The sequence below is a fragment of the Protopterus annectens genome, chromosome 7.part0, assembly GCF_019279795.1.
Source record: "Protopterus annectens isolate FY-2018-M chromosome 7.part0, PAN1.0, whole genome shotgun sequence".
Classification (NCBI taxonomy): Eukaryota; Metazoa; Chordata; order Ceratodontiformes; family Protopteridae; genus Protopterus; species Protopterus annectens.
The window spans coordinates 952,389,566-952,533,744 of NC_056739.1; positions in this window are offsets into that span (position 1 = coordinate 952,389,566).

A 144,179-nucleotide genomic window follows, 5' to 3' on the forward strand; every position below is an offset into this window, starting at 1 on the left:
ACAGCACCAGATTCACTGCTGCTGCTACCACCGCTATGGGAGTGGCCATGTGAGATAGCTCATACACGTAGACCTGAAACAGGTGATGCAGCAGGCCACATGCCTGATGCCTCACTCCTACCAGATGTTCCAGCACAGACAGCCCAGGCTCATGGATTGTCATGGCACAGTCAAGGAATCCAACCATGTCACCCAACCGTCTATCCAAAGTTTCAGCAATCTGCTGTTGAGCATTTACCATTGCCTGGATGTTGTTTAAAGAACAAACAGCAGCCCTCTGAAACCTCTGATCTTCTCTGTTGTGCCATTCAGCACGTGCTTGTGCCTCCATTACAGCCTGAAACATGCGTCTGGTGACACCAGCTGCTGTGCTCTGTCTTGCAGAAACATGTTGGCCAGAGGTCCTCCTACGAACAGCACTGGCCACATGCCTGTGTGGGGCACCACCAATCAGTTAGCTGACACCATGGTGTGCAGGCACACCATCCATAGCCCCCACACTTTCCTGTTCCAAGTTGCCACATGCCAACTGTCCTTCCTCTATGGCCACTGGTGATGGGGTATGTGCAGGTATGAGATCTGTGTGTGGGAATGAGGGGGATATAGCTGGAATGGCAACCAATGGCACAGTTTCAGCCCCTGACCACCCTTCCTGTGCCTCACTCATACATTTATCATCACTGCTAGAGTCTGTGGGGACACTAACATCAGATGTACCACATGAGGGCAACGCACCTACATCACCTGTGAGGGCAGACAAGAACTATACATTACAATCTATACAATAGACACACACACACACAGACACACATGCATGTGATATGACAGAAGACATGCAACATGCATGTGATATGGCAGATGGTATGCAGTGCAGACAATAATAGTGGTAGTTATCATACATACCTTGGTTGCACACAACAGCATGCATGTGTCATAGCAGACGGCATGCAAATTACACAATCATAGTAGTAGTTTGCATACATCCCTGTGTTACACCATGTAGACCAGGACAGGTTAACAGTACATCTGCCTGATGTGTAACATATGACCTTGACAATCACATGTAGTATGACATGTGATCCGCTGACATGTGCAATGACATGCATACATGTTTAACACAATGGTGTCCTGTCAAATATACAGTGGAGTAATGGTGCCCCAATGCAGTGTTGTGTGTCTTTCCTACAGATATACTGCACATTTAGCTGATGTGCATGGCCATTTCAGGGAATCATGAGGCATCTCTATTGCTATACAGTGTGAGTTACAGACACAGTTCATAGCCATGACTGTGTTCAGATACAATACATATATACTGTGGAATGTGACCCACGTCACTGAGGTGTATACACACTAAACCATGATGTGGAATGTGTGACACAGGTCACTGAAGGGTATATGGATGACAACCCTGCACATCTGCAACCATATTGCTGCTGCCTGGCAAATATGGCCAGACATGGCGAACACTTTGGTACACCATGTCCCACATGACATCTGTGTACTACACACACACACACACACACAAACACAAGGAGCAAGTATGACATTGATGTCTGACACCAGCAAGGGGAATGTACTGTATCTGTGGGCTGATGTGGATACTGTACAGGTGACTGCTGTCATGTTGTGACACCCTCAAGATGTCCAACACATCTTATGTGGTGGATTGATGTCATGCCTATACAAGATGTGCACAGGCCTGTAGGATGTTTAGTGTTCCACATCTACAATATAACTATTACACAAAGGCCATAGTTGGACCATGTGTAGCCATTGTATGACAGGGTGTACACACAAGCACATCACATCTACTCTGTGTGTTGCTTCATGTCTCTGGCCATCCTCCATGGCCATGTGTGTACATGTGTTGGCCAAATTATTGTGATGGGCATCTGTTTCACATGTCTGTGTTGCCCCATATGACATACACCCATAGATGTCATATGCTCCACTGACGACAGGGTTATGCAGACAAAGGGTGGTATGTGGGATATGTTTTCAGGTTAGTTAGGCAATGTTGCAGCCAGGCCACTAGATGTCATGGACATGTCAAGATAGCACATCACATTGTGTGACATTCATAGCAGGGCTATGATCCACACCAGTGAATCCTGAGGGCTGGCCATACTCCAGCCCACTGTGTAGTACTGTTTGTATTCCCCACCTGTGTAGTTCTGATCTGTAGTACGTCCCTACAGTGAACAGCACCTCCACCATTGTATGCACAGCTGTCTCCACATCTGGCAATGACAGTTTGTGAGGATTCATGTCGGTGAGGCGATTCACATAGTTTGCAAGTATTGCACATGGGTAGGCATTGTGATGCATTGCAGGTCTGACCTGTATATTTTGACAGGACCATACATTACATATTGTAAATGGCCACATGGCAGATAGATCTGTGCATTATGATGCCTGATAAATAATAACAGTCTCATCTGCAATGGGCTGCTGTTGCAGCGGAACACCAGAGGTACCTAAATAGGAGTAACACAGCAGTACGAGCATTATCCACAGCTGTATGATGGCTACAGGGTGCAATGTGAATGTTAACACGTACACCAGTACATTAGACTATACTATGGTGTATGCACATGTGTGCATACACAGAGTAGCATACTATAGTATGCTGCATGTGTGTATACATGCCTTGCATATGATGTTACATTACATATTGTACAGTGACACATGCAACTATATGGAATATAGTTGTTATAGGTGCAGTACTGACCTACCAGGCAACTCCAGGCTCAGTGGTTGAGAGACATCCACCTCCACAATATTGGCTAAGGCTTGTGGATGTGGTTCTGCAGGTGTTCCCAGGTTGGCCAGTAGCTCCTCGGTACGTGTGAGTGGGGGCTGGGTTGGTGGTCCACCACCTGTTGCACCTTGTTCCCTGGTGATTGCATTGGCACGTTGTTTCACCTGTCTAATGAGGTCTGTACAGTGTCTGCGCACCTGCTGGTATGTGTGGTTGTGACCACCCACAATCATTAACCCTCCTGCGAAGTTCCATCCACAGGGCATTCCACTGCTGTGCATCCTGTGGCACATGGCTGAACAGGATATCATGATTGTCATATAGGTATGGGATGATGGCCTCATCCTCCAAGCGGGTAAAAGGGGGTAGCCTTGCACATGGCATACCTGGAAGACATAATGATGGAGACAAGTCACAGTAACTCACAGAGACATACAGAGCTACAGCTGAACATACACGTGTATTGCATTTATTATGATTAAATATTTGTATTTGCAAATCTACTTGACACTGAGATGTTTGTGTCACACACATGTGACACTCAATAGTCTTCTGCTTCTTCTTTGTTCGGCTTATCCCGGTTAGGGGTCGTCACAGTGGATCACCTTGTCCGCTCATGATTGGCAGTGGAGTTTTACGGTGTCGAGTTGCCAGCCCGGCACCCAACCTTTCACAGAAGGCACACACACGCACACACTCACACCTAGGGCCAATTTAGAGTGTCCATTCCACCTGCAGTATGTCTTTGGGATGTGGGAGGAAACCGGAGCACCTGGAGGAAACCCACGTGACCACAGGGAGGACATGCAGACTCCGCACAGAAGGCACTCCAGACAAGGATCAAACCGGATAACCTCTTGCTGTGAGGCAACAATGCCAGACTGTGTGACACTCAATGGTGAGCGGATATTATCACCATATATATGTGTATGTCACCTGATTACATTGCTCATACTTCATGTGGATGCTGTCTTGATATGGGCATGTCTGTTTGCCTGTACTGGGGTTCCTACCTATCAGCACATGGCTGGATGTGTCCACATTAATGCAGTCGACCTTGATGCTGTGTATATGACACATATAAAGACTTAACTGCCTTAACAGACATGACCTGTGACCCTGTAGACTTGCTCACATATGGTTTTACTGTATGTGTTTTGCCATATACATCTACATGGCACTGTACAGCAATTCAACATCCTGCCATGTATCACCTGTGTTGCACATGTGATACACATGGGACACTGGCTAGCCAGATGGTATTTGCAGGGATGGATATCAACTATAGCATGTACAATCAAAGTCAACTAGTAGGCTATATGCCATTTGCCATGTATGAATCTAGGATGAAAGGTCACCTGGCTGTAGCCGACAGGTGGGTCTCTGGGGCCAGGTGGAGCAGTGCCACATTACTGATCCACAGGGTTAATGATACATTTACCATGCGGTCATCACACCATGTCTGAGAGGGGAGCGATGTGCAGCTTTGATGAACAGGAATGCATAGTATGGCAGGACTATGTAAAGTGTATGGGACAAGGATCTGTCCAGCATGTGGAAGGTGGAGGTCCATGAAGTATGTGTTTGAGATCAGGATGTGTACATATACCATGTCCAACATCACTGGGTTGGACATGGATTTATTCAGGGTATGCATCATGCTACATAGTGGAGATGGGGAATGGGAAGACTGGTGTAGGCCATCTGCACATGGCCAATACCCTTTAAAGGAAATATGTGATCTGATATGGGTCACTTGAGGGCTGTGTATGGCTGGAAAGTGATCTCTATATTCATGAATGGCACCCTGTCATTATTAGAGTTGCCACATATGACTACCTGACAGGTGTGGTGATGTAGCTATCACAGGAAAGACAACTGCCCAGCTGTATCCCTTACACACAGTGTCCATTATGTTGACCACTGCCTAGGTCATAGTTCATGGGTACAGGGTTATTAACATAGGGGTGACAATGCAATATGTAGCTGTCAGATTGTGCCCATAAGTCACACACAACTCACCCACAAAACCCCTTCTGTATGTTGTCCACAACACTCTTGAGTCGGCTATTGCTTCTAGGTCATAGTCATTCACATACTTCAATAGGCAGATGCCTTCTGTTTGTCTGTGTGGTATGGACTACAATGAGGGGGATTACAATGAATTAACCATGTCTTACTGTAGCTGGCACTGGTGTGATGAGCATGTATTATTCAGACACCTTCTGTAGTGCTGGTTCTGCCAGCAGTCCCGTTGCAAAACACTCCTGTGACATAGGAATGTACATCTAGTATACCGAGTGTAGCTAGAACACAGTATGGGTGATGATGTCCTATGACCTGGCAAGGTTATGATATGCAGTATGAAATCAACCTTACTGTCATCTACATCTGTACTGCTGACATCAAATAATTTGATCAAGATTCATGGCCTTTCAGACCAGACTCAGCAGGGTAGTGGTGCAGTACTTCCCATTATCAGTGGTGACTCCCACTTTGTGGGTTGTGATTCCTGTTGGTGTGAACCATTCAGTGTGTACACAGCTTGACATGGAGCTATGTTTTACATGATGTGTACGTGGAGAGCAACTTGTTTTGCCATATGTGTATGATACAACCTGTGATGTGGACAGGTCCCATGCAGCCTGAGTGCAGCTTGTACCTGCATAGTTGTGGGTACAGAGGCTCTGTGGTGTACATGGATATATGATTGTGTACCTATTGGGGGGGGAAACAGTGTGTTTATGTTAACCAAGACCCTCTCTGGATTGCTTATTCATGCTCAGCACTTGTTCAGAACTTGTAAGCACTACTTAAGCTACTAATTACTATAGCACTCAATCTTCCTCATTACCTAGAGGTAAACAGGTTTTGTACATACTTTTCTCACTTGCTTAGACTAAAATAGCTCTTGTACTCCCTTTCCTCACTTATCTAGGGGAAATTAGTTTTATATTCAGGCATGTCCAAGGGTCAGCTGCCAGTGTTCTCTCCTGTCTATCTGATGAATCTGGACATCTTGAGGCAATGTAGACATTGCCTCATGTACACAGACAACCCTCTCCGCCTACCACCCAACACTACAACCTGTGAGAGATGCACTTATCTAACCAAACTGGAGGTAAAGCTCTCTCCAACCAAGCCTGACCCTGACAGTCATATGGAGAAGGTAAACATTCGCAAAACACCATACTCATCACAGTCTCACTGAATCTACCCCACCATTAACTGAGAAAACTACTTGTGTACCAACTCATTAGCTCAACGCTTTCTGGAATTCATAAACATCAATGCCCTGAATCAGCATATCCACACACCCACCAGAGGCAACAATATCCTAGACCTAGGCATTACCAACATGAGTGACCGGTGTTCCACACCTGAAGTCAACTCCTCGTTGGTCCGATCCAACCATGAGCTGAACACTGTTGATATCCACATCCCGCTCCCACCCCCCATTAAGGGAACCACAGTATAATATGTCTACAAAGCCAACTTCATGCTTCTTAAGACAGGCGTGGTGAACATCATGACACCCATGCAGATGGACAATACTGTTACAACTGCTGAATCCTACACAAATGCACTCTATAAGCACTTACACGAGTGCATGGATCGTGCTATCCCAAACAGAACCAAACGCTATACTCCTAATTAAGGAAGCCAATCTGGAGGTCCCCTGCCATAAACAAACTGTACAACAGGAGGAAGACACTGTTGCAAAAGAGAGTACAATCCCATGTGTGGAGGAGCTCCCTGGTCAGCCTCAGTGAGAAGGTGAAATCCCTTATAAGATCCTCCAAAGCTAGCTACGAAAACAAAACCACCACTAATTCCAACAACAACCACAAAGCATTCTATAGTTATGTCAAATATCTCGATGTCAGCACCCAGATCTGCTCTGAGTTACAGCACAAAGGCATGAACATTACAAAACCAACTGATAGTGCCAACATCCTGGCAGATAGGTTCAGTGCTACCTTTCCCCCCTCTCACCCCCTAAAGGGCCCATATCTATACAGGAAGAGTGCAGAGTCCCTGTACTCACAACTATGCAGGCAAAAGCTGCACACTCTAAAGCCAATATCACAGCATCCATGGGACCGGACAACATCCCAGGCTGCGTTTTACATGAACTTCAGAACGTACTGGCTCCCCACCTACGCACCATGTTCAATAATAGCCTCGTATCGGGCTTTGTGCCCCCTTAATGGTGCACAGTAACAGTTATCCCACTCCACAAAGGTGGCGCCACAATGGACCATGGGACCTATTGCCCTATAGGCCTGACTATCCTGGTCTGCAAGGCTATGGAGCACATCATCATAGATCTCAGTCACAGAGACATTGGATACCTCCAAACCTTTGACCCCTCCCAGTTTGGCTTTGTTAAGGGCAGACCATGCCTCCTAAACCTGGTGGACTTCTTAGATTAAGTTACCAAGGCATTAGATGAGGGTAAGGAGGTCCACACAGCCTACCTAGATCTCTCAAAGGCTTTCAACACCATTCCTCATTCTGGTATTATCGACATACCCATCCGCCAGAACATTAACCCCTATGTCATGTGATGGTTTGCAAAGTGGCTCATGGACAGAACCCACACAGTGGGAGTTGCATACCCTAGGTCTGACTGTATACTAGTTACAAGTGGCATCCCCCAGGGCTCAGTCCTAGGACCCCTCATGTTCGGTATATAATTCTCTGATGTACAGGCAAGCACAGGAGGGCTTTGGCTGAAAATGTTTGCAGATGACTGCTAGGGGACAAAATTGTTTCCCCAGCTGTAACAGACACCCTCTGGAAGGGTCGCACTGAGACGGATACCTGGTGTCAATATCATGGCCTCAAGCTGAATGCCAAAAAGTGCATAGTCATCCCCTTTGGATATAACTAATTACCCGTGGACTACAACATAGGTGCTAGTCCCCTACATACAGAAAAGGTAATAAGGGATCTGGGAACCCCAGTAGATAGCAATCTCTCCTTTGATACCCATAATGGCAAGGTGGTTAGAATATCCTTCTAGGGGGTCCCCCTAATCTCTAATGGGTTTGCATCCAGAACAAAGGAGGCCATTGTGCCTCTCTACTCATGAGTTATTAGACCCATTAAAGGATACAACACCCCATTTGGGATATACCTTACAAGACAACTGCAACAGCTTGGAATACCACAACAGTACCACATCAAGAGGATTATTGACCTCAAACAGATGACCTATGCAGCCCAACCTAAGGAACTCCAGCTGTACTCGGTTGCATACCATATACTCACAGGTGATCTCTGCTTGACATACAAGGTCCATGTCCAACCCAGTATTGCTGGATATGCTCCACCTAAACAGAGGCCCCTGACAGCCACATGCTCTAGGGATATACACCTAACCACAACGATGATTAGGATGTGCTGGACGGATAGATTCCTGACCCGGACACTCCCCATGCTTTGGAACATGATTCCAATGTACATCAGGCAGGGCCCCTCACTAGCACTCTTTAAGGGAAACCTTGACGTGTGGATGGGAGACAGACATGTACCCCGGGGATCACTGCAGTGGCTCTGCTGGACAGGGGCACAGGGAACTAATGGTTCTGCCATTCAGAGGCACAGGGAACTAACCTATGGGGGTGGTGAAAGCCAACACACTCTAGCTAGGCTTATAAATACCCTTGGTAAGACAGCCTAGTACCTACCTTTGCACTTATTACATGTCTTATGTGCATAAATAGTTAACTAGCTCTTCCATTTTACTTTACTATCATGCTGATAAACTGTCGGGTGACTACAAGTCATATGTATCCTTTTACTGTGTATTTTAAATGCCAATAGACATAACTGTTTGCCTAACATAACAGTAATGCCATGTACCTTGTAATACATATCTGCCTACAATACTGTACATTACACAGTTATTGGCACAATATCCCACAATGCAAATCATAACTGCACAGTGGGCCAACCTTCGGCATGTTATTCTCAGTAATACACCCATACATACGGCTACTGTTACAATATATCAACATATATTATCCCCTGTTATAGCACATACTTGTTGGACCAGCCCTGCCACTGACAGTGGCTAGTGAGGAATATTTGTGTTCAAAGCCCTTATATAGCATCCTTTGTGGTGTATGCAGCAAAAAAAACACGCAAACTGGTGAAGGAGTGAACAAAACCACGGAAACCTTGCACAAACACACCAGAAATGTAATAGTAACAACCAGTTAAACTGTTAAATCCAAAGTAGTCGCCTTTAGCCGCTTTATTGAAAAACGTTTTCGCCTTGCTGAATAGCTTGGCTTCATCAGAGGGAAGTAGAACCAATTTTCAAAATACAACTTTTAAATAGAAAAGGAAGTGATGTCATTACAATGTATCTTTTCTTAAAAGCATATCACCAAAAAGTATTAAATCAAGAATATTTACATAAAAATGCTTGAAATACAAATCCATTCAAGTAGTAAAATTATTAATAACTCCTGATAAGGAAAATTTGTTTAAAATGCAAAATGTATAGTTTAAAATTACAAGAAAAAAGGGTTTTGCTATTAATGTATTCAAAACCTTAGGCTTACAATATTTATAAAATAACTGCTTATTAATACTTTATGCATCAAGATAAAACAACTTATTGCATATAGTCAATATTATTATTAACGCAGGTAGCTTCTAAATTTTAAAATTGGCATGATATTACAATTGTCGTTCAGTCCAGGCCAATGAAAGGCATCAGTTCTGAATTGCCACTCTAGTTCTTTAATTTCTAAAAGGAGTGTAAAAGGGCCACCCCTAATTGATGCATTAACTTGATCTATAGCCATGAAAGAGAAACTATGCCCCTCATATTCAATCAAATGTTTGGCAAGCGCATTATTTTCGTTTCTCTTATTCATGGCGTAAATGTGCTCATATATTCTCCCTAAATCTAGGTCCGTCTTTCCAATATAGAAAGACGGACAGCAGTTACAATAAGCAACATACACAACAGATCTGCTTTCACAATTAAGGGGGTACCTAATATTGTACTTCTTGTCCCTTAATTTAAAAGTCTGGCCAGATTTTATTTTGTTACACCTATTACAGAAACCACAGGGGTACATACCCAACCTTTTGTTAAAAAGTTTTTCTGAACTATCCTTTTGTAATAGTTCCTTCAGGTTTGCATTCCTTTTGAATACAAATTTCGGAACTTGACCAAATTTCCTCATCAAGTTTGGATTACTTGAAATAAAAACCCAATTTTTCTGAATAATAGCAATTATTTCTTTAGTGTCAAAACTAAAGGTAGTGACATAACATAGGGCTGGGTCAAAAACAGTTGTTATTCTTGAGTCATCACTATTGACTTGAGTGACAGAACACTGAATAGGTTGAAGTTCAACATCTTGCTGTAATGGGTCATTGTACACCTGATTGGTTATAATTGCTTTATAGAAACCATTATTCCTTTTTAAAGATACTTCTTTAAGAATCTCATGTACAAATTTGGAAGGATAACTACGTCTCAAAAATAGTTCTGTAAGGAAATCACATTCTTCATAGAAAAAATCCAACGTACTGCACATTCTCGCTGCTCTAACAAATTGTCCTTTGACAATGGCTTTTTTTTGCCTATAGGGATGGTGGCTAGAGTAATGCAAGAATGAGTTGCAGTACGTGGATTTTCTGTGTATTTTTGAAGTAAAAGTACTTGTGTTGAAGTCCTTTTCTAACTTCACATCTAGATAATCTATACTCGATGTGGAGAAAGTGTAAGTGAAATTCAAAAAGTCTACAGTGTTGTTAATAGATGTAATGAAGGAGTCAGCTTGTTTACTGTCACCATCAAATAAGATAAAAATATCATCTAAAAATCTTGTGTAGTATTTAACTGGTTTCGAAAGCTCAGGTGAAGAAAATATAAAATGTAAAATGTTTCTCCCAGTAGCCCATTACAAAATTGGCTACAGAAGCTCCACAAGGGGAGCCCATAGCCACTCCCTGTTTCTGTAAATAATATTTTTTGTCGAAAATGAAGTAATTCGTGGATAACACTATGTCAAGAATTTGTGTAATTACATCAATTTCGTTTTTTGGAGCTCCAATTTCAGTCAGTAATAAAGTCAACCATTCAAGGGTCTCTTGATGGGGTATAGAAGTGTATAAGTCAACCACATCAACAGTGAGAAAATTAATCTCACTGTTGAAGGGTTGACTACCCATGGCCTCCAAGAAGGACCATGAATCCTTACAAATTCCTGGTAAGTGAATGATGTATTTAGATAACAATTTGTCAACAAGTTTTGCACTTGGGTAGGTTAATGAAGACCTACCATCAATTAAGGCCCTCATTGGAGGGCTGACTAAATCCTTATGTATTTTTGGTATGCCAAACATGACAGGCAGTTTAGGTAATGTCATGTCTATATAGTTATAAGTCTCCAAGTCAATTTTTCCTTCTAGAAATAAATCACGAAAATAACCCCTTGTTCTTTTTTGGGTAACTTGGATCTCATTATAGGAGACTTCGGCATACGCAGTTGTATTTAATACAGAAAACATTTTTTCTTTATACATAAGTTCGTTAAACACTACAAGGCCACCACCCTTGTCCGGTTTTATAATTCTAACAGGTGTTTTGCATAAATTAGTTAACAGGTCAGATTGAACTTTACTAGTATTAAACACTATGTTGGACCCTTTTAAAGGTCTATTATTGAACAAATGTCTCAAATCCACCTCGCATGCCTGCTCAAATGGAATCAGGGATGGGTGGAGAGGTGGATTAAAAACACTAGGTGACTTCAAAGATACATCAGAAAAAGAAACAGAAGGTTCATTGTTGTAAAACAATTTCAAGTTGAGTTTCCTAATAAAACATTTCAAATTTATCATTTCCTTAGAAATGTCTGCGAACTTACTAGGAACAAAAGTATAACCATAGGATAATAGCTCAATTAGTTCACTTGAAAATTCTAACTCCGTAAAATTATAAATTTTAAAGTCACCATTCTTGTTCAATAAAATGTTTGGAACCTGTTGAATATGGGGTTCTTGGTTAGTACTCGCAATCTCCGGGTAGTCAGTCAAGGAGTCCCTCATAAAAACAGGGAGGGGACTCATTTCCAGTTCCGTCTCCTGTTGTTCCGGGACCGTGGGTTGCGTTGCTCTAAAAAAGTGTTGTTGTTATTGTTGTTATTTTTGTTGTTACCCTTTTTGTTGTTTACACTTGCATTTTTAATTCTATTACTGCGCCTAAGACCAGCATTAGAATTAGTGGTAGGAACTTGTTGGAAACCATCTTCATCATTGTCCACCTCAAAGTCATCATAGGTTTCAGTGTCTAGGTTGTTAGCAGCCTCATTAGATAATTGAACATTATGGTCAGGACAACATAATTTGGGGTAGGCAGTATCATTTTGGTAAGCCTGCCTGTCCCTTACCAGTTTTTTAGCTTTGTTAAATTTGAGTTTCACAAGCAAAGCTTCAATACTGGTTAGTGTCCGGTCATAATCTACTTTAAAAGCATTAAAGTTTAAATCTTCTTTAAGCTGTCTGTCCAACAAGTCAATATCCTTTAGTAATGATTCAATATAGAGCTCGTAATGTTTTATTATAAGTTGTAATAGTTGGAATCCTTGTGCCTGGAACAAGTCCTTAAGTTCAGTAAAAAACAGTTCAGTATTAATAAGACCTGATGGTGCAAATGAATTGCGAAGGCCTTTGGGAACAAGTCCTTCTTGAATACATTGCTTAAAGTACGATGATTCTAATTGTAGTTTTTTTAATTTTAGAACACTGCTGTCAAATGCTTTCAGTTTATCTGCAATATTACTAGTGGAACCAGGAACATTAACTGTCCCCGTATTAGCAAGTTGTAAGGAAGCAAAATTAAAAGCTTCGGTATTAACTAGCCAAGCAGTGGTGTCTGAAAAAGAACTTACTTTATCAGGTACACAAACGGGTGGTGTCCTTCTTCTCTGCGGTAATGCATTACCAAGATCTCCCAATACTCCGTTAGGTGTAGTGCCAAATGGCTGAGTAGTACGAGCGGTCTCTCTATGTTGACCAATTAAGTTAAAAGAGGTTCTACTAGGTCCACTTACATTAGATGTAAGTTGGAACGGTTGTGCTGCTGGAATGGAATCATCTCCAGAAACGGTCGTCGGAGCAGTTGAAATACGTGAAGTATTTTGTTCGGATGAACCGTTGTTATAATATGGCTCCTTTCTTTCAACAGCATCCAATCTAGCATTTAGTCTGTCTAATTTCTCAGACAGAACTGCTAGTAGTGTCGAAAAATGATTAGTAGTCTCCGGAATATCCGTTCTATGTTGGTTGGATGTTTCGTTAGAAAACAAGATTGGAGTGCTAGGGCTAACAGGTATCTCCGTGGCCATATCGAAACAGATAGATGCAGCAAAAAAACACACGAACTGGTGAAGGAGTGAACAAAACCACGGAAACCTTGCACAAACACACCAGAAATGTAATAGTAACAATCCCCTGTTATAGCACATACTTGTTGGACCAGCCCTGCCACTGACAGTGGCTAGTGAGGAATATTTGTGTTCAAAGCCCTTATATAGCATCCTTTGTGGTGTATGCCTTGTGACCTACAGCAGTACACACATAAATACTACAAGCATTACTATGCGCAACAATACATCACTACAAGATAACTATTTCCACTATATGGATTGAGTGCACTTTAAATATTACAGAACAGGTTCTAAATACACAGACATACTGAGTGTTCTACATACCTTATTAGTAACCCGAGGTGTCGTTGACTGTTGATTCAATCCTTTTCAGTGTGTGTTTCAATCTTCTTTGTAACATTCTGCTGGTATATATGGATGGTTTGAATGTGTGATAAGCCATCCTTTTCTAGTTAAATATTGGTAACGTGCTATCCTGACCACCAATTGGTTTTCCAAAGTAGTTAATTAGATGCACATCAGCTGTGCAGCTACTCCATTAGCCGATACCATGGCAACAGTGGTGTATAACTGAGTACTCTTTTTGGGCGCTGTCCGTTTTTCTTACTTTCGAGGAAGATGGCCTGGATGTGTTGTTTGTGATGTATTTCAACAGCTATATGGAGACAGACAGAGATATATTAGCTTCATGACTCCCGTGGATTGTGTGTAATGGCTACATGATGTTGTTCTACATGTGAGTACAGCTGTTATATTTCAGAACATTGTTACTTATGCAGGGTTTGTTTGTACCTGATACTTCTGCAGATGTTTCAGTCTGGCAAGGATGTTTGGGCAGCTCAAGGCTGTATGGCTATGCATGAACTGTTATGTGGTTTACAGTGTGCTCACCAGACATCCTTGATTTGGTGTACATGTGTATAATACTGTGCTGTTACTCAGTAATTGGTAACACTTCCCAGTGTACACACAACCCTCTGAAGCGGGATCAGTGCAAACAAACCCTGTAACATCAGCAGCTGTTCCATTGTATAACAGCAACTATTTCACATAGGGCCATGTTAGTGTGTCTCTGACAAGGTATGTTAAGGCTTCTGCATATGTCGTACAGTGAGTGAATGATTTGTGATGTTATTACAGTTTGTATTGTAATTTGTTTGGGTGTGGGGGTGATGGTGGGTGTGCATAGCAGATGCAGGTGTGTAGGAACTGCTTTTATACATAATCAATATGTGCATGAGGGTTCCTTCCCTATTTGACACCTATCCTTTAGTGGACTAATACTATGGTAATTGCAGTCTGATTCATTAAGGCACTGTTAAGTGGTTCCTGTATAACATGCAGGTGATGTTAGTCTTTGAATCCTTTCGGCAATACATCAGAATGTAATAAAGTGCTGCTACATGAAAGCTGTGTATTTCTGTCATAGGTATTTGCAGCCATTGTAGTTGTGTTGGTGACTGACCCTCTTTGGCTAGGGTTGCCACCTTTTCATATGGCCATAGTGGGACATTTTTGGGACACACATCAGATTTTACAGGCGGACACAAACCCACAGTCAGTACAAGGGATAGAACTTTCCTTTCTTGCCTAAATATAAGCTTATTCTTGTAGCAGTTTAGTTGCTTATCCTGTTTCTTGTAACATGTAGGTATTATAGATACAGAAAGAACTATTGTATGCAACTATTACATTACATATGGGACATAATTATGTCCTACAATCTCAGGACATTTGCCACGTTTAATATATTTGGTCAGGACACAACCGCCCAAAGAGAGACTGTCCCTCACAAAGTGGGACAGGTGGTAACCCTATCATTGGCTCATGTCCATAGCACATATTTTTAATAGTGTATAGGCATATACTCTCCATATCCTTTGTTCATAAAAGTTGGTCATGGCAGAATGTGTGATTGCTATGGTCCATGTTATACTCATATATGAACACTTCAACCGCTGTATACGGGATACCTATGGAATCCCAAAACCACATAGTTCCGACGCCCACAGTACCGGGCCCACACTCCCATACCCCACATTACCGACAGAGACAGTAACTCGTGAAAGTAACATGAACATGGAACACACACACGCACACACAGACACACTGCTACCCACCACATCCAAACAAACTATCCTACACTACGTATGAGCAGGTGGGCAAGCCCCCCTACACCCTCATGTGGGTGTCTGCACCCCTCCACACCCCCCCTACTTTACTATTCTACCTCCTAGATCATGCAAACAGACACACAAAGCTAACCCACACCCACACATTACAGTCCCCAAGGAACACACACCACACTCAGAACACACACTTGCACACACTACAGCCCTCAGAAACACACTTACACACAGTAACCTACCTGAACTGCAACACCAGAAGCACTGACTAATTGTCCCTTAACATCGTGATTTTAAACCTTGCGCATCTGGTATATCAGCACTGTGTTCTTTCAGACTTTAAGCCTCGTGATTAAGTGCATCGGTATGTCATGCAGTCGGTATGTGGTAGGTATCCCATTTATATGTACCTCCATGGTAATGTAGATGTTGTTAACCTATCTATATATCTGCATATATATGTATATCCCCATATATCAACATATCTCTCTCTCTCTCTCTCTCTCTCTCTCTCTCTCTATATGTTGATGTATATATTATATATATATATATATATATATATATATATATATATATATATATATATATATAAAACATTCATCTTTCATTGGGTACATGCCGGTTTGTCCTATTTCCATGCATTCCTACCTTTTTGTGTTTTATCCTATCAGTATACACAACTGCCATTGGTACATCTCAGGTAGCTTAGTGGTATGTTATTGTGAAGATTGTGTACATGGTTGCAAGTTCTAATCCTGGCAGTTTTATTTTACCTCTCAGAGCAGGCACTGGTAGTGCAAGGGTGATTAATGCACATTTCAGCGGTTGTGTGTTCCACATGTTTATTATTCTGTGGAATACTACCTATATATGCAAGCTGTGTTTAAGGTATACTATGTAACATGTAAACATCTGAGAAGATTCCTGTCATGGATACTCCCCATTATTTGGAACTGCATCCCTGATTACATTATACAAAACCCCTCACTAACACTCCAGGGAATCCTTGCAGAGTGATGGGGAACAGTGGATACAGCCCAGGGATCCCGCAATTGGCTCTGCTCCACAGAGGGACAGTTAGTTAATTGATGGGGTGGGGACAACAGACACTTTTTGCCTATGCTTATGAGTGGCCTCGGGCAGTTAAGCATGTACCTACCTATGTATCTACGAACCTCTACATACACTATGGACACATGCTGATAGCTTAATATACTGTTCAGGTATTGACTTACCTTGTGCCAATGGCAGTTGTGTGTACAATAGTTGAGGGCTACCTATGTAGGATGCACACAGTAGACCACCTATATATGACAATTTACAGGTGGTCGTGTGTGTGTGTGCCATCCATGTTTGCTGTGTGTGCAGGTGGAGAAGGGTGTCAGTCCATGAGTGCCTACATTGTCAGTATGTGTGCTATACGTTCCCTCTTTGCCATGGCATGGGCATACTGGGCACACCTCAGTCTGCCTACTGGGGCTAGCACAGGGTGTCCGTGGTCTGAGTCTCTCTGTGCCTGTGGGTCCCTTGGTAATGGTGGTTGGCTGTGAGGGCCTTCACCATTCTGTCCCTGCTGCAGCTGTTTCCACAGGATCATATTGTGTATCATGGCACATACTATGAAGATGTGGGCACATGTGCCTGGAGATTACTGCAAGGCTCCACCAGATATGTCCAAGCAATGGAACTGTGATTTCAGCATTCCAAACATGTGTTCTATGATGATTCAGCTTTCTGTGTATGCCTCATTATGGTTTTCTTGCGTGGCTGTGTGTGCATTTCTGATGGGAGTCATCATCCACAGTTCCAGTGCATAGCCAGCATTCCCCACCAGGTGGCCATATGGGATATCCCCCCTGGCAAATACCTGATACAGCTGTGAGGCATGCCAGATGTGGGAGTCGTGATAGCTCCCAGGGCTGCCAGCACACACATCCATGATAATGCCCTGGGTATTGCACATGACCTGGCAGTTGATGGAGGGGTATCCCTTGGGGTTTATGTAGCGCCTACCCTACTCACTGGGTGGTGACTTGATGTGTATGTGCGTGCAGTCTATTGCACCCAATACCTCCGGGTAGTCTGCCACACGGTGGAAGAGTCGCATATTGCTGGCCAACTCCTCCTGCGTTTGAGGGAAGTATATGTGCTCTTTGGCATGTGGTAACATGGCATCCAGGAACTGGTAGAATAGCCTGGATGCTGATGCCTGTGAGATCCCCATGATATCCCCAGTTGGCCTTTGGAAGGTACCTGTGGCTAGTATTCTCAAGCTTACACATACCTTCATGTCCACTGAGATGGGTTCCCCTCTGTTACTTCTGGCTCTGAGGCATGGCCGGCACAGCTCAACAAGTTGCTGTATGGTGTCCCTGTCCACCCTGTAATGCTCTACTATCTCCAGATCATGTAGCCCCTGGTGGGTTACCCTGGGTCTGAACACTCTTCTCCTCCTCCGGTGCCTGAGATGGTTGTCAGCATCATCCTCCACACCACCGTCAGTCTCCAACACATGCTGGTGAATCAAAGCTATGGCAGCCCCTAACATGTACATATTAAAAGTTCCCCATCTGTATACACCAATGGTGCAGAGTGTCTGGGAATACACAAGTGTGTGTGTGGGGCTTTCACTGACTTACGCTTGGCTGCCATGATTCATCTATTGCCCTTTACTTCACTTTTCAACCCGATTCCCCTCCCATTGTCAGGCATGTATCCAGCTGCCGGCTTTCTTGTTTTGTACTTTCACAACCCAGGATTGTGTTGGGAAATGTGTTATGTAGCTGATCTACTGCAAGTTTGCTTTGTTCTGCTGTGACAGTTCTCTTTTCTTTGCTGTACAGCACCTCCCCTTTCCTGTTCTGCAGGTAGCTGCTAGCAGCCTTGTTAGCTGTTGTCAATGGCCCACTGTGAGTTCCTAGGTGTTAATTACTCATTTGTACTCCAATTACCATGCTGCAGCATTTCCTTATTGTCTTCTCGTATCTTTCCTGTTTCAGCTGTGGTGCACGCCATGCACAGCTGTTTACCAGGTTTTGAACGCGTTTTCATCCACATTCACATGCACTTTTGGTTACCTTCTGTGCTCTCAGTTAAGCAAAGCTATGGCTACTTCCACACCCCTATCCTGCAGCTTTGCTTAGCAACAGGCAACCCGGATTAGCAAATGATCCAATGTGCTTACAGCTACGGTGGTGCACCCCTCTCTTGATGTCATGTTTACCTCTAGGCCACTCCTCGGTGTTGTACCACTATGCCGTGTGGTATATCCCTTTGCCAGCGGGGCATTTGCGATTCAGTATTACTTGACGCATTTGCATGGCATTGACTACTAATTACTACTTACCACACAGAATACTGTCACTGACCCTTAGCAACCCGTGCGCCATGGTTGTGGTGTAGCATGCGTGCCATTGACTATTATGGGGAATTCATGAATTGTGCTACATTGCAGTTTTATGACATCTAAATATATTTTCCTTGTGATCCCATTTCCGCACTGATGCACTGCGGTTTTCCTTTGCGTTAGTGTGGCCATGACATTAAATGTTATTTTTTATGTGTTGTGCATGTTTTTTATGCCATTGGCTATATATTTAGCCATTGGCATATACTAACATTATAATACGTAAGTTTGGTCCGCTTTCATGGCTCCGATTTTATGTTTGAAAAAATGTAAATCTTTTTTTGGTTTACATTTCTTCATGCTTACGCTACGCCTGCACCACGTCATTAATCGCTATATACCTTCATTAGCATGCTACACTGCTGTGCATGGGGTAATTAGCATACATGCACCAGGAGCTGCGCAGCTCTGGCCTACGCTGGTAGTGCACATGGAAACAACTCGTACCTGAATCGCTGGGCGGCCATATTTGGCGCTAGATCACCGATGCTACTACGGCACCTGGCGCAAGCTTCATGAATCCCGGGGCATATCTAACATCAAGTCAGTCCTCAGTCATGAACAGTAAAAGTTGTAAGATTAGGTTCTACTTCAGAATGCTAAAACTGCAGTAAATTGAGATAAATCAACAGTCATGGAGTATAATTTGGAGTATAATAATTTAATAAGATTTACATTTTTCAAGGCCATCCTAGAAACATGTGGTATGCAGTGTGAACTGTTGCAGTCCAGCACTGTCTTGGGTTTCTGGCTCAGTGCTAGTTTAACCTTTAAAAAGCATTCAATCATTCATTTTCTTATACACCTTTATCTAGTTTAGTATCAAGGGAGAGCTGAAGGCTAATTTGGCACTCAGTGATCAGCAGACAGGGTAACTAAATCAGGACATATATGGACAATGTAATGGGTTATCATTTATTTTTCCCTGCAGTATGTCATAGGGATATAGAAAAAACATAGCACTTGGAAGAAATTGTTGCTGACATAAAGCAAACATGCAAACTCCTTGAAGAAGGCACCAAAGACAGAAAATGAACTGGAGAAAGCAGAGTGAGTAATTAATACAAACTTCTGTGCTACCCCTTTAATAATCACATGGAATAAGATATGCTGAGAAGTGGAATAATGGTATATGGACTTCAGGAGGAAAAACATGCTTTTGCAATGCTGCTGAACATATGTGTTATGTTATTATCTGCATTACTGGCTTACCTTTATGGTAAGTACCTTTTTTAGTGCTGTGAATTGTTGCAGTCTCTCAAGAAGAGGTTAGAAGAGATTCTGCATACAGCATCTCATAGATATCCCTGCAACCTCCCAAGCCAGTATGGCTTCAGTTATTGTATGTAGTCACATGGTGCAGTTAGTGCATGTAGTCACACTGTGCAGTTAGTGCTATTTCAGGCATTTCTTTTACTTAGAATTCAGTCTCTTTTGGGACAGAAACTGCAGCCCCGGATACTACAGCAGCTTTAGTTATTGTACTGTGTAGTTTCACAAAACTAAAGCAAAACCAGACTACAGATAATATGCTCTGCTTCTCAGATGTAGCACTAGGCATGACATCCATAAGCCTAAAACACTTCCTAAAATAATGTCTTCTGTCTTCTGCATATGCACAATGTGTCACATGGTACCTTTAAGTTGAGCTATCTAGGGAAGGTGTGGTCATCCTCGTATAAATTTGCTAACATTTTTTCAGCTTGTTTGCATTACCTTAATCTTGACATTTTCTTAATCAAGCATGTGAGTATAATGTACCATACATGCAATTCCTTCACAATGCTTAATTCAATAAGATCTCCATTTATCACATCTCAGTGTATATGTCTTGTCATATTATATAGTTATATACCTGCAGGTAACTTCCTGCAAAACCCACCATGAAGCATAAATCATGGCAGGAAATGAGCTTTAAGATCAGTTCATTTACTGGATTAAAAATGCTATAAGTAAGAAAATAAACAAATGTTTGTTACGTTTACTATATGCTTTATTTTGGTAATTTTTAAGTTGAATTTAATCCTGAGATCATTGTTTGTTGTAACAACATCTAAATTAATCCACTCACAAAGTAATGGAGTCCTACCTCTATCATCTTGGTTTATCAAACACAGGCAATTACTAGAAGCCCTAGCTGCATGCAATTGAAGATGGAATGCACATATTTGCAGAATTAACCATGCTACATAGCATAAATATGTTAATCTTATTACCAGCCCTTTGGCAGAGGTGCCATATGTGAATTTAAGGAGCTGAATCCCTACATTATTAATCCAGACATTTTTTTTTCATAAAACCAAGCTGAGTTTTAGCCTGGAGCTCATGGCTACTGTCCCAGGTTCATTATCTGTTTTTTTTGTTATTGGATTTAGACAAGAAAAAAGAAGACTAAGTAGAAGGTATCATTCAAATAAGTATCAGGAGAAGCATACTTCAAAACTAGATCAACGCCTGTCTCCTCTCCATTATCAGACCACACACTGGTGTTTATTAGCACAGTAATCACTATTATATTGCTCTTCTCTAAAATTTAACAATGAAGAACCATAGTGCATGCTAGACTTCTGCATTTAAAATGCATATGGCATTTATCACATGATCCAAGAAACTACCAGGAAATAACACTTTAAGCAAATATAATCGCAGGTCACAACGAATAATACACTAGCCTTATATCACAAACTGTGTCCACAGTGAAATTATAAATATTCCACATATACGGATTTCATATTCTCAAAACACTGATATCAAACTCATTAGAAACAAAGATATAATTACCTGTAGAACAACTAACCTGGTTTAAGGGGACCTAAGATGTATATTACTCAAGGTTTTGGCATGTATAGCATTGTATTTCAGTATCTGTCCTAGTAAAGCATGCAGAAATGTTAAATTCCTGAATTTTCATCATATCTATTTGCAAAAAAAAATGACATCTGTACAGCATACATAAAAACTTCAGTGGTCTTGAGGTCTTCCAAACTCTTACGATCTGCAATGCCTAATCAAGCTGATTTTGGATTTTATGAAATTCCAACCTCCAGGAAGTAATACCAAGGTAGTACCTCACATGTGTAAAAGAATGATGACTATTCCGGTTTCTTGCTATGTGTGTATCAGACATGTTTGAGTAATTAAAAATCAATAATTATGGAAATAATATATCAGTCTGTGAATTATTTTTTCTAGAATATTCTGCTTACAAAAACCATCATATTTGTGGTTGCTGCAGTAGCTGATAGATATAATTTCTGACACTTTAAACATCAAATGATAGCCACTGATGAAGTTATGCCTGACATGAATATGCTTTTCCACTACTAAACTTTCATCTTATCTAACCATATAATTCATGATCTACCTTCCATGCAGACTAACAGTGCAACTGTAACTGCATACCCTAAGCAAAACAAGCCAGAGTGTACAATCATACCCCTAACCTGTCTTAAATAAGAAGCAATAAAGAATGTCTGGTAAAATAGTACCCCTTATACCAAAGGTTACCTCAGTGGCTAACTGGTGGTGCCACAATGTCAAAAAAATACTCATTCATGATACAGCAGTTGTGGAAATGTACACATGCAGCATTTTAAACATTGAAAATCATGATCATTGCTTTGAAAATAATAATAACATACATATGCTAAACAAATATAACTTTCTTGTCAACAGGACATGCTACTAAAAAAGGACAAAATATTGTGTAGGTGAGTACATATTTACTTTTATAATGCTAGCATTCAAGGCTCTAGAAATATTTACATAAATATCATATTGTAGTCAGTAAAGTAAATATTGCCAAACAAAATTCCTTATCTTTTAATAAATCATGTAGGATGCACTATCTGCAACACTCTTATTCAGTCAGAGATAGTATGACTACAAGCAGTTCCTTCTGAATGCATTCTGGTGAGATATCTGTAGAGCTATAACAATTATTCCTGTTTTGCTTGATTAATAAATAATCAATATCTCACAACTGTTCAAGGTCACTCTTCAAGTAATGGCAACACCTTTGCCTAGCATGATCTGAAGTTTTGTCTGACATCATCAAACAGTTTAAAGTCCTTTGGTATTAAGAACAGTAATGTGAATATGGGAACACTGTATATATTCATCACCTGTTCATTATGTATTCATTGTGACACCTCCTCTGCAGAGATTTCTACAAGGGCAGTGGCAATGACTCTTTTTTTGTCAACCATCATGGCATTTAATAGGATGCACTCAATAACATGCACATTTCAGAAAAAAATAATATGCATAAAAAGAACTAAAGAGTGGTATACATTGCCTCTGTCAAGCACACTAGACAGAGTGAATTTGTTTTTCATATACTTCTTTCGGCTTTTCACATTAGGGGTTGCCACAGTGGAACAATGTTCTGCAGAATGACTGGCAGTGGAGTTTTACAGTGCTGAGTTGCCAGCCTGGTGCCCAACCTTCCATAGAAGGCACAAACTCACACCTAGGGCCAATTTCGAGTGTCAAATCCACATGCAGCATGTCTTTGGGAGGTGGGATGAAACCAAATTGACCACAGGGAGGACATGCAGACTCCACACAGAAGGCACCCCAGCCAAGAATCGAACCAGAGAATCTCTTACTGTGAGACAATGCCAATTGTTGCACCACCGCAGCCACCCTTGTTTTTCATATACTATCTAGCATTCATTTATAAGTTACTTGGTTAAGGATAAAAGCTCCAATGCACTGACACCATACAGAGGTACTGGAGCACAAGTACTAGAAACAGTAATGAATTTAAAAAATGCCTTTCATTCTTAACTTTTTCCCTAATCAAATGAACCCCATAGTTTGTGCTCATCAAAATCCATACCCCCGTACCTTAACAGTAAACACCCTACAGTGCCTGCACCATGCACCTACTCATTTGACACAACTCTGTATGTCGCTCATGTTTCTCCATTTAAGGCATTACATAATTGCTCAGCTTTGAAATATGACCTGCAAGGAGTACTACAATGAATATTATCCATTTTGTAGCAGCACATTAAAGTCATTTAAACAAATACATATAACGTCAGAAGTTTTGATAGGAATTGACACTGCATTTCATGAACTGTAAAACTGCCATTATTTATTCATTTGATTAATATAATTAGCTTCAATAAAAGGACTACTATATATCAAAATGCAACTGAAAACATACATTGGTATTATCCTGTGTTTCCCATAAGAAGAATCAATACCCACTCATAAAACTATTGGTCAATCTGAGCTGATCAAGAACACAATAATCCTTTGACCTGAGAAAGGCTAATACAATATAATGAACATATGATGAGACTGTGTAAAATTACTGGCACTTTCTGATCATTTAATTTAGTCTTGGAATTCAATACATTTTCAATATTTTTATCTCAAACATGTAGAAGCGCAGGCTGAAGTATTGAGTACATACATGCAGGCTAAAACGTGTCTTCTGCCCAAGATGTTGTTCTTGCAAATTTGGATCATGGAAGGGAGGGAAGTGAGAACAGCAATGACAGAAGGTAAGGCAGCAGACAAAAATATAGGTAGCAGGTGTAGCAGTCATGAGAACACAGACAGGAGGGTATAATCAACAGCCATGAGAGACATTAATCAATGCAGCACATTTATAGAAAACTATAGCTTGGCAGGAATATACCATACATATTAACTAGAAACTCAATTTATGTAGTCTGAATTCCTCCCCAAGATATGGAGAAATAACTAAAAGTCTCCTGTGACTTATTGGTAAAAACCTGCCATCTCTCCACACAGTCTCTTATCATTGTAGAGGAAAGAAAGTCAGTCTTAGGTTAGGTAAAATACTGCGATCGCTTTGTCTTCATAAACGTTTAGTTTGAATGCATAGTGTTTATTTCTTTAGCACTTCTGATGAAAATGCCATTAGTCATTTGTCTGAACCAAGTTAACATTGTTTTTTGTCTATAAGTAGACATTTTGGGTCCAGGCACCTAGGCGGTGCGACACCCACCTGTGAGACAGCTGGATGTGGACACATGGCAGGATGACATTTTAACTGCAGTGACAAAGGACTGTGGACAATTCCCTGTCAGAATTGAGGAACACCCTAACCACAGGTGGCAGATACAAACCACCACAGTGATACACTGTGCACCCCCTCAGAAGCCACCATGTGAAAGTGTTACTGGAAAATCCTGCTGGGATAGCATGCCACGTGGGCATGAAAGTGGTACCATGGAACCCGTGTGCTATGGGCAAAGCCTTTATTAATTGCATATGCAATGTGATGTGTTGTGCTTGGTGCATACGAAACCCAGACAGCATCATAATTTGTAGAAATGTGCCACAGCACGGAGGAAATCCTGCACATTAGTGTAGTCACACTTATGTTGTAAGATGTGCTTTACGACGCCGCCTCTACTACAATAGCCTTCTTCTTAGCGGTGTTACAGCATCCCCAGAAGAGAGATTCACGCGGGGTATCCGTCAGGTTCTGCTCCTGCTGCAGAACACACAAAGGTCAGCTAGCTGTACAGTAGGGGACCCAGTAATACCTTCAGCCGACGATGCCACGCCTCCACCTGGTTGTTAGTACGTGGGAAGTCCATCTCAGAGACATCGGACACATTCCAGAACCGCAGAGGGTATGACGATGGCATTCGTGTTCGTACTGAACAGCGGGATGCATACTTTCGGACATAATGATGGTCTAGAAATACACCAATCGGCTGGGCACATTCTGGTAAGGAAGACACAATGTCCAGAAATGCAGGGACAACATCATCCAAAGGTAGGAATGCCAACGCTATCAGCTTGCGAATGGCAATGGAGAAAGCAGTGTCCGTGCCATAGAGGGCGACAAGGTGGTGATGTTGGATCTGTCGCCAGATGATCTGTGCAAAATGGAATAGGCAAATGCCTTCCCGGTGTACAATTGCTGCCTTCTCAAAGTCAGTCATGATATACTGTGGTGACAAAGTGCATCCCTGGTCAGATGCCATACCCTCAGCACCTCCCACAAAGTGGTGTATGCAGACTTCCGTGTCATGAGACAGTACACCAGGGTACGACCCTCATTGAGGTGGGGTGCCAATACAGCCATGCAATGTATATAGCTGGCGACAGATATCCCCCGTGGGAAAGGTGCCATCACCAAGAACAAAGTCGGACCTGCACAGGTCAGTCAGGTTCTGTGTTGTAGTAAGTACTACCAAGGAAGTGGTACCATCCATATCCGACCTTCTATGAAGTATGAAGCTGCCACTACGGAGTGGATACTGGCTGGCATCAATATCTGCAAGGGTTGCTGGAGGTGTAGCCATGGATGCCCGTGCCTGCTGCCTCCCTGGTGATGCTTCTACGAAGGGTCGCACGACAAGGCATCTCCTGCAGTACATTGTCATCTGCTGTGCCTAGCACACTCTGCATTACCAAGCTTGGCAATTCATTACCAGTTACTGCCCTCTGCCGCAGTTCTGCTCGCAATGTAGCCACTTGTGCCATTGTTGCATCTGGGCCGTGCTGGTGTGGCAGTGATTTCAGCAATTCCTCACCCTCTTCCTGCCGAACAGTGATGGCACGTCCTCTGCATGCCCACTACATGCCCCGTGTACTTTTTGGTGGTGTCTCACGCCAAATGGTAGAGGGTACCTCCAACACCAGCATGGGTTTGCCACGTTGGCTGGGCACTGTGCTGTATCTGTTGCCAATCAGACCAGGGCTATACAGATACATACATTCCAGCATGGTTGCAGCACTTGTAGATGGTCTCTCAGAATCCATCACAGCCGGTGGAGCTTGGTATGGGATATACTACTGAACCTGGACACAGTCCCTTCCAGACAGTAGGCCACTCGGTTTACACCTCCTTGTCTTATACCGTGTGTAGTAACTCTGTCCGTCTCAATGGCCCTGTGCACTCCAACCGTCTCTGACTGTCTCTTCCCTATGGTTGCAATGTCTGCAGTTAACACATCCCTGGGGTTGCCGTATGCTTGTACTCTGTTTAGAGTCCACGATGCCTGATTGAGCACAGGTTCTGTGTGTACTGTGCCAGCCCCTTTAACTCCCTGTTGTTGCTGCCAGCCAACCACGGTTTAGGGCTTGGTGTCTGCTTGAGTGGCAGATGTTACTTAGGGAGGTACCTCTGTCTTGCACCCTTGTCTTCCTACATGGGGCTGGGTACTTGTCTATACTCCTGTAACAGGGACAACGTGACGTGTTTAGCAGAAGCTGCATGTCTTACTCTACTGTGGAGTCGGAGATGGGTTACAGCTACTATATCCCCTGCTACTGGGTTAGTGTGTCATGCTTTACCAGGTTAGCTTACTACTAGTACACAGACAGGTTATAGTGTGTGTGTTCTATTGACCCTGACACTGCTTTGTCTGTACCTTTAAGGGTTTACCTGACACATGACCTGCTTTTCTATGCAGCATTTCTCGGGTAAAGTGTGCTGTGCATTGCTCTACGTGCTGGGGACTTTACTTCCTGCTTCTCGGGGACTGTTTGCTGTGTTTGCATGGACAACTGGGGCTGTGAGGGTAAGTAATGGTTTTATGACTGCTTCTGCAACTGTTTTGGGTGTATGAGTGCTTATGCAACTGTTTTGGTGTTATGACTGCTTCTGCAACTGTTTTGGGTTTCGGACTGCTTCTGCAACTGTTTTGGGTGTATGAGTGCTTATGCAACTGTTTTGGAGCACTACCGTTGTGCTGTGTTTCACGCCGATCCGCGTGTGTTTGCCGTGGTGCGCTGTGTGTTGACGGGCTGCGTGCCGTCTGCTTTTGTCTGTTTGCACATCGCCGCTCTTTCCGCCGCTACTTACAATTCGGCAGCACGCTTTCTTTTCGGCGCGGTGTTGCTTCTGGTTTTCTGGTTTCGTAGCTCGCGGGCGTTTGTCTCGTGATCTACACGCCGGAACCCAGACATTTTCTATTTACCTGTAAATGTGCAGGCTACCTGGCATCTGCAAATGCTTGTTTGTATTCTGTAGAAAAAAATACCTCATGATCTAATACATGAAATTTAGTAATTAGAACTTATTATGAAGATCAACTACTCCTCTTGTCTCATGGTATGTACACAGCTGAAGAATAAACAAATCTCTGACCCACAATGTGTACACACACACACACACACACACACACACACACACACACACACACACACACACACACACACACACACACTCACTCATTCACTTTTAGGCATGTGCAAATGCATATAAACAGTTTCTCTATGTTTTAACCTTTAGGAAAGTTTTTTTGTTGCATTTCACTGATGTTTGGAAAGAGAAAATATATGTAAATAGCTCTGTCAGTTTTTGCAACATAACTCTAAAATAGTTTGAGTATTTGGACCAGATTCTTAATAAGTCAGTTCTATAATTAGAGTAGAATGCAATACTGGCACGAGTAAGATGAACCCATGTCATCTGCCTAAAACCGATAGTGTTGCCAAAATCTAGTATTTACTACCATGATATAAATTTAAAGCATTCTTAAAAGCTGATAATATTATGTAGAAAAATATAATGGTGACAGTACTGAAAGTTAGTTAATTGGCATGTTGGCCCAACACATAGACAGGGATAACTAAATCTGCAAAGTGCCATCTCTTTTATGCAGACCCAGACAGATCCACAAGAACATTTACAGGATTCAGAAATGAGTAGAACAATGCACTAGTGAAAATAGTGCCATGACTGGTAGCATGTAGAGTGGGGCAGAGTCAGTGACACAAGCAGTGATGTTATACAAGGAGGTGATGTTGCACAGGTAAAAAGCACACTCTCAAAGCCAAGAACACAGCATCCATGGGACCTGACAACATCCCAGGCTGCGTTCTACATAACTACAGAATGAACTGGCACCCCACCTAAGTACCATATTCAATCATAGCCTCACCTCAGGCTTTGTGCCCACTGAATGACGCACAGCAATGGTTATCCCACTCCACATAGAGGGAGCCACCATGGACTCCGGGAACTACCGCCCCATTACCCTGATGAGCCTGGTCAGCAAGGCTATGGAACGTATCATCATGGAACTTATAAACAATGACATTAGTAATTTCGAAACTCTGGACCCTACCCAGTTTGGATTTGTAAAAGGCAGATCATGTCTCCTAAACCTGATAGACTTCTTTGAAGTGGTCACCAAAGCTGTAGATGAGGGTAAGGTGGTTCACACAGCCTATCTAGATCTCGCCAAGGCTTTCAACACCATCCCCCACTCTGGAATTATAGATAAACTCACTAAACTAGGTATAAATCCCTATGTCACAAGATGGGTTGCCAACTGACTCACTGACAGAACCCACACTGTGAAACTAGCAGACTCTAAATCCAACTTCAGACCAGTGACAAGTGGAGTACCACAGGGTTGAGTCCTAGGTCCTCTCCTGTTTGGTATCTACTTCTCTGAAGTACAGGCTAACACAGAAGGTCTTTGGCTAACAAAGTTTACAGATGACTGCAAACTAGGAGCCATAATCAAAACTCCTAATGATGTGGACATCCTACAAAAGGGCCTCACTGAGACAGATGCCTGGTGTCAAAGCCATGGCCTCAAGCTCAATGCCAAAAAGAAAAGCCATGGCCTCAAGCTCAGTGCCAAAAAGAGCATTGTCATCCCTTTTGGTAAAAGCTCTGTATCCATGAACTACCACATAGGCGGTAGTCTACTTAACACCAAAAGTGTGATAAGAGACCTTGGGACACAGGTGGACAGTAGTCTTTCCTTTGATAGTCACATCGCCACAGTAGTCAGGAAGTCCTTCTACGTGGCACACCTCATCACAAAAGGTTTCTCATCCAGGAAAAAATAGGTCATCGTTCCCCTCTACTCATCACTCATTAGACCCATTATAGAATACAATGCCCCTTTTGGTATGTACCTCACAAGACATCTACAACAACTGGAAAGGCCGCAGAAATACCTCACAAAGAGGATTACTGACCTCAAACAGATGCCCTACGCAGACAGTCACAAAAAACTCCAGCTTTACTCTGTCGCATATCAGCTATTCAGAGTCAATCGCTGCCTAACATACAAAGCTATGTCAAACCTAGAGCTGTTGGACATGCTCCACTTAAAGAAATCCCAATCCCTCCAAGCTACATGCTCTAGGGACCTAAACCTTGTCACCACAATAAACAGAACCCACTGGAGGGATAGATTCCTGACCCAGAGACTTCCCATACTCTGGAACAAACTACCTATCTGTATCAAACAAAGGTCCTCATTAGCACTCTTCAAGAAAAATCTTGATGATTGGATGGGAGATAAGAAATTCACCCTGGGGATCACTTTTGTGGCTCTGCTTGACAGGGGCACAGGAAAATAATTTTTTTGGATAGCAAAAGCCAGGGTACCGTTTGGCTAGGTTTATATAGGCCCTATGGCCAATAGCCTAGTACCTACCTATGAACCTATAATCATATAATAATATGGAAATGCACATTACAATAATGAGCCCAACTGCTAATGCAAGTGAGAACAAACAACATGGAGGAGCAATTCAGAAATGTATAAGCATTACACAAGCAGCTGCAGCCAGCAATCAGTTTCTACTCTGTGATTTCTCAATTAACAGAGACAGAGACCACACTACAATGCTATGAGTAGCACCCATAACAGCTGAATACTATATGCTAGAGGTGGCTTGGCAACCAATATCTGTGATGGAGCACATTGTCAGTCTCCACAATGCAGAAAGATCTGACAGAGCTTAACATCAACTACATGGCAGGGAAACACTCAAATGTCATTGTATGGACAGAGAAACATAATACAGCAGCTGGCAAACATTTCAACCACAAATGAAAATGTGTGGGATGCATGGAATACTGTGGACACTAAGGTATGTGCAGCTTTGGCAATTCTTGATATAAGAACCTTTCAACAGATAATTAGGAGAGAAAGAGTGCGTATCCCAGGTGCCTGCCTCATAATTCCATCAGTTTCTTCTGGTTATGCTGCAGTATCTGTAGGAGCACAAGTGGTTTCCAAGGAGCAGAGAGGAGAGGGACACCACTCTGCAGGTGTTCTACAAAGCAGCCTCTTTCCCTGAGGTCCTGGGGGCCACTGATTCACATGCATTGCTATCAAGGCTCTACATAAGCCACATATACCAGAAGCATTTTCACTCCATCAGCTACCAGGTGTTGTGCAGTTCACAGGTTATTATATACAATGTGCTTGTACATGATCCAGACAGTTCTAGTCATTCCCACAAATGGCACACTTCTGACCTATATCAAGTAAGTTTTGTGGCATGGTCAACTACTGAGACATCTTATTGGCAATTCTATATATTCCTTGAAGTCAAGTTCAGATGCAATAAAATGCAGGTCACAAATCCATAAAACTGTTTATCAAGTGTTTGGACTGAATGAGGCATGTTTATTGCAGCAAGATATTTGCCATGTGTGCAGCTCTGTAAAACATGGTGGCATACACATAATTTCCATTGGAGGACCATAAAGACTGGTATAAGCTTAAGAAGAGGTGCTGTTGAAGCACCATTTGAGGAATTAAATGCAGATGAAGACCATGCAAGGTACAGGCAGGCTCAACATCAATCTAACTGTTATTTTTATTCAGAACTATTTGTAAATAATGGAACTAATGTCAATGATGTCTGACTCTTGCTTTTGAATGAAACCGATTGTAAGTAATGAAACAACACAAATGATGTGCATAATTTCTGCATAATGGATCTTTTCTCCCTGGTGTCCCCTTAAAAAGGGCACTTCTCAGCTGGACTTTCTCAGAAAACAAATTCCAATAAATAAATATATATACTGTTATGCTGTGGTACTCGCAAAGCAGTGTCATGTAGTCCACAACAATAAGCTAGACCAGCCACTACAAAGATTAAAAGTGATAAGTGTAATACTTTGCCAAGGCTATGGTATAAAGTGTAATGACTGTACATACAGTACATCAGACATCAACTATCTCTAAAATATGTCTGTCAGGGAAGGACAAATTTGCTACCATCTGCACAGATGGGGAGGGGTACAGTGAGATGACTCAGCAATGCATACAGTGTTGAAGATTAAAGGAGGATTTAGAAGGGAGTCTATGATAAAGCAAAGGGATTGGGAGAGTTGGGCGCACTGTACAGGAAGAGGGAAATGCTTTCTGCGAGGGGTAGGTGTCTAGCAGTACTGGGCACTTGTTCAGAATGGTTTTAGGGGACACAACTACTGTAGATATGGTTGCACTGGGCTGGGTATGTGTGCTTGACACATGTTGTGCCACCTCAGGTAGGAAAGATGTAAACGATGAACATCCCCAGCCACAGCTGCATCCACACTGAGAAATGGCACTCGCACTAGCATCTACCATCAGGGACGAAGGTGAAAGCTGAGGCCATGATTGCCTGACTATGCCATATTTCTGTTTACCACATACTCACAGCCTCCACAGGTAGCCACACCATGCTGTGTCAGGCTTACCACAAGTCAGTTGTGTTTAGAGGGTATCAGTACATAAATATGACCTACCTGCCCTATGGAATGGACTAAAGGGAAGGCAGATGAGCAGCCGCCAAGGGAATGGTGTTGAGCCTGGCATATATAGGCAGGTGGACCTATGCTGGCAGTGATGTCACCCATGTGCTCGTTCAACATGCCATTGAGATGATGCAGGCATTGAAAGTCCTCATGTACATCTTCATGCAGATGGTGCATAACACCTATTATCTCTGCCATGCTGGTGATGGCATCCTGCTGTGTCTGGATGACTGTCCCAATTGTCAGCTGTATAAAGCTGCTTATTATGGGACCCATGTCAGAAGATAACTGGAAGACATGGTGGCAAGGGCCACTGGACTGTCATTCTAGACTCCTGTGGGGTATTGGGTATGACCTGTCCTTGCATGGACTCTGGAGATGTGAGGGCAGGTTGCACAGGCAACAGAGCAATGTCACTGATGCAAGTGGTCTTGTGCTAGCTACAGTCTCTGTTGCTGTCAGTGGTACTGCATTATCAGACTGAGATACATGAAGGGCACCATCACTTCAGTGTCAGATGTAGCACCAGCATCAGTCATGTTCTGATCCATGGCAGAGAATCCCAAAAACCATATCACCTATGATTGCAGATAAATGAACCCCCAATATAAACAGCACTAATATGTGAAAATCCCTCCATCTTGTGATGCACAAATAACATACATAACAGCTATGCAAAGAATATAAAAATGTACCATATGTGGTATAAGTTTGTGCTTGCATTTCATATATGCTTGTAGATAAGATGTGGTGGTGTTGAGCATCCCTGAGCTCAAGGCAGTGGATTACACCAAAGCTATGTTACTGACATAAGGCACTATGAACCTGGTACATCCCCAGAACACAGGATTCTGCATCCAGTTCAGCTCCCACATCCAGGCCTCCACTAGTTATCATGATCTTTTCAGTCTCCTCAGGGTAAGACAAAAGGAACCCTGCCTTTGCAGTCAGGGAGGTCTGTGATGGCAGCCCTCCACCAGTTACTGTCCTCTGCTGTGCAGTGGCATAGGTCTTCTAGTGTGCATACAAGATTATGTTGGAGATGGCACAATTGGCTTGTCAGGCTGCCCTGTTGTGTCCATTGGTTGCATTCACATCTGCCACCAGATTACAGTTCATGTATTTACAGAAGGGCCAGTTGTTCTTATCTGTTCTTATCTGTATCCAGAATCTGCCATCAGTGTTCATAGAGGGCCTGCAGTTGCACATCAGTTTCTCCATGTGTGAAGTTCTCATGGTGCTTATTAGTGCACATCATGTAATAACTGCAACATGCATTGATGAGCATCTGCTACCATTTAGTAAATAGCAACCTGGGAAGTGGCCACAAATTCTGAAGGTGCTGAGCTTGGGAGTGCCCCTTGTGGTGCAGGAAAGAAATGGAAATCTTTCTTTACTTCCTACATAGGGACCACCGAAAGCACCTGTTGGAGGACTTTTATGAGGGCCCTCCAGTACAAAGTAGATGCCTGGCACTGCAATACTATGGTTGTCAGTGATGGTACAGGTATCACGAAAGTCATTATAATGCCATGACCATCTTAGCCAATGGCTAGAGGATGTTAGAGAGATGAAATTAGAGTAATATAGTAAATATTAGTGACTGGTGGCTATTTGTATTTAGGTAGGCATTATTGTTTGGCTATATCTAGGACTTGTGGTTTATGGACATCTTTCATTTCAGCAGCAACTGATGAAACAGAGGGCTATCGGTTGATATTTCAGGTTCACAAATGAAGACTGTCCAGGTGTCAAAATACATATATAGCATTAATGTTACAACAGCACATGTGTTAATAGCCTACTTCAATTTCCGTGTCTCCATTACTTTTGATTATTTTAATCACTGCATACACATTTGCTTTGTATTATATGGTGTACTCATGACCAGTGTGGGATGAATACTTCTGTTGTCAATGCTACAACAAGAGATTCCCAGTTTTTTCATAGTAAAGTTATCTAGGCTTATGGATGCAGCACCATCATGCTGTTTGTTGTCATTTATTCTGGACCTGACTTCCTTCTTTTAGCGTCATATCCATGGCCTTACCCCTGTCATTAGTACATGGTGCCTCAATCAGTCTGCCATGCCTTACTCTTCCACTGCCTCTTGCCACTCCCATGACTGTGGCAGTTATGGGTCACACATCATGGGCATATATATGACAGGCTATCTGTGGAGATATATTCATCCTGATTAAGGGGGACAATAATATTAGTAACACTATTGTACAAGCATTCAATGATTCAACAAATTTTCTGCATTTTACTGGAATTTTTGACACAGAAGCCATAGCCTTTCTGGATGTTTGGTTATCTAAGAATAGAGCAATTGGCAGTCTTGTAGCTACAATTTACAGAAAAAGAACATACTCTAATTCTTTTTTACATTTTACAAGCTGCCACCCTTACCACCAGAAGCGCTCGGTTATTAAAGGCCAATTGGTGCGAGCTGCTCGTATTGTCAGTCAGGACATTGACTTCATGGAAGAATGCCAAGTCTTAAAATCTATGTTTTTACATATAGGCTATCCGGTTAACCTCTTAGATGACTTGATTTGCGAAGTTAATTCTAAAAGACTTAATGGCATATATTTACCCCTATTACGTATTAGAAATACATCTATTGAAGTCATTAATACTTCTGTGAATGGATTAGATGTTGACAATGTTAGTAAAGACCAGTCTATTCCTAGGTTTATAACTACGTTTAATGTACATAGTCAATTTTGAGTAGATATTATTAAGAAGAACTCGGGGCTGTTTCGTACTAACTCCAACATCCATGTCAAGATGGGTGAAAAACCTAATGTTATTTACAGGAAGGGTCATAACTTGAAAAACCTACTCGAACGGCAATTATCAGTCTCTCCCAAAATTACAGGGATGTTTAAATGCCAAGATTGTAAATTTTGTAAATTTGTGGATAATGTATATTCATTGACAGTTAATGATTATAACATTAAATTTAAGGGTAGGTACAATTGTAATACAAATAAGGTGGTCTATATAGCGAAGTGCCAGAAATGCCCAGCATTTTATGTGGGCAAAATGGAGCGGCGTCTTTGAGAAAGGATATATGAGCATCAATATGCCATTAGTAAATTAAAATTAGAGAATGCTCTAGCCAAACATGTACAACAGTTTAATGACCATAATTTTAGATATGCAGTTATTGACCATGTTAATTTGGACAAAAGAGGGGGTCCAGCACCATTAAGGCTTGAGGAGCTTGAATTACAATGACAGATTAAGCTTAATGCTTATAATTCACCAGGGCTTAATGACACCTGTTCTATTAGTAGTGTATTAAAAATAAAAAGCCTGAAACATTAAATTAGTACTTAGCTATATTTACACTATAATGCTAAGTACATATGTCTATACTTTTAGATATTTGTATAGTTGTTTTATTATTATTTCTTATTTTTTAGATTGTTGACATATATTTCTATGCAGTACTTGGTTAGAGATTATTTTTGTATTATGTTTACTATATTAGTTTTTTTATGCTGTGTGAATGTTTTGTATATTTATTTATATGCTCATATTTATAAGCTTATTATAGTATTAATCTGGTACTCAAATTCATTAGCTTTGTGCGAACTTCAGGTTCGATTTTTATTTCAACAGTGTTATGATTGTCGGCACTGATTTTTGTATGTCTTGAGGTTCCAGGATGTCGGTACCTTTAAATTTAATTTAATTTAACTTTAGTTAAAGTGGCAGGTTTTGCTTGATTGGTAGCACATGACGTACGCTATGTTATATATTTGAATGTGGAAATGTACTTGCATTTCTTGTTTCTGAAGAAGTTAACTTATTAACTTAACAAAAATCGCTTCGCTGGTTCGGGTTTTTGTTTCAACAGTACCTGTTTTTATTTTATAAGTTTTGATGTTTGTTTTTACTGACTCCCATGACTGTGGCAGTTATAGATCACACATCATGGGCATATATATGACAGGCTGTCTGTGGCTGCTTCATGGGGGCTTCTCTACATTATAGGACCATTTTGCCACCAAGTGTCAGTGTCTCATGTGTATTACATTTGGAGATCTGTTTTAATGTCTCAGTGGTGCCATGGAAACCCTCTCTGATAGGCTATGTCTGGCCAGTTCAATATTCTGTGGTTCTTCAGCTCAGCTTCACTTCCTCTTGAGGTCATACTCTTTGCAACTCATGCACTGTTGACATGCTCTACACATGAGAAGCAATAGTTAGGTGACACTTAATTTTGACTACTGTGGCAGAAATACTACTTTTGTACTATCAGTCTAGCCTCGCTATTGTATTTTTTGTTTGCTAATGCATAATTTATAGCATTGTACTCTTCCAGGGACTATACTGCCACCCATTATAGCATACATTACTGATAATTAGAGAATGGGCAAACTGTACATTAACACCCTGACTGGACAATGAACGTTCTCCAGCAGGGTATTAATGTACAAGTAATGCCCACTGACAAACGAGTCCACCGCTTCACGGCAGCATATCAAGCTGCCATGGAGCTTGGACTGCAAACGAAAAAAAATAACTAACAGCCACCATTATTTTTATGTTTGCTAAGCAGCATTTCTGCTGTTTAGCAAACATAAAATGTAAAACAAACAAAAAAAGAGAGACTGTTTGCATATGTGTGTGTGTGTGTGTGTGTGTGTGTGTGTGTGTGTGTGTGTGTGTGTGTGTGTGTGTGTGTGTGTGTGTGTGTGTGTGTGTGTGTGTGTGTGTGAGAGAGAGAGAAAGAGAGAGAGAGAGACTGCAAGAGTGATGTTGTGTGACTGAATGCATGTATGAAAGCAGAGGCGACTATGTATGTCGGAGGCCGAGAGAGAGTGAGAGCGATCCTGTGTGAGTGAAAGCATTGGAGCCTGTGTGTGTGTATATGTATGTGTGTGATAGCAGAAGAGAATGTGTATGTGTGTATGGAAGAGAGAGAATGGGCTGTGTGTAAAATTGTTGTGTTTTACTTGCTTATTGTTTTTTTAAGCACTATATTATTTTTTATATATGTTTGATGTAAAATGCTTCCTCCGACACCATTAACATATATTACAGCAAATTTGAAACTTTAGGTGGAGGAACTATTTTATATAAAAATATATATAGTACTTAAAAAAATAAATAAGCAAGTAAAACAATATAATTTTACAGAGAGCCCATTCTATAAGCACAATAATGTCCTCCAGGGTGTGTGTTAATGTGGAATTAATGCCCTTCCAGGGGTGTAGAGGCACTACACATTAACACACACCCTGTCAGGCATTATTGCTTGCTTACATTTGCTTTACTGTTTCTGTCTCATTATTGCCGTCTTCTATTTTTTTAAATTTGGCTACTGATGCATTGATTTCTCTCTATTTCTGGCATATTTAATGCAGTGTCAAATATGGCAGTGGATACAGTGTGGCAGCAACTGCTACTTTGTAATATTAGTCGTCTAGCAGGAGGTGACCTGGAAAGCTCCCTGTTGCTCTCTTGCGGTTTGTTTCTAGATGGGGTATAGGCCGCCCATCAAGACGGAGGTTAGCATGACAGTTGGCATAGGTGGAAGGCCTTATAATGCCCATAGTTGACTAGCAGCCTAGAACACATCCTCCCTCATATAAGTAGTAGGTTGAGAGTATTGTGCAAAGCCATGAGGGAAGTAATGGAGGTTACTGATCTCAGGCTGCATGCAGCAGTCTGCAGTGTGGCAGTTATCCAGCACCCATACTTTCCCCCATCGGGTTAACTGCCCTTGTATGTAACTTTCATACTTCTCAACCTCTTAGATCAAGAAATCTGGACAAAGCCATAAATAATGGAAGGAAGAGGCCCAAAAATAGGCACACTTTTTAAATATTGTTAATTTATATTAACTTGATAGAATAGCCGGTTTTGCATTAGCATGAATTTTGTGAAGGGTGTGATGTCTGAAACTCAAATGCCTATCATTATTTTTGGGTTTATATTACATCGTCGAAACCTGAAAATAGTGAAGTCACGGCACATCGATTTTTTTCCCAGGGAAAAAAAATCGATGGGCCGTTTTTGGGGCTTTGCTGTTTCCTCCACTGTTATGTGACCTCGGAGTTGGTATATGTAAGTAGGGGGGGTGGGTACACAGCCCCCTACGTGGGGAGTGTGGGGGCAAAGCCTCCCACTTTAGTTCAAGTTTTAGGTTGGAGGTTTTTTTGTTGTTGTTAGGGAACAGCGATTTTTTTCCCTGTGAAAAAAAATTGCTGTTCTTTCTGTTCGCTATTTTAATGTTTCGGACATTTAAGTTTGATATTACATCGTTCAAACATTTTCAAGTTAGACCATGTAATATAAACCCATTATATTCTGACTTCAACCTTCAATGATTTACCAATCATTTGCCAGAAAAACACAACTTTATGAGACACAATCTAAAAATATGAGGCAAAATCTGGACATTCTGCAAAAATCTGTACAGTTGAGAGGTATGGACTCACTTCTCTGCCCAGATTGAACTCCAGTCCTCCCCATCACCAGTTTTCCTTCCTCTGTCTCCCTGAGTATCTCCTTTGTGGTTCCAGCTCCATTTTGTCAGTATCACCTCTGTTGGTCTTTGCTACCTTTTTGGTTTGTGTGTCTGCCATTGTTGCCATCCATATACTCTCTTTCTTGCCCACATATTCCCTTACTATTTTTATCATCTACCCTTCTTCAAAGTATGAAAAAATGGGCATTTGTATCCCCCAAAAATATACACATCCACATTACCCTGGCACTCTTTCTTACCCCTTGCTCTTCTAGGTATTCTTCTACTTGCTCTTCTCCATTTCTACCTCCCTTATGCATCCATTTCCTTCCAATTTTTAATATAAAACCAATAGACAGTTTGATATATAGCCATTAGCTGGTCAGCTCTGTTCATAGCACCTCATTGATGTGGGTCTGAATGCATATCATTGCAAGCATGCTAACATGTAGGCTACTGGGCCCATGAAGTCATGTGATGCACTGTCCTGTCAATATGCTAACTCCTGAGTTTTTGCCAGGGTAGCTCTTTTCCTGTTCTGACCTTATTACGCAGTGTCACTCTAACTGCACAGTTAATCAGCTTCAGACTGCAGTGAACTACTTCATCTGTGCTATTTCTCCTTACACACATGTACGTGATTTTTTTTACCCAGCCCATTGTTTTTATAGGTACCTGTCAAATCTTCAAACGCTCAAAATTTCAAACGTTACATGGTCGAGACCAAACATTTGAAATTTTGAGTGCTCGAAGATAGACTTTCAATGGCACCGTGTGGTGCAGATAGGGAGAATTTCCATTTTCTGCACTGAAGTGCGGTCTCGTAGTTGGTATATTTAAGTAGGGGGGTGTGGAGGGTGCAGGGGGGCTTGCCCCCCCTGCCTACACTGTTAAAGTGTTTTTTTTTTTTTTTATGTTCGAACATCCAAATGTCGAACATTTGGTCTCGACCATGTAATGTTCGACATTTTGGATGTTCAAACATTTAACATAGACCCGTTTTTATGACTCCTAAACTAGAATAAAATCCGTCAAGTCTATATTTAATTAAAAAAAGATCTAATATGGCTTACCATTTTCAATATCCTGACAATTGAGATCCTTTATTTATTTTATAAATTTCCTTTGAACATTCTCAAACATTCTTTAATGCAAGGTACTTAGACAGAGCTGTTTCGTTCAATTTTAGGTAATATTAAACTGGAAAAAATATTCTTCCAAACATACGGCTTTCTGGTCTAAATAAATATGTGAATGCTCCCTATCAGCATGTTGCTTTCAGAAAGAACACAGGAAGCAATCACAGGAACCATACGATTCCTAGCTATATGCATCTCTAAGAAGACAATAATAAAAGTTCTTGCCACCCTTGTCAAGCACCAAATACAGCTTTCCTCCCAAATCATTACAAGTATCAAATGATATGCACTAATGTGCAGCAGAGCAGGTCTTCACATGATTGGGCTGATGTAAATATGTCTCTAACCATCCAGTCATCAAGATTGTCCTTGAAGGTAGCCAAAGTAGCACTTTATCAGAACTGTAGTGGTAACTTTTTCCATAGACTAGAAATACACTGGGTTAGGAACCTATCCCCTCCAAAGAGTCTTGTTTATGCATTGGTGTAGATTTAGGTCTCAGTTGTGGGTATTTATAGCACCACTGTCTTTTTTTGAAGAAATAAGAGGTCAAATAGAATTGGGTCTTTCCTCTCTCAAAAAGCCAGACACAGGTTACTTCTTAGCAGCTGGAAGGCTCCTAAGTTTAAGGACAGTTCTGCTACTCTTTAAGGATAGTTGATATTCTTGGATTTGTACACACCAAAAAGGGCACTTTATTTGTTGATAGTTCTGATAAGGGAAGAATACAGGGATAGGATGACCTTATTTGGTTCTTGAAGATATTCTCTAGGTAATTAACTAAGCAAGATCTAAGGATGTACTGACTATAGTGGAAACATGATGATCACATGAGTACCCACAGTGACATAGCTAGTGAGGGGTGGTCCGCCATGGGCAGCATGCATGTGTGTATTTGTGTGTGTGTGTGTGTGTGTGTGTGTGTGTGTGTGTGTGTGTGTGTGTGTGTGTGTGTGTGTGTGTGTGTGTGTGTGTGTGTGTGTGTGTGTGTGTGTGTGTGTGTGTGTGTAAAATGTCCCAGTTAGGTGTTACTCAGGCTCAAACCTTGTGCACAGGGAAAAAGAGCCTGAATTATCTACCCATCCAAGGAACTGTCCAGGTTTGGAAATGTTTGGCTCATACTTTTGGTCTGTTCCTCTTGAAATTTGTGGTTTTCTGGCAAATCAGTGAGAAGTGAATTCACTAAATAATGACATTTAAGTTTCAGTCTTCTTATCGTTCAGGAAATGCATGGTAACACAAAACATTTTATTCTTAGCAACTTTCTAAGGTTATATAAGCAATGTTTAAAATGTGTCCCTGATTTTGTGCATTCCCCCCCCCCCCAATAAATTTTGGCTTTTTTTAGATTTATTGTGCTGCAAAGTTGACAAGTATAGTTGAGTGTCAGTTGGATTTTACAAGGAGCTGAGCGCTTCAGGGGAAGAGGAGTTTAATACTGCTTATACCAAGTCCATTTGCCTTGTTAGTAGCACAACAGGTAGGATAATTTCTTTGGAAGCAGAAGGCTGTGGGTTCTACTCCCACAGTAGGTAGATGGATTACTAATACTGTACTGTGTTGTACTTTAAAGGGGTTGGATGCTGCAGTCCTGAGAATGTCCTCCTTTGGAGGAGGCACCTAGTCACTATGAACCTGTTATCAGTTTGCTATCCATTTCCTATTGCAATATTACTAGCTTATTTTTTTAATGCAACATAGGCAATTTATTCTTCAAGGGCAGCAGGTACTTTATTTGTAGATGAAACAATGATATAAAGTTGCTTGCTAGCAGCAACCTCTTAATTAGTTACAGATATCTTTAATGTGGAATTATTTAGATGACTTTTACTTCTGCAGAGATTGTGCATATGTGTTGATATTGGGGGATTATAATGACAGAAGTTTAAGAAGACTTTTATGATGGAAATGTTTTGAATTGGGCAGTTTTGTCATTATTGATTCATACATTTTGTTTCATTACTTACTAGAAAGGTATTTGAAACAATAAATTTAAAACAAGCTGTAACAAGTGTGCTGTATTAAACAAGGAATATAATTTAGGGCGGTGCAGTGGTGCAGCAGTTAATGCTGTTGCCTCACAGCAAGAGGTTCTCCAGTTTGATTCTCGGCTGGGGAGCCTTCTGTGTGGAGTTTGCATGTTCTTCCTGCGTTCGCGTGGGTTACCTCCGGGTACTCTGGTTTCCTCCCACATTCCAAAGACATGCTTCTGGAGCATTTCTCCCCGGGCCTCCGCTGAAAACAGGATCTGTGGAACCTAGTCGGACTTTCCCAGTCAACAAATGTTAAATAAATAAATTTAATACAATCAGGAAGGTGAATCAAAGAACACATGTATGTTTGCATGGTCTTAAATATGTGTGCAAAGGGCCTATAATTTGAAAACAGCCCAAAGGTAAACTTTATCTGCCACTGGCCAGATGCATTTTCTTTGAATGTGGGTTTCAATGCTGTTTCAATTAATGTGAGTTTCAAGGGCAGAGAAGCTTTAATGCTAAGTCTGTTTTCATTGTGAGGTTGTATTGCTTTGTTTAGCAGATGTCTATTAGTGTTTGTGCTATAACATTTAAAATAAAAGTTTTTTAAATTAAATCCAAATAATCATTGTAGATGTAAAGCATAAAGCAGTATGCACATTACAGTGTTTATGGTAAATGGGGAGAAATTGCCAAGTAATGGGACACTGGAATGGATGTGGGGGGGTGCTGTTTATGGGGGACCTATATGATTACGATTTTTAAGAGGGGGAAGGGATGGCAAACTCAAAGACAGCCTCAGGCAGCACAAACTCTAGCTACACTATGAGTACCCAGATCTCTTATGACCATCTCTGTCTGAAGAGTAGAAGCATTTTTAACATATGAGGTGAAAGCAACTTTTTTGATGAACCATAGTGGCCTGCACTTGTTTGTTTGTAACTTTAGACTACTGTCAGTACATTAGTTTTGCACATATTCCAGCCCTTGCTGGAGCTGTTTATTACTGAGTCAGGAGATAACAGCTCCAAGCTTGCAATTAACACAAAAACTTGGTTAACCACACATCAAGGATATTGGTGTGGATGTCTGCAAAATAAATGCCAAAATGGAGACAGCCTATTATGGATCCCTGTGACACCTCATTCATTACAATTCTATATTTAAAAACCATCCCAACAACTTTCACAACCCATGATCTGTTGGATAGCCAGTTTACAATCCAGCAGACAATGTAGGGGTTTGCATTAAGTTTATCTAAAGTGTCAGTACTTTCCGAATGGGAAATAGTATCAAAAGCTTAGGACAAGTCAAGATAAGCAATATGTAGAGAGTGAGTAATGTCAGAAGCTTACTACATTCAGCAGCAGGACATGCCTTTCACAAAATCAAACTGAGTGGGATCTAGTTCAGTTAAGTTGCCTGTGTCTGCAGAAATGATTTCTGCTTTGATACTTTCCATGCCTTTGCATACAAAAGGCTGGTCAGGTTGATATGCCACCCTTTTATAACAGAGTCACAGTGGCTGTTCTCCAGGTATCTGGCACAAACCCTGTAAGGTAATCAGAGGTTGTCTGGTTTATGCAGAGTCACAAATGGTACATACTTGGCACTGAGGATAATGCAGCCTGTTATGCTGTCTGATCCCATGGAAGTATTACTTTTAACCTTTGACGTGGATTTTAAGACTTGTTCCAATGTGACTTCAGAGGAAACTAAATTTCCAGGGACAGCGTGGGCAATGGTGTAAATGAGAGGTATCATCATCATCAACCTCCTTTTTCACATTTTTTCTACATGGGGTCGGGGTATTGTGTTAACTGTTGCCAACTCTCTTGATTCAGTGCCACACTTCTGCCTTCTTCAGCACTCATGCCTGACTGTCGCAGATCTTCACACAATTCATTCACCTCATTGATGGACATCCTCACTTCCTCTTACCTTCTTCCTGTTTGTCCAAAATCTTCCACACCAGATTGTCTTCTGCTTTTCTGCACATGTCCAAACCACCATAATCTGCTCTCTTTGATCTTTTCTGTAATTGGAGCTAATTTGGCTTCTGTACTTATGACTTCAGTTCTTTGTCTGTCCTACAGTGTGCATCCTACCACCCTTCTCAGGCACTTCATTTCCATCACCTCTAGCTTCATAAACTGTTCTGCCTTTACTGCCCAGGTTTCTGTACCATACAGTAGTACTGATTGCACCATTGTCTTGTACCCCTTACTTTTCAGCTACTTTGGCATACTTCTGTCAATGACTACACTTGACAGTCTATGCCAATTGACTGCAGCCCCTCTGATTCTAGCCTTGGCTTCTTCATTCAGACTTCCCTTCTCCTCAACCACCCCTCCCAGATACTTGAATATGTTTATCTGTTCCACTATCATCCCTAATATCTCTATTCTCAGCTTCTTCTGATTTCCCAATTTGCTGCCATTACCACTGTCTTAGCTGTGCTTAGTTTCATCCCATATGCCTTCAGTTTTGCATACTATGCTCCTATCCTTTGGTGAAGTTCTGGCTCAGAGTCAGCTTGTAATGCCACATTGTCTGCATGCAGCAACTTTGTTGATATGTCCCCTCCAACCTGTTTGCTAATGTAGTCCATCACCAGTATGAATAGCAATGGACTCGGACCAGAACCCTGCTGTACACCCACTCCCACTTTGGACCCCTCTGTCAGGCCAAACACTGTTCGTACTTGAGTCATTGCATCCTTGTACATTGCCTGCACTAATTCTATAAATGATTCTGGGACTTCAAACCACCATAGTATTGCCCAGATCATCTTTCTTGGGACCTTGTCATATGCTTTCTCCAAGTCTAGGAATGCCCAGTTGGACTCTCCCCTCATCTCTAGCTTCTTTTCAAGTATCTGTCTCACTGCAAACATTGGGTCAGTTGTGCTGCATCCTGATCTGAATCCAAGCTGCTCATTTCCCATCTTACTTCCTACTACTCTGCATATCCATTTATCAAAAACCCTCTCCAGAACTTTCATGCAATGTGATAGGAGTTTGATGCCTCTGTACTGCCCAAAGTTGTGGATGTCCCCTTTGTTCTTGTACACACTGGCATGAGTATGCTTATTCTCCAGTCATCTGGGATACACCTTTCTCTCCACACTGCTTTTAGTGCCCTCAGGAGCCATTTCCCACCCTATCTCACCCAGCATCTTTATCATATCTGCTGTGACATCATCTGAGCCTGCTGCTTTCCCTGACTTCATCTTCCTTAGTGTTGTTCTTACCTCTTCTAGGGTGGAATACTATTCTTTTCTCATCGGAGGCTATTTCTGGGGGGATACCTCATACAGAAGCTGCTGGAAATACTCCTTCCATCTGTCTTTGATGTCCTGTGGCCTGGTAAGTAGGTTGTTGCTGGCATCCATTATAAAGGGTGCCTGACTATATTCTTTATCTTTCTGTCTTTGTCTTGCAACCTGATGTCATTTCTTTGTACCACTTATTAATTTACTTTCCAGAAGTTGGTAGAGTGGCTCTGATGCCCTATTCTTTGCTATTGCAACTTCTTTCTTAGCTTCTTTGTTAGCCAACCAGTAGTCCTTCCTAGCCTGGTCAGTCTTTTCTATCTCCCACTTCTTCCTGCACTCCTTCTTTCTTTTGATGACTTCCTAGACTTCGGCATTCCACCACCAGCTTTCCTTATGTACCTTATTTCCATACCTGGCTCGGCCACATATTTTTTCTGTAGTCCTAACATGCTGTTTTTAGGTGCTCCCATTTTTGTTTAACTCCACCTATTTCCTCCTCTTTTGGGGTGCTAGATCCCTGAGTAATTCCTTGAACTGTTGTACTTTCACTCCAGTCAACTTCCAGGTCTTCAGCCTGATCTCTGTTGACCTTAGAGCCTTCTCTGACCACTGCTTGCAGCTGATTGTGGCAACTAGTGGTTTATGCTGTGAGACGATTGCTTCACTGGGGATGACTTTGCAATCATGGATTCTACCCCAGTGCCTTTTCCTTACTAGGAGGAAGTCTACCTGAGTTGCATGTTGGCTACTCTTGCATGTGATACTCGGCAGTAAATCTGTCTGCTAATATATTGGTTATATCTTTGGGGTCAGATTATATGATACTGTTACGGATGAGCTCAGTGCATTGTTGGACACTATTCCATAATATTATGACATAGCTGAAAGATTTGTAATTTCCTTTAGTTATCTGTGGCAGCCTTATGTTTGCATTCTGCTTTATATTTTCAAATAGTTAAACGGGTAATCACCACACGCCAAGAAGGATAGCCTCACTCCGTTGAAACGCTCTGTTTATTGCAATAAGAAACAGCACAAACCACATTAACGCTGACACACAGTAGTAAAACGTTTTCGTCATGAACTTCATCAGAAGAAACAAACAAGTGTGGCACAAAACATCCTTGTATATATATATATATATATATACACATAAATTAATTAATTATCCAATAAAAAACTTAATTGGTTGAGCACATTCATCTTCATTTTTAAAAATATATCTTAAAATGCAATAGTAATAATAAAACTGATGAACATGATCCTATGAATAAAAATTAATATGTCAGACAAATGTATGTATTAAATATTAAAATAGATAATAAAATGCATAGTAAAAATACAAAACCTTAAGAAAACATTGTAAATATATAAAATATATATTGAATTCAGTGGCTGAATGTTGTACTTTAGCACCATCTTGTGGCCGAAAGTGTAAATATAAAATCAAAGCCAAAAGGACCCTGACAAAATCTAAGGTGCAAATATGTGCTTTGACTACTTACTTACATTAAATGGTTTTAATTTAAAACAAACTTGTTGTCAACAAGGAGATAAAAGAAATGAGGGTATAAGTCAAAAAATGTCAGTCAAACCATGAAATTATTGATGTAGGGAAATATTATCACTAGAATGTTTAAATATATTTGATGAGTGGATGGAGAAATAAATAAATGAAAAAAATGTTAAAAATGTTAAATATAAAAGTTTGAGAAGTTAACTTGAAACATAATTGATTGTTACTAAATTACAACTTGGCAGATCTCAATTTCAGTACCGGTGCTAAGGAGATCATGTCGTTGAGGCCTGGTGCTCTATTGGCTTCCAGTGTAAGTTGCCAATACAATTCTCTGTATTCAACCAACGTCTCCCACATACCACCCCTAGGGTCTGATGGGACAACCTCAAGGACAAAAAATTGAAAACCACCAGTTTTACAAGTCGTACTGTGTTTATATAGTGCATTTTTTTCATTTTTGTTTTTTATCTCATATAGGTGCTCATAACTCCTTTGTTTTAGTTGTCTCTCACTTTTACCAACATAAAACAATAAACATTCATTACATGTAGCTAAATAGATTATTCCTTTAGTGTTACAGTTTACATATGTATTTAACAATATGTTCCTGTTTCTAGCTTCTATGTAATATGTGCTACCAGTAGTAAGATAGGTACAGTATTTGCATCTTCCACACTTGTATAAACCTTTCTTTTCCCTGGTAGACTTCCCCTGCTGAAACTTATTAGAGCCTCTTTCTAGAAAGTTTTTAATAGTTTTTCCTTTAAGGTAAATGTGAGTTAAGGGCTCATCAAAAGTGTGTTTTAAATCTGAAATATTGGAGAATTTTGTCCATTCCCTGTTCATAACTCTCCTTACTATACCAGATTGACCGTCATAGATGGTCACAAACCCTGAGTTAAAATTCATTGTCGTACTACTATTCAGATTAATGTCTTTTCTCGTTTCAAGCATTGTTTTCTCTAGGATTGGCGAAAATCTTCCCAACCTTTCATCTGATACCTCTTTCAATATTGTATCAAATAAATCACTTGGGTAACCTCTATTCAAGAAAAACCCTTTCAGTGTATTGACTTCACTGACAAAAATTTAATTGTCAGAAGTCATTCTGCATATTCTAACCAGTTGCCCTTTCAAAACACCTTTCTTCTGGTGTAGTGAATGGGAACTGGAAAAATGTAGATAGGAATTTGAAAAGGTTTCTTTCCTGTGAATTCTGGATACAAAATGTCCGTTACCTTTTTGTATGTTAACATCCAAATAGTTAAGCTCTTTGTTATTGAATTTATAGGTGAAGTCAAAAAATTCTGTTGTTCCCTTAAGAAAATCAACAAGTTCTTCAAATTGGATTTGATTACCTATCCATAAAAAACAGAGATCGTCCAAAAATCTCCCATACAAAGACTAAAGCCCTTGGTAAGGTGAATTTAACAAATATTTGTTTTCCCAGTAGGCCATGACTATATTAGCGTATGTAGGGGCGCAGTGTGCACCCATAGCTACTCCCTTTTCTTGTTTGAAATATTCCCCCTGGAAAAAAATGAAATTATTTTTCAGTACCATTTCCATCAAAACCAAGGTAGTTCGAAACTCATTCTGGGTAATTTCTTTATAACCACTCAGCATTTCTTCAAACCACTCCATCCCCACATTGTGAGGAATACTGGTGAATAAATCTACAACATCTAGGGTTCCAAAAGAGATCTCTTCGTTAAATAATTCTGGCTGTAATTTCCTCAAAAAATCCCAGGAGTCTTTCAAGATGTTCGTGTTATTCAAAATAAGCCCTTTCACTTTGACGTCCACAAACCTCGCTAGAGAAGCTGTAACTGATCCTTCAGCTGAAACAATAGCTCGAAGCGGAGGATCATTGATGTCCTTATGCACCTTGGGGATCCCAAAGATGGAAGGTACCTTGGGTTTTTCCACATGTAAATATTTGTAGGTTTTGATGTCAATTAATCCTTCTAAAAGTAAATCATTTAAAGCCACTTGGATGTTCCTGTAGGCTATATTAATTTCATTTTTGGAGATTCTGGAATATTTATTAGTATCGTTCAGTATATCCATCATTTTCCCTTCATACACGATATATTCCATCAACACCACCCCACCTCCTTTGTCCGGTTTCATGACTCTTAAGTTCTCATTATTACTTAAATCTCTGAGAATTTGATTTTCATGTTTACTTAAATTAGGATGCACAAAATCTTGTTTCAATTCTGCCCTTAATTCTTTTTCCACCAGTAGCTCAAAGTTCCTTAGTTGAGGCTAAGTAGTAAGTAGTCAAAGCACATATTTGCACCTTAGATTTTGTCAGGGTCCTTTTGGCTTTGATTTTATATTTACACTTTCGGCCACAAGATGGTGCTAAAGTACAACATTCAGCCACTGAATTCAATATATATTTTATATATTTACAATATTTTCTTAAGGTTTTGTATTTTTACTATGTATTTTATTATCTATTTTAATATTTACCACATACATTTGTCTGACATATTAATTTTTATTCATAGGATCATGTTCATCAGTTTTATTATTACTATTGCATTTTAAGATATATTTTTAAAAATGAAGATGAATGTGTTCAACCAATTAAGTTTTTTATTGGATAATTAATTAATTTATGTGTATATATATACAAGGATGTTTTGTGTCACACTTGTTTGTTTCTTCTGATGAAGTTCACGACGAAAACGTTTTACTACAGTGTGTCAGCGTTAATGTGGTTTGTGCTGTTTCTTATTGCAATAAACGGAGTGTTTCAACGGAGTGAGGCTATCCTTCTTGGCGTGTGGTGATTACCCGTTTACCAGTTCTTTGCTGCACCACTTTCCACCTTGTGTTTCCTTGTTACGTATTTTCAAATAGTTCTCTTTAAGTCCCTTGCTAGCATGTTTCAGTGGTCCTAAAGTAGGGGTTGAAACTTTCTTGCAACTTTCCAATATTTCTTAACTTTTTTTATGATTTGTTTATTTATGTGGGAGTTTGACCAGAGAAGTTTATTTCTTAATCAACCATAATATATGGGGTGGGGGGTACTGACTCTTTTATGCAGTTGTTTAGATGTTGGTAAATGTGACAGCCCTCTCAGCTAGGTCTACTTGCAAGGGATTCATTAGATATTTGCACATCTTCTATTTCCTGAAGTAGATTTGCCCTTTTTCTTAAGCTGTTTTCATATGCCGATTGGGAAATACAGCAAGGCCTGACAGAGAGGATGCACGGTGGATTACAGGTGGGTGCTAAGTTGCTAAGAACCAGGGCACAAATGTTAGAACCTCTAGTGGGTGACATTACAGTTTTATACAATGCATTGGTATTAAAGTCTTGGAAATGCAGACCATAATATTTTTTAGATGAATAAGTATGCAAATGTTCCTTCTCAACATTTTGCAAATAAGTTTTTAAGCTTAACATATTATCAGCAATCATACCTAAATCCTTAAATGCCTTAATCAGATCATTTTCATGGTCTAATTTGCGATAGTTCATGTTGGCTTTAATTTTGCAGGCTTCTATCTGTTTATAAGCATGCTATTTGACACTGCCCAGCTGTTCAAAACATTCCAGCAGTTCTGCAGAATCATCTCATCATCTACATTATTACTTTGCCAGTCTGTAGATCACTGGCATACTTGCAATTACAAATGTGCTGAAGAGTATTAATAATAGTCAGATACAATCAAAATATCTCTTGAAGTTAACTTGCTTATTCTTCTATTTAGCTTGTCAATGTGTACTAATTTTTCAGTATTGTTACATGTACTTTATTTTTGGAACTATTCTCCCGAGGCCTCCACTGAAAATGGGCTCTTATGGCCCAGTGGACTTTTCCAGTAAACAAATGTCAATAAATAACTAACCAAATAAATAATTAAATAAAATAAATAAGTCTAGTCCAAGAACTTTGTCCTAACCCTATGATCTTTCCCCTTTAACCTTTGTACTGTACCTGCAATACCATGTTAGATAACCATTTACCTATACATGTTTACCATTTACCTATACATAAAAGTTTAGCAATACATGTCTGATGGACAACTCTGTCAAAGGTACAACTAAATTCAATGAAAACTACATAAGGCTGAAGATTTACTTCTACGGCATTTACGCTTGTATAAAAATTGATTACAGGTTGTAATGGACTATTTTTCTCTATGCATGTTGATGGCTCTATATAGAAATGTTGGCAATCAAAGCACTGAGTGAAAAACATTGAAAAAAGACTGAACGAAAGACTGAAAATGCAGGAGAGAAGCAAATCTCCAATATTGCTCCTCTCCTTTAAACTTGTTTTTTTGCAGAAGGCAAGCCGCCCCTGTATCCCCCTATGTGGGGTTAACGCCCCAACCTCCATGAACTTACACACGCATATATATATATATATATATATATATATATATATATATATATATATATATGTGTGTGTGTATACACATACATATACACCTTAGAGAAAAGGGAAAAGTCTGAGAAATGGCATCTTGGACTTGGTATGTGCAAGTCTGTTTTTTCAGCCCTTAAGCCTCCATATTTCTGGACTCACTGAAGTGGGTACCAACATTTCAAATGGTTATCCATACAGATATATCACAAACTGACCAGTTTCAGTTAAGTCTTTAGTTAGTACCTTTATTTTACACAAATTTCTCCATCAATTTTCCAGTAGAAGAAAGTAAATGGATAAGTCTGTATCATATCATGTCTCTTTAACAGACCACTTACCTTTTCAGACAGATTTAATAATAGATTTCATACACAGGATATGTTGTCCTTGATGAAACACTGTACATATGTTACATAGGAGATTGACATGTTTTTCCATTTAGAATCTTTAGATAGTTACTTTGCATAATCAAATTTACCCCATATTTCAAGGATATTATCAATAACAGGTGATAAGTTAATGCCTTCATTCCATTTAAGTCAGTATTACATTACCGTTCATTCCACAGACATTACCAAAGTGATTTATAAATACATTTATAACTCTGTTTTTATTTTACTTATTTTCCATTACCAGTAAGGATTATCAGGCAAAACTCAGATTTCTTAACCAGTCTTATAAAACTATAAAAAGTTCTTCTGTTGACCATTATATCATCAAATATTGTTTTCCTCTTATATTTGTTGATCCTTAAAGGCACAATGTTTTAGCAGTTTGTCTAACCTATTAATTTCTTTCTTAAGTGACTTTGCCATTTTTCAAATGTGTAGCTGGTTCTTATTTGATAGCAATCTCCAAGAAGTTGATTTAATTTTCTGTTTGGCATCTGCTGATTCCTCCCTATCTTAAAGATTTTTTTTCTAAGATAAGAACTTTCTAAACTGTTTTTGAAAAGCTCCCACATTTTCAGGTGCCCTTATGATTAAACTTAGTATCCTAAGAGACACTGTCAAAAAAACTAGTATTTGAATTAGTTCTAATTGTATATATTCTATATATATCCTCAAGTGAGTTTTAGTAGTAATCATACTCAGTCATTGCAAGAATCTCACAGTGGTCACAACAAAGCAGTGCTGAGAAGATACTATAAACAACTCCTTTATGCTGTTAGAAATTCATAGAATGTAGAAAATAATATTTTGTTTAGTGGGCTTTTGAATATTTCTGCATTTGTTCTTATGCAAAAGAATTAGTGAAAAAAAGAATAGCTTGAACTTGACAAAACAACATTTATACATTTTATGCAGACTAAACGTAAATCAACCATAAGTAGTCCAATGCAACATTCATTCAGTGGATAAAATGTTTTATTTCTTCTAGATCCCATAGCTTAGACTTGAGTGGCTGATAAACATCCACTCTTGATAGCTGCTTATTGTTTACAGTCACTGACTATCATACACGATTTATACTACTCTTTGTATGCTCACTCAAATAGATTTTACTTCAATCGTCTTTATATACTCTTTACACCATCACCATCTCTTAGAATCAGTATCTTTACATCTATTACAAAAACCAATATCTCCTTATGTTTCAAATGCCCTATGCTTATTACCAGTATGTTTACACTACTCATACCTACATTGAGTTGACATGAATTGATTCTAGGAATAAAACATCCTTGTTTGTTTCAATAAGAAAGTATTTGGTGAGCATTCCTTTCCTTCATTAAAATAAATAAGACCCCAGACAATGTATATGAGTTTTGCTTCAAATCTGTGTGACTGATACATATTTCAGTCCTCTCAAAGTAAGTGATTTCATTATGTAGACATTAATGTTGGCCTTCTGAATTATTGACTTGTGATTCTACCTTCTATGAAAGATCCACAAGTAGATTTGCCTGTACTAGCTTCATTAGCTGTATGATTTCATTTGCAGTAGCCGTATGATTTCATTTGCTCCAGTATATAAATCTTTAGCTTTCACATAATCTGTACCTAGATAAACCTGAATGTCTTTATATCTGTTTGACTCAAATAATCTATCTATGGGGCATGGTAATATATCTCATTTTAGCTTCTAGGGTCTGAGATTGCCTTGTAGGCGAGACACAAATCACCTCTGAGCAATCTGTATGATACAGAGTAGAGTGATAGTGATTTGAGTCTGTCCACATAGGACAGGTGTTGGAGGCCATGGATTCTCTTTGTGGGGTATTTCTTTGGCCTTTCCAGTTGGTAGAGGTGTTTGGAGAGGTTCATACCAAATGGGGCATTATACTTAATTACTGGCCTAATGAGGGAGGAGTACAGAGAGGTAATAACCTCCTTTTTTGGATGCAATCCCTTTACTTATGAGATGAGCCAAGTAAAAGGCTTTTCTGACCACTGCTGCTACATGATGGTCAAATGTGAGTTAACTTTGTAACAGATCCAAGAAACACTCCCTCATAGCCTTCCATAACTTGAAAATGGTGCATATGAAGGAAACTGATGATATAGCTTATATTCCCCTCCCAATTCAAACTCCTTTTCTATTTGCTATTCTGGTATCAACTAAAATTTGGCTAAACCCATAATTTTAGCCAGCCTTTGTGTCCCACCTGAACTTACTACTTTACTGTGCAGTAACACAAGAAGGCAAATGGACAGTACTTAGAGCCCTGCACATTGATCAGGATGCATCATTGGACATTTTCTTCCATCCTAAGCTCCATTTATATGGTATCCCCTACTTATCATGCTAACTAGCAGAAGTGAGAGTTCTTCTAGTGTATGTATGCTCTCTGAGAGTCAAACTGTGAGATGTCCTCAAACAGCAAATAAGTCTTTAAGATTATACTGGATAACAGAAAAGAAATGTAAGCCTCTGCATTAAAACAGCATATTCTCACTGCAAAGAACCAGACTAACCACCCTAATGAAATGCAAACACGTACATGCACACATGCAAACAGCTGGAATAACCAAGACATGGCCAAGCACATTTTTTTCTTTCTTCTTCTAATTTGTAATCAGGGCTAGTTAATCCTTGGTGAAAAAAACTGGCTCTAGGTGATCTGATCATGTTGACTAATGTCACCAAAAATAAGTATTTGCAAGTGATAAGTGAGGTGAGGCCCCATACTAATGGTGGGAGGGTATATGTGCTGCTATTGCCGGTGTGTGTTTACCATAAAGATCAGCAGCCCAAGATCAATAACCTACTGGCCATTTGGTGTCCAGCTGTCCAGTTTGGTTTCCTGGGATAGCTCTGTTGAGCGTAAATTGGATGTAAAAACCAATCAACCTGAACTAAGGATTTCTACACTCATTATAGGGTCATTTACAGGACACAGCTTGGAAGTGGATGACATAATGATAATAAGGAGGAGGCTGTACATCCTATATATCCAGGAGACAAGGTGGAAGGGCAGTGCAACAAAGCCACGTGGCTTGGGACACAGACTACATAGGAGGAAGACAGACTAGAAATGGTGTTGGAATTATGGTAAGGGACAAGTTTCAAAAGACAATGAGGAATGTCATCAGAATTACTGACAGACTCATGGCAGTTAGACTCCAGTATAAGGATATGCCACTATTCATAATCACAGCCTATGCCCCACAACAGCATTGTGATAGAAAGGAAAATAATGTATTTAGACACCATTTACAGGCCCTACTAGATAAAGTAGGATGGCCTAAGTTGGTGTTTATAATGTATGACCTAAATTATCACCTCGGGACACACAGAACAGGATATGAGGACTGCCTGGGTCCACATGGGTGGCGTAACAGAAATAAAGAAGGAGAGACCATTTTAGACTTCTGTGAGATAAATGGCTTGGTGGTGGCTAACATATGGCTCGGCAAGAGAGATAGTCACAAGACCACATTCAAGACTGGTTAACATCCAATATGAGTAGACTTCCTCCTACTAAGGAAAGGGCATTGGACTAGAATCATTGATTGCAAAGTTATCCCAGGCGAAACAATCAGCTCACAGCCTAAACCACTGTTTCCCACAATCAACTGCAAGCAGTTAGACAAGGCTTAAGGTCAATAGAGACTAGGCAGAGGACCTGGAAGGTGACTGAAGAAAAAGCACAATAATTACTTATGGTTCTACTGCCTCAGGAAGAAGAGGAAGTAGATGGAGTTGAAGAATAAACAGCATGAGTAAGGACTATAGAACAGATATGTAGCTGAGACAGGTTTGGAAGCAAGGTATAGGTGGTGGAATGCAGAAGTCCAGGAAGAAATCAAAAGAAAGAAGGAGTGCAAGAAAATGGAAGAAAGAAAAGATGGACCATGCTAGGAATGAATACTGGTTGGCTTAAAAGAGGATAAGAGAGCAGTTGCAATAGCAAAGGACAAAGCATCAGAGACACTCTATACCAGCTTCTAGAAAGTGACTCAGTAGATGGCACAAAGAAACTCAAATCAGGCTGCAAAGCAAAGATAAAAAGAGGATAGTCAAACACATTTCAAAAGGGATGCTAGCACCAACCTATTCACCAGTCCACAGGATATCAAGGATATATGGAAGGAGTATTCTCAGCAGCTTCTGAATAAAGAAAACCCATCAAAATCTGTACTGCCCCAGACACAGCCTTCAAAGAAACAATAGGAGGAGCCTACCCTAGAAGAAGCAAGAACAGTATTAAAGAAAATTAAGTCAGGGTAAACAGCAGGCTCAGAAGAGGTCACATCAGTTATGATCAAGGTGTTGGGTGAGACAGGGAAGAAATGGCTGCTCAGTGTACTCAGAACAGTATGGAAGAAAGGCATTTCCCAGATGACTAGAGAATAAGCAAACTAATGCCATTGTCTATAAGAACAAAGGGGGCATCCACAACTCTGTGGGCATAATAGAGGTAACAAATTCCTGTCACACTGCATGAAGGCTCTGAAGAGGGTGATTGATAAATGACTACTTGTAGTAATAGAAAGTAAGACTGGAGATGAGTAGTTCAGATACAGATCATGATGCAGTGCAACCAAGTTAATGTTTGCAGTGAGACAAATAGTTGAGAAGAAGCTAGAGATGAGGAAAAATCCCAACGGGTCATTCTAGTCTTGAAGAAAGCATGTGAAAAGTAAGCGGATTTGGGCAGTCCTCCAGTGGTTCAAAGTCCCATAAACATTGGCAGAATTAGTGCAAGCTGTGTACAAGGACCAGATGACCTGAGAATGAACAGTGCAGTGTTCGGTCTCACAGAAGAGTTTTCACGGAGTGGGATTGGGTGTAAATTAGGGTTCAGCTCTGAACCCACTGTTGTTCTTCTGATGATGGACTGCCTTAGCGTATGAGTTAGACAGGACAGCTCACCAAAGTTTTTTGTAGAAGATGATGTGGCTCTACAGTGGACTTTGAGAAAGAGCATCAACAAAGGATAGGGGAGTGGAATGCAAAACTGAAGGCATGTGGGATGAAACTGAGTACAGAAAAGATAGTTGTAATGGCAGCAGATGGGGGAGATCAGAAGAAGCCAAGAATTGAGATGGAAGGAATGATAGTAGAACAGGTCAACATCTTGAAGTATCTAGGGAGGGTGTTTGAGGAGAAGAGAATTCTGAATGAGGAAGTAAAAGCTAGATTCAGAGGAGCTAAGCCAACTGGCAAAGAGTGTCAGGTATAGCATTATGACAGAAGAATGCGAAAGAAGCTGAAAAATGAAGTATAAAAACAGTTGTGGGATGTGTACTACTCAATGGTACAAAAACCTGGTCAGTAAAGGCAGAGGCAATGGAGGAAGCTATAGGTGATGGGCATAAAATGCATGAGACAGGTGGTAGGATGCACATTGTGGGACAGACAAATACATTAGGACATCAGAGCAGAAGCCAGAAGTAGCCCCAGTTGAAGGGAAGGTCAAAGAAAACAGACTACGATGGTTTGTGTACATATACAGAAAAGATTAAGACAATTTGGGATATTCAGGAAATAGGCAAGAGGATATAGGAATGTGTGAGAAAGGAAAATGGGAATTATGTGAGAAAGAAGAAATGTGAATTGTGTGACAAAGAAGATTGTAGAAGAAGGTAGGAGACAGTCATTGAATCCTGAGAAATTTCAGCAGTTGACACGACAAACAACCCCATGCAGAAAATGGGAAAAAGAGGGATGATGATGATGATGATTGTAATCAAAAGATACAGTTTCAGTTAATGCTCTTGTTTTGAATTTAGCTTGATCCTACAAACAGTAGTGATTGGTTAATGTTTTAAATACACATTTTTCAGACTTTCTTGTGTCCCCACACACCCAACATGAATGCACAAAGGCATAACTAACTGACAGAAAATAACAAATTTGTCATTCACTGCAAAAATAACTGTTAGGCCATTGCCTGGAGGTTAATTTGAAACTGTGGATATTCACATTTTCCTAACAGCAAACCAGAGTCCTTTTAGATATTGCCTGCAACATCACACAAAATCACTCCTAAAATAAAGATTTCAGAACTGTCATGTTTAAACACTTTAAGAAGGCTAGCCCTGTAGAAACATGAGTGCCTCTCAGGGAAGCAGGAATCCACCAGTATATAATGATTAAGAAGATGCATATGTGAAAATCAGGGAATAATTTAACAATTAATTATGCGTGACTAAAGACAAGTGTAAGGAATTTGTATTAATGAGCTTGAGCAATGGGTAGGCAGCAGACAAAAGTAAGAAAAATGCACAGAAATAGAACAATTTTTGGAGAGATGGAGCTTGAAAGTGTGATGTGATGACTTTACATGAGAATATAGATAGTTGCTTAACTTCAGGTGAGAAGAGGAAATGATCAAGTTAAGTGCTGCCAGTGACATACATCATTTAAAGCATCTGAGGAAACCAACATTTGTAATGGTTTTGTTCAATTAAAAAAAAAAGCTAGGCCACTGATTTTTGACAGGTTAATGCCATACTGCTGTAGTGTACCAATAACCCCTATTCTGTAATATCCAGAGTGTGAGTGGGGTAATTCCTAATTAGTGGATTTAAACCACAAAAGGAAAAGCAGTACACAGATTGTTAACAACATAATATAGCTGTGTACCAACAAGCCCTAAAATATTATACCGAATAAAAAGATGCAGGGGGTGAAGCCCACTGCAGGTATAAGGGACAGAACTTGTCCCCTACTTCAGTTATGGTTGCTGTTTTTGACCTGATGTTCTCAACAAAATGGTCAACCAATGGACCAGGACTCAAAAAAGCCCTACTTCATTCACTTTATTTATTTATTATTTATTTGACATTTGTTTACTGGAATTGTCTGTCTGGGTTACATGACCTGTTTTCAGTGGAGGCCCAGGGAGAAAAATCTCCAGATTTATACATTGTACACATATTTTACAAAGCTTACACATGTTGTGCAATAGGTTCCACATTTAAACATTGTTCATATATTATACAATGTAGTTTCTTCCTCCATCGCCATCACAGACACAGACAAATAATAGTATCATATGCACACATGATAATATTAATCTATGAGATTCAGCTGAAGTGCACTACACATCCAGACTGATGAACAAAATGAAAGCAATAGTGACTACCACTTTTTGCATTCCTCTAATGGGATCAACTTATTAGTCTAAACATGAAGTGCATGAGTTTCTCCAACTTCTTGATGATCACTTAAGTTATGCTACACATATGATTGGCAGCAAGTTTTAAAAAGGTGTTTTTTGCAGTGGTTAAACCCCCTATGCCTTCTGACATGAAGGCTCTGTCCCCACACCATGCACTATAAATATACTTCCTCCAACATCACAATCTGTGTATTCAAGGGTATCACACTAACACAGATGAGCATTCATCTGCAAGCAGATGAATCACGAGCAGTTAAACAGTCAGCAGCAAACTCCCTGCAAGCCTTCCTCTCCCTGGAGAGTGTAGACATCTGTGTAATAACAGAGACATTGTATAAAATAATCTAGAGTACACTGGCAGTAAAAGGATAGAATGCCTTTTACACCTTTAGACTAGCTAATGCACAGGTGGGAACTAAACATGGAGGGGTATTAGTCTCTATTAAACCAACCTCATATCCAGATTAGTTAAACTGTATGATCCACTGAAACTCATACATGTATAACTCACAATAAACAGGGTCTTGTGCTATATCCTTACAACCTACAGGTCCCCCTCCATGTCCCAGGAAATCCATACTACCTGTCTCAATGTAATAAAGTCCCTCACTGTTCAACCCAGTATGACCTTCATGAGAAATCTCAACTACCCTTCTATAGATTGTGAATCCTGCACAACATGTAATGCACAAGCCCAGCAATTCCTAAATTTTGTCAATACCAGCATGCTGAAACAGTTGTTCCATTCTCCTACCGGGGTTACAAACATCCTTGACCTTGCACTCATGAATACTGGGCAGTGATGTTCCTCACCTAATGTAAGGTCTTCACTCATCAAATTTGACCATAAGGCAGTGTTGCTTGAAATAAAAATTAAATCTGGGGACCCAACAAAACCAAAACCCTTTAGGAACTAGTCCAAGGCTAAACTCTCTACTAAGTGACACTTGGCTAAATTCCAAGCACCACCAAACCCAGTAAACACTAGAGCATATGCTAAGCTATTTATACAATCCTTGTACAGCTATACTGATAGCTGTATAGAGTCAGTAGTGCCTTCTCATATTAAGAATAACACAAACTCAAAGGACAAGCCACCCTGCTGGAATCACAACAGCAAAAAAAAAATTCTTGGCCAAGCATAGAAGGAACAAAATTGAACATAATAAAATCCCCTTAAACAGGCAACTAAGATGATTAATTAATGCTTCAAAGGCTAAATTTGAAGAAAAAACAGTTTCTCAGCAAAGGACAACCACAAAGCTTGCTACAGTTATATCTGTAACCTCAAGGGAAATTTGCAGCAATGTGCAGAACTTATTGTAAATGGCATCACCCATGCTGAACTGGATGCCATTTCCAATATTTTGGCTGACGGAATCAGCTCAAATTTCTCCCTCCACTCCCAGGTAGTCCAAAGGAAATACTGCATGCCACAACCCCCCTCCAACTATTACAAAATATCAGGTCATCAATGCACTTTCCATGGCCAAAAACACTGCATCGATGGGCCCAGATGGCATCCCAGGATGCTTACTAACTAGCATCAGTTATGACCTCTCTGGTCCATTGGAATTACTTTTCAACTGTAGCCTACAGTCAGGTTTTGTGCCAAGGAATAGAAGATGGCTACAATCATTCTTCTGTGCAAAGGAAATTCAACCACCAATTCACGTAACTACAGGCCCATAAGTCTGACCAGCCTCATATGTAAGGCCATGAAAAGATTCATGATGGACACGATGCATGGAGACACAGATAACCTACAAACACTACACCCATCATAGTTTGGCTTTGTTAAAGGAAGGGCATGCCTATTAAGTCTGGTAGACTTCTTTGAGAGGGTCACAAAAGCAATGGATGGGGGCAAGACTGTACACACAGATTATCTCGAGGTGGCCAAGGCTTTTAATACAATACCTCACTCAGACACTACAGAAAAGCTCACTAAATTAGGTTTAAACCCTTACCACTCACTGGGTAGCAAACTTGCTCACAGATAAAACCCAGGAGGTCAAAATAGGCAAAATCACCTCCATCAAGAGGCCAGTCACTAGTGGAGTTACTCGGTACTTGGCCTGCTGCATTTTAGCATCTATTTTTCTGATGTAGAAATAAAAGCTGAAGGTTTATGGCTGACTAGGTTTGCAGTTGATTGCAAGCTGGTTGTTACTATTGACTCACCTGCAGATACTAGCATTTTTCAAGAAGGCCATGGTCTTAAACTTAATGCTAAGAAAAGTATAATTGCACCCTTTAGGAAATCAACTATCCCAGCTAATTATCCTGTTGATACCACATCTGTAAGAGTCGACCCACTAGTTAGCTATCTGGGTACACAGATAGACAGTAGCCTTACATTCCACCACCATGTGGCCACAGTGGTTTGGAAATCCTTTTATTTTGCGCAACAAATAGGGTTATGGCCTCCAGGTCCAAAGAGGTCATTATCCCACTGCAGTCTGCCCTTATCAGACCAATCATAGAATACAAAACCCCCTTTGGTTACTTACAAAAAGAATACAAGGTGTAGCAAAACTGCCTTATGCAGAGTACCTTAAAGCCCTTTCCTTCTACTCAGTCTCCTATAGATTTCTGAGGGGTTATCTATGACTGGCTTACAAGGCATCCACAAAACCTGCACTTAAGAATCTCCTGCATATTTGCAAGTCAAATAGTACCAGACATACAAGGTCTGGGGACCTAAATTTTGTCTGTGACTTAAACAGAACATGCTGGACAGAGAGAGATGTGTCCAAGAAACTGACCCTCCTGTGGAACAGACTTCCCATCCATGTGAATCTGAGTTCATTAATTACCCAATTTAAGTGTAATGTAGACCAGTGGATTAGGGAACAGGAAATGTATATTGGACCTGGCAACTATGCCACTTATGGACACTGGTAGCTTATAAATATCTGACCCTCAATGTCCTATTTGCATACAGGAAGTCATTATTCTTTTGGGTAAACCTGACTGGGCTTAGAAAGCCTCTCCACCTAATCATTAACCTAGTTACAATCTATGAAACTATAAAATAAAAATCCTCCAGTACAATTCTGGAAGTGTGCATTCTAACTTCCAATGGCTAGATATTCAGCCTTTTGACATAATCAAGTTATGCCCTCACAGTTCAAATTTCACAACTCTAAAACCAGAACTACTACTAAAAAAGTGCACCTGCCAAGCTGTTGAGAACAACTTACTCCTCACAGTGATAACATTAGTTATATTCTATGTCTTATTCTAGATTTGATAAGTTATAATAAATACAGTAACTCATTTTTGTAATGTTTGTAAACAACTTATAACATCTAATTAACCGTTCATGTTGCACACACAACATTTTTTTGCTAATATAGATTTGAGATTTCACATAATAATAAGCTGTTCCATCTTTGATGTTTGGGTGTTGATATATTTAGTGAAATATAAACAAATATTATATGAACAAGATTTAATATTTCCTTAGCTGCGCTAAATAGAGTCAAGTATCTGTGGAGTTGTACTGCCCATCATGTAGGATTTAATATGAAATCTTTCAGTAACTGATTTATAGCAAGTTTTTGTAATTACAGCTGTAAATATGAATGTGCACTGCTTGATGTCTAGAGGTGTCACTAGGGTGCTTCTAGAGGGTAACCGTTATAGAACATATGTGGGTAGCAATAGTCTACACAATCCTAGAACATGTCCAACAGCATACATCGATATCCCCAATAACACAGAATGTCAGGTGTGCAGCAATCACATAACAAGCATACCACATGCATATATGGAACCATAGTGGCCATGACAATGGCATGCAGTTGAATAGTCCGTAACAGACCAGAAATGACAGTGTCCACACAGGGAACATGGCTACAAACACATAGCACAAAGTGTGGTACAATACAATATATGTCCCATTGGTAGGTAAGCTGTAGCCATACCTATTGATTTATGTGAACAGTTTGTCATTGCTGATGTGGTGGATGTGACAGAGATGTGCATTAGGAACTATGGTAACCTTGCTGTATGAGTTGCTCATACCTGTTTCCATCTTTATGTCTTTTAGGCAAGATGTCCCATAGATGCCTACCTGCATATTCAGCAGCTGAGAATAACATTATGCTGAACTATCTCATCCAACACTACCCTGTCCTGTTTGGCCAGGCCACCCATGAGCAGCAGGAGTGGACCACCCTGTGGAATGACCTAGTCCACAGGGTCAGTGATGTCGGACTGCATAACTGCAGTTATGAGTAGGTCCAGCATCATTTTTCTGACCTGCTTCACAATGCCTGTCGGTGTGCTGCTGCAGTCCAGGAGAATCACCTCACAATGGGGGGGAAGTCATACCATCCATCCCCCCTGACATGTTTTGAGGAGCTCCTCGCCAGCCTCGTGGCACCTGCCCATCCGCATAGGCAACAACTGCCAGGCACCATTGTGGAGGTGGGTGCTACACACACACCAGCTGAGGAGCATGCAGGTAAGGCCACATGGCAAATAAGTAGACCACTGTTGTGTATGCATCCGCATCTGTACAGGTAGATCATGCATATCTGACATGTCATATATATGTAGTTTGTTGTTGCATAGTAGTAATAAACAGATGTGCATAAGTGGTAGTATTGTGGACTTGTACTGTTGATGTACTGTAATGCTGCACCCACCCTGTAGCAATGCCACAGCTGTGGCCACTGACATTGCATCTCTCACACTCTTATGTAGGTTATACTGGTATACCACCAAGGCAGCAGCTGAATCTGGTGAGTATGGTTTATGTTGATGCTTGCCAATACACCGGGCATGTAATGGTTATGGTATATTCCATGCACACATCTAACAAACCTACCCCTAATGCATGCTGTATGTGTTCACGTATTGTTGCTGTTAAATGCACTGCATTACAGTGGTGACCATGATGGGGTATTAGAAGAGTATGTCAGACACCTGCAAGATAACTAACATCCTGTCATTGTAAAATGTGTCCACAGGGATTATCATAATGGTGGGACACATGGCCTACAGTGAGGACATGTGTGAAACATCACCCTTATACAGTGCAACAACAGTGTATATACCAGTTTTTCAATGGCAACTGTTACATATCTAATCTATGGCATAACATATTACTTTGGTCCACATTATAGCTGGGACTAGGCTGTAACAAGTGGTGTTCAGTGTATGGGACCCTGCAAACTGACACATGTGTAGGCCATACTTGTCAAGCATCTGTAAAATGGTTGAAGGTGGGGAGGGGGTGTCAGCATGACACACCAGTGCACTGCAGCAGGGATCCTAAGGATGCTAAGAATGGCTGTATCTGCACACAGTCAGGTTCAGGAACTGTGGCAGACATAAACCTACCCCCACAGCAATAGTGAAGGCAGTGTGTGAACACCAAGGGATGTGCACATGAGTAGACCTTAAAATCATGCACAGTTGGGGGACATGTCTAGGGCAGGCTGACCATATACTGGCAAATGCAGATGGCCCACGCTAGTATACCCCTGCCAGAAATAATGACTGCTGTAGTACACATAACAATAGGTGCAACAAACCGTCATGATGAGGGTGTGCACATATATGCATACACAGAGTGTATGCATCGTTGTCAGCATCTGCACACCTAACACATTTCATAGACACTGCATGTGAATGTACAGGGCATATGCCACATATCAGGCTCATGTACTATTAATATATGCAGTGATGTGGTCCCATGGCAGATCAAGGAAGGGTGCGTCATATCAATAAGGGTGTGTGCACTCCCCATAGCCATGGTATGATCTGGTGGTTGTCAGTGAAATAGTATTGGGTTGGTCATACATGGTCCGCTGATGTTGAGATCTGTAAGCCAGACATCAGGCATTCTCAAATGACATCTGTCCACATATCATCCCAGGTATGTGTTGCTGAAAAACATAGGAGCTGTGAGCATTAGAGCTGACATAACTGACACAGTACTACACATTCAGCAATGGAATGTACACCAGTGAGGTTTGGTGCACAGTGCATGACAGATTGCAGAACAGGTGCACAGCAATACTGTGTACATGGGTGCAGTGGTTTCTGGGGAAAGGGGCATCACCTACTAACACATCCCCAGCATCACACACATGTATACTGTTGCTAGCATGGATTGACTATAGCTGCAGTGCATGCTGTTGTCTACCATATGTTATGCATGTTCACAGATGGGTAATGGGAGGACTGTGTGTATTATCTTTGTGCAACCTCACTGTGTGTGTGTGTGTGTGTGTGTGTGTGTGTGTGTGTGTGTGTGTGTGTGTGTGTGTGTGTGTGTGTGTGTGTGTGTGTGTGTGTGTGTGTGTGTGTGTGTGTGTGGGGGGGGGGTTATTTTGTCTGTAGGTTCACTCTGGTTAAGTGGAGGGAGGTTGATGCATGTAGGATGTGTGTGTGCATGTGTGTGTGTTTGTGTGGGTGTCCATGTATGCACATGTGCAATTGTGAAGTTGTTTATATGGCAGTACTTCCCTTTGTGATCGTGCAGTACATGGACATGGACTGACACATGACACACCAGGAATACTTGTCTGATATTTAATCACAGGACAGCTGATAGTATAATAAGGTCTGTAGCATGGAACATGCATTGGGAGAGAAAGTAGACACTAGGTATACCCTTAATATCGCATTCAGCAGAGAGGTGAACGACAACCCACGTATGCAGCACTACAGTTGCATTGGTGAATTACTAGACAACACCAGGGAGTGTATCCATATATTAAAGTTGCTACATGATAGGTCGATTGAGCAGCATATCTGGCATATACTGAGCAATACTTACATATGACACTCCAGTGCATGACATTATGGAATGAACGTAGTAGCCCCTCACATATAGGGGCCATGCTCATGATGTCCGGACATACACCGGGTGAACACTGAATGACAGCAGTGAGGCCATGTAAAACCTACTCCACTCAGGTCAAGGATGTAATGAAGTAACAGGTCTTATGCTGTGATCACTTGTCTAGGCATTTAGTGGAATGATATGTTAACGAGTGGTATTAATGAGTGTGTGTTACCAAGTGTGATACAAAATGGGGAACTTATGGGAATAAATGTGGGGCTGTCTGTAAAATCATGGACAGGTAGGTATTAAGGTGGAATGTGTGTGTGTGTGTGTGTGTGTGTGTGTGTGTGTGTGTGTGTGTGTGTGTGTGTGTACTGTTATGCAATGCTGTACAGGTCTTAAAGTGTGTTTCTTGTTTTCCCCCACAGGTGGCGAGGTGGGTCAGGGTCACTCCTGCATGCATTCTGATGTTGGTGTCCATACAGACACCGAAGATGGTGATAGTACTGTTGAGGCACAGGTGGAGTTGTCAGGGGCCAAAACAGCGCCATCATTTGACATCCCCCTCATAGCCACCCCAACCCCATACACAGTTTCAGTGCCTATACATACCCCATCACCCGTGGCCATAGCAGAGGGACAGTTGGCGGTTGGTGGCATTTCACAGGAGAGTGCAGTATCAATGCCTACTGTGGCTGGTCACAGTAGGCATAGCTGGATGTCTAGCAGGCCACCACATAGGCAGATGTTTCAGGGTGCTCATGGTAGGGCCACTAGTCATCATGCTTCTGGCAGAAGAGTCACAACTGTACCACCAGGCACGTGTTTCAGGCTGTCATGGGGGTGCAGTCACTTATTTAACAGTACACCAGACAGGGCCTGAGGCTGCAGATGGCTGCTCTCACATCTGCAACCGACAACTTCCATGAGCTGTCTGGTGCCCTCTGTGCTCATACCAAGGTCATGAATAGATGGTTTGGTGAGATGATGGGCCTCATAAACTGTGGTCTGTCCATGCTTGAACATGTGGTGGGAGTGCAGCAATGGCTGCATGGATGTAGGCCAGCAACACCAACAGCTGGCAGCCAACGTGGACATGCTAGGACACCAAGGTGCTTCTGTAGTGGCAGTACCAGCCTCAACACTGCAGGGGGGGGGCGCTGTCCACACCACACCACACCACAGCAGGCGGTGAGCACATGGTCCTGGCCAGTCCTGGGAGGGACCTGGTTTCAGTGGACATCTGTCATCATCAAGGGAGAGTAGCACATCAAGGCCTGTAACTGTACCTGGACGTTCCCATGGAACCCCAGGCAGGCACAGTCCGCGTGTCCATGGCCGGAGGCGGTGAACTACACACTCTGCCAGGTATGGTCTGCAGCTGTCCATAAACACCTGTATAGGGCAGCCACATGGCAGAACTGTGTGCATGCATACCCACACACTATACAAACACACCTAGAGCAACCCCATACCCACATACACCACATCACCATGCCCATATCAGAAAATTACACCCCTCACCCACACACATGGTGTTAAATGTATGGCCTACCCTTGGCCTCTGGTAAATCAACAACACACCCTGTGCATATGATGATACCTATGCCACATCCCTGTTATCCATAACATCAATGCAGGGGCAGTCTAATAGGGTTCTGATGCACACGGTGACTGTACTACAGTGTACCAATGTACTGTAGTGTAACATGTTGTCAGGAGTAATGTTTAATGCATAATGTCAGGTCATGTAGCCATCCAGCAATGATGCATTATAGCTGTTATTAACACTGGGTGATTGTGGTCTCCATAATGTTATCCATTTGTGTTGTAGGTGTACATGTGTCAGCAGGACGATGGTCTGCAGTCATATTCCACAAGGGGTATGGCACTGTGGTGACACCATGGCTGTGACATATCCGGGGTACAGTTGAATACATGTCACAGTTTTGTATAACAGTTATTGCCTGTCCCACATGGACAGCTGACCCGCTGGGACATGTATAATCTGCACTCTGATGTAGATATGTCCACATACATGCACACTCTTACTTGGCAACACTGGGACTAGACCCCTACCTAGGCATGTAGTGCTACTGAACTGTATGGCTTTCATTGCACACACCACACAGCATGTAGGGTGATGTGTGTTCCAGGTTACATGTTACATGCAGAACATCCCCAGACATGTAGAGTATGGTAATGGGGGATGTAGTGGTTGTATATGGACAATACATAGTGTGATATACCATCATATACACATTAACAGACACATAACAGGCAGACACACATCCAAGAGACCTGGGCCTATTGGTGCTAACTACCTTATCCATGTGTCCAATATGTTACAGGTAGGCTGCACACAGCACATGCATAATTGGGCTGGATTGTGATATCAGTTCCCTGTATGGTTGATGGTGACAGTGGTCACCATAAAGTGGTACATGGGACATATACCTGGCGTACCATGGTGTAATGAGGTATTCACAGCACCCACATCCCCCAGTGGATATTGTACTCACTGGAATCCATGATGACACTCTGACATACCCACCATCACACATTGCCCATGACTGCGATACAACCCATTGTATATCACAACAGTGGTACTACAGGGATATGCATCTAATGCAGATGCCACAGGCATAGTAGGGTGTTGCATTGACATGCCTCACATATGGGCAGCAACATTATCTGTACTACTGTGCGGCAATGCATATTGTAATAGGAGTATGTGGCCTCGGAATGCTGTACCCTACAGATATACAGACATGCACACATACACATAATTGCCAGAACACAATGGGTATCCCATGCCTATCAAACCATTTGTGCAACACTGTTGTGCTGGTACTGCAAGGCTCATGTAGCTGGTATGGAGAGGAACGTAACATGGTACATGTAATGTCCGATACGACAGCAGCCATATCTAACCATGGCAATGGGTGTTGCTGTGGTTGTGAAGGTCCTCATGGAATTCCCAACTACAGGTGTACTAACACACAGACACTGCTATCCTCAGTAATACACATGTACACATGTGTCAGTACTGGGGTGAATCACTGATTATGGTCATAGTTGTGTACCTGGCTATTGTCCATGGAGAGATAGGTTGTGTAGGGGATGTGTGTACAGTGGTATCATGCCACCTGCCATATGCCAGCAGGCAATCTATCCACAGACACCACTGTGGTGACCCACAGGGTGAGAGTGACATGCGTCAGCCAATCCTCTGGGTATCTCCTGCACATGGCCACTGAGGTGATCCAGTTGACATGTATGCAACATGTATTACAACACATTATAGGTTCATAGGTTCATAGGTAGATACTAGGCTATCTCCCTAGGACATTTATAAGCCTAGCCCGAGTGTATTTGGCTTTTGCATCCCTATTAGATTAGCCTACTGTGCCTCTGTATAGTAGGTCACAGAAGGTAGCCCTTTAAGATTAGTTTACTGTGCCTCTGTCGAGCAGGGACACAGAAGAGATCCCAGGGGTGAATTTGCAATCTCCCATCCACGCGTCCAGATTTCGCTTGAAGAGGGTCAGCGAGTGGCTATGTCTAACATGAATTGGTATTGTATTCCAGAGTGAGGGGAGCCTCTGGGTAATGAATCTGTCCCTCCAGCATGTCCTATTTATTTTTGTGCTGAGGTTTGTGTCTGTGATGGAGACATGTACCCAAGCAAGTTCTGTTGACTGTGGTAGTGTAGTGGAGGTACCCATGGCATGTGGTGCATACAGGGTGTTGTCTCCTTTATGTGCCAGTTGTTACACAGCTGGGCAGACATGTCAGTGTCAATCAAGCATAGGCTGCCTGTATGTATCACAGCTGGATACCTGCCATCTGCACATCTATATGGGGACTGACAGACATCATCTTGGCAAGTAGTTATGCAGTAGAATGATTGTGTCGACAGATAGACATTTGACAACAGTGTGTATGCCATTACTACATGTTGGAAGCCCTCATTAACATGTGCTATACAGACGGCAGTCTACAGTTACATTCCACATGTTGGATCATTATCCAGTAGGGAATATATACTGTGACACAGCTCACACACCAGGAACATGGCAGTGAGGTCTCAGAGTCCAGCTATGACTGCAGGTGTGCTTGTTGTCAGTACTACATGTAGCACTCTACTCTTGCCTGGGAAAGCACTGTCAACAGTAGTACCGCCATGATACTCTACATGCCAGTGGGACAGCACGTACCATGGGTTACTACTCCTGTATGTAACACATTCACATGGGTAACAGTGCTGTACAGGTCTCATATACTTGTGTGTCCCAGACATGACTCTCACACCCCTTGCTACCATAATGACAGCACATAGATGCATGCATTGCACTTGGCATTACATACACTTAATACAGATGTCATTACCCTGCTATGTTATCAGAGAGGGTGGTGGGAACTGGTTACCAGGGCTAAGCCATGCTTAGCAGGTGTCAGCATTGCTGCAATATAACAGCTAAGCAGATTTCCGCACTGGTAAGCGAAGCCTACACAGTGTAAGCGCCCATACATTTAACTATACCTTAGCACCAGTTAGCTTCATGCAAACCCATACAAACCCGCTTAAAGCTGCTCAAAACTGCCTTAAGCACTCTGTATCCAACAGCCCTTGTTCTGCCCAGCAACAAAATAAACAGCCCTTGCAGGTCTTGAACCCAAGTTCCTGTACACTATAGTCACAACAGTTAATCTCTACATCATAACCACTTGTTTGTCCAATGTATCTGTCACTACACATATTGATTAGTATTGAACAATTGCTTTGACTTCCACAATTGTGTAGTAGTTATTATTGATATTACTGTTGCATCACATATGTTGTTATATCATAATGAACACATATCAGATACATACAGTAAGACACATCTGGGAAGGTATACACAACTGTGATGTTTAGACATGACAGGAATATGGATATATACATATACATATGTTGATATGTCTTCATGTACATACACATGTATATTCATACATATGTCTGTCTACACATCTGTATAGTGCATCAAATATTTGTCCATTAATATATATATATATATATATATATATATATATATATATATATATATATATATATATATGCACATCCTATGTGTACAGATATACCTATTTATGTTAATATATATGTAGATATCCATAACTATATGTGCATACATATCTATTCAGATATACCTATTTATGTCGCTATATATGTAGATATCCATAACTATATGTGCATATGTATCTATATCAGTATATGCGTAGACATATATTTCTGTGTATATGTATATATTTGTGTTTATATATATATATATATATATATATATATATATATATATATATATATATATGTGTGTGTGTGTGTGTGTGTGTACATATCTATATCCATATATGTATGTAGATATGCATATGTGTATATATCTCTATAGATATATGGATAAATATATATACATATATGTTTACCATATGTCCAGAACATGGAATGGAGTCCTACCACAACACTAATAGTCCCAACCTCTTAGTGCAAGGGGAAGTCATGTATGTATTGCAGGTATATATGTAGACTGTTGCTACTGTAATAGGGGTTGTCTTAACAGACATGTTGTGTGTGGAAGGTTACATCTGCTTTTGGCATGTGCACCATTGGCTACTGACAGACATCCTAAGGACATCATAGTACATTACTACTTCTAGTCCTATGGACTACAGCAGAGATATGACCAATATATGTTGACAGTCTGGCACTCTGTGGTCAGTCTAGAGGTGTACACATTTCCCCTTCATGCGAGACATGTGGTCCACGCCTCCCAATGTGGATGTTAATAGCCATGTACATGGGTATATCACGTAAATACTAGACTACATTTGCCCACACAGTTTATACATGCACACACGCCAGTCTGTCCTGACACATAATACCTGATGGTACAGAAGTCACATGACCACATACTACCCAGTAGTTAGTGACATACATCTGCACAGAATCCCACTGCTTTGTCAGAAATACACAACAGTTATGGTGGTCTGGCAGCAGTATGTCTTGCAAATAACTGGAAATAGCACACTGGGTAATTACACTAGGCTGCTAGGCATGTCACAAAGCACTGTGCAAACTAAAAGCAGACTGCCACAACACTGGACAACATTTTTTTATGGGGAAATACACATGTACCTGCGATTATAGTGGGCTCTACATGCATGTCACAGCACAGAGTAACAGACACCTGTGAGAAAGTGCATACCCACAACCAATGTAAACACAGCCACAGCCACATATGGTATACAAGCTTAATATGCCACTATATGGACTGTCTGATAAGCACCATCCTCATATGTGCCACTCAGACACTAACCCTACATACACTGGGTCATGGCACAGTGTGGTCTGATGGCTGTCTGTGGTATGGGACATGTGTGTGTCTGGCTCTACAGACATGTGAGCCAATAGGGTACCATACACTGGAGCAGCATGTAACATCAGATTGAACAGGACCAAGAACAATGGCATCTACCACAGTCTGTGCACAGCCCAAGATACGTATGCTTAATAAACAGACTGTCAACAATCACCCAAAGTACACAGACCCCAGTACTGTACACATAACCACAGAATGCCCAGGTTATGTCCTCTGAAACAACCCCTACTATACATAACATGTCTAGCAGTCTGATATCTGACTGGCTTGTTATCAGGCATGTTGTCAATAAATAATGGTGTGCAGAACATATGCACCTCTTACTGCATGACATATGTACAAAGGTTGAAAGACTTGTGGCTGGAGCTATGAACACTGACCCAATATTGGCATGTTGCTGTGATAACCTCATACATTTACTGTTGTACCATGGTTTGTTGCGACATATGTCCTATGAGGGATATGAAGTCAGTAACTCTCATGGATGTCACCATGTACTGACTGCAATCCTCACACTATGCTTTTGCAGTTCTCAAATATATGTTCTGTGAGTAATACAAGAAACAAAAGGCTCCACATACTGCCCAGTCTGTAGATGACCCTACAGATGGGAGTTTCATCAGAAACATAGCACTGTCATGACAGGTATTAAAACATGTAGCAGCCATGTCCACACGCACCATGTTAAATCAACATTACTCCAAATGGAAAATAGCAACACTTACATTCTGTAGTCATGTTTGGCACATACCCCTCCTGTCTGTTGGCCTGTTTCCACAGTGTATGTTGTTAGAGGTAAATCCCAAAACCATCTATGATGCTGTTTGCCAAACACCAGATCTAGGTCCTCCTTACAGTGAATGAAAAGGCCCAACACCAACATGATGTTCCTAGATATTGGAGTGTGTTTCCATACAATTGGCTATGGGAATGTTACCATAGCTGTTCCACATGCAATCAGCTAGAGGAAGAATGCAATTTGTGCAGAGGCCATCAGCTGATCTTGAGCATCACTTACAAAACACATGTTGGTGCCTAAGCAAAGCAGGTATACTTCTCCACATCCACCAGAAAGAGAGTGAGAGAGACAGAGACAAAGTAAGTCAGGGAGAGGGTGGGAGAGTAAGGGTGGGAGAGTAAAACCTAAGCATGTTTCTGTCACACACTGACCAGTATGGGGTTTCAAACCCCTGATTGACTATGTATTGTTATCACATGTTTATGCAGTTATTGCATGTGCTGCATAGCTTACATGTTGGGGAGCTGTCCAAACATATATGTGATGGCAAATGACATCTGCAACAGTGATATAGTAGCAATACAGTAGGTGTAGTACACGTGCCTGTCTACATGGACAGGTGTCAGTGTCAACACAGCCACACTCTCTCAGGGACTCACACACATTGACAAACTTTGCAGAGTAAGGAATACACTTCCTAACTAGATGGTTTGCTACAATACAGTAATGCACAGGTATCACATGCACCACGGGGGTTATCCAGAGGTTATATGGGCAAAGGGTATGTGAAGATGTCTGACGTCAGACAGCATGCTTCACTATGCTAATGGGAGTTGTAGTAAGTGTGGATGTGGTCAAAAGCATCATACACCACACACACAGACGCAGAGTACCAATACTGACATGCATCGGTGCATTGCTTCACAGGTGTGTAGTGGTTGACTGTGCCAGAAGGATATACAAGGCTAGGTGAAGGGTATACTTTGGTATCAGGCCACATGACAATGGTCTGCAGTGTGGCTCAGGGGTGTAGTGTCTGGATTGGCCCACACAGGTGGGTATTGTATTCACCATCCAGTCACCTGGGTTACTATTGTGTGTGGCCAGTGCTGTGCAATGCTTGCCATGCATGTGTTCTATAGTCCATGACATGGACAGTGTCTGAGATGTGAACACATCCCACATTCATGTACAGTGACATGTGGAACTGTACCTGGGGTGTCTGGCCCATGTTGTGTACATAGATTGTTATCATCAGATGTACCAGTCCTGGCCTCATGTGGTGGGAACTGGTAATGGATAGCAGGTTGACCCTGCATTTACATTGATAGCATGATACAGATATTCCCTGGTGTCAGTGGCATCTGTCCATATAGGGCATGTGTTTAAGGCATGGTATGTCCTTTGTGGGTCACATTTGATGGTACCACAGTTGTTGCAAGCGTCCAGTGGGGAACACACTGAAGGTGCACTGTCTGCAATTGCATGCCTATTGTACTGATGGACAGGGTGTCATGCCCACTGCAGTCCACTGCAATCACACCATGGTTACTATCTGTGGGCAACATGCAGGGTACTACCAACATAGCAGTTGTTGCCTAGGCAAATGTGTTTGTGTATGACACATGGGTTAAGAGTGTTCTCTGGATAATACAAGGGTTGCTTACTTTATTCACCAGGCCTTCATGTCACATGAAGGGGTATGGATTGGCATCACAGCCTCACAGCTATTTGACATCTGTTATCCTTGTAAGGTGGACATTGTGACATATAATAGGGCCACCATATAAGAAATTTGCAAAAGCCACTCCACAAAGAGTCCAGTTGTTACCCACTCACAGCCACCTCCACACAGGATACAGATGTCAAACACAGACACAGTTGCCATGTCTGGGATTAAAACTCCTGCCTAACTAGTTTATCACACTACAGCATTATGCAGTTATAGGATGCGCCACAGAGACTACTGGATTACTCATTCCTCAAAGGTGTATTTCACTGGGAATGACATCCTCAGGCTTGCCAAAGTAGGGCAATGAAGGTTGTAGTGACTGTGAATGGCCTCAAAATTGCACCCTACACAGGAAAACAAACACACACACACAGACATCCATGCTTGCCATGTCTGGGAATAGAACTCCAACCGAACTACTATATCACACTACAGCATTACACTATTATAGAACACACAACAGAGATTACTGGAGTACTTCCCCAAAGGTGTATACAACTGCTAGATGACTACTGCCTTGTACAGTCATGTTGCACAGCTAGCTCTAGCACTCTTTCTTTCACTGAGAATGACATAAGCAGGCTTGCCAGAGTAGGGCAATGGAGGTGGTAGTGACTGTGAATGGCCTCAGAAGCATTGACCCTACAGAGACAAACATCCACACTTGCCATGTCTGGGAATAGAACCCCTATTGAACTACTTTATCACACTACAGCATTATGCTGTTATAGGACACACCAAGGAGATTAATGGATGACTCCTTCCCCAAAGGTGTATTTCAAAGGGAATGACATCAGCAGGCTTGCCAAATTAGGGCATTTGAATTGTAGTGAGTGTGTTTAGCCTAAAAAGCATTGCTCCCTACACAGATAGACACAGTTGCCATGTCTGGGATTAGAAAGCCTACCTAGCTAGTTTATCACACTACATGGCACAGTTATAGGATGCACTACAGAGATTACAGGGCTACTTTTTTCCCAAAGGTGTATTTCAAAGTGAATGACATCAGCAGGCTTCCCAAAGTAGGGCATTTGAATTGTAGTGAGTGTGACTAGCATAAAAAGCATTGTTTCCTACACAGAGACACACACAAACACAATGGCCATGTCTGGAATTAGAACTCCTACCTAATTAGTTTATCATACTACAGCATCATGCAGTTATATAGCATTATGCAGTTATAGGATGCGCCACAGAGATTGCTGGGCTATTTCATTTCCAAAAGTGTATTTCAAAGTGAATGACATCAGCAGGCTTGCCAACATAGGGCATTTGAATTGTAGTGAGTGTGACTAGCCTAAAAAGCATTGTTCCCAACACAGACAGAGACATACACACAATTTCCATGTGTGGGATTAGAACTTCTACCTAACTAGTATCACACTACAGCATTACTCAGTTATAAGACACACCACAGAGATTACTGGGCTCTTTTTTCCCCAAAGGTGTATTTCACAGTGACAGACATCAGCAGGCTTGCCATAGTAGGGCTATGGGGAGGGCAGTGCTTGTACATGGGCCAAAACCCATTCATCTAGAGGTAGACACATCACACTCAGGCACATGCAGGTACGTGTATACAACTGCTAGATGACTACTGCCTTGTACAGTCATGTTGCTCAGCTAGCTCTAGCACCACAGAGTCTTTAATGCTAAGGGATACCGGTGGCTAATTCCTATAGTGAGTGTCATTTACACATCATGTGGTTGTAGCCATTTGGCTGTGTGCTTGGTGGGACAGGGCTTATGATAGATGGCTATGTGTCACTGTCACTCTCTTCCACACATCTATGTATGTCTACTTTTGGCATATTATAGTGTGTTGCACTTGGATATATGTTTGCATTCCTATCCAATGTGTGTGCAAAGCATGACTGGTGCATACTGAGCAGTGTATGCACTAACATCTGCAACTGTCAGATATGTATGGTCTACTGTTGTTGGCAGACATGGGATTTGTTTAAGTGTGTGAACATGCCCAGTATGACCTTCCAGTATGTTGCTGTCTGACATTGCCTTCATTTCTCTAAGTGTGTGAGCATGCCCAGTATGCCCTCTTGTATTGAATGTGTGGATCCATTCCAGGTAGAGTGTACTCCGGTGCAGACCTTTGTGTTCTACACCTACAGCTAGCAAACTTTTTCTGCAGGATATCTGTAGATCAGTTGGCAATATGGGGTCAAACTGTACAAGGGATAGTGTGTACTGTAGGTGATTGTGTCTGTCCTGCTTCTGCTACATGATACTGGTGTTAGCAGAGATATTCAGACATGTGTACTGTTATACACTGTGATGTTTTATGTCCTCAAGTACTGTCAGGTAGACATTTTTGCTTGCAGTGATGTCCTGGGGAAAACAGGGCGAATGCAGCTGTGTCCAGTATTGTGGTCAAATGCCTACATATTCCTGGAAAGTTATGCCATTCTGGAGGGGTAGCTGCAGACAATTGCTGCTGAGTCTGTGTATCCAGTTCAGCACATTGGTACAGTGATGGCAGATGATCCCATATGTGTACATCCATCGATGTGACAATATGGCCTTATCCTGCTGTGGCAATACCTCACAGCTGTACATATTCACACAGATTACCCAGAGGCAGGGGTCATAAGTTAGGACATTATCCCTATTGTGGTGTATGGGCAGGTTTGTAGCCCCCCAGTTTTGTGTTTGCAGCCAGGGGTAGTATGTGCATACAGCTGTGTTTTGGACTTTGCACATTCCATGCTGCCCATGCTCCCACCCCACCTCTATTATTCTGTCCGCTTCCATACATTATGCAAACATTCTCTGATACTTCCCCTATAGTTATCACCTCATCACAGCTGCATTTTGGGTGTTGGTCTACAGTTCATGCAGTGGGACATGGTGGACATGTTACTGTGGTTTGTACACTTGGCCTTGCATATGGGTTATGTGGGTTGTTATTTGGGTGTCCATGACATAACATACATTGACAGTGCGGGTGAGATGCAGGCCTTTGACAGAGGCCTGTAGGCCATTTGGTGGTGATGCAGGCCAGCTGTAGCAAGTCGTTGCATTCTGTCACTCCTACAGTCCCAGACTGCCATACAGTATATTCCCCTGGGGTGACAGGGTAGGTGTGCTTGGTGTTCATGCCAATACTTTCTATCAGTATCGATCAGGTGGTGTGGATGCTGGCAGGGTGCTGCTTACTGCCAACGACACACCTGCATGGGACACCTGCACTGCATGCTGCATTCTTTTGCTATTGCCATACACAGGTGGGGGTCATATTGTACCCATTCCCAACAGCAGGGATAAGACCGGAATGGTACCTGTGGGTGGTGTTTGGGTGAGCTGGGTGCATGTGTGCTATGGACACTACTAGAATCTGACGCACAGCTATGCATGGGGCATTCCAGTTATGCTGGCTTGTGCAGGGACATCAGCTGTTTCTCAATACATCAGTCCTATCACCTTTGTGATCTGCAAGTGTTCAGACAGACAACATCGGTATTCCTTGCTACAAGTCCAGATAATGTGATGCATACCTGTATGTACAATTCCAAGGGCGTGTCCATTTCATGGTTATACATTATACACTGTATGTCTGGGGTACTTTTTCCTGTGTACTGCTTGTATATCTAGCCCAACAGTCATGCACTGTCCATCTTTCAGATGGTGACATATTACCATCATAAATTTACAATGGCTTACTGCTAGAATGTGTTATACTGGGGAGCATTGTCTTTGGCACTGCAGTTGTGAGGACTTGGCCCTGTCATCAGCAGTAGTGGGCAATGGCCACCATTTCAAACCTCAATATGAATACATACTGACCACTCTCACAATATGAAATACACACCAGCCTAACACACGCATACCTGCATTTTGTACAAATGCTACAATCTATCCTGCTACCTTGGCCACCTCAGGTCATCTGTGCTCCACTGGTGTTATACCTACACATGGGTCTATATGACAGTATCAAATGGACTAAATAACGAATGCTAGTTAGTCAATCCGATACTGTCAAAATGGCAAAATAGCGAAGTCACGGAACATCTAATTTTTTCCCAGAGAAAAAATTTGGTGGGCCATCTTCGGGACTTTGCCATTTCCTCCACTATGGTGTGATCTTAGAGTTGGTATATTTAAGTAGGGATGGTGTGGGTGCACAGCCCCCACATGGGGGGTATGGGGGGTGAAGCCCCCCACTTAAATTTGTGTTTAAGTTTTTTTTTTTTTTTTACGGAGCAGCAAATTTTTTCCCTGGGAAAAAATTTGCTGTTCCGTTTGTTCGATATTTTGTTTTTTAGATATTATCGGTACGATGAAATCGTGTCCCGCTATTTTCATCGTATTATAATATAATATAGACACCTACACATACATGTTACTATATGTCTACATTGGATTGAAGGGGGGGCACACCTGACTGTTACTACATTTCTGCATAGGATTGGGTAGGGGGGGCACACCTGATGGTTACAATATGTCTACATCAGATTGGGGGGGCTCAACAGACTGTTACTATATTTCTAAATAGGATTGGGGGCACACCTGACTGTTTCTACATTTCTACATAGGATTGCAGGGGGCACACCTGACTGTTACTACATTTCTACATAGGATTGAGGGGGCACACCTGACTGTTACAATGTGTCCACATCGAATTGGGGGGGACACCAGACTGTTACTACATTTCTAAATAGGATTGGGGGGCACACCTGACTGTTTCTACATTTCTACATAGGATATGGGGGTCACACCTGACTGGTACTACATTTCTACTTAGGATTGGGGGGGCACACCACACTGTTACTACATTTCTACTTAGGATTGGGGGGGCACACCTGACTGTTTCTACATTTCTACATAGGATGGGGGGCACACCTGACTGTTACTACATTAACACATAGGATTGCGGGGGGGACACCTGACTGTTACTACATTTCTACTTAGGATGGGGGGACACACCTGACCATTTCTACATTTCTACATAGGATTGCGGGGGGCACACCTGACTGTTACTACATTTCTACTTAGGATTGGAGGGGCACACCTGACACTTGTACACATTTGCTATGACTGTACTGGTATGTCAGGTACTCTATTTCATTCTGTATTGCAACCTATCATGCAGACTAGAGGCATATCAGTGTACTACAGGTCTTAGGATTGATTGATTGACCTACATATCAGTTTCTGACTTCCTACCCTTCAGAACTAACATCCCACTGCCTGACCTGATGTAGTCTGTCTGTGTAGGCCTGGGGGGTGGTGGTTACCCATAGCCATCATTCAGAGGCCTTAGCATGGCCTTTGTTTGTGTTTGTCTACACCTCTCCTGCTGGCTGAGACTGTTGTTGGGTATGTGAACCTCCCTGACTGGCATGTGTGTGTCATATGGACACACATGTGGCCCAACGCATTTCCTGCAGTGGGTTTTGTCACCATGTGTAGTACTGGCTACTATGGTGACACCAGTATTTGTTACAGAACACATGCTGCCACTATAGGTGTCTGCATCCCATTCAGCCACCCGATTCCCTTGCATGCTCACATCCATACCATAGATACAAGTAACAACACATACTACTCCATTCGGCAATTGGTAAGAAGAGTGACTTACCTTGTGGGTGTGCCAGTATTGAAGATGGTGCTGGAGGGGTGCCTATGTCAGATGCACATAGTACACTCCCTATACATGGTTCAGCACAGGTAGTGTTATGTTTGGTATCCCTTTTACTGTATGTGTGAGTCAGAGAGAGGTGTCATTCCCTGGGTCCCTCCTGTGTCAGTGTATGTGCTATGTGTTGCCTCTTTGCAAAGGGCAGAGCATACTGGGCATGCCTCCGTCTGCCTACTGGGGCAAGTTCAGTTTGTTCCTCCTCTGATTCACTCTGTGCCTGTGCAGGCCTTGGCAATGGTGGGGAGCTGTGTGGCCCTGCCCCATGCTGTTCCTGCTGCAGCTATTTCCACTGGATCATATTGTTTAGCATGGCACATATGATGGCAATTTGAGTACATGTAGCTGAGGAGTACTGCAAGGCTCCACTGGATGTGTCCAGGCACTGGAACCATGACTTGAGCATCCCAAACACATGCTCTATTATAATTCTGGTCTGTGTGTGTGCCTCATTATGGAGTTCTTGTTCGGGTGTGTTTGCATTTCTGATGGGTGTCCTCAGCCACGGCTCCAGTGCATAACCAGCATCCCCCAGTAGGTGACCGTGAGGGATGTCCCCATTAGCAAATCTCTGGTACAGCTGCGTCAGATGCCAGATGTGGAAAATGTGATAGCTTCCAGGGCAGCCAGCTCACACATTCATTGTTATGCCCTGGGCATCACACATGACCTGGCAGTTGATGGAGGGGAAGCCCTTGCGGTTGATGTAGACTGTACACCACTCACCAGGTGGTGCTTTGATGCATATTTGCATGCATTCTATAGCACCCACTACCTCAGGGTGTTTTGCTATTTGGTGGAAGAGATGCATACTGCTGGCCAACACCTCACGGGTGTTGGGAAAATATACGTGCTCACCGGCATGTGCTGACATGGCATCCAGGAACTGGTAGACTACCTGGGATGCTGATGCCTGTGAGCTCCCCATGATATCCCTAGTGGGCCTTTTGAAGGTATCTGTGGCTAGTATTCTTAGGCCTACATATACCTTGGTATCCACTGGGATAGGTTCCCCTCTGTTAGTTCTGTGTGTCAGGTGTGGCTGGCACAGCTCAACAATTTGCTGTAGGAGGTCCCTGTCTACCCTATAGTGCTCCACTATCTCCAGCTCATGTAGCCCCTGGTAGGTTACCCTGGGTCTGTACACTCTTCTCTGTCTCTACACTGTGGGATGGTCAACAGAATTCTCATCTTCATCACCCTCAGCCTTTTCCACATGTTGATGTATGATAGCTATTGCAGCCCCTGTCATTTTGTTCTTTTTGTTTGTTAAAATTCCCCTGCTTGTTTACACCGGTGGTGCAGAGTATGTGGGGAAAAACAGAGGGAAAGGTGTATGCATAGTCTGTAGTAGTATTCTGGGCTGCGCTGGTCTGCTACCTGTGTAATTGGCTGATTCTGATACATTTCACCTGCCAGCTATGCTAGACTCCCTGATTACCTTCCTATTGCTGTTTAAGCCCATTTCTTTCCTGTTTAAGCTCAGGGGCGTGCTACACAAACACAGTGCTCAAATGTGCACAGAGCTGCTATTTCCTGGTTTACTTTTTTTCCCTTTAAAACCTGGTGCGTGGCACGCACACCTGCTTAGACACAGTAAAGAGTGCTAGGCAGCCTCAGACACACCCCCTTGCTTAGCTCTGCTAAGCTAAGGGCAAACCCGAGCCACAGGGCTCCAATCCACTTATGGTATGCCTGACACAATCCCCATGATGTCTGCTAACTCCTAGGTTTGCACCAAGCTAATCCTGCTCTTACCCTGTTGTGTGCTAACTAGCATTGAGGGGAAATCTGGGATTCAGTATCATTCACCTCATTTGCATAGGATTGCCTGCTGATGCATAGTTACAGATCCCACACTGAGCCTCCCCCCTTAGCAACCACTATCCACTGGCCATGTTGTCTTCTGCCTGCCATTGAGTATAATGGCAAAATAGTGATTTTGGTTAGAATGCTTATTTCAGGTTTTTTTTTTTTATCCGATCCCATTTGCGTACCCCTGCCCTATGCTTAAACAGCCAAAATCGGCTAAAAAAATAAGTCATTATTTTTTTTTTTGCAACTGTTTTCCATGCCAGTGGCCATATATTTGGCCATTGGTGTGCTTTCAACATAATATACACCCTTTATTTGGAGCTGTTTTGGCTCCATTTTGTAGTTTGCAGAAATGTACTCACTTACTAACCGAGTACATTTCTGCAGATTACACTAGTTCTGCACGGCCAGCTGCCAGCTTCCTGGATCGCAAATTCACCTCATTTGCATGGATTTCACCTGCAAATGGGGTAATTTGCATAGAGGAGCTGAGTCCATGCAGGACTAGTGCAGGAGGGCTTGTGCATGTCCCTGTAGCTTATTCCTGGATCACATGGCAGACATATTGTCTGCTGGAGCTCCTGCACTAGTCCTGCACACCATGCAGGGCTTGCTGAATCCAGAGTATTGTATGGGACAAATATTGTGTACACAAAGCAGATACATAAAAGTACCTAAAATTAAACAGGAATAAAGAAAAAGGTTTACTGTTACATTACTTGCATTAAAGCCATTATTTTCTTGGAATGCTGACTAAGTTGCTTGTGTTAGCCATACTATTTGTCATCAAAAACGTTAATATTTTGCAGAAAAAAATCTGTAGCGCTGCATTTTACAGTTCTAGAATATGGCTATGTTGTTGTTTTCTTTCTTATTTATTTATCTGGAGTCTCCCCACTGTGAGCAACAACTCACTACCTTGATGTAGTAAATTATTTCCTCACTAGGTGAGTAACCATATTGTGTTTTCTGCTGTGGGCTGGATCCTTAATCAGGAATCCACATATTTTTCCCAGGAATATGCAAGGTACCACAGATGCCACTTGTTTCCACCCATAAGCTCCTTCCTCAGACACCAGGTTAACTAAACAACCCTAGACCTTACCTGTTATCCTGAATCTATTCATCAGTATCACAGATCAAGCAAGTATTACTTTTCTGTTTTGGAAAGGGGCTAGCAAGGCAAAGTTGTGCTAATATTATACCCCAAATAATGTAGGATTGCACAACAGCAGTTTACCTTTCTTATGTGAATGACATTTTCTTGTCACTGCTGACTTTCTAGATTGTTTGCTGCATTTTCAGGGTAACACAAAGAAAAGTTTATTACACAAATAATGATTATGTTACATTTCCCCTACTGTGACTCATCAGACTTACACTAAGGGTTATGGCATCAAATTTAGCAAGGAAAATAAATAAGTACATGATAGAGTAGTGATTTGAATATTATATGACCATTCACAGAGACATGAATTGTGAAGGAAAATTCAACAAAATATATTTTGTCATGCACAGTTCTTTGCTGACCAGTGCCATTTTGTGAGACATAGCTTGTTCCTTTTGCAAATATATTTTTCAGACCAAAGAGTTTTCAAGCAAAAGCATCTCTAACATTTTTTCTATTAATGTGTTTGGTAACAGTAACAGTGATTGGACCATGTATCTTGCAGCCTGTTCATGTTCAGCTTTTTATGTTGGCCAAACCTCTATTCCCTTAAAATTTTGCATCTCATAACATTCCAGTAACATTAGAAATAAACATTTAACAAATGCTTTATACAAACACACTATTTCTCATAAGACAACAGCTTTTAAATTTATTATTAATAATAGAATTTTGGGACATAGATCCCTTAAAACAGGTTGGCATAAATTGTTAAATAGAAAAGAAAAATATTGGATTGTGAAACTGGGAGGATTATTTCTACCTGGCCTTAATAAGCATTTAGAATTGTTTCATTTATGATCGATTATTCCATTATGTTTTGTATATAATGTGGTGGTTGAACTGATTGTGTTATACATTGAAAAAGGCCATTGGGCTGAAACCAGTTTTTTTTTATGTTTATATACATAAAATATTTATTGTCCAGTTGGGTGCTGGCTTTTTGTTATTGTTAGTTTTGTTTTTTGAGACTGTACACCTGCCGTCCTTGCAGAGGTCCTGGTTGTGGAAATTACTTAAAATCATGCCTTAGAATATAATTGTCCTTTTCAGGCAGTACAATACGCTTTAATCGGGTCTATATTATATTCTTGAAAGCCAACAATATTGAAGCTGATATTGTAGACATGAGAATAGTAAAAGCGCACAACATTGAACCTGTAAGCAGAAATCTCTGTAAGGGGAGATGTCCGTTTACTGCAATGTAGTGCAGTCTCGGAGTTGGTATATTTAAGTAGGGGGGTGCAGGGGGGCTTGTCCCCCTTCTTACACCCGTTAGGGTAGTTTTTTCTTTTTTTTTTGTTGTTTTTATAAGTTCGATATTTGAAGACATCGACCATATGGTGTCAACCATATGGTGTTTGATGTTTTCAACCATCAATCTTATAATATAGACTCACTTTAATAATTTGGAGGATTACATGTGGACTACTAAATCTGACTTTAAGCAAACACTTAAAATACATATGTAATCAATCATTTGTATGATATCTGCTACATAATTTCAAGTTGTCTAAATATAATGCTGCCTTTAAATCTCAAAGAGCAACTCTTTTTTCAAATCAATGGGTTAACAATAGCTTTACAAAAAGGATTTAATGTGTCCTTATCTTTACTTACAATCCAAGGTAATAGCTGAATCACTAGTTGTTGGATATATATTTAACTTTGCTTCTGCTAGCACGCATTTGCAAACTGACAAAGAAATGTGTCCTCGTTGTGAGAATTAATTGAATTTGAAGCAAAGTGAATGACAACTGTTCCCAATTCATCTGTTACGATTTCTGTTGTAACAGAATGTGCTCTATACTTAAGAAAGAAATAAGTGAAAGCAACTCATTTTAATGAGTTAATGCAGCTGCAAATAGTGCATGTCTGAAAACCATACTTATACACAAATTGTAGTTCAGTCAAAATTTTCTCACATCCTTTTTGCTGTTACTTAGCAATAACATCATTTAGCACATTTAAATATATCATTTAAAATAATAATTGAAATTTTGATATAAGTTTAAAAAAATGCCAGTTTCAGGTCTCTCTGTATAACTTTGTTGAAGGAATACAGCAGTTATCATTGGAACCATTCTCACAAGCTACCCATTTCTTTTACGTCAACATATTTTAAATAAATAGTGGAAAGTGGTCTTGTAGACTATGTAAGGAATTCACAAAAAAAAATGCTGATAGCACAAAATGTCAATTTTCCCTATTCCTGTTTGTGCATCATAAGGATTTGTGATATGTCTTTTTCCTAAATGCCATATCAGAAATTTAGTTTGCACTGCAGATGGCCTTCTTCCTGCACACAAATGATGATAGAGCACTGTAGAATTCAAATCAAGATTATGTATTGCTTTATCAAAATAAACTTCCATGTCTAAATACAGAAGATCCACATAACAGCAAGAACAGCTATGTATGACAAACAGCAAAGAGATGTGGATCCAATAAATGAGAGCCCCCTCTTGTGCACTCTGGATAACATACATTGCTACTTTCTTGGACTTTTGCAAGGTGGAGCTGCTGTGTCCATAGCTACTGCCTCTTTACCTGATCACTGTCCTTGATGTACCAGTGTTGCCTGTATACTTTTGGGATTCCTTGTACTAGATAAAGCATTCAGCACTATGGTGAGTTGATGGTATGTAACATAGGGATACACGTTTCAGAGTCACATTTGTAGTCTAATGTTATTCTTGAATCAGTGGAGTAACTGTTGGGCAAAGAGTTCATTGCATCACAATATATTGGAAAAACCAAAAAAACACAACAGAAACACAGCGAGTGGATAAAACACGCGAAGACGTTAAGAAAAAAATGATGAGCGCTTTCACAAAACCACTTTTGCTTCTTCAGATCATACTTAACAAATAAAACACCATGAACTAAATACAAAGATAATATTCCCCTAGGCCACCCCATCCAATAGACACACAGACAATTATGGTTACTAAGTAACTGATTACTTTATACTAGTACAATTCAAAGAATAAGTGTAATTAAGTCATTAGGAGTCTGACTAGTTTAAAAGCTATTTTTACGAACATACCTCTTTACATCACAGAAAACATACAACACAATGAAATTCTGCAACAATTTTAAAACTTTTTAACTTATTTCTTCAGCCTTCTGGATTTTAAGGCTGGTTGTATAGAAACATAATCATTCAACCCATAGTCTTGATGTGCTCTCAGTCTAAATATCCATCTCAACTCTACCTGTTCTGTAGCATTGGTCAAATCCCCTCTCCGAACCTAGGGGGGCATAACTTCTAACACTGAGGACATAAAAATATGTTTCTCTCCTTTCTCAATCATATATTTAGCAATGACACTGTAGGTTAACCCCCTACTTGCACAGTACAGATGGTCTCTCATGGCACTTTAGGTTAAACCCCTACGTGCACAGTACAGATGGTCTCTCATGGCACTGTAGGTTTAAACCCCTACACACACAGTACAGATGGTCTCTCATGGCACTGTAGGTTAAACCCCTATGTGCACAGTACAGATGGTCTCTCATGGCACTGTAGGTTAAACCCCTACGTGCACAGTACAGATGGTCTCTCATGGCACTGTAGGTTAAACCCCTATGTGCACAGTACAGATGGTCTCTCATGGCACTGTAGGTTAAACCCCTACATGCACAGTACAGATGGTCTTTCATTCTTTCCCTTAAATGCCTATTTGCTTTGCCTATGTAAAACTGTTTGCAGACTGTGCAGAGGGCAACATACACTAAGTTCTTTGTATTACAGTCAACCTTTGCCCTGATGTATATGTTCTGCCAGTGTATGTATATACAAATATTACTGACTCATTGATTAAATGACAAAAAGAGCAAGCTTTATGGTCATAAGATATTTTCCATTTTGCACACGAGGCACACTACAGAACCCAGTCCTTAATAGTTACTTCAAAGTAAGAAGTGATAATAAATTTCTCTCTGTTTCTGGAGTGTATAAAAATACAAAACAAAGACCACCTGTATGAATACAACTGTACACTGATTTTATTATTCATCAGCAAAGCTTAACTCCTGAAGACTGCTGTTTCTCTTTTTGACATGATTCACTGATTGCCATAAAATCATATAGACATTGATATGGTAGGTACCAATATGACTACTACCACCCTTTGTCAATTTGCATAAGGAATTGTAAATGGAGATATAAAACTGAAACAAAGGCATTTTGCCATTTGTAGTGTTAACACAGAAGAATTGCTAAAATCTAAAAAAAATATTATTTTTACTTTAATTTTTCCTTCAGTAGGAATTTTGGGGATCTTATTTGGGACCATGTATTTATTCATGAATTAGGTAAGAAGAGGATATATATACAACTATTTATACATGAGCAGCTTCACTTATAACTGAAAAGCTTTAATTTTGACATTGGCAAAGTTATATTTCCGATACACTGAAAGATTAGATTTTTGTTAGAGGAACAAATCAGACAAATAAATTGGAGGAGGTCAAGGAAAAGAAAGAAGAATAAGCAACTGTAGATAAATAATGTCCAAACACACTAAGCAACAATAGACAACCACCGGCTTGACAAAAATCCAGTATGACTGTATTAAAGGTAAAAATGTAAAACGTTTATTCGGTAAGCGCTTTCACATCTGCTTCCTCAGACCGTAAAACTTTTCCAAAAACACTTACTTAAATAGTAATCATGTGATAAAATCAATTGTTCAATTAACTTATTTAAAAAGACACATTGTGCTATAAATACATTTCCTGATGCATACATTGTATACAATAACTTGCCTTATGGTTAAGGTAGTCATATCCTAACCTTTTGTTATTGTTGTCACCATGAACAACAAGTTATGTTAAAGCAGTGGTGTTTTCTGCTGCATAACATCTACAAGTATATCAAAAAGGGAAAATAAACATGCTTCATCTTTTAATACACATGCAGAGTTCATATAAATATACATCAATATCTAATCAGTAGTTGCCTATATTAATACCCTATAACTCAAATTACAGATCTATTATTACTGGTACAACAAAGCCTGAGGTACCAAATGTCAAAGTTATATCATTGCCTTCACTACATAATGACTTAGATATTCAAAACCACTAACTTCCATGTTATCACTTTAAAATGAATATGCAATATATATATATATATATATATATATATATATATATATATATATATATATATATAGATAGATAGATATACACATCATACATTGCTATTTTTAGTTTAAATTTAGGACAGTTTTATTTTATTTTACTCTCATATATATTTATGTATATGTTTTTCAGTGATAATATGGAAGTTAGTGGTTTTGACTATCGAAGTCATTATGTAGTGAAGGCAATGATATAACTTTGACATTTGGTAACTCAGGCTTTGTTGTACCAGTAATAATAGATCTGTAATTTGAGTTATAGGGAATTAATATAGGCAACTACTGATTAGATATTGATGCATATTTATATGAACTCTGCATGTGTATTAAAAGATGAAGCATGTTTGTTTTCCCTTTTATACTTGTAGATGTTATGCAGCAGAAAACACCACTGCTTTAACATAACTTGTTGTTCATGGTGACAACAATAACAAAAGGTTAGGATATGACTATCTTAATCATAAGGCAAGTTATTGTATACAATGTATGCATCAGGAAATGTATTTATAGCACAATGTGTCTTTTTAAATAAGTTAATTGAACAATTGATTTTATCACATGATTACTATTTAAGTAAGTGTTTGAATTTTGGAAAAGTTTTACGGTCTGAGGAAGCAGATGTGAAAGCACTTACCGAATAAACTTTTTACATTTTTAACTTTAATACAGTCATACTGGATTTTTGTCAAGCCGGTGGTTGCCTATTGTTGCTCATTGTGTTTGGACATTATTTATACAGGCTTTGTGGAAGCACAGAGACATTTATTCTGTCGTGTGTGGCTTTATATGTTATTGCAACTGTAGATAAAGTTTACAAATTTATTTATTTGTTTCTCTTTACCTCTTCATGCAACCATCAAGCATCCATCTCTAAAAAAAAAAAAAAAATAGAAAATGTGTTTTTCCTTTCCAGTATTCAAGGACACAGGGAAAAAGAAATGAGACCAGGAAAAAGTTGTGGATAATAATTAATATAAAGAGATGAAGGAATGTATTTGGGAGGTAAAGAAGGCCAGAGTTAAAATGGAAAAGTTGATTGTTCCTATAGTGTGAAGTGGTTTAGGATTATCTAATTTGAAGGGATACATTAAAACTGTACAGTTAAGGCTTATATACTTAAAATAAGCAGAAGGTTAAAAATCAAAGTATAAGTGGGATGATGATGAAATGGTGGTGAGGTGATAGAAATAAGAAGAAAGAGAGAGAGAGAGTAGGCTTTTGGATCCAGTCCCTTAAGAACAATTAAAAACAACCATATAACATATTATATTCATAAAGTTGCAGAAATATGCATTTATTTAACAGTGAGATAGCTAGATTGGTGGACTTCTTGGCAAAGTCTTTTCAGCCAATACCCAGGCCATAGGCACAAAATAGTATACAAGGCAAGAAAAAACATTAAATTATTAATGTATTTACAGAATAACACAATGCACACTTAAAGCAAACACTGGTGGATTTTTATAGTATATACATTTTTGCTTATATATTGAAAATCATTTAACAATACACACACTTTAACATTATGCAGAGTGAAGACTATATCTTCAACAGGCAGTAAATCTAGATATAGGGTACTGATTGACTTCAACATGAGTTGCAAGCATTACCATTTTTTTGTGAAAGCATGAGCATTTTCATTTGAATGTTGCCTCAGTTCTGCTGGGAGTTGATTCTGAATTGCAGGGCCCATAACTGTGAATTATTGTGGTTGTTTTCTTTTAATTTTTTTTCAAATGCTTTTGTTGAATTATCATTTGTGACATGAGCAAATTTACATTAATATAAAAGTAATGAAACTATATTAACATAACAAACATTATACTTCACCTATATTGCTCTATATCATATAATCTAAGCAATATTACATAAATTATTCAATTCTTGCCCTTTTTTTAAACACGACACATGTTTATTAAACCATCCCTTAATGCATAAGCAATCATACATTTATATAATTGAAAAGAAATCACATTGACACAATCCTAGTTGCAAGCATTTTACATCACAAACCATACTGGCACACTCCCAGTTGCAAACATTATACATCACTCAAACATTACATAACTCACTTAAGTCCTGCCACCTTTTAAACCTCATTCCTCCCTTGTGTGTATTGTTCCCACAATTCCCATTTTTCTTATGTAGTTTTCTCCAACCCTTTTCTAAATATCTTGGTTCCAGTTGTTTTATCTGTGTTACTATATTCTTTCCTGTTAATGTATAGGTATCTATGTCACTTTTACAACAGCTAATATAAAGGCATTGTTTATATTTACAAACAGAAATTTGCAAGACCAATGAGAGAAAGGTATATTGGGAAGAGATACAAGGTAAGAACTGGCACATAGTTACAGTCTGGGAAAGAAGACAAATCATTTAGAACAAGAAGAACGTAATACAGACAACCTTCTAAAAAGTTTAAGAATCTGAAATTCTGTCTCATACAGAACTTAAGCAATTGACAAAGCACTGTCAATATCCTTGGCAAAAATAATTCATTGGAAAACATCGTCATAAAAACTAACCTTCTGACAAGTTTAAGAATATGTAATTTGTTTCATGCAGATCTCAAGCAAAGGACAATGAAACTCAATCCACAAGATTAGTAGAAATCCAGATTTATTAGAAAAAATTGTAAGACTAAGTTAAGAATTTCCGGTTTGATCAATTGCAGTCATAGCATCCAGTATTGTTTAGCAGCCACGGCCTTCTTGACTTCTTTAGTATCCATGCTTGAACACTCCTCAAGCAGCTTGTAGGTTGCTAGGCATTCTTCAGCAGACCATTGGTTGTAGTTCTCTTATTCAGTATGATGGATTTCAAAGCAGTTTACTGCTGAACCTTAGGGCCACATGGCACACAGGTAAGATAGATATGCAGTATAAAAAAGTAAATCTTTCAATTTGCCACTAATTTGATTTGTCCTAATACAGACTTTCATTATCTGCACTTGTTCAGTGAGCTGGATTTCAAAGCAATTGAGTGCACGGTTCATAACAGTGCAGTGCAGGGGCAATATTAAATTTTTCAAGTTTGATTACTGTTTGCTTGGTGTTGATTATATGGTAGCCATTTATCCCAAGTATGATTATTGTCTGAGAATATCCATGCTTGATTAATTTGCAAGCATTAAGTGTGTTTGATGGACTACCTTCTAGAAAAGATTGATGATTCAACTTATTAGAATTCAGCACTACGTGGTGTAGAAGAAATGCAGATAAACAACATGAAAACAAGCCTCACCTTTCAATTTGCCTTTAATCTGATTTTATTTAACTTTGTTTGGAGTGGGCACTAACTGGCTACCCCCTGTGCACCAGTATTTTATAGATCTGACTGTTATCTGAATTTGAGTCTTAGCAGTCTTAAATATGGATCTATATTATATGTTCGAAGTTTGAAAACTTCAGTTAAATAATCAAATTTAAATGTTTGAAGTTTCAAACATTGAACATATAATTAAAAAAAACAAACAGAACTTACCTGACAAGTGTAGGCATGGGGGGCAAGCCCCCCTGCATCCCCCACCCCCCCACTCTTTAAATATACCAACTCCATGACTGTACTATGGTACGGTAAAGGAAAGATTTCCCTTACTGCACTGTAGTGCGGTCTCGGAGTTGGTATATTTAAAGTGCAGGGAGGGGTGCAGGGGAGCTTGCCTTTTGGGTTTTTTTTTTTTTTTTTTTTTTTTTACATATGTTCGAAGTTTTATAGCTTCAAACATTTAAATTCGATATTTTAACATTCAAAGTTATAAAACTTCGAACTTATGATATAGACCCGTAAATATGACAATCACCATACCACTGATAGCTTAATGAAATGTGTCTGCTTTGCAATTTTCCTGCACTTTTGGAAATTGTTAGAAAACAATAGACAACTATAATACAGGAACTGTACTGTCCTTTGACTGCTCTATAATGTAATGCAGTAAGTGTACAATACTCTGTTAAGTAACGTAAGGCTGGAACTGTACAATATTTTGATAGGTAATATAATGCAAGAACTGTACTATATTCTGACTTAACTATAATGTAATTCAGGAAATCTGCTGTACTCTGATCTAGAATGTAATGCAGGAACTGTACTGTCCTCTGACTATTGTATCGTGTAATGCAGTAACTTTGCAATACTCTGATATGTAATGTAATGCAGGAACTGTCAAATACTCTGATATGTAATGTAATGCAGGAACTGTACAATACTCTAATAAGTAACATAATGCAGGAACTGTACTGCACTTTGACAGATCTTAATGAAGACATACTAAAGAATACTGCTGGCATATGTGAAAATGTACTTTAAGAACAGTGTCTAGTTAGAATCATAAATGTTATCAATAAAGGCAACCTAAAGAAATTTAAATAAATACAAACATATTGAAAAGTAAATGGAGACAAGTACATTAGCAAAATAGCAATTATGAAGTCAAAATAGGTAATTGCCACAGCAGAACAATATAATGGATGTGGAACAATAATCTTCCCGGAGGAGGTTGAGGGTTAGCATGATTAAGTTGTTTACCTCACATTCATGAGATACGATGTTTTCAAAAGGCAGCTATCCCATGAACCTAAGAGAAATTCTGGAAAATGCAGTATTCCACAAGGGCTCTGTGAGGGTGTGAAAGTAAGATACATTCTTTCAACTGCTCTACTCCACAATTCCTGTTGTGTTCATAAAAGGAATGGATCTTCATTTGAGGCATTGGAGGTAAGTGGAATACAAGGATAATCTTCTGTGGTGACTCACATGATTGTGACACAGGGCCCATCAGAAGGAAACAAATGCATGTGAAGGGGGATTGATTCTAAAGTATATTCCTTTAATTTGTAAAAAAAAACATACCTTATGCTATTACACATAGGAAGCACATACACACAGTTTAATAATAATAGACAGCTTGCAATCCTATTCCTTTGTTCAAAATTCTGGAAAAGTGCACATATATATATATATATATATATATATATATATATATATATATATATATATATATATATATATATATATATATATATATATATATATATATATATATATATATATATACAACTTTGGTAGCACCACAACTCAAATAGCCTTCTCTCCAAAACTCAGCACAGGTTCAGACAACAACTTCTCTCCTTCATTTTACCAGTGCTATCAACCAACACAGGAATACTGACAAACAAGAATCAACAATTTTCTTAGATTTACCAAAAGCATTTAACAGCATATCACATCAATATCTTCTGTCTGAGCTCTCTTGTACAGGTATATCTCATTTCTTAACTACCTATTTTACAGACAGCAAGCAATTAAAGGGTAACAGAGCTGCTCCTCCATTAAACCAGTCGCCACTGATGTCCCAAGGCTCTTTAATGGGATCCCTTCTTTTCAGCATTTTTATAAACAATCTACATACTTCCACCTATCATGTTAATATAGTTTAGTACACAGATGAGTCTACCCTTATATGCACACCCATATCCATAGAAAAATGCCAGAAGATATTTTCATAGGTTCATACTAGGCCATCTGCCCTACGGCATTTATAAGCCTAGCCAGAGTATGTATGGCTTTCGCCACCCATTTTAAATTAATTTTGCTATGCCCTTTTTCGCGGTTAGTATACTGTGCCTCTGTCTAACAGTGACACAGAAGTGATACCCGGGGTAAACCTATGATCTCCCATCCACTCATCAAGATTCCTCTTGAAGAGAGTCAATGAGGGACTCTGCCTAAACTGGACTGGGATTTTATTCCAGAGTGAAGGGAGCCTCTGGGTTATGAATCTGTCCCTCCAGCATGTCCTATTTATTTCAGTGCTGAGGTTCAAGTCTCTCGAGCGTAGCTCGATGGGATTTGGATTTTCTGAGGTGCAGCATGTCCATTAATTCCGGGTTGGACATGGCTTTATATGTCAGGTACAGATAGCCTCTGAGCAGGCGGTATGCCACTGAGTAGAGCTGGAGTTTCTTTAACCGGGCAGCATATGGCATCTGTTTGAGCCCTTTGATCCTCTTGGTGAGGTACTTTTGGGGTCTTTCCAGTTGCTGCAGGTGTCTGGTAAGGTACATCCCAAAAGGGGCATTGTACTCAATTATGGGCCTGATGAGGGATAAGTAAAGAGGCACGATGACCTCCCCTGATCTAGATGTGAATCCCTTCATGATTAGGTGGGCTATATAAAATGTTTTTCTAACCACTTTGGCCGCGTGGTTTTCAAATGAGAGATTGCTATCAACTTGGGTCCTCAGATCCCTAATTACTTATTCCATACTTAATGGATTACTACATATGTGGTAATTTGTGGGCACTTTGTTTTTGCCAAAGGGGATGACTATACACTTTTTGGCGTTTAGCTTGATGCCATGGCTCTGGCACCAGTTGTCTGTTTCTATGAGGCCCTTTTGTAGGATGCTTGGTCAGCTGAAAAGTCGATTATGGTGCCTAGTTTGCAGTCATCTGCAAACTTGGTCAGCCACAGTCCTTCTGTGTTGGCCTGTAACTCCGAGAAATATATACTGAACAAGAGAGGTCCCAGGACTGAGCCTTGTGGGACGCTACTTGTAACTGGTTTGGAGTCTGACATGGCTCCAGCAATTCTAACCATGTGGGTTCTGGGTGGGACGTGTTTTTTGGAGTTTAATTTTGCATCAGTCAATAAAGTGTTTCGTTCGGCAGTTGGAGGACTGTTTCCGTGTTTTTTTTGGATTTACATGTGGGTTCTGTCCTTGAGCCAGTTTGCAACCCATCTAGTGACACAGGGGTTTATATTTAAGCTGGTGAGCTTATCTATAATGCCCGAGTGGGGTATTGTATCGAAGGCTTTTGCGAGGTCCAGGTAGGCTGTGTGGACCACCTTCCCCTCATCAATGGTCTTGGTGACTGTTTCAAAGAAATCAACCAGGTTTAAGAGGCAGGATCTGCCCTTAACAAAGCTGAACTGGGTAGGATCCAGTGTCTGTAGGTCCCCAATATCTTTATTTATGAGGTCCATGATGATCCTTTCCATAGCTTTGCAGACCAAGCTAGTCAGGCTTATGGGGCAATAGTTTCCAGGAACCATTGAGGCACCACCTTTGTGGAGAGGGACCACTGTTGCTGTACGCCATTCTTTGAGTACATATCCTGTAGTAAGGCTGAGATTGAACAGTAGTTTTATGTTTGGGTTTAGCTCTTCTTGGAGTTCATGTAGGATGCAGCCCGGGACACCGTCTGTTCCCATTGATGCTGTGTTTTTTGCTTTGGAGAGGGTGGCTCTTACCTGAGCATCTGAGATGTCAGGGGGGGCAGCACTCTGCTGGGATAGATATTTGCCCTTTTGATGGGGAGGGGGGGAGAAGTTTGCACTGAACCTGTCAGCTAGGATGTTGGCAATGTCTGTGGGTTCGGTGTAATTTTTATCATTTTGGACTAATTCTGAGCATATCTGGGAATTCCCACCCAGGTTCCTAACATAACTAAAGAAACCCTTGTGATTATCCTTAGTGTCCTGTGCAATTGTTCTCTCGAAGCTGGCCTTAGACGATTTTATGAGTGCCCATAGTTTTTTGCTAATACTGATCAGAGATGCCTTCCCTTTTTGGGATTTTGCTCTATCGTGTAGTAGCTTCCTCCTTCTATTGTATAGTTTGTTTATGGCTGGGGTCCACCAGACAGGACGCCTGCCTTTGGAGGATTGGGTCTTGGTTTTATTTGGGATTGCATGATCCATGCATTCCTGAAGGTGTTCATAGAATGCGTTTATAAAGGATTCTGCAGTCTGGGCTGTATTTTCCACATGTCCAGGGGCTTTGAAGGATTCTACCTTGGTTTTGAGGAGTGTGAAATTTGCTTTAGAGAAGTTTTTCACTGTGGTTTTCTGGGCTGGGGGTGGGGTCGGGATGTGAATATCCAGTGAGATTAGTTTATGGTCTGATCTTACCAGTGAGGGATACACTTCTGGTCTGGAGCATAGAGCCCCCATGTTGGTGATGATCAGGTCCAGTATGTTTTCCCCTCTTGTGGGAGTGGTAACAAGTTGTTCCATAGCATTTGAGTTTATAAATTCTAGGAACCTTTGGGCTAGGGTGTTGGAGCTAGAGTAATGCTCCCAGTCTATGTTTGGGTAGTTGAAGTCACCCAATATAATGGTGCTTGGAGAGACCTTCATATTTTCCAGTGTTCTCAGGAAGGCCGAGTGGGGTTCCTGGGTTTGGGAGGGTGGTCTGTAGCAGGCTATAAACTGGAAGGCAGTTTTATCCACTGTTAGTTGCACATGGATAGTCTCTGATGCTTTGTGCTCTGCCACCATCCTGGTGGTGTGGGTATCTTTGACGAATATTGATACTCCCCCTCCTTTTGTGGTTCAGTCCAGGTTTTGGGGCCGAAAAGCATAGTATGAGGTATAACCTGGTAGTGCTGGGGTGCTCTTGGGAGCCTTGAACCAGGTTTCTGTTACTGCACAGATATTGATGTTCTCCATGCTAAGGAGAGTTTCGAGTGCGTGCATCTTGAGGTTTAGACTTCTGGCGTTGAGTAGCATTACTCTTAGTTTCTTATCCCTTGTGATACCTATGGAGGTGGGTTTGTCTTTTGAGCCTTGCCTAAAAAAGGCACTATGGGGGTGACAAGAGTCTTTGCCAATATCCGAAAGCCCAGGGGTGACAGGTGCAAGCCATCCCTAGCAAAGCATCGTGGCTTGTCAAGCATGTCATCCCAGGCTGACAGGCATTGGATCCCCTTTGAATGACACCAATACTTAAGCCAATTTTTGAAATTGATCATCTTGTCTTCATATTGTGGCATCATTCTTGGTGAGGGTAAGATGCTACTCAAGGTCAGGGTCATACCGGCCTGGGCTACATGCCCAGAGAGCTCCTCTATGTCTCTTTTCATGTAGTCCAGGGAGGTATGTCTCAGGTCATTCACACCAGCATGGACAATGACTGAGTCATGTTTGTACTTGCCTTGGAGTGACCTGAGTGCTTGTGTTATGTGGCAGATCCTAGCGCCCGATAGGCAGCTCACCGTGACCTTCTCCTTGTTCAGCCTGGTGAGCGGGACGTCAGTGTGCCTGACGATAGAGTCGCCTATTACAAGTGTATCAGGCGTGTTGTTTAGCCTTAAGGGCTGTGACTGTTCGGCACACTGGCTTTGTGAGCTATGTGTTGCATGTGTTTTGTTTTGGGGTAGCGGTTGCTTGGGTGTCTGCTTTGGAAGTCTCTGCTGCTTAGGCAGATTTTTATTTAGAGCCTCCGAGTATGTTTTTGTGTGTTTATGTGTTTGGTTTGCTGTCATGGTAGGTCTATGTGAGACTGGAATTGTAGTGAGTGTGGTTTCCTTCTCCTACTGACTGGTAACGCCAGTACTGAGTTGAGAGAGCTTAGCCTCCAGTTTGGCTATATGGTTGCATCTCTCACATGTGTTGGAATTTGTTGGGAGGAGAAGAGGGTTGTCTGTGTACATGAGGCAGTTGTAACATTGCCTCAAGATTCCCAGATTCACAAGCTGGACCGGAGAGGAGATTGACAACTGACCTTTGGACATGCTAGAATAGTACTGGGATTTCCTTTATAATTGAAAAAAAGGGCCAATGGGGAACAAGGTACTCAAGGAGAGTTTGTGAGGGTGTACTGCTTTTAATTTTTTAGTGCTGACTTATATAATTGCTTTAGTGAACAAGTGCCAGGCTTTAGAGTAGGAATAGGGTGTTTATTATGAGAACTAGATCAGTTCTAAGGGAAAAAGTGAAGAGCAGACTTTGTGAAGCCGAGAATGATTTACACCCAATTAAGCGGAGCTGCCCGATGCTGCGTTATGTGCAAAATCGTGCAAAGCCGCGCCAAACTGGGTTTTATACAGGGGGACTTGAAAGAGCTAGAAATTGGCCCAAAAAGGCCAATAGATTACCAGATTCTTGTGCTGGGAAAAGTTCTCCAGGGATAGATAGGCCGCTCTAAGCTCCCCACTGCCACTGTTGAACAAAGAAGCCTCCCTTTATCACCTAGATCACCTAGAATTCTTTTTCCACAGTTGGATCTTGGCTAAAAAATCTAACTTACTTCTTGAACCCAACAAAATAAAACTGATGCTCTTTACTGCTAAAAAAATACCTCACCCAAAACAATGTTTCAGTGTAACTTCATGCAAGAAACACCATCATTGAGACAGTAACCTAAATTAAGCTATTATGTGTCATAAGTAACAGTCTCAAATTTGACAGGCATACATTGCAAATCATTTACAAGTCACATTAGAAATTTGGTTCACTCTGGGGGGCCTAACCATACCTTACTGATCTGCAAAGAAAGCATGTTCCTCAATCTACTTATTTCTATCACTCCTATATGTTTCCCTTGTTCTCATGCTATAAATGTCACACAGAAAGCCAAACTCTCCTCTTGCTACAACAAATTAGCTACATTTGCTGCCAACTTTACATATAATTAAAGCACATCTTTGTTAGGGCTTTAAATGACTAAAATGGCTTGAACTACCTAACTTACACCCACCTAATTACTATATATAATCTTATTCTTTCTGTAGAAAAATGCCAAGCATTAAATACATTCTATAGCCCTACTCTCCTAGTATGGTCCTGAATTCAAGAGAAAAATTTGTCATTACAAATAAGTCAAAATAACACAGGCTGAGACTAAAACACTGGAGCTCAATCCCAACAGAACTAAAAAGGACTGAATAACTTTTCAGTTTTAAGCCTTTGCCTAAACAACATCTCAACCAATCCTGATTATGCTAACACTCCTCCCCTGGATGGACTTCTCTCACCTTCAGCTCTTACTGCTCTCCCCATCTACCCTTTAAGTTCTCTTCCTAAGCTAAACTACCTCTACCATGTCTCCACATTAAGTGTTCAGTCTAACCATATAGTCATCCAACATACATCTAATTATTCATAGCTTCATTGGAAATTACCCGGCTGAAAGTTCAAGAACCCTTACAAACCTAACCATTATTACCCAGATTTTACCTGATTTTCAATCCCTAAAGGCTAGAAGATGGCTTAAGTTTGCACCTATGTATTTAAGGATTTCACAAACTGCCCTTGTTCATAAGGGGCATAGGCACCATTGTAAGTGGTTTGCTTTCTTTGATGAGCACCTTAATTAGAAAAAAAACAGTACAGAGTAATGCTTTGGCTGACATAATTAGCATTAGAAAGTTTGCATGAGAAGATGATAAAAGGAGATGGAGACATGACAGAATTCACGCATATTAAGATGATGTGACTATATATCTGAGGTTAATGCAGAATTAGGATGAATCTGATAATGATTTTTAAAGCTTATAATATTACATGGCCATTTCATTCCTTGAGGTGGCTGCAGTGGTGTAGCTGTTAGCATTGTCTCCTCATAGCAAAAAGTTCTATGCTTCAATTCTTGGCTGGAGTGCCTTCTGTGCGGAGTCTGCATGTGCTCCCTATAGTCACATGAGTTTCCTCCAGGTGCTTTGGTTTCCTCCCACATTCCAAAGACATGCAGTATGTGGACTGGACACTCTAAATAGGCTGTACGTGCAAGTGAGTGGTACAAATGAACTACCACAGCAGGGCTAGCCACCTGCAGTGTAAACGTTGGCTCAAGATGATTGTCACTGCTGAAGTGATGCCCTGACCCCATGAGCAAAAATGGGGAAAGGGGTTGAGGATGGATGGATTTCATTGTTTAAGTCTGACGGGAGAGGACATAAGGATGTTTTAAGATGCAGATATCATATATGTGCAACAAACTAATTAAAATGAAGGGTCAGGTATGTATGAAATGGAAAGTTACCTTTATCTTAGGATTTGATTTTTTTGCCTGTGCAATATATGTAAATGCAGTTTTGGCAAATTATTCTACAACCCAATAGCATTACTTTTAATTAAGAAAATGTTTATTTTCTAGGCCATTACATTCAGCTGAGAAAAAGTTAAATGAAAGAAAAAATGTAAAAATCTATCAGTATCAGAGGTTAACATTGATAGAACATGTGTTGAGGTTATATAATCAACATGTGTTGAGGTTATAACATCGATAGAACAGAAACCCAATAATGTATTAGTGAAGAAATAATGAAAACATAGTACGCTAATATAATGTGAGAATTAATTCCAACAAAATTCATCTGCTAGTACTGAAAACGTCAAAGTAAACAGTTCATCAAGGACACACTGATAATAGAAAAACATGAAAATAAGATTATATTACAATTTTATTTTAATTAATTGTATAATATGCTGAGTAATCTTACTAATCTCACACTATTCTGGGGGGTCTATATTAGCAAATCGATGCAGCAGTAAATCAAACACCATTTCATCGACACATATGTGTCAAACTTCCAGGTAACCAAATGGCCAGATCATCGATTTATTTCCTAAGGAAAAAAATTAGTAGGCCAACTACATACGACAGACCAGTACAAACATTATAAAGTGGGGGGTTATGCCCCCACAACCCCCAATGTGGGGGGATGTGCCTCCCAACTAAATATACTAACTCTGAGATTGCACCACAGTGTCGAAAAATCTGTGATCTGGCCATTCGGTTGCCTGGGAGTTCTACACATATGTGTCGATTAAATAGTGTTTGGCTTTCTGCCGCATGGAGTTACTAATATAGACCCTTCTTGGGTAGGGGGATTGGATAATTCTTTCATATTCCGCCTATTTCACCATCATTAACTAGCCCTTATTTGCACTTTATCTGGAAGTCATTCTGTATAATGACTATGCCTATGCAAAATATTATCTTTCTCTCTACAGTAACCTCTTTCCCGATTTTGCTTATATCAAACCCTATGATTAACTTTAAGAGTTATGCAATGTATTTGACAGGTTTCTGCAACCTCTGTCCTGTCATGATAGATAGCCCATCTCTTTGATTATCATAGAGATTTGTCTCTGATACAGTACGTTTTGTCTCAGTAAACTGAAATGTACAGTCTGCTGAATGGCTGTCAAAGATAGTCTTTACTGAAATGTATTTTTAGTATTGTTACTACTTTAAATTTATTTTTGTATACTACAAGTTTTATTATTTAAAAATGTACACCTTCTTTATCATATGTAATAAAAATGTAAATGTTTTTCTCCTCAGGCATCAGCTGAAAATGCATATTTCCCAGTCAGACTTTTCTATTAACAAAAAAGATAAATAAATCAACAAATACATAGAATAAATAAATAATGGTAGGGCTGGCTCTACAGGAAAATGTAGCAATCTCCTGTTCCCTTCCCTTAAAGAAGAGATTGTGAATCCTCAGGATGAAGTGCCATCTGAATGGAATCAAGAACTTGGTGTTACTGTTTATATCAGAATAAGTGAGTATCTGAGAAAGTTGTGTGTACTGTAGGCAGAATTACTATCAGTAACCAGAGGGCATCCTAAATAGGAAGTACTGATAATTACACTGAGTTTTATCTGTTGATGAAAAAATGAGGTTACTGCATTATGTGCTGTGCATCCCTGAGTATATAGCTAAAGCTCCTATAGCTGTATCATTTCTTTAGATATTTATTAATGCTGATGAAGTGTAGTACAGAGACAAACTTTATGATTACTAGATGTTAACAAAAAGAAAAATATGACTGACTTTTTATGATTTTGCTATATAGCATGTTAAATCTTCCTCAGCCTCTCTCTTAGGGACTACAGAATATTCACAGAACTGTAATCTGCAGCTCACACCAGAGAACAAGGTTGTTTCCTCCTGCCAAAATGGATTAGTTTTGAGAATTGCCTGGTCCACTGCTTCAACTGCCATCTTGGGGTCCTTAATAAAATGAGCAAATATTTTTTATAGTTTTTCAATGGAGAAAAAGAAGGACAGTTGGCTTATTACAAAGCTCTTAAATATTTAGAATATTAAAGCTCCCTCCTGCTATTTATCCTGGAAGAGAAGTGATGAAATAAATGTCTTTAATTCTTTGCAAAAAAATCCATAGACTCTTTCAACAAATATTTTTTTTTCAGAAACTGAAAACAAAAGACTGTGACACTATTAACTTTAATGAAAGCACTATCTCTTCCATCAAAATGATGTACATTGTTTGACCAAAAGAAGTCATAATTTATTCTGCCCATCAGCTCTCCAAGTCCTTAATGCTTGTGTATGTTATTTAATTATATAAACATTGCTCTATTTAGTTTGTCTAGAAATATTTTTTTACTGTAGATTATTCCTACTCTGTTATAACATGGGTGGAACAGACTGCACATTACAAACACTCTGTAAGGCAGTCTTATATCATTTTATCATCTGCATATTATGCAACCAGTAAGCCTTTCTTTATCAGTAGGTTTACTAATGTCTATAATATATCGTGGCTTGACAGCTCTACTACTTAAGTACAGTTATATTATAGGAAACTATTTATAATGATCATGATTCAATATATGTTTACTTTTCTCTACTTCTTTTGAGGTGAGAACCAGACTATTTTCTTTATGCCCAGTGGATTAAATTTTGTTAGCTAGGTAGTCTGATTCTTTCCCAAATTTGGTGATCAGGCAATGTTTCTCTCTGGCAATCTCCCCTTGGAATCTTTCCACTATCAAATCCAATATTTCTACAACTGTTGAAAGTACTCCATGATTGATGAATTATCATTAAACCCCTTGATTTTCTTCAATATAGTTGATATTTGGGTATATGTGTACCCATCACAGGAAACTTTATGTGAACGGCTCTTCAGCAAACACTAATCAGTGAATGGATATTTCTTTGTAAAGCCGTTATCCATGAAAATTTACTCATCAAACTGCCATAGTCAGCCCAGACACAGAAAACACCATCAGGTACCTATTGGACAGCCGTTCACAAAACCCTGCCCTTCCCCCACTGTAGTGCAATCTAGCAGTTGGTATATAAAGTAGGGGGGTGGGGGGAGCAGCCACCCACCTGGGTGGCTTTGAAATAATGCAGTGTGTCTTTGGTGAACTGGCATCCAATAGGAACCTGCTGGTATTTTCTGTGTCTGGGCTGACTATAACAGTTTGATGAGTTAATTTTCATTTCACCCTGGGGATCACGTCAGTCGCCCTGCTAGACAGGGGTCCGGGGAAATAAATAGTGTGGGAAGAAATAGCCAGGGAATTGTTATGACTAGGCTTGCATAGGCCCTAGGGCTGATAGCCTAGTACCAACATATGAATCTATGAACCTATATGGCTATACGAGGAAATGGCTGTTTGTTGATTAGTGTTCGCTGAAGAGCAGGTCACGTAAAGTTTCTTGCGATGGGTAAACATAGACCCCAGATATTCTGCTTTGCATCTAATTCGTCCACTATAAATATTACAACTTCCTTTGCTGGTATAGTAAGAAATGTTAGGTAATGCTGTACTAGAGCTGGCCCTGTTTTGCAATGACACAAAAGGCTTCATAATTCTCAGTGTCAGTACTTCGTATGTTTTATAACCCTTTAGTCAATATTCATTGGTCATACTTAACTTTGATCTTTTATCTTATTGTCTGAACTAATGCAGCTCTAATTTCATCCTTGTTCTGCTAAGTTACTTATAGCGAGAGCCTGTGGCCTACACAGCAATCTTAGTGAGTGTAACATTTATCATAGGTGGTATTTCTGTTATAGCTTTAAGTACTTCCGACAGCTTTATCTTTGCAGATAATCACAGGATCATAGAAAGTTACTAGGCTATTGGCCCTGAGGTCCTTACAAGCCTAGCCAAGAATTTAGCCCACATTCCAACAAGTTAGCACCTTATGCCACTGTCCAGCAGGGACATAGGTGGAATCCCAGGGTTGTATTTTCTGTTCCCCATCCAGTTATCCAGGTTGCACTTAAAAAGGTTTAATGAGGTACTCTGCTTTACTTACAGAGGGAGTCTATTCCACAAAAGGGGGAGTCTCTGGGACACAAATCTGTCCTGCCAACAAGTCCTATTGATGGCACAGACCAGGTTGAGGTTTCCCGTGTGGGTTACTCGAGTGGAGCTTGACTTGCAGATATGCAGCAGTCCCATCAGAGCGGGGTCTGAGATTGCTTTGCGTGCCATACAGAGGTCACCCTCTGAGGAGTCTGTAGGAGACTGAGTAGAGGGACAGGGCTTTTAGCCTATTTGTGTAGGGTATATGTTTGAGGCCCTGGATTCTCCGGGTGAGGAATCTCTGTAGTCTCTTCAGCTGCTGCATGTGCTTTGCGAGGCACATGCTGAAAGAGGCATTATATTCAATAACTGGTCTTATAAGGGAAGAATACAGGAATGTTATGACCACTTTGTCCCTGGATGAGATAGCCTTACTAATAAGGTGGGCCATGTAGAAAGATTTCTGTACAATGGAGGCAATATGGTGGTCAAAAATCAGTTTGCTATCAACCTGGGTTCCCAAGTCCCTCACAACTGATTGCGTGCTTAGTGCCTTATTATCAATGTGATAATTTGTGGGGACATCATACTCCCAAAAAGGGATGATGATGCATTTTTTGGCATTCAGTTTGAGGCCATGTTTCTGACACCAGTCATTTGTTTGGGTGAGACCCTCTTGGAGGATGTCCACATCTGGTCTATATTACGTTATCGAATCCCGATAACATCGAACACCACAACACCGACACACAAAACCCGAACCGCAAATGCGTCAAACCCCCTAAACCGTGAATTTACAAATCTCGAACCATCATAGTCGGCCAACACCAAAGTGAGCTACATACTACATACCCAAACATAATAAATAAAACACATACATACACAAACCAAACCCTACTTCTAACACTACACTAAACCTTACATACATTACTATCTATGCACTTACCTTAACCCGCACCCTAACCCTAAGGTCCGTAACTATCGCACACTTACCCTACAGACATATACCTAAACAAAACAAATAATCCACACACGTACAGTTAACAAAACCATACTTCTAACCCTACACTAAGCCTTACATACATTACCTATTTATGCACTTATCTTAACCCGCACCTTAACCCTAAGGTTCATAACTATCGCACACTTACCTTACGGAGCTAAACCGCAGACGGGCCAACCATCACACTTTGACATTTCACGTTTTGTGGTTTTGTATGTTAGCCATTATCATAGTTCGCGCTTTACGTGTCGGTCTTCTGGTGTTCAATATTACCAGGATTCGATAATGTAATATAGACCCTCCACATCACTAGGGGAATTGATGACAGCACCCAGCTTGCAGTCATCTGCAAACTTGGTCAGCCATAGCCCACTAGATTTGGCCCGCACCTCTGAGAAGTATATCCCAAACAGCAGAGGCCCCATGACCAATCCCTGGGGTACACCGCTTGTTATGGGTCTACTACTTGAGGTGGCTTCCCCTATTTTGACTAGGTGGGTTCTATCAGTAAGCCAGTTTGCTACCCATCTGGTAACATATGGACTGATGCCTAGTTGAGACAGTTTATCTATTATACCTGAGTGGAGAATAGTATCGAAGGCCTTGGCTAAGTCAAGGCAGGCAGTGCGCACCATCTTCCCCTCATCTATGGCCTTGGTGACTGTCTCAAAGAAGTCAACCAAATTTAACAGACATGACCTCCCCTTGACAAAACCAAACTGTGTCAGATCAGGTCTGGAGGTTGCCAATGTCCTTGTTAATGAGGTCCATGATAATCCAATCCATGGCCTTGCAGATTAGGCTAGTTAGGCTGATAGGTCTATAATTTCCTGGATCAGTGGATGCTCCATCTTTGTGCAAAGGGATGACAGTAGCTGTCCTCCACTCGGCTGGGATGAAGCCAGTACTCAGGCTTTGGTTGAATAGGGTGCCTAATGGTGCTGCAAGTTCCTGCCTGAGTTTATGTAGGATGCAGCCTGGGATATTTTCGGGTCGCATGAAGGCTCTATTTTTTGCCTTTGAGGGGGCAGTGATGACTTGCTCCTTAGAGATAATGGGAGGGGGGCAGGTACTGGGGATGTCCTCTTTTACTGATGGGGGACACAGCAGTAAAGTTTTCACTGACCCTGTCTGCCAGCAGGTTGGCTATATCTACAAGGTTTGTGTATGCAGTGTCCTTGACCACCAGTTCTGAGCAGATCTGGGTGCTTCCCTTGAGATTATGGGCATATGGGAAGAAAGCCTTATGACTGTCATTAGTAGATGTGGCCTGTTTGGACTCAAAGTTTGCTTTTGAGGATTTCACTAGTGCTCTTATTTGCTTGTTCAGGCTAAGGAGAGATTGCTTCCAATTAGACACCTGCTCCTTCTTGTTCCTGGACAGCATTTTTTTCTTTTTATTATATAGTTTATTTATTGTAGATGTCCACCAGACAGGTTTACTCTTCTTTGTGGACGATGATTTCATCCTGTCTGGTATTCCTGAGTCCATTCAGCTATATAAATGCTTATATAGTACTTTGGTATACGTTTGGACATATGTGCCATTTTCTGTGGAGGGGGCTGTGAAGCTGTTTATACCTTCCCTCAGGAGGTTGTAATCAGCTTTGGAGAAGTTTGTTTGTTGGGGGAGATGGCAACTTTGAAAGTGACTGCTTTGTAGTCGGATCTTACCAGGGATGATGCACTATAGGGATGCTGCAGTGGTTACTCATATTGGTTAATATCAAGTCAAAGATATTTTCCCCTCTTGTGGGGGTGTCAACCGATTGGTCCAAAGCATTTGAATTGATGAAATCAAGGAATCTTTGGGCATTTGTGTTTTGGCATGAGTATTCCTTCCAATCTATGACTGAATAGTTAAAGTCACCCAGGATCAGGGTAAAGGGTTAAATCTTGACAGATTTGAAAAGGTCCAGATAGGTGAAGTAGGCATCTTGAGTCAGAATTGGAGACCTGTAGCTAGCTATAATTTGAATAGGGGTCTTGTCAATTGTTAACTGCACCTGGAGTATTTCCTGTGCATCATACTGTTTGACCATACTAGAGGTGTGTATGTCTTTTATATACATATTGCAACTCCACCTCCTTTTGTTTTGCTGCCCATAGCTTGGGGTCTGAATGAATGATAAGATGAGTAACCTGGTATGGCTGGGGTGCTCTCTGCAGCTTTATACCATGTTTCTGTGACTGCACAAATGTCAGCTTCTTCCAGGGTTAAGAATGCTTGCAATGAATGCAGTTTCATGTTTAGACTCCTAGCGTTTAGCAGCTTTAATTTACATTTTGATGAAATTTTCATGTTGGTAGCTTTGACCTCAAGGCATTGCCTAAAAAGCGCACTATGGGGGAGGCAAGAGCCTTTGCCAGGAGTCTGAAGTCCAAGGGAGACAGATGCAGGCCATCTCTGGCAAAGCATCATGGCTTGTAAATCATATCATCCCAGGCTGTCAGGTACCTGATCCCCTTTGAATGACACCAGAAACTAAGCCAGTTGTTAAAGTCAATCATTTTCTGTTTGTATTGAAGCATCATTCTCAGTGATGGTAGAATGTTGCTTAAGGCTAGGAACACAGCTGTCTCTCTTCATATAGTCCAAGGAGGTACGTCTCAAGCCATTCACTCCAACATGCGCTAAATTCCAAAGGAATAATTTTTTATAGTTCTAAGCATTTGTGATATCCCCTCCTCATGAAGTATGCAATAAGAAAGCTTTTCATTGCAATTATACCTTTATTTGACAAGTATAAAACAACCATTGCACACAATTTTTATTAACACAGTACCACACAAACAGGTATGTATTTCACTGCAGTAAGCGTGCATGCATACATTCATACACATATGATAAAGTGAATTATGAATCATCGTCACATTTAACTTTCATAAAGATTCATACCTAGTAATGACATTAAGCAGACTAATCTAACCTAACCATATGATGTCCATCAGTCTGCTTGATATACAATAATTTAGATATTTCAGTAGTCTTGCATAGCAGTTGTCAGTTTAGATCATTTACCGTATAAATGTTATAACCTCTAAGTCTCCTTTTTAATGCTGCCAAATTGGGAGGGAGGGCCTGCTCACTTCACCTAGTGCTTTGTCAAACAGGCTTGAACTTCTCTGTATCTCAGGTTATGTTCCATCATGACTTGATCATCCCTGTTCTTCATTAGTTGTTTTACAGTGAGAATTTTTGGGCACATTGCCCCTCCTTTCCCTGTTAATGTGGACCTCAACTTCAGGGCACAGGGAATGTAAAGACCGTATAGTCTTTTCCTAAACTCCTACTGTCCTTAGCTCTGCTCTTTGAAATATACAGCCAGATAGCTTTGCATTACAAGATATTTTTAGTTAGCAGGTGTAAGTCAATTATCCACTTACTTTTTATTAAGACAGCAATACAGTAATAGTTAAATGTGTTACACTAGCAAAAGACAACTCCAGGCGACACTCGAAATAAAGTACAACTGTTTTATTTAAGTACTTTTCGCCCCACACTATGATGGGACTTCTTCAGATAAAACAGACTCAAATCACCAACTTATTAAATAATTAACCTGCAACAGTCATGTACACACAACCACCAATACACTGAGCTTCCTAATCAAGAAATTAAAATACACTGAAAGACATTTATATACATCGGCTTGGTAAAGAAAAATCCAAACATATATGACATGCCAGATGACAAATACACACTTCAAGTCCAACATTAAAACTAGTGGATCTAATAAATGAATGAACAGATGTACTTTATTTCGAGTGTTGCCTGGAGTTTTCTTTTGCTTTTGTTTTTTTTCTGCTTCTCCAGTTTTTAATACAGTAATAGTTCTTTACACAATAAACAGGTACACTGATCTATGATTACCTTTCATTTTCAATCCTTCATCACATCAGATACAGATTTTACCAGAAGTAATGAAAAAGGTGAGAGGGCAGTCTCTAAAGTAGCATGAACAACCTGGAACTCCTTAATGCAGGACATCAGGAAACCGAGTTATTAGAAATGCTACTGTTTTGACTCTGGGTAACTCACTAATGTTATATATAACCACGGTTCTAGGTCATAAGATCGACAGCCACTCTCACCGACAACAAAAACATCGACACCACATTATCGACAAACCATAAACACGACACCTCACATGCCCGACAAACAAGTAACCGACGGTCCACAAACACGAAACCCCACACACTGCACACACCACAATAACAACAATCAACTAACAAAACACATCCCCTTATCCAAAAACCACACACAGAACACAAGCACACCAAAATCCTCACAAACCCACACTAAACCTCACACACACTACTACGTCCAACCCTAACCCAAACCCTTACCCTAAGGTCCGTCACTATCGCACACTCAGCTAACCCGCACCCTAACCCTAACTCACTTAACCCACCCCTAACCCAAAAAATACCACTACCGCACACTTACATAACCCGCACCCTAACCCTAACTCACTTAACCCGCCCCTAACCCAAAAAACTGCCACTACCGCACACTTACCTAACCCGCGCCCTAACCCTAACTCACTTAACCCACCCCTAACCCAAAAAATACCACTACCACACACTTACCCAACCCGAGCCCTAACCCTAACTCACTTAACCCACCCCTATCCCCACAGACTGTCACTATCCACACTTACCTTAGTCGCACCCTAACGTCCGTCACCACCGCATACTCACACAGCCTTCTTTCCAACTCACTATCCCTGGCGTCGGAGTTTTCATCCGAAGGCCGGTCTTCCGAGTGTCGATCATCTGGCGCCCGCTCATGCGTTGTCGGTTATCCCAGCTGTCGATCTTCTAACCTACACCCATAATCACATATATGACTCTGTGTGTGTGTGTGTGTGTGTGTGTGTGTGTGTGTGTGTGTGTGTGTGTGTGTGTGTGTGTGTGTGTGTGTGTGTACACACAGATACATATATAACACATATATATGAGTGCATACATGTACACACACACACACACACACACACACTCACGCATATATATATATATATATATATATATATATATATATATATATATATAAAAGGAGAGAGAGAAAGAGAGAGAGATATTGCTACAGGCTAACAACAACTTTTCCTTATATTCTCTCCTAGACAGTTATTATGGTTGCATATTCATATTTAAAATAACATTGTGTGCTGATATAGCTGAAACAGCAACTTACGCATTTATTTTTGTATTAGGAAATATGCCAGTCTATCTTGGGCAAAATGCAAGCTACCATAATAATCACCCTCTATTTCTTTTTCTCCCTGGGCCTCTGCTGAAAATGGACATGTATCCAGTTGGACTAGCCCGGTCAACAAATGTAAAATAAAAATAATAAATAAATAAATATTTTCCCTCCTCATCCTTTGAATGTATCATTAATAAATTCATGAGTGAACTGCGGAGAAAGTTTTTGTATAATATTCCCATTTACTCCAAGTAACTTTATTTGCTAGGACATTTACCACAAGATCTTTAACATCTTCACCCTTTTACTTCTGTATTTCCTTGTTCCATTCTTCCAAAATTCTAACTCTTCCACCTCCAAACCATTGTCATTATTCCATCCTTGTCCCATCATGTGTCAAATCTGACCTTATTTATTTTATGATTGTTATGATTTATTCTTCTAAAGAAGTAACATTTTAATCAACAATGATTTGCAACTGTATATGAATCAGTCCCAGCAGCCTAACATTTTGTGGGTATGGCTGTACAAAATAAAAGCTGAGCAGAGAAATTAAATTTAAGCATAAAAACACACTTTGAGCATGTCTTATAAAAACTATAATGAAGCTTTAATGTAAACTGAAAATGAAATTCAGTATACAACAAGAATGCATGAAGAGGCAACTAATGTAATGCAGGGAAATTTCATTTGAATTCTCAATTCTGTTTCAGTGCATTTCTTTATTTTGCCATACAAATTTATTTCATCTTACTGTGTTCCACCTTTGACCTTTACCAGTGCATTTTTTATTGTTTCATTTAGGAGCTTGTGTTCATATTCAAAGACTTCAATTTTACTTATGCATGTCATGTCCTTGTATCTCCATCTACTATTTTTATCAGTTCTTCTTTTAGAGCAGAGATTCTACACTTAGAAGGATAAAATTAGCTTTCGGATTGAGAGTCATTAATTCCGCATCTCAAATCTTTGTTTTCTGTATGGCCACCTATTTCTTTATAGTATTACAGTCTGGGCTTCCATTTTCTTCATAAAAATCAGCTATTTCTTCGTCATACAATCAGCCTGCTATTTTTGATTACTAAAAATTATATTTTCCTCTGTATTTCATCATTTGTGCAACTAATATTGTATTCAGTTTGTAAACAATGGCTCTAGATGATTGTCACTTTTAATGTGACACCCTGTTTCCTTTTGTAAAAAATGGGAAAAAAGGGGTGTGGGTGTATGCATTGTATTCACTTTTTAAGAATGGTTAACAGTCAGAATAACAGTAAAGTAAATAGAACATACTGCGTACAATATGGTTTTATGGCATAATCTTAAGGGATTTTTTTAAATAAATGTCAGTCTAGGAGTTGGATGTGACTCATAAGAAAGTGAGTGAGTGGGAATAGCTAGAGTGTGTTATGTGATGATATTTATGAAGCATTTTGTTTTGGCAGCATTTCAGGCCACTGACTTTATTCATCTTTCTTTCAGAGTCCTTTTCCCTCATAACAATTATACTTCCTGTATGAATGATCAACATATGATCCTTTGAAAAAACATTGCCAAATTACACCTAACTAAACACATTTGTCTATAACCCATCTGCAAAGATTAGAATAAGCACCCCAGTTCATTCACCATGTAGGTTGTAAGCACCACTCAATGCATTAACTTCATGGATGCACATTAGCAAGGAAAAGAGACCCTCCCCATTAATATGTACAATGGTATCATGTGAGTGTGGCTCCTGATGAGCCTAAGAGGCTAGCCTTTGCTCTCTGATAAAATATGGTTTCAACTAGCTTCGTCTGGGCAGTTAGAACCCAATCAGATGCTTCTTGATTAGATTTAGGGAAATCACTAAATACACATTTAATAATCCGCGGTGGTGCAGCGGTAGCGGTGTTGCCTCACAGCAAGAGGTTCTCCCATTCGATTCTCGGCTGGAGTGCGGGGAGTGCCTTCTGTGTGGAGTCTGCATGTCCTTCCCATGGTTGGGTGGGCATTCGAAAGACATGCGTAAATGGGTGTGCCTTTGTTGAAGGTTGAACGTTGAGCTGGCACTTCGGCATTCATCAAAATCTACTGCCAATCATTAGCGGACCGGAGTTCCGCTGTGGCAACCCATAACCGGGAAAAGCCGAAAGACAACAACAACCAAATACACATTTATGGTTGACTCAAACAGCAGTATGACACTATCATTTCCTTCTTTATTGCCACTTTAGAGAGATTTTAAGAGTTTGTAGGACTGAATACTAAAAATGGATGAGTTCAGAACAATAAATGAATTTGTGAGTTATATGGTGATATGCTACCACATTTAACTACAGCGTGTAGCATCACTTTGAAAGATATTCATTTCATGTCTCATTTCCTTTTGAGCTTTTGTCCATGTCTGTTTTTATGACACCATTACCAGACTTTTGACATATAGACAAGTCATAACTATATTATATTTCTTACATGCTCTATCCCATATTTACCATTCATCTAAAATCCACAGCATTGCACAAATTAACTAAATCAGTAATTTATTCAAATACTGAAACAGCCAAGATCAAACTCTTTTATTCCTAAATAAACCAGAATTAATTAAAGATTTGATAAGGACTTGATGAAAAAAAACTGAACTGTAAATGTATACTTTTGTAAAATTCCTTAAGTAAAGAAATGAATTTCAAGGTTGTGCTATTTATTTATTAGTTTGCTTGTTTATTTGTTTGTTTCTCTGTCATCCAGGAAAGCAAACTGATCTTTCTACAAACACTGGCAAATGCAATATGCACATAATATTTAGAGTAGCCTATCAGAAACCATATGTTTAGCAGGTGAAAGGAATGTGCAGTGTCCAGAGTCCACAAAACAGATGGAAGTTATGTTCAGTCTCTGACTGCTGGAGCTGGGAAGAAATACTGCATCAGGCATAAAGTGGACAGGGGATATGGCCTTTGGATCCACTTTAGTGACTGCAGTAATTTGATCTGCAGAGGTATAGTCCCTGGATTCACACCATTGCCCCAAGCAGATTCAATTACAAATTGTGTACCCAATCATTAAACAGCTCACTAAGTGAAGCTTTGGCTCAACGGCATGTATGAGATGTACACGGTTGCCCTGGCCTATAGGTCTACAACATTCACACCCAAGGTTAGGCTTCATACTGAATATCAGTGGTCCACTTTCTGGGATTAGCTTCCGCCTTCTCTGTGGGTTCACCACCTTTTAATATTTCTTTTCCCAAAGTAACTGTATTCTATAAGAATTGCAAGCAAACACACACACACACACACACACACACACACACACACACACACACACACACACACACACACACACACACACACACACACACACACACACACACACACACACACACACACACACACACACACACTACTTTTGTGTGAAGTCTGTCAACATATCCAACTGCTGAATCTTTTGCATGCGCCCTGCATTAGATCACTGCTAACACACCAGATTAATTAAATGGAGAACGTAATCAACTGTTACACTCTAGAGAAATAAGCCATATAGCTATAAACACAAGTAGTTGATGAATAACAGAGCAGTGTGAACACTGAGAAGCAGATATCACCAATTAGTCACCATTCACATTAAGTACCCTCATCAAGTAAAAACTGCATAAACAAATCAGCTAAAAGCCTTTAGAGATGAATAAATAAAATACTTAGGAAGAAGTTATGTATGCAGTGAAATATATAAATACACACAGAAAAAAAAAACTGTCTGTGGAGACAGGATGGTTAAATCAGAAATCTGCCTAACCAGCTAAATCTTTCCTTGCTGCATCTAACTGGAACTGTACTACCTGAATTTTTAGCACTTAACTCGGAGAGACACAAATGTTAAGAAACATTCATTGGTAAGGAGAAACAACTCAGTCTATACTCAGCAAAGCCCTGCGTAAGAATCAGTAAAAATGATGGCAACCAGTTCAACTGTGTCTGGAGAGAAAGACATTCTATCTGACCCTAGAAAGAGTTCCATAGTAGAAAGTTAGCATTAACAGTTTTTCAAACCCTTTTCCCAGTACTTTCTAAAAACGTTTCATGAGTTAATGTCTTGGATAAACCATTTCTGCCTGTTTTATTGAATGGGTTTGTTTTTTTACTTTCTGGCTTACAACATCACAATGTTACAAAATAAGAAAAAGTTAATTACAGATTCAAAGCAAGCAATTACCTGGCTAAGTGTAGCTGCATTGACCAGAAGAGAAACTCATTTCAGTTTACTCCCAACATCTAAGAAGAATAACATAGACCCATTGCTTTTACATTTTTACAATTCTGCTACATATTTGTGTGTGCTATATATAGTTGCTGTACTTTCCAGAGCTCAGTGGTGAGCAAAGTTGCAAACCCTATATTTTTTTGTATATATTATACAAAAAAGAAGCACAGGATGTAAATCATTTATGTCACATGTGCAGTTTCCATTTTACAGGCTTGCTACACCATCTCTATAAGAAACCATGACAGATTTTTGTAAGGCTTGTGCACAGCTTATATATTTGTTACAGTCTAACAAAAAGAGAGTGCTAAACTTGTACACAAATATCACAGCACATTCGTGTATCAGTTGTAGTAGTTTTGCTATTAAATACCCCCCCCCCCCCCATACACACACACACACACACACACCTTGCTGGTTTCACTTCCATTCCCTTTATTAATTTTATCTGCTTATTTTGACTCAGTGAATGAAATCTTATCCTTTCCAACTGTACAGATTTTCACAGAATATCCAGATTTATGCCTCATACTTTTGGTCTGTTCCTCATAAAATGTGTGGTTTCTGGCAAATCAGTGAGGACTGAAGTCACTAAATAATTATATACATTTGAGTTTCGTATTTCATATCCTTCAGAAAATGCATGCTAATACAAATCCTGCTATTCCAGCAACTTTCTAAGTTTATAAGAGCAATAGTTAAAATCTGTCCCTATTTTTGGGCCTTTGTCCCTCCATTATTTTAGGATTTGTCTAGATTTCTTGCTCTAAGAGGTTGAGAGGTATGGGATTGACCATTAGGGACCTTTTCTGGTTATTTCTTGGACACTGTGGTAAAAAGCAGCAGGTACATTTAAAATATAATCCATGTAACTAAGAACACTTATTGTAGAAATCTGAATCCACTAAGCATAAATAACAACAGAAATCATAAAACATGCATTAATTAACAGGTTGTTCAAAATACGAGATTGTACAGAAATGTAAATTATATTTCTTAATCCTGATTAACCTAACATTAGGGAACACTAAAATAATATGGCTAGCTCTGTTATCAGTCCACCGTATACACAATATTTTATTTCAAAATTCACTCCAACTGCAAACTTTCTGACAACAAAAAAAAACAGAGGAACATCTATAGTTAAAAGAATAAACACTTTGGATTCCTCTTAAAAATATACAATTTTTCTGAATTTCAAATTAAGATCACAATTTTGATGAAATCCACAATTAAAAATGAAGCAGTTGTGTGCTACAAACTTTTTGAAAAAACAAAAATTTTGAAAATCTGTTTCCTCACTTCTTAATCCCAGAACGCAGCAGAATCCTGCACCATCTCCAGATAAAGACCCACAAGAAATCACCCAAATGTTTAACTCTTACTTCATTGACACTGTCCATAAACTAATCGACCAGTTCTCCCCAACAACAAAAAACAACTCAAATAGTTAAATCACACTCACTAGAAGCCAAGCTCTTACTCCTCCCCACCACTGAAAACACTGATGATTTGCTATCAGCCCCAACGATCACTTCACAACCATTACCCACCACCCTTGTGCTTAAACTCCTAACTAAAGTGAGACTTTGTTCCCCTTCTGCTGATAACCATCCATCAGAATACCTAAAACCAGCAGCAGAAGCCATAGCTTACCCTGTCAGCATCCCTATTAACTGCTCTATCTCTGAATCCTATGTCCCTCAACTCTGGAAAAATCCATTATAATTTCTCTGCACAACGACGGTAACACCAATGATCTTTCTCACTTCTAGCTTCTCTCTTTACTCTCACCTTTATCAAAATCCTAGAAAAGTGCAGCTTCCTGACATTAATCTCCTTGTTCCCACTCAGCATGGTTCTTGACCCTCTCACAGCACTACTACTGCCTTACTTTCACTTACCAATACTGTGTACAAAGCACTGGATGCCAGTCTATCAACTTCAGTCATCCTGATAGACCTATCCAAAGCTTTTGAAGCAGTATCATACCTTAAATTACTACAGCAACTCAAAACATTTAATTGATCCCAGCATACTCTAACCTGGTCTTCCAACTGCCTAAACAATAGAAATCAGTCTGTCAGATGGAATAACGGGCACTCTGAATATCTGGTTAATAATACTGATGTCCCCAGGGGTGCCTGGGTCCCCTTCTTTTCAACATGTTTATTAATAATCTTCATACAGCTTCCCAACGGAGTACACTCATCCAATATGCAGATGATTCCACTATCTCCTCTTCCAATAACTTGTCTGACCTCCTTAAGATAACTCAACACTCCTTTTCATCTACTGAATCTTGGCTAAACAATGTGCAACTACTACTCAATCTCAAGACATCTAAACTACTACTATTCCCAGCAAAAACAACAACTCAAAACATTACGATATACTCGCAAAACAATACTGAAATGGAAGTAGTAAGGACTGCAAAATTACTAGGCATAGAGATTGATGACAAACTCTCCTTCGAGAATCATATACTCAATGCAATAAAAGAAACACTTTAAACTTGGTAAACTATATAGGCATAAACTATACATGGACAAGCCCACTAGGATAAAACTAGCAAGTACTCTGCTACTACCTTCCCTCCTCTATGGTAGTTCCATTTTCACCAACCTGCACACTTTGTGCCTGAACAAATTACATTTTTACTACTTTAAAATAACAACATTTGACACAAAATTGCCAAATCGTACACTCCACTGTCTGGCCACAAAAGAATTAAATTGGTTTGAATTCCCCCACTACCTAGCATACAACCAACTAACTGTTGCCTACAAACTAATCAATAATCCTGCCACATATCCTTCCCTTCAAAATATTCTAGAACTAAATACCCCACCCAGAAACCTTCGCTCTAGCAATAAACAACTTCTAAACATAACCATACCCAACAAATGAGCTGGGCATTGCCTTTATTCTTACTCTATTGGCAAACTATGGAACACACTGCCTACTTCAATCACTCAATTGGACACAATAAAATCATTTAAATCTGCTCTAAAAAAACACTACCTTAACCTTCATACCTGCTCATGCACACACATGACTAAGCCACCTTGAATAAGATTACCGCCAATTTACTGTTAATCCTTTCTGCTGAATACTTACATCTGTTCTCCTTCTAATAATTTCTTTACTATACTTTCCAATATCAGTCTCAAAGACTCTGACCTATCCCACCTTACTGACTTCTCCTACTTCTAAATCTTGAACTCCCTACTGTCAGAGCAAAGAATTTTTCCTCCTTAAATTTTACCTAGTTTGCAGAATTACGGTATAATTTGCTACGTTAATATGACCAACTGTTTTCTCTATCTGTTATGATTGTCTGCACAAAATTCTATGCTAGTTTTCACTAAAATTGAATACTATTTCTATATACTATACAAACTTGTTACATGTTTTTAATATGTTGTATCTTCGTGGAGCTTTTCTCCCCAGGCATCCACTGGAAATGGGATGATGACCCAGTGAACTTTTCTGATCAACAAATGTCAATAACTAAATAAATAAATAATTGTTCTGTAAGTAATGGTATGCAGCTCACAGAACAAATGCCAAGTCCTAATTTAATTTAATAACATTTCCCTTCTTTAAGAAATAATATCCCATTCAGTAATGGCATGCCCTTCACAATCCAAATGGCAAGTCCTAACATAGTGTAATAATTTCGCTTACTTATCCTTTCTTAAGGAAGAAAAGTGCTGTGTTAAACCTTATCATTTGTCTTGTGAGTCATACAGTAATACTGACTGAAAAATTGTTTCAGTACACAGTTCGTGCATTCTTCACTACATATCCCAGTGATGGCGAACCTTTGGAGTTCAGCATGTCAAAAATTCAGAAAATGCTTAACTTGACTCTGCTTGTGTGTCACCCCCCCCAAAAAAGAAAAGATAAATAATTAAATAAAAATAAATAAAACAGCATGGCTCTCAATACATCAGGGATAAATCTCAACAGAATCAGCGACAAATCTAGAAATAAGAGACATAGGTTTAAACAACTAGTGCTATTAATTTGAGGCACAGACAGAAAAAAGTGAACGTGAATTAATATACATTTTCTGAAGTAAAATTAGTCTATAAATCTAATTATTGTCATTATTAAGTGTAAAAAGTTCCCAGTTTTATCAAGTATTAAGAGGGACAGTTGAGAGGAATGTAAAAGAGTACACTCCTAGAAATGCAGACTACTTACCCTTTGCAAAAGTGTAAAAACAAAGAGAAAACAGTGTCAGCATGGCCGTTTGCAGACTGTATCGAGAAAGTCTACTGAAATAGTCTTTGAGGTTAGTAACGTCCTTATCTCTGCAGCAGTGCTGTTGAACTCGCTCCTGGCACAAAATAATTCAATGCATTTTACACAAGAAACAAATGCAAAAGCAGTTTCTTTGGCAACTTAGGTGTTGGTGAATGCTGGTGTGTCACCTAACATGTTGTGGCATGTCACCTTTGACAAATGTGGCATAGGTTCACCATCACTGACATATCCTGCCAGATCTCTGGTCTTAATGGGAATCTCAGGAATATTTTTTACTTATATGAGGCATCTGTTTATGTTCATTTTGATGATTTTTTTAAACCTTAAATTCATAGGTTCATAGGTTGGTACTAGGCTATCGGCCCTAGGGCCTCTACAAACCTAGCCATAACAATTCCCTAGTTATTTCTTCCCACAGTATTTACTTCCCTGGACCCCTGTCTAGCAGAGCGACTGACATGATCCCGGGGTAAATTTCCTATCTCCCATCCAATCATCAAGGTTCCTTTTGAAGAGGTCCAAAGAGGCGCTCTGCTTGACATATATGGGCAGTCTATTCCAGAGTCTGGGGAGTCTCTGGGTCAGGAACCTATCCCTCCAGCATGTTTTTCTCATTGTGATAACAAGGTTTAGATCCTTAGAGCGTGTGCCTCTGAGGGATTGGGATTTCTTTAAGTGTAGCATGTCTAACAGCTCTGGGTTTGACATGGCCTTGTATGTTAAGTAGAGATCGTCTCTGGAGTAAATTGTCCAAATATTTGTAGTTGTAATGATATCTGAATATACTATGATGTGAATTTCAGCTCTTAGATTTATAGACTTTTATTATAGGACTTTTACTTGGGATTTTGTTCTTTTTTACTTCCAAGTAAGATTGTTTTGTTTTTTTTGTAATGGTGCACATTATTAACAAAGCAGGGTGGGTGTTGAACACTTATGCATTTAATTAGTCAGATCGACTATTTAATACAAGTTTCACATCCTCATCTTTGTTTGCTTATACTTGTATGTGAGAAAAAATGAGGAAAAAGGAGACCTCTGAGGAGACTGGAGTGGTGCTACAGACTACTAGGCATGACAGTGAGGAAGAAAACAATGATAGCGGGAATGAATGATTTCAAATGGTGGAGAGGGTTTGGATGAAAACAATGATAGCGGGAATGAATGATTTCAAATGGTGGAGAGGGTTTGGATGAAAACAATGATAGTGGGAATGAATGATTTCAAATGGTGCAGAGGGTTTTATCCAAACACATTAGAAAATGACATTAGTATTAGACCTCCGCAAATTAAAGCAGATTTAATGAGAAGAGGAGACCTCATTTGAGGATGTAAAAAGTGACAGAAGCAGTATCAGCCACATTTTGCAATGTCTATAGGCTTGTCATTACTTATTGTCTTCGATTAGTACACGGGAGGTGCAGTGGTACAACGTATCAATGTTACTCATGGCACTTGGTTTTCCAGCTCAGTCACAGGTTTAGGTTTATGTGTCCCCTGTGTGGAGAATACATGTCTTCCTTGTGTCTCTGTGCGTCAAACCTGCCATGTGTGTGTGTGTTTGTATCATGTGTGTGTGCCTGTGTGTGTTTATCCAGTGATAAGCTTGTATTCTATGATCCATGTTAAATTTATCTGCTTTATACTCACCAAATTCCAGGATAAGCACTGACTAGCAAGTATCATAAAATTAAAGAATCATTACTGCATAACAGACAGAAACATATTTAGCATAGTTAATGACTCCATTACTAGGCTCCCTGTCTATGTACTAAACCACAGCAGTCCATAACTTTTTCAAGACTTGCCATCTCTTTGTCAAGGTACAGCACAGAAAAATTATACAGCTTGCTAGAACATCTATCCAATCCAATTTTCATGATCCCAGGATGGGCATGCTGCCAAGACATCAGAGATGACTGCAGTGATGAGCGGTTATGGCACATGAACAGCATTTTTTTATCTCCATGTTTTTGAGAGTATTTTTATGGAATTTCAGTAGTATCCCGAATACTGACAACCTCCCCCAACTTGATAGACTAGTACTTATCTATGCCAACCTGAATTAATTTTTGGTAACAAAAGTGAGTGCAGCTGGTATCCTTTACAAACAGCATATAGAAGTAGATATTAATAAAGCAGCCTTAGAATGGGCCAGCATGAAACTTGATAAATTGTCTGGGTCAGGAAACATATTCGCTGGATGAGCTGAGGAGGAATATTAGACTAATGAAAGGTCAATAAGAGGAAGAAGAATGCAAATCTTACAAGGATCATACTGGCTGGGTATATGAAGGAGCTAATTTAGACAATTTATAGTTAAGTGAAGGAAGGAAGATTGGAAGAAGGAATTTCTTTCTTGAAATTTAGATGGTTTTAAGGTTGTGTAGTGTAGGTCAGTGATTAGTTTTTGGAGTAGGCATAGCAGGTGTGATGGGGGTTGAGGTTTGTTAGTGAAATAAATATTCTGTAGCATAAGTCTGACATATCAACGGTATTTAATATTGTGAAATCTCCAAGGTGAGGAGTAAAAGTGGAATAATTCATGCAAGAGATATGTGAAAGATGGGGCTTGAGGAAGTGATATGTGATTTGGCTTCCATGAGGTACAGGGGTTGTGAAAGAAGTGTGATAGAGTCGTTTAAAGAAAAAAGTACCAGATGGGTGAGAATTTTATATCTTTGTGGTCAAAAGAGAAAATGAAAACCGGCAGTGTAGAAAGAGGAGTAGGATGATCATAACAGTCACATGAAGAATTTTATATTAGAAGGTTTAAAATGGCTAACCATTAGGCACTGATGATAAGTGCATACAGTGGTTGGAGAAAATTAGAAGTGGTAGATGGAAATGCATGGATCACAAGGTAGGTGATATAACAAGAGTGGGTGAGCAGATGTAAATTAAAAAATATTTAATATTAGATTTTGATTACACAGATACCTTTTGTAGGACCCGACTCTTCTTTCTGAGTACTAGCCCAATTCCAATCAGCTGTGCTACAATTATCTTTACTACCCTCCCTTCCCACTTCCATAGCATTACATTTATTGCTCAAAACAAATTACCTGCATGCTTTTTAACATCTTATCGCAAGAAATCTGGACAAAGCCAAAAATAATGGGGCACAGAGGCCCCGAAATTGGGACAAATTTTAAATATTGCTCTTCTAAACTTAGAAAGTTGGTAGAATAAAATGTACTGTGTTAACACACATTTTCTGAAGGATATGAAGTCTGAAATTCAAATGTCTAACATTGTTTAGTAACCCCAGTCCTCGATGGTTTGCCAGAAAATTACATATTTTATGAGGAACAGACCAAAACTATGAAGCAAAAATCTGGACAGTCGGTGAAAATCTGGACAGTTGAGAGGTGTGATAACCTAACTCTTCATACCCATATCAGCCAGTTTAGCCAACCAATTAAAAACTAATAAATAACTAATGAATTACAAAGTAGAAAACAGCAATCATTTTCACCAGCCTTCTCTTATCAACCCCCATCCCCAATAAGTGCATCCCGATATATTTTTTTTGTAATTTTCTTCCTCCCATTTCCTCTCTGTACTGTTCTATACAACTATTTCACACCTCCCAACATGCATATACATAAAAATCCCCTGAGACAAACTTTAGCCACCCTAAGCTGTTTTACCTATAAATCATGCCTTACCTACACTCAAACCAAGTCCACCACAAAAGCCTACCTACCCCCATCCATAGATACAACTCCCTGAAATCACTCTTTAGCATGACAAAATCCTTCTCAAAAACATATACTACTAATCTACACCAAATATAAAACTCCACATTCCAGTGTAAAAGAAGCACCAAAACCACTACTACATAACCTCAAAAATTCCACCACTTACCCCAATAAACTAGTAGAGAGTGCAGATGTAAATCTCATCCCTGGACCAACTCTAACCACACTTAAACAAACTCCAGCACCCAACCCACCCTTGAAAACTTCCCTACTCAGAAATCTTCTAAAAAAACAAAAAACTTTAGAGTTTCTTCTGTCACTCTACAAATATATACTCTTAACATCTGCAGCATCTGCAATAAGACTCCATCAACCCCACATTCTAGTTACTGCTGAAACATGGTTAAGAACTAAAATTAAAGATGAAAAAAATCATCCCTCCTGATTACATCATTATTAGGAAAGACCACATAGGTAAATGGGTTGAGGGTGTGACCATTATTTTTCAAGCCACCTTACAAATCCATACCCACTTACCAACTATTCCACAATACAGAAGAAATACTAATAGCCAAACTTCACCTAATGAATCAGAAATCCATAATCCTTGTACTCACCTACACTTTCCTTCTCCAAAAATGGCATGACTACTGAAAACATAATTAGCTATTTATCATCTACTAGCAAGCATCCTCAAAAATTCTCTCAGTGATAATTATCCGACCTACATCAACAGAGAATTCACTAGGACCCCAAATTCCTCAGCTCTGTGAAAAACTAAACTCATTTTGATAAATCCACATTTAACAACTCACTTAATGTGACTGGGTATCACTCAAATATCTGCCTCTAATGAAGCTGTCTGTCAATTCAGTAACTCCTGCTTAACCATACTAAACCAACAAGCCCCACATAAAAGAGTGAGACTAAATTCTACCCCATAGCTAACTCATCAAACTAAAGAAACTCATGACAGACAAAGACAATACCTAGAAATAATGGCACAAAACTAGGACCCAGTCCTACCTAGATACAGATCTCTTCCTCAGAAATAGTTTGAAGGCACATGTTCATTATGATAAATGAGCTTCTTTACAAACCATACCAAACATACAACCCCCAAAAATATTTTGGCAAAATTTAAATAACCTCCTAAATTCTGGCAGAAAATCCACCTCAAACCCTTTCCTGTCTGAAACCAGCTGGGACATTGCAGACAAATTTAACAGACAGTTAACTCAAACAATAATAAGTTATATCCACTTCACCTAACCACCAGACCATAGCTCCATACCCCAACTCAATCTAACAACCATCCAGAAACAATAGCATTTAAAAATACATTAAAATATAAAACCTACAACACTAGACAACCTGCCCTTTGAATACCTCAGGATAGCCAGTGACACCATTTGCTACCTTGTGTCTATCCTTGTTAATAGATTCATTACAGAAAACTACATCCCAGCCATAAGAAAAACTTCCTTCTCAGTTCCATTACACAAAGTGGCACATCCACTGAACTATCAAACTATTGTCATATATCAGTCCTTCCTCCCCTTTCCAAAGTACTTGAAAAATGCATGCATCATGAACTCCTTTCTACTTGATAACCAATTACTTTCTTCTATACAATGTGGCTTATGGCCCACACAACAGTACTGAAACTGCCCTACTACATTTCCTAGACCATCAATCAAAGTAAAAGTTCAGGTATTTTTGTCTCCACCATTTTTAAGGACTTGTCAAAAGCTTGTGACATTGTCTCACATCAACTTTTCCCCCAAAGACTAAATCTTATGGGCCTCACAACCCCTTCAACTAGCTTGTTAACCAGCCACCTAAACAATTGTACCCAGTATTTAAAATGGAATGACTCTCACTCCACCTTCCTTTCAGTCACCACAGGAGACCCCAAAGCTCAATATTTTGGTCAGCAATTTTCAATATCTTCATTAATGACATGCACAAGGAATGAAAACTCACTACTCTAATACAGTATGCTGACAACTCAGTTTTAGTTTGCTCAGACCACAGTCGTCCCACCTTAGAAACCATCACACAGGAAGCTTTCACCTTCATAGAAAACTGGCTAAATAAATGTCTATTGCTCTTAAACCAAACTAAACCTATTCCTTTCCAGATGCATAAATTAAAGCAGCACTGACCTTAATATTATCTCCTCAAGCAACACCAAAATTGAAAATATCACCAACACAAAATTACTAGAAGTTACCACTGACAAGACAAAATTTGATCTACATATTGGCATTACAGTCAAAAAGACAAAAGGCTCTCTTTACAGAGCAAAGCATCTCCTATGTGATCATCGTACAAAAATAGCTGCCAAATCCCTTCTCTTTCCTACCATCCTACATGTCTCAATCACAGGCTTCCCAAAATGGGTGCACCCTGATCAAAAGCTTAATTTCAGCTGTCCATGGGTGAAAAAAGAAACTGATGTATAAGGGCAGGTAATTCTGTCTGTTTATGTAAAATTCACTTACTGGCTACTAAGTACACTGTCTGGATGCCAACAAAGAATAAACTTAGCCTGAAATAAAATCAACTAGAAACTGTGAAGAGACAATACTGACTGATGAGAATCCTGCAGTTGCTCAGCAAAACATAGTTCAGTAACGTAACGGAAACAATAAATCAAATGTGCTCAGTGCTGATTATAATAAAAGAAACACTGAAGGAGTATATCACCTCAAATAACAATGTCTGGAAAAAATGGAAGAAGTTTTTAACAGCAATTCAGATGAACTACAAAAATTAAAGGTCAAAATGAAAAAAGGCTGACTATGAAACTGCTCAAGAAGAGATGTTTCAAAAATTGCAGAGTTAGAGAACAGAGCAAACAGAGAAAACCTGAGATTTTCTGCTATACCAGAGAAACTGAAAGGAACAGACTATATTAATTTTATGAAAGCATAAGTAACTGGACTGGAATTCCATAGGAGGATTTGATAATTGAAAGAGCACATTATGTGTATGCTCCAAACCTGGCCATGAGAAAGCAGCCAAGACCTCTAGTAGTAAAGATGCAATCACACCAGCAGAAAGAGTTGATCCTGAAAAACTGGAGACAGTAGAGTGTTTGTGGAAAATTATTATTAACTGTACACCAAGCAGAAGAGAAGCAAATTTATAGCAGCAATCAGGGAATGTTAAGAGGCAGCTGTGATCTGCTGCTATATTCATCTGTCTTCAGAATATATATTTTTTCCTGGAGGTTCAAAGTCACTTTGATGCAGTGCAGACTAAGGAGGAGATATCAAAAAGTGAGCCATCAGACAGAAGAGGACTCTGCTTCTCATTCTTCTGATAATAAAACTCATAGAGTGACTTTGCCAGTGAAACCTTTTCCAAAGCTCCAATGCAAAATGCTTGATAGAAAGAAAAAAAAACATAGAATTTGACTAGGAGACTTTGTGAGTACATTGCACTTGACCTGGACTTTAGGGTTGGGAGATGGAGATCAACAGGGAGAAGGTCAGTAACAGTGAAATTAGTGAATAAATGTGAGACTATGAAGTATCAGTCACATTTTTAAACATATCTTTACAAGAAAATGAGACTGAGAAAGACTGAATTTTGGTTTACTTTGCTAAACTAGTAGGGGGACTGACAGGCATGTGCCCTACTTCATGGCATTTATGTTTAGAAGGATACAAAAAGGAAAAATAGAGAGTGAGAGAGAGAGAAAGATAAAGAAACTCTCAAGTAAAAAATGTTCATAACAGTATTTGTATAAAGCATTTCATGACATAAATTGCATGTTATATAATAAAGCATTTGTAGTGATTGTTGTGTCTGATGAAGATACTAAACAAGTACTTTTTTCTTTTTTAGTTTTAAAAAATGTAGGCATTACAGTGTAAAAAAGAAAGATTGAACAAAAATATGGTTGAATTAATGGGGTGTAATATTGGGCTTTGGGGGTGTAAAGGTGCACTGAATATAATATAATATAATATAATATAATATAATATAATATAATATAATATAATATAATATAATATAATATAATATAAGTGGAGTGAGGGCGGCCACGGTGGTGCAGTGGTTAGCATTGCTGCCTCACAGCAAGAGGTTCTCCGGTTCGATCCTCGGCTGGGGTGCCTTCTGTGCGGAGTCTGCATGTCCTCCCTGTGGTCGCGTGGGTTTCCTCCGGGTGCTCCAGTTTCCTCCCACATCCCAAAGACATGCTGAAGGTGGATTGGACACTCTAAATTGGCCCTAGGTGTGCGTGTGAGTGTGCCTTCTGTGGAAGGTTGGGCGCCGGGCTGGCAACTCGACACCGTAAAACTCCACTGCCATTCAATGTGCGGACAAGGTGATCCGCTGTGGCGACCCCTAACTGGGAAGAAGAAGAAGAAGATAATATAAGTGGAGTGAAAACTTTTTCTTTTATTTTTGCATAGGTGAATGTCTGGATTTATGCCTTGGCTTAATCTAGTACACATTGTTTTAGTTAATTAAGTCAGTTTAAAAAAATGAGAGACCATAATGTCATGAATAGCTCTCCTTTAGCAAGAAACAAACTGACTAAAGGTGAAGGCAATGAATCAAGAGGTCTAGACATTGTTTACTGAGAGAAACATAAAACTATAAGTTACATGGACAAGTAGCACAATAAACAATAAAGTTTGAAATTATTGGAATTAAATAAAAGATAGCAAATTTTCTGGTAACTAAATTCTTTAATGCAGTTACTAAATAATGTATACTTTAGTTTTATTTAAAAATAGCAAGTGCACTTTTTTTAAGGCTAAAAGTTTCTTTTTTGAATGTATATAAGCTATTTTCAGATCTGGAAGGAGAATAAAAATAAGACAAGACCAGACAGCAATTAGTATAAGTAGGAACCAAAGCTGGAACATGAATTTGGGACACTTGCTCCTATCAGGAGGGTTAAACGTCACTGTTTGAAGATGCACATATTTTGTCTGTTTTAAGTTTATAAGTTATGAGGGTGTTCTAGGTTATGGGGGTGTTCTAGGTATGTGTGTGTGTGTGTGTGTGTGTGTGTGTGTGTGTGTGTGTGTGTGTGTGTGTGTGTGTGGGTGTGTGTGGGTGTGTGTGTGTGTGTGTGTGTGTGTGTGTGTGTGTGTGAGTGCTTTCATTAAAACAAAAAGTCTTATTCATAGGTTCATAGGTAGGTACTAGGCTATTGGTCCTAAGGCCTATATAAGCCTAACCAAAAAGGTACCATGGCTTTCGCCACCCAAGAAAATTATTTTCCTGTGCCCCTGTTGAGCAGAGCCACAGAGGTTCAAATGGAGATGACAAGAAAAAACTGTATAAAGAATCAACCTGACCAACATTAGTGGGTGCATGTAACACAAAAACTGTAGTAAATAGACATTTAAAAAAGCAGTCATATATAATAGGTAAGAGAAGTTTTATTTGAATTTACATTTTTCCTGCTGTTTTTCACTGTTTGTAGGAAGGAAGGGATAAGCAAGAAGATTTACTTTTATTTATATTTTGTTGTTTTGCCTTTGATATTCACTGTTATTTGTTAGGGTTAGGTTTTAGGCAGGCAAACTCTAGCCATCCCAAGGGGTCTAGTCAGCTATAAATTCACACATACTGCAGAGGGGAAAATCCAGAACTTATCTAAACAATACTGTCTTGGTTTGTGATTTATTGATCTGTTAAAAACAGGTGCGACTGTGAGTGATAATGAGCAGAATGTAAAGGAATTCCAGCTTTTGCATGACTTTCACAATGTGTATGGTCAGAGCAACAACTTTTCTGTACTTAATTTAATATTTAGTTGCAAATTTGATTTCATTTAAATTCTCTTTGAATTCTGTGGTAAATGATTTTGATTATTCTTTTCTTTTAGAACTTTTTCATTCATTTACAACTGAATGTGGATTCCTTTATGGAGTATGCCATTAATGATTTGCTAAAGCACATATATCTTTTATAGTATAATAAATGCTATGTATATGCAAAGGTAACGCTTGATAACACTGATGATCTGTGTTCTTCATGCCAAAAGTTGGATGATTTGCCTATTATTAAATGTAAACCCAAACTTATTGATAATGATTGCACTTGTGTAACTGTCACAGCTTGGTGAACTGTTGTTACACATATTAATGACTGGATTGATGAAGTAAATAATGATAGGTAAACAGCAACTAGAACAAATTTAGAAAAGGAAGTATCTATTGTGCATAAAGATCACTCAACCCCTAAGAAACAAGATAATGTCAATGACAACTGTGGAATTCTGGATACAAGCATTCAGCAATCTAAGGATCAGAGTGTAAAGAAGGAAATAAAAACGAAAAAAAGGAAGAAGTTCCCAACAAATAACAAGGAAGACAAAGAAACTGATAAAACTCTGTAAATAAAAGAGAATACATACTAAAAAGGGTGCAGATTGGGTCTATATTACGTCACCGAAATGCAGTTCTGATGAACACCTATCCATCGATACCAAATCAGCAAAATAATTCAAAGAATGTAATAAGGGCAAAGACGTAGTTGGCCACAACAGAACCTTTCTCTTTGCTCCACTGCAGTGTGATCTTGGAGTTGGTATATATAGTTGGGGGGTGTGGGGAGTGAAGCCCCTCATTAAGGTGGGTTCAATTAAACATAGATGTTGGCACATTGTGCTGCAGGCAAGTATTTTCTTGCCCTTATTGACTTCACTGAATTATTTTGATGATTTGGTGGCGATAGATTGGTGTTCTCCAGAACTGCATTTCAACAATGTAATATAGACCCCCACATATTTTAGGAAATGATAACATTTTCCTATCAGAAATCCTTCAGTCTACAGAAAATGGCGTCATTTTTCCAAAATGAAAGAAGAAAAAACAGGCAAGGGGCAGGTGAGATGGAATAAATCAAAACTGAATGTGGAAGGATTGAAGAACATTATTGTAAAAAAAAAAAAAAAAAAGTGGAGAAAGACAGGCATTGACAACATGGCTTAAGCTGTCAATGTACAAAGCCAACTGGGTGAGAATTATATGCTTGCATTTGTAATAAGCAATGAAAACAGTGGGATTAATATGACTCATGGTGATAAAGAGCATTCCTTTGTAAGATTTGATAGAGCAGATATTACTGAATTGGAAGTTGAAAATTCTTCAGATCTGGTCAAAAAAGATATTCTTGTAATTGGAGATTCGGTTATTAGAAGAACTGTTACTTGTATCTGCAGAGAAGACAATGAACATCTAATAGTGTTTTACTTACCAGGAGCAAAGATAGAGGATATGAGACATGCCTTAGAATACTTTAATGTAAGGAAGTATAGATCTGTTTTAATTCCTGCCAGTAAAAATGATCTGATCAGCAAGGGCTGTCTGACTGCTAGTAGGCAACTTCATACGTAGTATAGCTTTTATAGGTGTTAGGACATATTTTTCATAAATAAAATATAGAAAGGACAGTCAGGTAACCATGAATGAAAAGATTTTTGGGGTAAATACATACATGAAAAAGTCCAATTTAAAAAAAAATGGTAATGTATAGAGAATCTAAGTCTAATTTTGAATACACATTTTCAGACAGGATGGTGTACACTTATCAGGGTCAGGAAAGAGAATTTTTGCAGCAGATATTTTGCAAAATTTGACAAACACAAAGTTGCCAGGTTAAAACTTTAACATTTCACATATAGCAATATTCAATGCATCTTTGATGGTTGTTAATGCTACGGTCATTAATAATGAAGTTTTTTTTTATGTTGTTGGAAAATTTGCTATGCTCCCACAAGACTGATGTTATTGTTTGTGAAACATCATTGAAGAACAATAAATAGAAGCCAGTCCTGTCAAGGTATACATGTTTTTACTGTAACAGACATTCTAACAAAAAGTCAGGCAGATGTGTTATATGGATTTAAGACAGTTATGAGACTTGTAATTATTACCTGTTCAACCAATAATATAGATTGTGCAAATGTAACAATAAAGACAGTCCTGGAACAGATAACAATTGTATTGCACAGACCACCAAGGTCAGGTGCTGATGACCTAGAGGAATACATACATTTTGTGCATGCAACACAGGAGGGAAGAATAATAGTGGATGGGGACTTAAATTTACCAGCAACAGACTGGAATATTATTGATTCAACAAAATTAGCAAGGAAATTATTCACAGTGCAATTTCAGGAACAACAGTTGATTCAGATTGTAAAAAATCCTACCAAGGACTGGAATATACTAGACATTGTTTGTGTTCCTAAAGAAATTACTGTCACTTCATGTCAAGTTTTACCTATGAGAGCAAAACAGTCACTATGTAAAAGTAATTGGAGTGATGTATTCAGAGGAAAAACTGCCAAAGGAATGTGCAAAGTTTTTATAACAGAAATTCTTGGAATGCAAAAAAATAAAAAAAGAAATGTTTAAGATCAGGACGTAGGCACATAATGTTAGGAGGCTATATTTTCACAAGAACAAGATACTTGATTAAGGTATGAGACAAAAATATAAGAAATGGAAAGCAGGTTGAACTAAAACTTTGAAAACTTAAATAAATAAGATGTGCAAACAATTTAAGCTTAGAATAAGACAAGATGAAGGAAATTTTAAAGAAATTTTTATATAAAGATTTTGAGTATAATAAGAAACCATCCTTTTATACATATGATGTAGAAGGAATAAAGACATTACAAATTGATAAATTATGTGTAGATTCTAAAACATTTATTCTCAGATACAACAGATTATAGGTATATTTAAAAAATCTTATGCAAAACAGTTTGGCTCCACAAAAAGGGTGATAACTTGTTCTAGCGATATGCAGGTAACCTCAAATAATGACATCAAATTAGATTATATTGAAAAAGAACTGCGCAAACTGGATCCAAACAAAGCACAGGAAAGAAAAGAAATTAGTAATAATGACCTGAGAACACTTCAGCATGAACTTATAGTATCATTATATCTATTATTTACTAGGTCATAGAATTATAGGGTGATCACTCAAGATTGGGGGCATGCACTTAGTCTATTTTCTTGTTGTGGAAAAATAATGGAAATGGTAACATTGGATAACTTACTGTCAGAACTGGAAAGGATGGGACATGAAACCATATACCAGCATGCATAGGTTGAAAACAGATCTATTGCCACCTGTACGTTGATGTTCTTTAACAATATAGTAAGAGCTAGAAATGAAAAACTGTGCTATGATATAATTTAAATAGATTTAACTTCAGCATTTGGCAGGGTCATAACACAAAACACTGATAAGTAAATTAGAACAGCTAGGTATTGATGTACTCTTAATAAGATGCATAGCTACATGGCTTACAAAGAGAACATGGCAAGTATCATACAGCAACTGGATAGGTGAAATCCTTGGTTACAGTCAGGGTGTCCCACAGGGCTCTGTCCTAGGCCCATATTTGTTTAGATTGTCTGAAAAGAACTTGAATAAATTGACCATTTGGGCACAAGAGAATACTATGCTGATAAATACTTCATAAACTAAGCATATGATATTTAGGAGACATAATTTTAAAGGTGCATATTTAATTCAGCACACAGTGATCAAAAGTGTAAATTCATTTAAGGACCAGGGTATATGGGCAGATCCATCTTTGAGTTTTTCTGATCATATCAACCAATTGTCTAATGATAGTTATTAAAGTATAGGTTGTATAAAAAGTTTTACAAAGTATAGTAAACTAGAAATGATGACATCATTGTTTGTTACATTACACACAAATATGAGAATTGAATAATAACATGAAAACCTCATAAGAAAACAAGCACGACTAAACTGTAAAGAATTCAATGGAAATATATCATGGGTATCCATGGATGTGAAAATTTCAGTTTTTATAAAAGTTTAAACCTGTACAGAGTCTCATATAGATATTTAAGAGGAAACCTTATTCAAGTACATAGGGTATTTAGAGACAACTACCTCTGGGAATGTTTGTGGTTATCAAAAGGCAGTAAAGAATCATCAGAAAACCTATGTAGAAGATTATATAGGAATAAGAAGTGTACCAAATGGTTCTCTGAGATAGCAGATGATACATAGAATAGACTGCCAAATTACATTAAAGAAAGTATTAGTTTATATATTTTGAAGAACAACATGGACACTTATTATGGGAGCAACTGTTTTGGTACTTTGGCAGGCTAGAAGACCATTAATGCACTTACTAGAAATATTCTTATATATGTATGTGTAGGTGGGAATAATAACTTCTTATCATAATGACTATACTAAACAAATCATTTTGGAATGCAAATGGCCTTACAAGTATAGACAACAAATGTAAGAGTACTGATTTATATTACGAGACATATTTCGATAGAAGTAAACCTGCAAATTTGATAAAGAATGGATTTCAGGTTGGATATTCAGCAGAATATCAGGAGCAGAGGAAAAGTAGAGTACTTATATTAACTGCTAGAGGAGCTCCAAAAGTGATAGAAGATATGAAAAAAGATAGCAATGGTAGATTTGTGGCAGAAATGGGCTACTGGCAAGGGAGAAGGATTATGCTATATTCTACCTAAAGCTGCTATTATGGAGCTAAAGAAAATTTTTGAAAGAAATAATCAGATTTCAACAGGAAATATTACTTATAATTGGGGACTGGAACTTGATGAATATAGGGTATTTAGAAGAGAAAATATAACAACAGAGGTAGATTTCTGAAGACGTTTGTGACAATATTTGGCATGGAAAACATGATTTCAGTAACAGGAACTTAGAATTTGCATACTATTTCCCAAGGTACAATAACTGGGCTACAACACAAAAAAATATATTTCACAAGAGCATTTGTAATTAACTGAAAGATTCAACACACACCTAATAGCCATTCTGACTAATCTCAACAAAACTGAACTAAGCAAAATGGAAGCTTGCTATAACAGAATTGCCCATTTTGCTGCAAATTGCTCATATAGAACTCATCACTGTACTGCTTTGAGACAGCTCCACTGGCTTGAACTGCCCAAACTCCTAAACTACAATCAGCTCTGCCTCTGTCATTCTATCTATTACCTCCCCAATAAGTGTCCTGCCCTCAAAAACCTAGTACAACATCACTCAGCCAAAAGGACTCTTAGATCATCAAGCAAACTACTACTAGAAGTTACCAACAGCTACAATACCTTTGGAGATGCACTATATAGTAGTTTGGTGGCTAAAAAATGGAACTCTGTCCCCACTAGCGTTCAAAACACATCATCCAAAGCCTCCTTTAAAGACCTCATCAGGCAACATCTCAAGCAAAGTTGGCAGTGCCATGATTGCTCCCCAGGCTAGTGAAAGCAGATAACATATGCATACTAAATCTAGAGCAATTTATAATAGTTTTTCAATCTTACTCACAAACACTGGCTAATCTACAATGTATGTACTGTACCTGTGTACTATGTATGTATTCTACCTACATTCCAAAGTTCAGCTGTACACCACAAATCTATTACTTACCTTTATTTTTAAAATTAATATCTTTTTTGATTCTCCACTGTAACTGTTTGTGCCACATACCACTGTAAAAACATGTCTCTTGTAATTTGTGTGTATACTGATCATGTCTAAATAACTAAATGTGTCTGTAATTTTTCTTTGTGGAGCTTTTCTCCCCGGGCCTCTGCTGAAAAAGAGCCTTTTCGGCTCAGTCAGACACCCCCGGTTAACAAATGTAAAATAAAAATAAAATAAAAATTTCAGATAATTTCCAATAACAACTAGAATAAAAATGCAGGGTAATAAAGTACAAATGAGACAATGGCACCTCTCCACCTACTTGTTAAAAAGAGAAGAATTTAAGGAATTGGTAATATAAATTATTCAAGGGTTAGTAGGGAAGACATAACTTTTTTCAGAAGTTATAGCTAGTGAGTGGGATAAAATGAAAGTGGAGTTTAAAAATAGTGCAGAATTAAAAGAAAAAGAATATGGTTAAGAAGTAACAGAATTATTTAGAGGGGCTGACAATGGTTAAATTATTGCAAAACATGGGTGATCTCACAGAACAAGAAGATGCACAATTGCAAAATGCAAAAGCAAAAACAAGGAAGTATCTGGATAATATACATGAGCTTAGAAAGGTTGCTGTTAAGCAACTGTTTTTGATAATAACTCCAGAACACAAAGGCTTTTAGCACAGCATCTTTGGCAACATAAAGTAGAAAGGGTTGTTGCCAAACTTAGGGAGCCTATAAAAAGAAAAATAACCAGATATTGCAGTTGTATTAGAGATAATTTGGAAATTTGTGAAAATTTGTATAAAGCAGAAGAATGGGGGAAATCAAGAAAAGGCAGAAATGGACATATTTATGTAAGACTTGGGTATGCAAAGGTTAGAGGTAGATAAGGCTCAACAATTAATAGTTAAGATCGGAAGAGATGAGAAAAATATGATGACATATAATCAATCTGAAGAAAAGTCTGCAGGAATAGATGGTATGTGTGTGGACATTTGAAAGCTAGGAGAGAAGAACATGATAAATATATGGAATATTTTGTTTAACAGTATTTTAAAAAGAGGGGAAGCACCAACATCCTGGAAAAATGTTGTAGTGGCTAAAATACCTAAAGATGGTAAAGACGCATCAGACCCAGCTTCTTATATGCCCATATCAGTTTTAAATCATGAATATAAAGTGTTTATGTCTATAATAGCTAAAATAATAGAAAATGTGTTGCCAAAATTGATAGATATGGATCAAGGGAGGCAAACATTTGAGAACATTAATTGAACAGTGGTGATCCAGAAAGAAACAGAATATAGCAAAATACCACTGTTATGGGAGGATGCAGAAAAAGCATTTGACAGAGTATACTGGAAATTTATGAATAGGGAAGCTTTTGTATTCCCATGATACAATAATAAGGTTAATAAGGAGGCTATATTAGGGATCAGAGGCAGAATTTGAAGTGGGAGGGCTTCTCACTGATAAGTTGTATCTGAACAGAGGTACCAAGCAGGGGATGTCTTCATTTCCCTTTGTTATTTGTGTTATATTTAGAGCCATTGGCAAAGAAAATAAGACACTCAGAAATTCAAGGGTATAGTCTGTATGGTAATCCAGAAAAGTTAGCTTCATTTTCAGATGAAATTATTTTTTACCTGATAAAACCAAAAAAGGAAATCTCCGTATTGTGCAACATTCTGAGACAGTTTCAAGTCTTTTTGGGATATAAAATAAATAAAAACAAAACAAAGGCTATATCTGTAAACTACATACCCACACATGAATTGGTTTAGCAATACCCATATTTATGGAGACATAGTAAAATTAAGTATTTAGAAGTATGGGTTAAAAAGGATTCTGTTATGGCAGCTAAGGATATGTGGGAAAAGAAAAAAATGATAATTCAAAAAAGGTCAAAATGGAAGATATTGTTTATGGATATGGATAGGAAGATACAAGCAATGAAAAGTTTTTAGTCCCTTTAGATTTCCATACAGGTGAGGCATATGTTTTATCAACCACTGGATAAATTATGGTCAGTAATTAATAAAGAGTTGAATGATTTTATCTGTGAGGGGAAGAGGGCAAGAGTTGAGTGGGTAAGCTGATCCTTCCAATAGAACAAGGTTGTTTAGCATTACTTTTATTTGAATGGATATTTTAGAGCGACACACTTAAGACTCATATACATTGCACAAATAGAAAACTATCATTCAACGTGGAAAGAGATAATGATGTAGCAAGGGGAAATTCAAGAAACAAGGAAAGTGTGGGATTTTGGAAACAGATACGTAAGGAGAGGAACAATAGCCATACAGAATGTTATATTCATAAAGTAGCTGTATGTAGTCTAAAAACTATGCCAACACAAGAATGGAGAAAAGAGATTCTGTTGATGGGGGTGACTGCAATTAGGGATACAGAGAATAGATAAGAGAGGGCTAAAAGTTACTGGAGAAAACTGGCAAAGGAGACAAGGTACTGGGAGCAAATTACTAGAGAGAGAAAGGTAATAGAATGGGATGTGGCCAAGAAGCCATTTGGACTGCAGGCTAGAAACTGCCTTCCCAATCAAGGATTGATATCAAAGTATAGGCAAAGAGAAAAGGACAGGGGAATCCTAAGTGAAAGATCTGTTCTGGTGGAGTTTTTAGTTGAATCTATAACAGAAGCTTTTTTTTAAAAAAAGGCATAATTAGTAGGGCATATTGCTCAATAACTACAGGAATCAATCAGAGTAGATTAGAAAAGATTGGGAAGTGAGACTGGATAAGCAATTCACAAGGAAAGAATGGTAGGATGAATGTATGGGTCCCTAATATGCAAGTCTAGAAGATTTAGGATTTTTGCTTGGAGGTGTTTGCATCAGTATTTTTATACACCGTGCTGACTTCAAAGAATATTTCCTCTGGCAGGTGACAAATATTGGAGGTGCAATGGGGAAGAAAGAGGTAACTAGGAATATGAGTTTTGAGAGTGTAATGAGTTGGCAGACTTTAAAAACTCCCTCCAGAGTACTCTGTCAGACATATTGGGTGAGCAAATGGGTGTAACTAAGGATTTTGTTTGAGCTTGGTTACAGGATCTGAATTACCTAGACATAGTAAAGCCTTGATAAGTTTAATTCTGGTGGCTGCCAAAAAAGCATTTACTAGAAAATTGAACTCAAAGTCTAAACCAATGATATTTGTAGTAGTTTTATGTTGTAATAGAGATAAAAAATTGGAAGTAGGATCTTTAGAAAAAGTTGAAAGAAAATTACATAGAAAAAATGGAAATTGTGGGACCAATACATGCACAATAATGTTCTCAAGGAGTAAGGTTTAAGGGGAGGCAGGAATTGATCAATTTATATAATGTTGGATTAATGATAATTGCATAAAAGTGTATATGTGATGCGTAATGTTATGGAACATGTTAACATGATTTGTTTTATTTAATATAAATATATGCCTGCCTATGTCTTAAGTGATAATTCAATGAAGGTGTTAAAATATTCACAATTCTCATCTCTTTCAACAAACACAAACTAGAAAGCACCAACAACAAAATTACCAAATTCATCTGCAGCCTTCCGAACCTGTCCCACCACTGCATGGCACTCATTACCCTCAACTGGCTTGAATTTCCTCAGCATATTACCCTCTCCCAGCTAGTAAGACCAAATAAAATACTTCACCGTCCATTTAAAATACCTGCACTGTCAAATCTCATCCAATGGCATATACAAAATAGAGCCCAGGATCATCAGTACTTGAACTAACTGTTGCTAATAAATAAAATAATTACAGTAGTGACTCCTATTCTCTGTCACCATCTGCAAGCATAAAACAAACTTCCAAACCATATCCTACTTTTAAATAACCTGCAGCAATTCAATATTTCCTAGCAACTAATAAGCTATAAATCTGTACCACACCTACAGTTTGAAGTACACATTCCTAACTCTGTCCTCTGCAGATATAACACAAGTGTATTAATATAGTATTTTTTATTTTACTATTCAATATCTTGAAAACATGTATTTCCTTAATCTGAAATGCTTTGTAAATAATGTCTGTTGACTATTGGCTTTGAAATACTTTGCAAATAATGTTTGTTGACTGTTTTTTTTTTTTGAACTGTCAAAAATTTATTTCTATTCTTGTTTTGGAGTTTTCGTCTATGGTGTCCACTGAAAATTGGAATTTCAGGTCTGAAACAGACTTTCCTGGTAATCAAAAGCAAATAAATAAATATAAATAAGTAAATTAGAACATCTAGACTGTTCCTCAGTTTAAAAATCTACCAATTAGATCAAATCTTTTCTGCATAGGGATGAAGGACGGTCATTTGGTAAATTAGAAGGCTAAAGAAGACGTTCCCCTCATAAATGAGCTTCTGTGTCTCCATCTTCAGGAAACATAAATGGATACAGTAGAGACCAGATACTGGAGAGAACTCTCTTGCAGATTCAAGGATTGTTTCACCTTCGGTGCTGAACTAGCTAAAGCTGATTGGTCAAGCAATGAAAAAACAAGAATCATCAATTCAGAGGCAATGTGAATATGGAAAGAAACATCTCATTAGTAGCTAATTGCCATGTCCCAGAACTGAACACTGCACTGTCAGAAGTGCCCACTCTGGTGTTCTTCCTACCAACATGCACACCACAGTAGCCTGGCACCCCAACACGCATTCATGCAAACACAATCACACATGCTTGCACACATACAGACACACACACACACACACACACACACACACACACACACACACACACACACACACACACACACACAGACACAAACATACCTATGAGATACCTACTTGTACTTGTGGTAGTAGCTGTGTCCATTCCCATAGGAGTGGATGGCTAATTGCCATCAAAATTACCTTGGTAATGGATTCACTGAATCTCTATACCATGGTAATCCCCTGCTAGTGCATTTTCTGGAGAGTGGGGAGCATATGACTATGTTGTATTGGCTGCTGATGCTCTCCAGACCGCAGAATTCACATGTGGCTTTATCGGCCAGACTGCTTTCTATACTATGGCTACTGCTAGCATAAAAATTGCTTGACGGGGAAACCTATAGAGTTAACATTTCTGCATCACAGAATGCCTTTCATAATCCTAAGGTATACGTTTTTATGCAATGTTTTGCATATACCGAGTTTGTGCTAACCTATACATTGAAACCATTTATTTGAAAACTCAAACTTAACAAATAAAAATGTTAATTTACTTTAACCATCCCTTTTACTGCTTTGCTTGGGGAATATCTCCTAATGTCATACATCATCTATTATGCTGCTGTAGCATGTGCTGCTTCTTTATCACTGTTTTTTTTCATTAATATGAGGTCTCATCACATGATATTAACTCTATGGCATATATGCTATAAACCTCTGTATCTTACTGAATTCATGCAACTAGCCTGTTGGTCTTTATAAGAAAACATTAATAAACATCAATCTTTCAGAACATCTGATCTTATGTTTATAAATGTTATGTTACACACACACACACACACACACACACACACACACACACACACACACACACACACACACACACAAGCGCGCGCACACACACACACATTGCATATTCATTGATACAAAAACAACATTTTATTACAGGCTGTCTTGGGAAAGGTGCTGCCTTATTAAATGTTGAGTATTTGATTAATCACTGGCCCATATTCAGCAAGCTCTGCATGGTGTACAGGAATAGTGCAAGTGCTGCTGCATGCAATATGGCCGACGAGCAATCCAGGAACAAGCTCCCGGCATGTGCATGAGCGCACCTACACTATTCCTGCACAGGCACAGCTCCTGTATGCTAATTACCCCATTTGCAGGTGAAAACCATGCAAATTAGATGAATTAGCGATCCAGGAAGCAGGCAGGCATCTGTGCAAGAATAGTGTAACCTGCAGAAATGTATTTGGCTACTTATCGAATATATTTCTGCAAATTACAAAACGGAGGCATGACAGCTCCAAAGAAAGCATGTATTCAATGTAGCAGGTATGCCAATGGCCAAATATATGGCCATTGGTATGGTAAATAGTTGCAAAATTATAAAAAGATATATTTTTTTTGGCCGATTTCGGCCATTTAAGTGTAGGGCAGCAGTGCTCAAATGGGATTGGGCTGAAAATAAGAAAAAAGGTGGTAATAAGCTTTTAAACCAAAATTAGTTATCTGCCATAATAGTCAATGACATGCATAATGCAACAATACCATTGAATAGTGGTTGTAAGGGGGAAGGCTGTCAGTTTTGTAACCATGCATTAGCAGTCAATTTTATGCAAAAGATGGGATTGATACTGAATCACAGATTTCACCTCACTGTTAGCTTGCATCCAACCATGTAGGTGCAGCAACACCATGGTATAAGCATAAGAGGTAGATTACCTCATAATGGGGAGTGTCATCCATGCTGTAAGCTTATTGGAGCTCTGTGGCCTGTGTTTGCCCTTAGCCAAGCACAGCTAAGGAAGGGAGGGGGGGTCTGAGGTTGCCCGGCAGTGTTTACATCGCCACACACCAGGTTTTAAACCCCCTTCCAAAAAACAAGAAATAGCAGCTCTGTTCACATCTGAGTAATGGGTATGCGTGGCGAGCCTCAGGGCTTAAATGGGAAGGCAATGGGAAGGTTAAACAGCAGTAGGAAGGCAATCAAGAGGAACTAGCATAGCTGGCAGGTGAAATGTGTTAGAATCATCCAGTTACACAAGCAGCAGACCAGCCCAGACCAGCACACAACCATAAATTATGCAAACACCTTTCACTCTCTGTTTTTTCCCACAAAGTCTACACCACCGGAGTACACAGATGGAGAAACTTTACCTGACAGAACTAACAAAATGATAAGGGCTGCTGTCACTCTCATACATCAATACGTGGAAGGGACTTAGGGTGGTGAGGATTTGAATGCTGATGACCAACCCACAGTGAGGAGAAGGAGAAGAGTCTACAGACCCGGGATAACCTACCTGGGGCAACATGAGCTGGAGATAGTGGAGCGCTATAGGGTGGACAGGGACATCCTACAGTAAATTGTTGAGCTGTGCCAGCCATGTCTCACACAGAGCCAACAGAGGGGAACCCATCCCAGTGGATATCAAGGTATGTGTAGGCTTAAGAATACTAGTCACAGGTACCTTCCAAAGTGCAACTGGGGATTTCATGGGGATTTCACAGGCATCAGCATCCAGGGTACTCCACCAGTTCCTGGATGCCATGTCAGCACATGCCGGTGAGCACACATATTTCCTCAACACCCATGAGGCGTTGACCAGCAATATGCATCTCTTCCACCAAATAGCAGAATACCCTGAGGCAGTGGGTGCTGTAGACTATACGCACATACACATCAAAGCACCACCCGGTGAGTGGGGTAGGATCTACATAAACTGCAAGGGCTTCCCTTCCATCAACTTCCAGGTCATGTGCGATGCCCAGTGCATTATAATGAATGTGTGTGCTGAAAGCCCTGCAAGCTATCACGACTCCCACATCTGGCATATGACACAGCTGTACCAGAGATTTGCCAGTGGGGACATCCCATATGGCCATCTAGTGGGGGATGCTGGTTATGCACTGGAGCCATGGCTGATGACACCCATCAGAAATGCACACACACCCGAACAAGAACTCCATAATGAGGCACACACACAAACCAGAATCATAGTAGAGTGTGTGTTTGGGATGCATAGGTCACGTTTCCAGTGCCTGGACATATCCAGTGGAGCCCTGCAGTACTCTCTAGCTACATGCACACAAATTTTCAATGTATGTGCTATGCTACACAATATGATTCTGCGGAAACAGCTGTAGCAGGAACAGCATGGGGCAGGGCCACACAGCCCCCCACGATTGCCAAGGCCAGCACAGACACAGAGTGACTCGGAGGAGGAACAAACTGAGCCTGCTCATGTAGGCTGAAGGAGGCATGCCCAGTATGGCCAGGCTTTTGCAAAGAGGCAACACATAGCACATACACTGACATGGTAGGAATCCAGGGAATTACACCTCTCTCTGACCCACACATACAGTAAAAGGGATGCTAAACATGACACTAGCTGTGCTTTACCATGTATAGGGAGTGTACTATGTGCATCCAACATAGTCAGCCTTCCAACACCATCCTCAAAACTGGCACAGCCACAAGGTAAGTCACTCTTCCTATCAACTGCTTAATGGAGTACTATGTTCTGCTAGTTGGAGCTATGGTACGGATGTGAGCATGCAAGGGAAATGGGTGGCTGAATGGGATTGCAGCAGATAGCGGACACTTATATGGGCAGCATGAAATCCATAACAAATACTGGTGCCAACAAAGTAGGCAGAAGTAGACAAGGTGACAAATCCCACTGAAGTACATGTGGTGGCCCAAATGTGTGTCCATAGGACACACACATGCATGTTAGTGAGGCTCACATACCCAACAACAGCCTCAGCCAGCAGGACAGGTATAGATGACCATAAAGAAAGGCTGTGATAAGGCCTCCAATTGAAGGCAATGGAGAACAGCCTCCCTCCAGACCTACAAAGACAGACTATAACAGGTCTGGCAGTTGTATGTTAGTTCTGAAGGGTAAGAAGTCTGAAACTGAAATGTAGGTCAATAAAACCTAAGATCTGTACTTTCCTGATATGGCTCTAGTCTGCATGATAGGTCAGAATACAAAATGAAATGGAAGCCAACAGAGTACCTGAAATACCAGTACAGTAATAGCAAATGTCTACAGTTGTCAGATGTGCCACCCCCCACAATCCTATGTAGAAATGCAGTAACATGTACATGTGGGTTTAATAACAGTGGAAGACAGATTACCTGAGCTGTCCCAATTTACATGATAGATTGTTGCATGTGTACAATATACAGGGCTCTGTGTGTTAGGTTATTGTGTGCTCTATATTATGTGGAAGTGGTATGCATGTAGGCATGAAGGTTTGTGTCCCGGTGGCCAATGGCCAGTACTGTAGATGACAGGGCCATGTTCTGACAACTGCACTGCCAACCACAATGCATCCCAGCAAGACCCGATTCAGCAGTCATCCATATTCATTGCTCAGATGTCAACATCTGTCACCATCTGAAAGATGGACATGCCATGAATGTAGGCCCAGACATACACAGTTCACAGGTGGAAGTACCCTAGACAGAGTACATGAAATGTAACTGTCAACTGCACACACCTTGGGAATTGTACATACAGGTTAGCAACACATTAGTTGTCTGTGTAGTATGGAATACTGATGTAGTTTGGCCAATCACTGGCAGACCACAAAAGGCACAGTTATGAAGTAATGAGAGACTGCCTATGTCGCTGCACAAGGCAGCATAAGGGGAACATCCCAGGTATATCTGTGAGTCAGCTGCAAGAAGCTTCCATATCACACATGCACTAAGCTCACCCCACCATCAGCCACAGGTTTATCACAGGTCATATCCCTGCTGTTGGGAATGAGTACAGTATGACCTCCACTTCTGTATGGGAATACCCACAGAATGCAGTATGCTGAAGAGGTGTCCCATGCAGGTGTGTCCCTAGCTGTAAGCAACACCCTGCCAGCATCCAGACCAATGGATTAATATGGACAGAAACTATTGCCAATAACAACTCACACACTTACCCTGTCACCCTAGGGGACTCCAGTGGCTTGCCAGCCTGGGACTGTAGGAGTGACAGAATGCACTAGCCTGCTACAGATTGCCTGCATCACTGCCAAATGCCCTACAGTCCTCTGACAAAGGCCTGTGCCTCACCTGTACTGCCAATGTATGTTATCTCATGGGGTCCCAACTAACAACATAACACAGTCCACAGAACGCAAATGCAAGGCCATGCCAAGAAATCCCAGTACCATGCCCACCATGTCCCACTGCATGAACTGTGGACCAACCCCTAAATAATGCTGGGGTGAAGGGACAACTATAGGGATACTTCTCAGATATCACTAGCATAATGTTAGGAAGAGGATAGAATAACAGAGTGGGAGGTGAAGAAGCATGGACGTCATGTAGTGTGTGTGAAGTCTGAAACTCTGATGTGGCCCATACTATTCCTGCCTGAAAACTCAGTAATGGGTGGCTATAAACCTGCTTGTAAACCATAATGTGAAGGGGAACTGACCAGATATATGAGCCCTGCCTCTGGGTAATCTGGGTGAATCTGTACAGCTTTGAGGTATGGCCACACAGGATACGGCCATTCTGTTATGTTAATAGATGTACAAGCAGAGGATCCTCAGCCACCACAGTACCAAGGTGCTGGACCATTTACACAGACCCATCAGCAAGTGTCTGCAGCTATCCCTCCAGAATGGCATGAGTGTGCAAGAATGTGTAGGCTGCATACCACAATACTGGACACAGCAGCATTCATCTTGTATTTCCCAGGAAATAACTGTGAGCAAATAAG